A 144,179-nucleotide genomic window follows, 5' to 3' on the forward strand; every position below is an offset into this window, starting at 1 on the left:
CAACTTTGACACAATAATCTGGTATATTGTTTTTCAACTTAGACAAAACAGGAGGTGCGATCGACATTCTCGTTAAGAATTTAGTGATGAGATCTAATGGCTGCGCCTTTAGTCTCCGTTTTGGTAATATTCTCAAGTAATGTCCTTTTCTGATTGAATTTTTTCGGAGTATGGAACTGACTGTCACATCTGCAATTTCATTGATAATTTTGTGTTTCAAAGTACGATAGTTGTTACTCAGTTTCGCAGTATATTACTTAGTTAGCTCTTTTATTTTAATTTTACCAATGGATGGAATTAAACCGTGACTTCTGACTTCGTGACTTTCTCCACAGCAACCAGTAATCGTGTAAAATAGTACATTAGTCTTCGTCATGTAGAAGACTAGAATTGAAGGTTCATACAGGATTACGGCTACTAATAGAATGAAGGTGAGTGTGACCAGACAATGATCTGAATAATTACAATGATGCTGAATACAAACACGTGTTTTCCTTGTTGCAATAGACTTCGTTCTGTAAAACGTGTCAAGTCGTTATTTTGATTCCAGGTGTATTGTTTCGTGTTTGGATTGACATGTCGCCATGCCATTGAATGGCTTCATAATGTGTTACAAAAACAATGATGATGGTGGGTGTGACTCACGACTAGCAACCAATATCAGAATTCAGCGTGCAATTGTAGTCGCCACCCATAATTAATGTGTCAAAGTTTAAGCCATTTATCAGGTTTTTAACAGCTTTGAAGAAATCCAAACGTTCTTCTCCGCTCGTGGGAGCATAGACATTTACCAAATGGAAACAAGAATGATTGACCTCGACATTAACATGAAGTAGTCGACCGTCAACGACATTGTTTACACTAAGGACATTGACCTTTTTTTTATTGGGCTGACAAGAACAGTCACACCAGAAGAGTATGTGTAACTTTAGCAACTTTGAAAAAACCCACACGTTCTGCTCCGCTCCGCGTCCAATATTCCATATCTCATTAATAGGTTAGTCGCTTGATGAATCCCCTATTTCTTTATTTTTCAGCATTTTAATATAATATAATGCTTGGCGAGTTTTGCAGGCAATCGTTAAACACGATTTTTTTATCTTGCAGGCATATCAGTATTCTTCCATGTATAGTGAAAGGATCGGACGAACAGATGTAGATTCAGGCAGAAATCGTTTGCTTGTTTGATAATACGTTTTAAATTGTAGGATTCATCAAGAAATTGTTTGATTTTGCATCGTCAAGTAGTTTTTCTTTATCGTTAGCAGGGTCGTCGTGTAATACTTGGGATAGGTCTGATATGTCTGATGCAATATATTCAATATCGTCTCTGTCGTCTAAGTTTTCGGCGTCCATGGTATTTTTGTGGCTGAGGACGTCCACACAGTCCCTCGAATTTTCTCCAGAAAAGGAAAAGGAAGGAGTGGCTGTCATACAGAAAGGGAGGGGTTTGTACCCTCTCCTCACTGGTTGTACTGAAATTTTCCAAAGTATAAGTACAAGGCGGGTCACTGTTTTCTTCTGAAGTGGTAGACATAACACCTGTTATTAATAGCGTTGCCATGGTTGCATCATTGTCAAAGGCAGAGTTATTTTTAGCGCCTTCATTGTCATCACAGATGTCTGTGACGTTGGCGTTTTGATTGGTTTTATTCGTTTTTGAGTTTTGGTTAGCGTTTTCAGTTTCGATATATTTAGTTATATTTAAAGACAAGTTATTATTTTTTGCAGAGCATTCCTCAGTACGTTTGGGGGATTGCTCGACTGTATCGGGTTGTATTAAATTATCAGGTTTCATAATATATGTTTTCATGTCAGTTTCGGCGATTTGAGAGACAACGTGTGAATCAGTTTGCGTGTCTGTTTGATAATCGTTTCGAGCAGAAGAATGCGTGTTTTTAGTGGTCGGTGTAGATGTATCATTATTCTATAAGGACGTTCTTCATACTTGACAATAAATACTACATCAATTTTATCTTGTTCTCATAGCATATAAACCTGTATGCGAAAAGATTTTACGTGACGCAATTCATGTTTCTTGCATCCCAGTGGTATATACCTCAGAGTACTAACAATTCTATCATATCTGGTCAATTCCTTTTCAAGTAATTCATTTGGAATGAATGGATGACCTCTTGATGATATCACTTTAGTGGCCGGTTTGATTGGCGGCTCGAAATAGATGAAACTATTGCCATTAGTTCCAATACCGGGCTCACAAACTTGTTCAACCGAATCAAGAAAAACAATGGCCTAACCATTAGCCCAAGAAGCTGCCACGACATTTTGTGGTCCAACAATTTCAGAAATAGCTTGAACGTAGCTTTCAATAGTGGCGCTATCAACTGATTCGCATTTCCCAACATGTTTACGAGTCAATCCAGCAAAAGGATTATCATGTTGACTTTTCGTGTGGGCAGAGATACAAAACCAACCAAAACAACGGCGGAAAACAGAACAATAAGTCACTGAAACCTTAGAAAAAAATACTGACAAGCAGCAAGACTGTGTTGTTAAAAGTGAAAATTGCGATGAAGCAGCGTGTGTAGCTCATTAGTATTCATTCATTCATTCATTCATTCATTCATTCATTCATTCATTCATTGTTTCGTTACTTTACGTCTTTCGTTAATTTTACGTCTTGATTTTCATTGGTTGATACAATATTAAAATGAAGCATAGAATTAAATCGCTTTATTGTATTATACTATTGCTGCTTTTTTTTCATCAGATAGGAACTATTGCACATGAAATTGGCCACGCGATTGGTTTCTGGCATGAGCAAAGTCGAACAGACAGAGACAACTTTGTTGTTATACATTTGGAGAATATTAAAGATGGTAAAGAACACAATTTTAACAGATACACAGCTGATACTATTAACTCGTACAATGTGCCATATGATTTAGGATCACTGATGCATTATGGGACTCACGTATGTTCATATTTTGTTAATATTCTACTTTTACAATTTGCTTTACATCGTATACTCAGTTTAATTATTTTGAAACACATAACCACATGCAGTCAAATATAGTTGTTATACTACAATACTTGGCTATATAAACCTGATGGATGTATAAATTGTTTTTTACATGTTTTTTATCTTACATTTGTACACCAGTATTTTAGTAAAAATGGCCAGCCTACAATAACTGCAGTCAACCCTGATGACAATGATCTTATTGGTCAACGAAACAGTCTGAGCCCTGCAGACATCCAACTAGCCAATGTCATCTACAGTTGTTATACTAACAGTGAGTACAACATTCTTACCAAAAAATAAAACGTATTCAATTACAGGGATGATGTTGAATTGCTGAAATCTTATACAAATCAACTTGTTAACAGAAAATGAATAACACATACATATTCTTATTCATATATACATTTGAAAGTGAGAATGTTTTTATATTTATTAGATTACGTGCGGATTGGTTGCTTCAAAGATGTGACCACAGACAGGGCAATAACAACCCTCGAAGGCACAGATGCACGACTTGATGGTTCATACCACACTCGAGAAAATCCCTTACAAAAATGTGCTGACGTAGCTGGTGACCTTGGCTATAAAATATTTGCTTTGCAAAACGGGGGATGGTGTGCATCTGCTGCATCTGCTGTGGAAACATTTGCTAAATATGGTGTTTCACAAGATTGCAATGCTGATGGCGAAGGTGGGCCGGGAGCCAATGATGTTTACATGTTTACCAATCGTAGAGGTGAGTATAGTAGCCGATCTTCTTCTTTTTTTCACGAATTTGTCGCCACTCGTATGAGGTAGTATCATCATCATAATTCGATCCTTCACAATAGAACATATAAAACAACATAAATCATATCTGGAATTGTTGAGGAGCGGGAGGGTATTATGACTAGTAGATGTGTGTATACAGATGCAAGGCCAAATGTTATCAGCTTTTATAAAATACAATTACAATTCTGTTTAAACATGTTAACCAAACCTTTTAGCTGTCATTAAATTATGCTCATTTTGCCAAGAATAATTAAACACGTTTTAGACAAAAAAATAACTTACACATTTTGCAGAACAGATTTGACGGGCAATATGTTGGCATTCAAAAGATTATGAAATTCTAGAGTAAAATCGGTGATGTATTTGACATTTCATGAACAAACATTTACCGATGTATTTATGTAGTGTTTGAGGGCAAATATTGAATTACGTTAATTTCCATTTATGTTTCAATCAACATCTGTCAAATATACCAATAGAATAGGAAAAGGAAATCAATTTCTATGCCATCAGCTACTGCATCATAGAGTCATGTAATATAAAGTTTGAATAAGTTCAAATGCACGAACTCATTAATATCACACAAAATACTGCAGTAATGGCAAATTATATTGCTAATAAATGCAGGTTAGTAAATTCTTGAACTTCACTCAAAGTAATTACACATTCGCATTTCATATTATTTGTATTCAGTATATGCTAGACTTGGTTGTTTTGGGGACACAGCAGTTAGAGCAATATCCACTCTTGAAGGCACTGACAGCCGTTTGGACGGAGCCTATGCGTCGCGTGAAGACGCAATCGAGAAGTGTTCACAGGTAGCTCGTGATCTTGGTTACAAGGTGTTTGCGGTCCAGAATGGTGGTTGGTGTGCATCCAGTGCCACTGCCATTGATACGTATAATATGTACGGGACATCCAGAAATTGCTTAGCAGATGGGGAAGGCGGTTCTTTAGCCAACGATGTCTACGTCTTCCTAGATACCCCAAGTAAATATATGCATATTCATACATAATCGAATTGTACACAGTATTTAACATGAACCGTACAGTTCACGTTATAGTTAAATGACAGATAAAATGTGTATATTGTAAGCTCAAAACACATGATGTTTGGAAAATAAACCCTGGTTAATATGTAACAATAATATCATCCAGCGAAACGTGTATGTGTATGTAATATTAAGTTGCATTTTTTGGTTCTACAGGATACGCAAAAATTGGATGCTTTGCTGATGTAACTACAGACAGGGCCATACCAACTCTTGAGGGAACAGACTCACGACTTGATGGTTCATATCTCACTCGAACAAATCCATTACAAAAATGTGCCGATGTAAGCAGTGATAAAGGTTTTAAAATATTTGCTCTGCAAAATGGAGGTTGGTGTGCATCGAGCAGTGATGCGACATCAACATTTGCCAAATATGGCGTTTCTCAAGCTTGCAATGCCGATGGGGAAGGTGGACCAGGTGCCAATGATGTATATATATTCACTAATGATTTAGGTAAGCACAACGTATCGTGAACTGTAAATTTAGTTGGAAAGGGGTGATATTTATAAACAGTTTAAACATTGAATAATTAGTCATTTCGATAATGACTGTAATTCATGTTGCTAAGAATTTCTAAATATAGATATGCTGGTTTAGTAAAGAGAATGGTTTCTTTGTCTATGCAAAATTTATTATCAACGTTTCAAATCTATATAAAGGTTCCTCATCTGGATTTATGTAAATATAATAAAGATGATACCGATATTTATACCACTGTTCGTCGATTGGCCCAATGTTATGGCCGTTTATTTTTGAAACAAGTCTTTTATATTTCTTCTAATTGTAAACCAGCCACACTTGTATACATATGCAAAGTGTAATTTCTACAGTTGCATTCATATTCATATGGTTTCTAGAAAACACACCTGAGAATTTTCTGCAGATGCAAGTTTTGTAGATGGTAGTGCGCGTTTCATTGGTTTCCAGATTCCCCGCCGCGTCTAGAAACAGTTATTATGTATTATGCATATGCATAATTATTCAGTACTACGATTTAAATAAAAAAATATATCTCCTGCCAATTATGCTAATTTTTTCAAAAGAGGTCCGTGACCAAGTTACCGCATATATTTGCATATAATATACACATCAAACGACTATTCATTGCTATCTGTATATTTTCAAGTATCCAAAATGCTTTCTCTAAAAATTCGGAAATCATCCAATAAGGTAACAATTATTAACATCTAATAGAAGGGGATTCTGTGTTTTATTCACGTAATTTTATCTAACACTATGTATGGAAACGCACATTTTTGTAATAATTCTAGATATGCAAAGCAGTGTGTTTAGTTGCAGACATTCAGTGTTATTGTTGAAATCAGCTTTAACCAAACGGATGGTCACTGAAAATAACAAAATTAATTTCATTGACATTTTCCAGTTTATACTAGTATTGGCTGCTATGGCGATGCAGCAGTTAGAGCAATACCAACTCTTGAAGGGACTGACAGCCGTTTGGACGGAGCCTATGCATCACGTGAAGACCCAATAGAGAAGTGTTCACAGGTAGCTCGTGATCTTGGTTACAAGGTGTTTGCAGTCCAGAGTGGTGGTTGGTGTGCATCCAGTGCCACCGCCATTGATACGTATAATATGTACGGGACATCTACGAAATGTGACAAAGATGGGAAAGGTGGAGTATATGCGAACGAAGTGTACATATTCTTCGACTAGGTAATTATTATACGTTTTGATGACCACAACAAATAGGCCAATATTATTATGTTATGAATATTGATGCTATGTTAGGATGCCAGCATACTAACCCCAACTTGTTCTTGTTTCAGGACATGTCGTGGTGTATTGGCGGCCGTAGTTCATAGTAAATAATTCTACATTCACAAAGACTAGTTAGGCAGCTGATAATAATTAAAATTTTAACTCACGAATGCTTTCATTGTGAAACATCGCATTAGTATACAAGGATGGGATTCCAAAGTACGTAACATAATACCTTAACGCAGCTCGGGTTGTCGTGATTTCATAGGTACATGCTAGTCTTGTTTAATTTCTTGGTACAATAAAATATGGTGAAGCAAAAGTAATAGAGTGCAAGTTATTTATTTTTTGACCTGCTGACAATATGAAATATCATTTAGACTATGACGTTATTTTAAACTCGTAGCTGTGATTTTTTAAAAGTAATACCTGTTAAAAGTTACGAAAATGTTGTAAATTGTTTTTGAAAGCCCACCATACACGTCCTGGCACCGCAAATGAGTGTTATATCAAATAGGATTTGGACAAAGAAATATTGCTTACAATTTGAAAATCGATGGGAAGAGAAAAAGTCTGGTAAAGATCCATGAACACAGCAGATTATAACGATTTTGTGTTTTTGAGGATAATCAATTGTCACGTCTTTTTAATTTTTGAATATGAAATTGTAGAATCAACTTCTGTTTTATTGTTGTTTTATGGTCAACTGAAATCAAATTGTAAAGAAGCATTAAAAAGTTACGTGTTGTTTTTGTTTTCACGATGTTTAGAGAACAACTCATATGTAGATGTGAATGTTTACCAAAGGATTAATGCACCATCTGTATGTTAAGTTAATGCAGTATGCCTGGAGGTGCTCAGCAATTTTCTACCAAAGTCGGCCATTTTTGTTTAAACCTGGCAAAAATAAGACGTGCACCTGTAAACTAATATGCACGACCGTGATACTAATTTTGATTGAAATCACACTGTTCATCTCTGGAAGGACCACAATTATCATCAGTTAGCAATGTTTATCAAAAAGTAATGCAAAGGGACATGCATATGCAAGTCACTGTACACAGTTGACATGGTATGTTTGATTGTCATCGGTCTAAGTCTTTCTGGGGAATGGCACACACTGACACACAGGCGACAATCGCATTTTCATCTATTACAATACAGTGGCATGAATCATAAACTAACAATATAGTTAGAGGGCGTCTATCTTCTAAAAAGTCAGATATGAAACATATACAAGGATACAATTAAATATAAGAGGGCGTTGTGTTAATAAATATACAACAGATGCGAAATCATTAAAGAATCGATTCTTCAACATCTGGCTTAGTAAAACATTAAACCCTATAACATTGTGAACGGTTGCTTTTATAAAAAAAAACATATCAAGTTATAGTTTGCACGCTGTGAGGAGTCTAAACGCTGTTACTTTTCAAAACGTGCGGCTTCGCTTGGGTGTTGGAGATATATCAAATATCCACTCAGAAAATCTGTTCTCAAAAACCCACTTTATTCTTCATCTGTATTTACTCACGCTTTTAATCGCCGTTTTCTTAAATAAGCTGCGTCCTAAACTATGCCAACATCAATGGGTTTAATTAAATATTTATTCGCAAAACAAGTTCACGGTCATTTGTCATTGCATCATAACGCCTAATTACGAGTTGACTTCCTAACCTCTGAACTGTCTGCGTTGAAGAACCAGAAATAAAATCTCTACCGAAATTGAATAACAATTGTCAAATACTGTTTTCAAAATAAACGAATTAACTCTCACAGTACATCAATGATAAAATGAAGGGATTTCTCCCCATGAACAACAATTTACATGACACGTGAAACAAACAATTATGTGAGTGAAACGATGTTTATTCATAGATGCTACTACCAAAATATTGAATGTAGCGATGAAAATTGCTGTTCTGGTTTAAGATAATCAAACGTATAGTCTCCAAAAAAACAGTTAGATGAATTTGTGTTGATGGCGCAATTATGCAGTCGAATCAGGCACATAATTAAAACTATGACGCATTAAAATATGACAATTAAAATTAAAATTATGAGACGTTAAATTTAAAACATGAGAAATTAAATTTAAAATATGAGGCTTTAACGTTGTATGAACATGGAAAATTCATACAGCATAACGAATTTGAACATAGCAAGTTGTTGGCGGTCTACATATCAGAAAATAGAAACTTTGGATCTCATACCAAAGAAATAGCCGAACTTTGTTATTCTGTGTAACATTGTATTATACAAGAAATACAATCGATCCTTCATGTACCATCCATAACACTTTTTTCGGCTTATTGTGTCAGGCATTTATGCACTATAGTGATGGAAAGTTCTAGAGTGTATATGCGTCCGCTTTATACGTACGTAAAACCCAAACAACGCTCGTCAAACCTCAGTGAGGTTAAATGATAACAGTATAGAACAAGTGTGTGATAAATTATATCGTTCTGTACTTGGTGTAGGTAAAGAAACAAAAACACTAGGTATTTGGGAAGAATTTGGTGTAAATATAAGTAACAATTATGCAAATTAAATACTGGTACAGATTAAGTAACCTACACGATAACAGTATAACATGCGCACTAACGGCATCGATGGGAAATAATTTTAAATGTATTCAAAATATTTTAAAAAACCTGGGCCAGAATTACTTTAGCAATATAGACCCAAGCTATAAAATAGTACAGCACAAATCTCAAAAACATGAATATATCCAGACATGGAATGAGTAGGTAAATAACTGTCGTTATGATGGGACAGAAGGCAACAAACCAATTGTTTAAACATTTGGAGAATAATTTGAAAGATATTGAAGATTTCAATCTAAGTATATTATGTCAACATTTTGTTCATGTGATCCCAACTTAGAAATTAGACTAGGCAGAAAGAGAAATCTTAAACTTGAAAACCGACTTTGCAGAAAATTTGATACTGCCGTACATTTCATTTTAAGATGTACATTCTTTCACGGTGAAAAACATAGGCTACTGCAGGAATGTGGAATAAATACAATTGGTTTTTCAGCAACAACAGCAAGAATATAATTAAAAAACACCAATGAAATAGTAGATATTATGCTTAGTTATGTTGGTATATTGTTATTGCACACTGTCATAAATAGATTTACAAGACATGGGATGGCCTTTTTCTGTTTTATTTTGTATTGCTAGTGTGCTAAATCACTATATTTTTACTACTGTATTCAATGATGTTATAGTAGTGTGATCAGACAAAGTTATTTTAGCGATGAGAGGAAAACACATGGACAAACAATGTATACAGAAGATAAACCATTTGAAAAACAAAACATTAGGGCAATAAAAAATATAACAAAATTAATGAAGGAAAAAATAATGTGTGCAATAATAATTTTTCTGACAATACCCTTTCCAGATGTAATGACGCACCCCTTATTAAATGAATATGCCAACCATGGCTATGGTGGCTACATGTAGACCAATTATTTCAAGGTAAAGTTATTTCACACATCACCATAAAAAAGGAACACAATTTATTGAAAAAATAAAAGAAATCGCCATTTAATTCGTCCAAACTGATCAAGGATCACAAGCATTATGACATAAGCCTTGACAATTTTTCAAAATTGTATTGATATCTATACAATTTCCCCAGCACTGCATTTTAGATTAGTTTTTAATTACCCCATTTCAAGCCCACCAAATCGAAAATAATTAATTGGAGGGTCCGAATTTGTATAATCATGAGCAATTGCCAACTAGCCATCTAAGCGATATGTTCAAATTCACTATGTTTAAATCTGCTATGTTCAAATTTACTATGTTTAAATCTGCTATGTTTAAATTGACTATTCTTAAATCTGCTATGTTCAAATTCACTATGTTTAAATATGCTATGTTCAAATTCACAATGTTTAAATCTGCTATGTTCAAATTCACTACATTTAAATCTGCTGTGTTCAAATTCACTATGTTTAAATTCACTATGTTTAAATCTGCTATGTTTAAATTCAATGTGATTAAATTTACTAAATTCAACCTTGCCGTTTTGAAATAAGAATAAACTAAATAAATACATAAATATTTCATTTCACATATATTATATTTAACTTATTTTAAAATAAAAAGCTCATACTTTGAAAGTGTTACGATTTTAAACGATATTGGCCTGATAAAACACCATGTGACAGTTGTTCAAACATCGATGTTCAAGAAAGTAGATGTATGTGTCGATACTGTTTTTCAAAGTATTTCCCAGAATACCGGTAGAGTCTGTACTTTCCGGATGCTGGACTTCCTTTGTTGCCGAGCAGGAAAAAATCACCAAACAAGCATAATTAAGTCAAAACTTTTCAAATCAATTTTTTAAGATTTACGTAAAAGTACTGAAAATATGTAATTAATATGAAAATTAGGTCAATTCACATTCAATAATTGGTGTAAAAAATGTTCAGGTGCCTGTGTAAAATTTCGTTTCCCTGATTACATCACACAGGCTTTTCAATTCATCGGCTTATGGTCAAGGCCCTGATTGGCTAATAGGTCTCTATGCCCTATAAAAACGTAATATCACTGAAAGTCAGCACAAGCTATGCTTTATGTATTCCTACAATTTTAGTCACATCCCGGCGCTGAAATTATGAAACATTTTCTCACTTTTTGAAAAGGTTGATGAAACCGTGCGAGACATGGATCATAGGCATAGATTGGATTTTTGTTCAAAGTCAATACATTTAGTGCCCCTCAGAAAATAACTTAGAGAGAATGAGTTTACCCCTTGGTTTCCAGCAAACTTCACAACCACGCAAAAGCTCATACGCAATAGGTATATGGTTGGTTTGCAAAATGAAGCCATTAGGACAGTTCGTCCACCATTTATTTATTCATTTGCACAAACTATAATCCAAAACATCCAGGCAGTTTAAAATCGCCAAAACTAAAATTTACATTTTAAAGTCATAACGATAAAATCACTTCAAAAACAAACACGGGATATTCTACGAAGCTTACAAATATCATACTCAAATAACAAATCCAATTTTTGGACTCATACCACCCAGAAAAAAACGGCTGGAAACCTGTACCCGTCGCCCTGTCTAGGGTAGAGTTATTTACCATTACAGACTGCTTTTTATTACGTATGTCGGCACATAATGAATCTGAACTATTAAAACGGCGTGCAAAGTTTGCAAAGTGATTGCAAAGTTGTTAGATTTGCGTGTATATTTGAACTAAGATGTTCTCATATCTAACTGCGAAGTTACAAAGTAAAAAAGTGAATAATATGCGTATATTACGAGAGTCTCATATGAGTCGGCCATAAGATGTTCCAAAAATCCTAAAATGATACTAAATGCATTTGAAAAAATTTATGGGTTTGCTAAAATATTTGACCTATGTCATTATTATATCGACTTCGCAGTTGCAAATATAGAAAAACATTAGTAAATGTGTTAGAACTGATTCTTATATTAGCAGTTTATACCTTTGTCAAAACGTAAAATGATAAACAAACTGTGCACAAAGTTGTAAAAAGTGATTGTAAAGTTCTCAAATTTATGTTGAAATGGGACCTACGTTGTCATATTATCGAGAGCCATTGTCAAAAGTTTGAAAAAGTAGATAAATATGTCGTAAATGGCCGATTGTTATCGTAATAACTTCTGAAGCCCATATGATGAGGAGATTTATTTCTCAATTAGAGAAAAGTTGGCCAAGAATTCTTCCTCAATTATAGTAAAGTTGGCATAGGAAACAGTTGTAACAACCACAGTAGGTAGAGCCTATAAAAACTATCGGATTACCGATGGAGGGTTCTGGAAAAGACACCTGTATTAGAAAGGTCATGTCAATTTCAAGTGTTTTGCATTGAAGTAGTCATGAGCAAATGACAAGGCGTACAATACATATTTTGTATTTGTATAAATTAACATACGTTCAGTGTCCTGTAGTGGTAATCCAACCGATTACTGGATTTTGTAAATTGTGTCGTTTTTTTTCTTTGTATGTTTGGGCTTGTTGGTGTTTATGAGACGTTTCTGTAGATTTCGTGGTTAGCAGTAGCTGGCAAGTAGTGATTTATCAGAACCTTATATTGTAGTTTAACTTCTTTGTAGAATGTGCCAATATTTCTTTTTTAAATATAGCGGATGTGTTCGGTAATGGAGGAAATACCGATATTGTTTGAAATTGTCGTTTGTGTCATGTGCCTGCATTAAGTATGCATGGCGATTAAGATGATTGATCTTGTTGATGCAACAATCAGTTCTGTCGATGTAGTGTTCTTTCAGTGTTTGCGATTCATTTCTGTAGATGCCCACTGTAATACGTCTGTAACATATTGATTGGCGGAGATGAAATGAAGTGTGGTGTGGGTGCAATGTGTGGTTCATAAATATGTGTGTTTGTTGTTGAGTTTGTTGTAGATGGTAGTACATGTTTCATTAGTGTTTAGAATCACCACCGCGTCTAGAAACAGTTATTATGCATGTGCATAATTATTCAGTACTGAGATATAAATAAAAAAATGTATCTCCTGCCAATTAAAATTTTTCCAAAAAAGATTTATATCCGTGACCAAGGTACCGAGCATAATTTCACCGTAAAATATTTGCATATAAAATACGCAGCAAACGACTATACATTGCTAACCGTATATTTCCATGTATCCAAAATGCTTTTTCAAAAAAATCACTAAATAAGGTAACAATTGTTAACATCTAATAGAAGGGGATTCCGTGTTTTATTCAGATAATTTTATCTAACACTATGTATGGAAGCGCTCATTTGTGTAAATTTCGTAATAAATTAGTTATGCAAAGCAATGTGTTTAGTTGCAGACATTTAGTATTAGTGCTAGTGCTAGTGCTAAAATTAGCTTTATCCAATCGGGTGGGCATATTAATACTGAATATAATCAAATTAATTTCATTTACATTTTCCAGTTTATACTAGTATTGGCTGCTATGGCGTTACAGCAGTTAGAGCAATACCAACTCTTGAAGGGACTGTCAGCCGTTTGGACGGAGCCTATGCATCACTCGAAGACCCAATCGAGAAGTGTTCACAGGTAGCTATTAGTCTTGGTTACAACGTGTTTGCTATCCAGGTCGGTGGTTCATGTGCATCGAGTGCAACTGCCATTGATACGTATCATATGTACGGAACATCTACGAAATGTAACAAAGATGGCGAAGGTGGAGTATATGCGAACGAAGTGTACATATTCATTTACTAGGTAAGCAAGTGATCAACCATGTGATTATAAGTTTTAATCATTACTACAATGAAATCTATACTAATATGTTATGAATATTGATGTTAGGATGCCAACATACTAATCGCAACTCGTTTCATTTTCAGAACATGTTATGGTGTATTGACCGCCATAGTTCATAATAAATAATTCTACATTCACAAAGACTTGTTAAGCAGCTGATAATAATTACACTTTCTCACGAATGCTTTCATTGTGAAACATCGCATTAGTATACAAAGATGTAACGTAACATAACACCTTAACACATCTCGGGTTGTCGTTATTTCATATGTGCATGCTAGTCTTGTTTAATTTCTTGGTATAATAAAATTGTGTGAATCACAAACAATAGAGTCCAAGTTATTTATGTTGACCTGCATCACAATATGAGATATCATTTATAATATGAGGTAATTTGAAACTCGTAGCTGTTATTTTTTAATAGTTATACCTAGTTGAAATATGTGTTTATAATACCTGTTAACAGTTACAAAAATGTTGTAAAAATGTTTTTGAAAGCCTAGCATACACGACCTGGCACCGCAAATGAGTGTTATATCCAATATGATTTGGATAAAGGAATATTGCTCACAATTTGAAAATCGATGGGAAGAGATAAGTCTCGTAAAGATCCATGGACTCAGTAGATTATGATGATTTTGTGTTTTGGGCTATAGGGCAATGAACTATAATCAATTAGTCACATCTTTTTAATTTTTGAATGTGAAATTGTAGAATCAGCTTCTGTGTTATCGTTGGTTTATGGTCAACTGTAATTAAAAAGTCCCGTGTTGTTGTTTTTTTCACGATGTTAAGAGGACAAATCATATGTAGATATACGTGTCTGCCAAAGGATTCAATGCACCATCTGTATGTTAAGTTTAATGCAGTATGCCTGGAGGTGCTCAGCAATTGTGTTTTACCAAAGTCGGTAATTTTTTTTTAATCTGGGAAAAATAAGACGTGCACCTGTAAACTAATATGCACGACCATGATACAAAGTTTGATTAAAATCACACTGTTCATCTCTGGAAGGACCACAATTATCGTCAGTTAGCAATATTTATAATTAACAAGTAATGCAAATGCATATGCAAGTCATTGTACACGGTTAACATGTTATGTTTGAATGTCACCAGTCTTTCTGAGGAATGGCACACACGGACACACCCAGGCGACAATCGTATTTTCATTTATCACAATACATTGGCATGAAACATAAACTAATCTATCAATGAACAATATAGTTAGAGAGCGTCTATCTTCTAAAAAGTCAGACACGAAACATATACAACGATTAAAATTAAACACAAAGGGGCGTTATGTTAAGTAAATATACGAGTCGAATCGATTCATCAACATCTGGCTTAGGAGACCATTAAACCCTATAAAATTTTGAACGGTTGCTTTTATAAAAAAACAAACATTTCAAGTTATAGTTTGTACGCTACGAGGAGTCTAAACCCTGTAGCTTTTCAAAACGTGTGGATTCGCTTTGGTCTTGGAGATTCGTCAAATATCCACTCAGAAAATCTGTTCTCAAAAACCCGCTTTATTTTTCAACTGCATTTACTCACGCTTTTAATCGCCATATTCTTAAATAAGCTTTGTCCTAAACTCTGCCAACATCAATGGGTTTAAATATTTATTCACAAAACAAGTGCGCAGTTATTTGTCGCCTAATCACGAGTTGACCTCTCAACCTCTGAACTGTCTGCATTAAAGAACCAGAAATTAAATCTCTACCGAAATTGAATAACAATTGCCAAATACTGTTTTCAAAATAAACTAATTAACTCTCACAGTACATCCATGATAAAATGAAGGTATATCTTCCCATGAACAACAATTTACATGACACGTGAAATAAAGAATTCTGTGAGTGAAACTATGTTTATTCATTGATTCTAATTCCGAAATATTAAATTTAGCGATAAAAATTGCTGTTCTGGTTTAAGATAGTCAAACGTATAGTCTCCAAAAAACCCTTCAGTGATGTTGTGTTGATGGCGCAGTTATGAAGTCTAATTAGGCACATAATAAAATCTATGACACATTAAAATATGATAATTTAAATTCAAATTATGAGACGTTCAATTCAAAACATGATAAATTGAATTAAATTTGAAATATGAGGCTTTAACGTTGTATGAACATAGAAAATTCATACAGCAAATTTGAACATAACGAACTTGAACATAGCAAGCTGGTGGCGCTCTACTTTACATATCAAAAAAAAGAAAACTTGGATCTCATACCAAAGAAATAGCCGAACTTTGTTATGTTTTATTCTGTGTAGCAATTTATTATAAAAGTAATACAACTGATCCTTCGTGTACCATCCATATCACCTATTTTCGGCTTAAAGTGTCGGGCATTTATGCACTATAGTGAAGGAAAGTATATCAAAGCGTGAATTGAAGGTGTCACACCGGGCAGGATTCCACGTCCGTGCTGGAGTGTATATGCGTCCGCGTTATACGTACGTAAAACCCAAACAACGCTCTTCAGACATCTAGTAAGGTGAGCCCTGAGTTGGTGAGGCGAATTTGCGAGCAAAATCCAGACAACGATTTGTGAGCTCGTCTAAAGGATAATAGTATAGAACAGGTATGTAAAAATTATATCGTTCTGTACTTGGTGTAGGTAAAGAAACAAACACACTAGGTATTGGGGAAGAATTTGGTATAAAACATAAGTAACAATTATGCAAATTAAATACCGGTACAGATTAAGTAACCTACAAAATAACCGTATAACATGCGCACTAACGGCATCGATGGTTCCAAATATTTAAAAAAAACTGGGCCAGAATTACTTTAGCAATATAGACTCAAGCTATAAAATAGTATAGCACAACCCTCAAAAACATGGAGATAAAACTAAATTATGAATATATCCAGACATGGAATAAGTAGGTAAATAACTGTCGTTATGCTGGGACAGAAGGCAACAAACCAATTGTTTAAACATTTGGAGAATAATTTGAAAGACATTGAAGATTTCAATCTAAGTATATTATGTCAACGTTTTGTTTGAGTGATTCCAACTTAGAAATTAGACTAGGACAAGGCAGAACGAAAAATCTTAAAATTAAAAACCGACTTTGCTGAAAATTTGACACTGAAGTACATTTCATTTTAAAATCTACATTCTTTCACATTGAAAAACAAAAGCTTCTGCAGGAATGTAGAATAAATACAATTGATTTTTCAGCAACAACTACAACATTGTCATGATCAAGCTCAATACAGATAAGGTGTGTATTGAAGGGTGTAGCTACGGCTATGTTTCTCAATAGTGCGAGTAACAACTGTTTTTGTTCAGGGTTTTACTTTCTTTTGCTTAATATGGATTTAACCATTAGAAATTAGATGGACGATGTAAAAATTGGGAAACGACAATTTTGCACTGAAAAAAATGCTTTAGGAATCAATAACAGAAACAAATATACGCCTAATTCTCAAAGAAAACAAATAATCTTGATAGTGTATTGAAACAACTACGGCAAATCAAGGCAATACAGAAATAAAACAAAACTAATGGAGGAAAAAATAATGTGTGTAATAATATTTTTTTCTGTCATTACCTCTCCCACTGTGATGTCATGACGCACCTCATATCAAATGAATATGCTAACCATGGCTATGATGGCAACACGTAGCCCAATTATTTCAAAGTAAATTTTTGCCAGGTTATTTCACACATCACCATAAGTAAGAAAACGCAGTTGAAAAAATAAAAGAAATAGCTTTTCAATTCGCACAGTGCAAAACAGATCAAGAAACACAAGCCAATGTGTTTAAATCTGCTATGTTCAAATTTACTATGTTTAAATCTGCTATGTTCAAATTCACTATGTTTAAATCTGCTATGTTCAAATTCACTATGTTTAAATCTGCTATGTTAATATTCATTATGTTTACATCTGTTATGTTCAAATTCACTATGTTTAAATCTGCTATGTTCAAATTCACTATGTTTAAATCTGCTATGTTCAAATTTACTATGTTTAAATCTGCTATGTTCAAATTCACTATGTTTAAATCTGCTATGTTCAAATTCACTATGTTTAAATCTGCTATGTTCAAATTCACTATGTTTAAATCTGCTATGTTAATATTCATTATGTTTACATCTGTTATGTTCAAATTCACTACGTTTAAATCTGCTATGTTCAAATTCATTATGTTTACATCTGCTATGTTTAAATCTGCTATGTTCAAATTTACTATGTTTAAATCTGCTATGTTCAAATTGACTGTTTAAATCTGCTATGTTCAAATTCACTATGTTTAAATCTGCTATGTTCAAATTCAGTATGTTTAAATCTGCTATGTTCAAATTCACTATGTTTAAATCTGCTATATTCAAATCCACTATGTTTAAATCTGCTATGTTCAAATTCACTATGTTTGAATTTTTCATATGAAATTCTGTGGCCATTCTGATTTGTGGACCAGACAATCTGAACTATATGTCTCTGACCTTATCAATATTGGGCCCTTAATCATATCAGAAAAGTTCTTGCCGCATAAACCCCAGCAAATCAGTTTGTGCCACTGGGATAATAATGAAGACAGGGCGAATGTCTGTTTTGATCAAGGAGCAGCTCTGACCAAACTGTACGACTGCCTGAACTGCATCATCCACCCACGAATAATAAACTGTAGTTAGCTCAGGTGTAGTGCAATCATTAATAGAGTTGCCCTGTGGCCAAGACAAATGAGGAATCAGTCTGAATTCATCTGGTATGTCCTTAGGACAAGACCCAATGGTAAACAATGAATATTAATAACAGGTTTTCTTCACAAATAGGCCAGCAGCTAACTCTTTTATGCGTTTTTTGTTGACAGCAGCTGAAAAAAGATATGATGATTCAGACGTTATGATAGCTCCAAAGAGTTCAAGAGAAAACAACAAACAGCTAAAGCCAGAATAGAATAATGCCCAGATAACTTTAGTTGTAACTGCTTAATATTTAGTTTGCTACATCATTAGACGCAGTCAGTTAATTCACATAGGGTTTTTGATTGACTAATACAAGGCATCTCTGTATCACTGCACAATCGCAACAGCATTCCGCCAAGGTGGCTTTGGTACTTGCTACATCACAGCAATATACAATCTTATTCTTAAGAAATATTATATCTATTCAATCCAAAATGGGTGACCGTTTTGTATTGATGACTACTCAATTCTGAGGTCACTCCCCGTTACTTGTCACATTAAACTACTGTGCATATCCAAGAAAAGTATAGAACTGGCTCCAGTATTGAGGAAGTATAGAAATTGTAAGTTAGTGTAAACTGGAAAAATATTTTTTTCTTTCATGATCAGACAGAATCAAAATATAACAAAGAAATTACCAATGAAATTGTGGAAAATGTATACCAATTTGGGAAATGCCATAGGTCGCCGAAGGAAAAGAGGTGACAGCGTAAGTATGAAAAACATAACCAGTGATCTTGTTACCAAGGTAACAAATGTTTATTTATTACTATGGAAAACATAGTGTACGTTTTTTGAGAGGAATGATTGACGTTCTGTTTTATTTTAAGACCAAATTATTATTTGTTCCTTTGTAAATAAGTATGACTGATGTGTGTGCTGACCATATAATCGCCTTAAAAAATACGACTGACAGAATGGCGGGTACACATTTTTCGTTTCCAGACTGGACATTGACGTACATATATTCGATGATGTTCCAAACCGTTTAGCAGAAACTGAGGATTTAGAAGTTGCATGCACATTACTTTATCTTTGTTCATTTTTCTGTGCAATTTACATTTATCTTAGGTTAACAGCTTACGCTATAATCGTCTTAAATATGACAAACTTTATAAATAATATTTTCCCCATAATGCGCTGTTGCTGTATCGAGTTTCATATACTCAAATCAAAAGAAGAAATGGTGAATTAAGACAAATCTACAAAAATATCGCAATACACACATTAATAAGTAATCAATTCATTAATTCAGAAAATTAATTAGACGTGCATTTTACGACAATACTATATGCCCATTTGTTGTGATGATATTTTCTTGCAATCCATGTATCCAAATCAAAATAGGAATACAAACAATGATTTGGGGTTATCTATGAATGAAATACCGGGTTGATTAATGTGTGTTGTCGTGTTTGTCCTTGTGATTTGGTGTGGTTGTTTCTACATTAAACTTGATTTGACATTTTTTCCTGAAATGACTTTGGAACATCACGGCGGGTGTGGCATGCCAGCAGCAGATGCTTACACTTCACGTGCATCTGGTATGACTCCCTTGTGGGGGGGGGGGGGTTGTGATGTTCCATTAATTTTGTCAGTATATTTTTTCTAGACTACTGATATCGAGGGATGATTGACGTATGTGTGTACTGACCGTATAATCGTTTTAAATATTCGACTGGCAAACTGGCGGGTACACATTTTATGTTTTCAGACTGAACCTACATTGACATGAGATGATGTTCCGTACCGTTTCATAAAAACTATGATTTTAGAAGTTACATGCATACTTGGGTATCACTTTGTCCAAGTTTATTTTTCTGTACGATTCATATTTATCATAGTTCAGCAGGTTACGTTATATTCGCCTTAAATATGCCAAACTCAATAAATTACTCTATAAATAAATGTATTACCGGTGCTGCCATAGTTTCCCCATCATGCGCTTGTGCTGTACTGAGTTTGAATTAGACTCAAATGCGAAGAGGAACAAATGGAAAAAATGGTGAAGTGAGACAAATCTATAAAAACATCTTCCTCGCAATATGCACGTTAATGAGTACTGGAAAATAATTAATTAATTCAGAAATGTGATTTGACGTACGATTTATGAAAAAATATGCTATAGGTAAACATTGATCAAAATTATAAGAATTTAATATTAAACTACTAGTATATGCGTATTAATATTGCGTGTACACTTGGTCTTTTAGAAAATATGATAAAATGCAGCACTACTGCCGTTGCGATTATTCCAGTCCATCATATTCATTAATCATCGGCTGGCCATAATCCGCTAAAATGTTTTGGCCTGCGATCCAGCATATTAACTCTTAATATATGTTGTGTCTTTGTTTTTTACGCACTAACTTACTTTGTTTATACTTTTTTAACACAGTCACTCACTGATACCATCCATCTTTATTTGAAATGGAGGTGACTTCATTTTTACATAAATGGTTCACTACACATACATTTAGATATTCACAGGTTGTTATATATTCATTTTGCGCTGTTTGTGGTATGAAACCTGACCAGCGTCATTTAATTAGCAACTGTGTTATTCAATAAAATGGACACTGTGTATTCAGTAATTTATATATTAATTTCGTCGTGAGTGTAAAGTTTATTTTGATAGGCCGCTTTCATGACCCCTAGAGGTAACTCATCCTGGTACTTTCGTTGGTACAAAAGTCACAAATAAATTTATTGATATTTCAGCACAATTTCCCCCAAATTTAATAACATTTTCATTTTCTGTTCAGATCAAAAAGAAACATTAAACTATTTGTTTGTGATGCTTTCATATAAACAAAAATAATTGTTAGGGGTCATGAGAAGGGCGTAGGAGTTTATGATATGAATACGTTTAGACTCGTCCCAAGTTTTGTCACGACAAACACATTAGTTCATACAATAATTGCAATAGCCAACTTTGTTTTTCAGGATCACATCACACTTTGACCAAGTATATACCTGTCATGCCATTGGGTAATAGTGAAATATCTTGATGACTAGTTTAGTAATTATGAAACGATTAAGCACGAACAAGGATAATATGACGTAGCTAATGACGTAGACGGGAGGATACTATAAAATGACCCCAAAATTCACAGACTATTCTATTTGTTTCTCAACGTTATTCGTGTAACCGGTGAGTAATTGTTCTTTCCTTATTTTTTGCCGCTGAATGTTAGTTTGTGATTTGTGCACCGTGGTCGTCATGCATTTAGCAGAATAACATAACATGAAATAGTCTAGAATGTGTTACAACAAAACCTTTTTCAGTGTACATTTTCAAATTTGAGAATATTTTTTCTTCCTTTTGAATGTTTTTGTTCCAGGCGACAGATCCGGACATTGAATGTCACTGTTGTCTCTCCTGACTTTTTTATATTTTGTAAATGCAAATTGCAAGTGCTAGTGCTGACACAGTGCATTTTGCCACAGAAGTCAGTTCCTGTTTGGGACTACATGACAGGGCCGTGTGGTCATCTCCCTATCAAACGGCAATTTTAATGCGCTAACACAAGCACCTGCGGACCTTAACCAAGGTTCCTCTAAAGTCGCATTCGTTAGTGAATGAATCTCGGCCAGTGGACTTGGCCTTCCCATTGAGTCTGTGGCACACTCACCAGGGTAGGGGTTGACCCTTTTGATGGTCAGCCTAGGGTAGAACTTAAACTTGGGTCTACCGATCACGAGTCTGATGGCACAACCACTATGCTACCAGTTAATTTAATTTGCCAGTCAAATTAAACTACGACCAAACCACTCCCCAAATCACATTCTTAAAATTCCAATATTTTGGAATCCTATTCCATGAAACTACTGATACCGTATAAGAAAGGTTTGGGGAAAGAGGAGCTTTGCTTTGTGAACATCGAGCAAAGCATCGGGGAAACAATCGTAATATTACACTCACTTTTATCGTCATTGATGACTACTGGCTGATGACGAGTGGTTGTTTCGCTCAGGTGTTACCGGTAGTTCCGAATAAAAAGTCTGATAAAAGATTATCCTATTCCATGTGACGTCAATCTAACATAAACCAAAACCAATAGCAGCTCGGAACGCATTGAGCGCCCAGAATTGTTCTATAGCGCAAACGGAAATGAGCGAAACTATGGCTGTATTCGAAATACACTTTGAGAACGGCCTCGATTTACGTTATTTGTTCAGGAACAAATAGGAAGATAGGAAGAACAAGAACACAATATAATCAGAGGGTCATGGCAGTAAGTGATATTCCGAGGGTGGTCGGGGTTGACATTGACTGGCACATTAGGAACTAATGTTACAGTCATTTTCCCTGTCCCCATATATTGCGAGGTGGGGGTGGTCGGGGTTTACAGTGACTGGCGCATTAAAGGTGAGCAGTTAAATGAAAATCGAATGTGGTCAGATGAATATATGTGCGCCACACTCGGTCATAAGGACTGAACCTATCTGAACGCAACCGGGCTTATACCACGGCTAAGTTTGAGATGAAGTATATTATCCAAATGTCTCATTAAATTCTGTAACAACAAAATACGATAAAATATAATCTATGCATTAAATGAGCTAGCAAATGCATGTACAAAAGCGTGCTAAACACACATGATGACGTTCGGCTTTGATGAAGTAAAGGTACACCACATTCCTCTCGGAAAGTTCCGGAAAGATTTCGACATTGATCTATATAAGAAAGGAAATTAAAGTTCAAAATCAAGTCATTCGATTGTTGCGCCATTACTTCCTTCAATACTCGAAGTGAAAGGAAAATCGTCTATTGTACAGGGAATTTGTGTCCATCTCCGTCCATCTCGTCATTTCCACTGCTTAATTGATGCCACTATAGTAATCACAGACTTGTGGAGCACGTAAACTTAAAGAAGGAAGCATATCATCATATAAAATTGAATGACGCGTATAAAATGTGCAATAAATTCCCCAACTGGGGTGTAGGTTTGTGAAAATGTTAAGGTAGTTCATACATAAATCAGCGTGACCAACCCAATAGATTCATCTGGATTGGGCGTGGTCGCTAGGTGGTGCCAGCAGGGTTGGTAAACTACTGACATAAGCTGTAACCTGCAGTATTTTTTTTTCAAAACACGTCAGCCTATTTTAGGGTTGAGGTTGTCATCTTCAAGTAACATGTACTTTCACCAGCATTCAATATTCTGAAGTTCTTGTGGCGAGGAAATATATACCACGTAACTTCACAAACTTGAAAAGAAAGCATTTTTTTGTCTATTCTTTATTGCTGTGATGTCACACATTTATAGGAGAAAGTCATGTTTGATTCTTTTGATATTTTAAGTTTTTAGAATATTTTGAAATTTGCACTTATTTTCAAAGTACAACTGGTTTTTGTGGTCGGCATATAATGAATGTAAGCTATTAAAACGGCGTGCAAAGTTGGCAAAGTGAGTGCAAAGTTGTTAGATTTTCGTGTATATTTGAAGTAAATTGTTGTCCTATCAAACCGTGAAGTAAAAAGTAAAAAAGTGAATAAAATTGTTATATTGAAAGTATAGAAAAACATTAGTTTTTTGTGTGCATGGCGTCTCGGAGATTCTCACAAGACTCGTGTCCTTTGTCTAGTATCGCAATTGGTGAAGAATTGGTTAGTGCTTCGTCAAGTGCTAGAAACTTAGGTGTCTTGTTTGATTCGCAGCTATCTATGGAAACACACATTTCTACTATTTGTAGATCTGGATATTCCCATCTAAGAAATATTAATCGTATTCGTAAATCATTATCCCAATCTGATACTGAAAAGTTGGTACATGCTTTCATATCTTCTCGCTTAGACAGCTGTAATTCATTATTGTCTGGTCTCCCTGTAACTAAGATAAAACCTCTTATTCGTGTACAAAATGCAGCAGCCCGCCTTGTCACTCGTGCTCGAAAATATGACCACATTACAGACATTTTTATTAAACTTCATTGGTTACCAGTTGTACAAAGAATCAATTTCAAATTACTTTTACTAGTGTATAAATCTTTGTATGGTTTTGCCCCAAATTATCTATGTGAATTAATCGAATTTTATGTACCGAGTCGTAGTTTAAGATCTGAATCGAAGTTTCTTATTAAAACTCGTCAGATGTGTAGTAAAAAGTCCAAGGTGTTATACAAAGACCGTGCTTTTGAAAATTTAGGTCCTAAACTTTTTAATGAATTACCTCTGTCTGTTCGTTCTAGTCCTTCAGTAGACATTTTTAAATCCAGACTGAAAACGCACTTATTTAAATGTGCTTTTAATATTTGACTGATTGTTTATTGTATCAGCGCCTTTGATCTTCATATGTTGGAATTGTTGCGCTTAATTAAATAGAGTTATTATTATTATTATTATTAGTAAATGTATTAGAACAGATTTTTATATTAGCAGTTTATACTTTTGTCAAAGCATAAAATGATAAACAAACTGATTATGTGATCTGTGTCGCCATATTATCGTGATCCATCGTTAACAGTTTGAAAAAGTGAATAATTATGTCGTAAATGGCCGACTGACCGAAGAAGATATAGGTTAACTTACGAAAGCCACAGGTGCAAACAAATGCAATTATAAAACATTTCCAAACATTAAATGGCCGCCAAGTCGAGTACGATTCAAATGATCCTAATAGCCGAGTGGTCAGGTGATGGACCTGTCACGAAAGTTAAAATCAGTGTGGCTTGGCTAGTAATTGCATTGGAGACTCCTTATGCAAAGCAGCTTGTGAAATACTATTTTTTGCTTTTGTCACAAACTTGAAGAAGACAATAAACCAATTTTTGTATTATTATTATTATTATTATTATTATTATTATTATTATTATTATTATTATTATTATTATTATTATTATTATTATTATTATTATTATTGTGATATCACACATTTATAGTACAAAGTCATGCTGATTATTTTGATATATTAAGTTTTTAGAACGTTTTAAAATTAGATCTGCGTGTTTATTTTAACTAATCTGTTGTCATATCTAACCGTGAATTCATAAAATAAAAGGTGAATGTGAATGTTTAAATAGACAAGGAACGTCATGTTTTCTGTCCGAATACGAACAGGTTCAACTGGAAAATATAACTGCCATACGTCTGTTTGAAAAATTAATAGAAATTGATTCAAAGTTCAGGGAGCCGAAATGCTGGTCTTGTAAGAGAATTTCAATTTTGTTTAGTACCGGTGCGTCCAAGTCAACGAAAGCGTCTTAATTGTTTTCACGCAGTTATGCCTCGGTGGTTTGACGGTAGTAATGATGTTATTAGTTACGGCGTTATATAATCCCATTGTTACTATAAGTATTGCTGTGAATATTTGCAGAATTCGGGCGTAATGGTATATTTTATACTTTAAGCTGTGTATCGCCGATCCAGCGTTTTAGCATACGATGTTATGAATAATAAAGACTGTTAATCTACAATTTATTATTCCAGTTAATGTTGGATAGTCTTCTAAAGTATGTATGTAAAAATTAAGTTTAATATGAAAGTAATTTCAGTAAATATTGAGAATTATTGAAGTTGCTATCATTGTTGAAGCATTACTAATATCACAGTCCCTTTATCCCCGGTCTGGGAACGGCTATTGTCTATGGTGTGAATTACCATCCAGTGCTCGGTATGGTTTTCGGCGAAGCATAGTTATTATTCGTCAATATTGCACTTAAAATTGAGGTACAACATTTCTAACAGTCTTGATCATGTGTTTTTAAAAAAAGATCGTTTTTTTTCATTTATTGGATAGCTTAAACCTAGTTTTGGATCGGTTTATTGTGCTTGTTTTATTATATAATATACAGTATACGTATAATATTTAGGCATTCACTGTTCCGTTCAAAATAAAGATGGCCTCTCGCCAATTCATTGCCATTCGTGCCAATATTTTTAGTTTTCAAGCATATATTTGTAATGTAGTTTCCAATGCTGGTGACATCATGTCTCTAAGAATGACATCCTGCAGTATCAATTTTTAGCACTGCCAGGAATTGAGCCGGAGGACTTTTTATTGCCCTAATGAGAATTTATTTACAAGCGCCATTTTGTTTTTTGACTTACTGAACCTAGTCGACGCATTGTCAGCGGATTGGCCTCTTTTATAGTAAGAAAAAAACAGCCATGGGACAATAGACTGTCAAGTGTTTCCAGGCCGGGGATAGAGGGACTGTAATGATATCAATCGCTACATCGCATTCATTTTGGACACATAAACGAACTTATATATACAGACAGTTTCTAGTTGTCTGTTCTTTCATATCTGTATGTATAACGAACTTGCACATCCGGTAATGTTTTGAAATCGACAAATGTGGTCATAGAACGTCTGACCTGATTTAGCAGGAACACATAGTTTTGTTTTCTCGTCAAAGTGTGGATTTTATAGTAATCAGAGCAAAATATTATTATAATAAAAGTCTTCCGATGTTCTATATTTCACGTGACATAGCAAATATTCACGGCCCGTAATGTTGTGAAATCTACGCAAATGATTTCATGGAGACAGTATGATATAACATGAATTTAACAGAAAATCGGTGACACGTATTTTGACTTCTGATCCCGATTTTGCATGGACGCATCGTTTCGTTTTGTCGGCGAAGCACGCGTTTTTATTTCAGTGCGAACCACTATAGTTCTTTTTTATATTTGGAAATAATTGTTAAAAACAGTGATAGCTTTAACGTAAGTCGTCCGGTGTTGGCTGCGGTGAAGCAACGTGACACAGCAAATATTTACGATCAGCAATTTGACGCTTTGATAAATGCTATTTACGCGACGTTAAGAAATAGGTCAGCAGAAACCTTCATATAACGATATCCTTAAAATGTACAAACGAACGAGCGTTCATGATTTTTCTTTTTTTTTATACAGCAACTAATGTTGTTTTGGAGTTAAACAATGAGTTTTCAATTTGTACCAGTCCGCTCGCGAAAAGGGGGCGCTGCACTGAACTGTTAGCTCATGAATATTCTTGCATAAATTTGCATATTGCGCGGAGTTCCAGAGCCGGAAACCGCTGATTTGATTTTGATCACCTCCCTAAAACATGTCATACAGCGTGTTTCAATATCTACTTTAATCCGCTGAAATGTGCTGGTCTTTGATCTAGTATAATAACTCTATAAATATTGTGTACATATGTCGTTTTTTACATATTAAATCACCTTGTTTCACCTTGTTTCACCTTATTTAACATAGTGACCGTTATTTAGATGTTGGGTGTGGTGGAGACACTTATTTTTTTACAATATTTAAATGCTTCGGTGAAACTACATCTTGGCATTCATGGGTTGTCATATTTATCAGCTTAGCATTTATTTATCTGCGCTGTCAGTGGAAGGAGGCCTGACTAGCGTCTTTTAATTAGCAATTCTAATATTCAATGGAGATGTCACTTTGTGTTCACCTAATTAACTATTTGTTTTGTCATGAGTGAAAGGTAACTTTCATGACCCAACAGGGTTACTTTCGATGGGGTGAAACTCAGTATTTATTTTATTGATATTTCAGCACACTTTCTTAAATTTGACTATTTGTTTCAGCTACTTGAATAAGATTTTTCTGTTCAAAACAAAAAATCCCATTAAAATCCAAATTCTGTTATTCTGTCATACCAACAAAAGTATCACGATGTGGGACTTTTTCGAGGGACACAAAAAAAAAACATTTTCACGCTCTGCCTATATTTTGTTCTTAGTTGTAATTATATCTTCAATTTTAGTCAACACCTAAGGTTCACAATCTATATGAGAGTTTACGCACAGGTCATCCACCAGCATTTCTTTAATCTCTATAAAATACACATGTATGACTTGCAGTTTTGTGTTGTAAGCGAGTTTATGCCCGATGACGTAGTACGATTAGACTCGTTCGAAATTTTATAACGACGAACACATTAGTGCATACAATAATTTCAATAGTCAACTTTAATTTTTAAGGATTAAGTCATAATTTAACTTTACGTATTTAAGTATGTCAAGCCATTGTGTGATATTGAGGTATCTCGATGATTATTTTGCTAATTATAACACGTTAGATGCGAACAATTGATACTATGACGTAGCTAATGACGTAGTCGTGTGATACTATAACATGACACTAAAATCCCCAGATAGTCTATTGGTTTCCCACATTATTGGTGTAACCGGTAAGTAATTGTTATTTCCTAATTATTCTTTTCTAATTATTTGCCACTGAATGTTAGCTTGTGATTTGTCGTCAAAATTGTCAATAGTGCATTTTGCAGAATAACATAACATGAAATAGTCTAGAATGTGTTACAACAAAACCTTTTTGCAGGAAACCTCTTCAGTGTACATTCTCAAATTCGAGAATAATTTAATTTGCAAGCCAAAGTAAAACTACGATGTTTCAAACCACTCTCCAAAATTACTCCCATGAAATTCCATTCTTTTGGAATTCTATTCCATGAAATACCGTATAGCCATACACTGAGTTATAAACCTTTATATACCATACAAAAAGAACGGTTCGGGGAGAGGAGCTGCTTTGTAAACAGAGCATCTGAGAAACAATCGTAATATATTTACTCACTTTCATCGTCATTGATGACAACTAGCTGATGACGAGTAGTTGTTTCGCTCAGGTGTTACCGGTAGTTCCGAGTAAAAAGTTGGAGTAAATCTTATAATAGATTATCCTGTTCCGACGTCAATCTAACAGAAACCAAACCAATAGCACCTCGGAACGGATTGAGCGCCCAGAAATGTTCTATAGTGCAAACAAAAATGAGCAAAACTGTATATGTATTCTAAAACGCATATATTACACACTTTGAGAACATTAACAATTTGTTCGGCCACTCACTCATTTGCATTAGTATTTTTGAAATGCATATTTGTCCTGTGATTTAAAGAGCATCTCGCAATTCGCATCAATTTTATTTAAGTTTCCATCGCATATCACTTGATTACATACCACAATCTTATAAATCCTTGATAATATATGATTTTCATTTAATCTCTCAGACGTTAACTTTTGGATACCATGGCAAAGACACAAGAATTATATATATGTTTACTGTTGGTAGCTGGTATTTATAACATCAATGCGGTATGTGATTAATTAATTAACGTATGTGTTTATCACTTGACAAATTTTCATATCATTATATGTAATATGGTATGCTGAACTTCGAAATATTCACGTTAAACGTTATAATTTTATGCAGGTTAGAACTGTACGACGAGGAAAAACACGTGACAAGCATGTTTACATCTTATTAATTTATGAATTTCACAATTTCAATAATTTAAATCCTGCAATGATTCGAACTCGTAATAATATATACGAGTGTACTCATATGCTATGCCATATTAGTATAAATCAGCATATGACACATAAGCGCAGTTCTATAAAATTATAATTTTGTATGTTTTTTGGAACTCGGTGTTGGTCATGCAATAGAAAGACTTTTATCTGATATCACTTATTCATATAGCTTAATTCTATCTCTCACGTCATGGGTTGTATTACTAACTCATTTTTGGGTCATATATAATACTAGTTATAATGTCCCTCATATCAACCAGCTTCACGAACGAGTGATCTTTACACAATCTTCATAAGAGATAAACCATTTTCATCAATTTAAGATAACACAGAAACACAATATACATTAAATATCTTACTCATGAACCATATAGCGAAAATATGGCATACACAATACATATAGTTTTCAAAATAAAAACATATCAAAAACAAATGTCTGGTGTATTGAAAGGTGTAAAACGCCACTCATGGTATATCGATTGAGCCATAATTGGACGATATAAAATAAACATAAATCTATTTAGCATAAAAGTGTAATCATCAAATGCTAAACGTGAAACGTTTTTTTTTAAATAGGAGTTGCAGCCTGAACCACCAGAAGAAGCTGAGACACCTGGTGCATTAGAATCCGATATTATTTTGACAGAGGAACAAAGAACATCAATTGAACAACAAATAGAAGAATTCAACAATGGTGGAGGCATTAGAAAAGCACATGCTGACTTGGCAAGGCGGTGGCCAAATGGTGTTGTGCCTTATGTGATATCTGCTCAAAGTAAGAAAAATATATTTTTTTTAAAATTTTAAAGCAAATGTAAATTGTTTTGTTTGTGCTGTTTTATGTGAAATTGTGTAGCAAGTCGGGTCTAGTCTGAAATCTATTTCTCCAATCAGATGTATTTCGTTTTCTTTCCTGAATATTTAAGCCTGAGCTTTCAAGCAGCCTGAAAATGAAAAGTGGGTATACTGCTTGGAACGGTTATGTACACTATAGTAATTTTAATAATATTGTCTTCATTAATAAAAAAAACGACCCACATTTATTTTTCGTAGGTGAAGGTGACAGAGCCGTGATAGAAAAGGCGTTAAAGTATTGGGAACGTGTATCCTGTCTGACATTCCCAGCATACAGTGCTGCAGCAGGACACACATCAAGAATAAATTTCATGAAAAATAATAATTAGTATGTACTCGTATTTACATTACCCTATACAACATTGGTGCTATTAATATCCTCTAACAATAAACATTATAGCTATGTTTTTCTTATTTCGGGAGAAACCGATTCGTAATTGTTTATGCCTCATATCGTATCAAAATGTACAATTTTTTTGATTTTTCTACTGCTCACATAACTATTGATATGGTTCGTTTTGTAATATGTTAACTTCAAGCTGCTACTCAAGCGTTGGTGTTGCCAATCCAGGAGGCTCCCAGGACGTTTCAATAGGCACTGGCTGTGCGCAGGCACGTATATTATGTATGCACGTATTGGGAGGTGATATGAATCCATTCACCCATCAATCCAGTCATCAACACACCCACCTACTCATCCATCATTCATTATCCATCCATCTATCCAATCTTACATCCATCCATCCATCCGTCCGTACGTCTGTCCGTTCATCCATCCATTGTTCCATCCATCCATTGTTCCATCCATCCATCCATCCATCCATCCATCATTCATTCATTCATTCATTCATTCATTCATTCATTCATTCATTCATTCATTCATTCATTCATTTCTGTTTTTATTGCTCATTTAAAAAAATATATTACTGATTTACAAGTTTAAAAAGGGCAATAGTAAAAAAGATCGAATCGAGAAAGTGGTATCAAATACAAAGTAATTAGCCGAGTCATGAAGTCATGAAAGGCAAGTGATTGTATACAGAGTGAATGTCAATAACGGTATGAAGAAAATGTTTTATGTTCACGTAATACTGTCCGATAATTGAAGATTTTGTCCATTGACTTTGGCGATTGTGTAGTTGATGCAGTACTGTTCGATGAATGTCTAGATGGAGTAGTTATGTAGGTGGTACTTGAATTCGTTGATGACTCGTAGTTTGAAAAGCAGTGCATCAGTAAGATCAAGCTCTTTTACTTTATTGTAGCGTGTAACATGGATTTCCACTTTGGTGGTTGTTGGCGTGTTTTTTCCTCAGGGGGCGGTAACCTGTCGTCGTTTAGTAGATCTTGTATCATTATTCTAATTGTGTCAAATAGATGGTTCAGGAATACATGCATAATATTGTCGATTTCATTGCAGAACGGACACTTGTCTGATTGCGACATGCAACAATTGTAGAGAAAACCTCCTGTAGGATATGCGCCGTGTAGCAGCTTCCATTGTAGATCTCCGCCTGTTTTAAGTAGAAGCGAGATGTAACAATTGCGATAGTTCGGTTTGTGTTCTGGAGATATTGAAAGTAAGTCTCTCCATATGGTGTTGTACTCGGTCTTTTGTTTAGTGAGGTAATTTATTGACGTCATGATTTTATAGAGTGCCCCTTTTTCTGTTTTGTATATAGGGTAGTTCAGGAGTATGTCTCTTTCATTTCGATGTAATAGTTTGTGTGAAGTTGATTAGTTAAGTTCGGGTTGCAGCCATTTTAAATAAGTATCTTCCATTCCGTAGGGATTTTTTTTTAATTACATCTAGTGCAATATTTAATACCCTTTTTGAATAGAAAAGCTCGTGTACGCTATTGATGTCGAGCCAATTATTGTTGTTGATTAGCTGACCGATTTGATTATATCAGCTTTTTGGAAATGTGTGCGCTGTATTAGATTTAAAATAGATAGATATCGTTGTATGTATTGGATACGGAAACAATGAATACGAGTTGGCAGATCCAAGAGACCTTGGCCGCCTTCAGCCACTGGTAAGTAAACAATTTTTTTTACGGACCCAATGACGTCCGCGCCAAAAAAACTTCAAAAAACGTTCTGACCAATTAAATCGACAAGGGCATAGACAGATACATCCATGGAGCAACTTTGACACAATAATCTGGTATATTGTTTTTCAACTTAGACAAAACAGGAGGTGCGAGCGACATTCTCGTTAAGAATTTAGTGATGAGATCTAATGGCTGCGCCTTTAGTCTCCGTTTTGGTAATATTCTCAAGTAATGTCCTTTTCTGATTGAATTTTTTCGGAGTATGGAACTGACTGTCACATCTGCAATTTCATTGATAATTTTGTGTTTCAAAGTACCATAGTTGTTACTCAGTTTCGCAGTATATTACTTAGTTAGCTCTTTTATTTTAATTTTACCAATGGATGGAATTAAACCGTGACTTCTGACTTCGTGACTTTCTCCACAGCAACCAGTACTCGTGTCAAATAGTACATTAGTCTTCGTCATGTAGAAGACTAGAATTGAAGGTTCATACAGGATTACGGCTACTAATAGAATGAAGGTGAGTGTGACCAGACAATGATCTGAATAATTACAATGATGCTGAATACAAACACGTGTTTTCCTTGTTGCAATAGACTTCGTTCTGTAAAACGTGTCAAGTCGTTATTTTGATTCCAGGTGTATTGTTTCGTGTTTGGATTGACATGTCGCCATGCCATTGAATGGCTTCATAATGTGTTACAAAAACAATGATGATGGTGGTGTGACTCACGACTAGCAACCAATATCAGAATTCAGCGTGCAATTGTAGTCGCCACCCATAATTAATGTGTCAAAGTTTAAGCCATTTATCAGGTTTTTAACAGCTTTGAAGAAATCCAAACGTTCTTCCCCGCTCGTGGGAGCATAGACATTTACCAAATGCAATCAAGAATGATTGACCTCGACATTAACATGAAGTAGTCGACCGTCAACGACATTGTTTACACTAAGGACATTGACCTTTTTTATTGGGCTGACAAGAACAGTCACACCAGAAGAGTATGTGTAACTTTAGCAACTTTGAAAAAACCCACACGTTCTGCTCCGCTCCGCGTCCAATATTCCATATCTCATTAATAGGTTTGTCGCTTGATGAATCCCCTATTTCTTTATTTTTCAGCATTTTAATATAATGCTTGGCGAGTTTTGCAGGCAATCGTTAAACACGATTTTTTTTATCTTGCAGGCATATCAGTATTCTTCCATGTATAGTGAAAGGATCGGACGAACAGATGTAGATTCAGGCAGAAATCGTTTGCTTGTTTGATAATATTTTTAGCGCCTTCATTGTCATCACAGATGTCTGTGACGTTGGCGTTTTGATTGGTTTTATTCGTTTTTGAGTTTTGGTTAGCGTTTTCAGTTTCGATATATTTAGTTATATTTAAAGACAAGTTATTATTTTTTGCAGAGCATTCCTCAGTACGTTTGGGGGATTGCTCGGCTGTATCGGGTTGTATTAAATTATCCGGTTTCATAATATATGTTTTCATGTCGGTTTCGGCGATTTGAGAGACAACGTGTGAATCAGTTTGCGTGTCTGTTTGATAATCGTTTTGAGCAGAAGAATGCGTGTTTTTAGTGGTCGGTGTAGATGTATCATTATTCTATAAGGACGTTCTTCATACTTGACAATAAATACTACATCAATTTTATCTTGTTCTCATAGCATATAAACCTGTATGCGAAAAGATTTTACGTGACGCAATTCATGTTTCTTGCATCCCAGTGGTATAATCCTCAGAGTACTAACAATTCTATCATATCTGGTCAATTCCTTTTCAAGTAATTCATTTGGAATGAATGGATGACCTCTTGATGATATCACTTTAGTGGCTGGTTTGATTGGCGGCTCGAAATAGATGAAACTATTGCCATTAGTTCTAATACCGGGCTCACAAACTTGTTCAACCGAATCAAGAAAAACAATGACCTAACCATTAGCCCAAGAAGCTGCCACGACATTTTGTGGTCCAACAATTTCAGAAATAGCTTGAACGTAGCTTTCAATAGTGGCGCTATCAACTGATTCGCATTTCCCAACATGTTTACAAGTCAATCCAGCAAAAGGATTATCATGTTGACTTTTCGTGTGGGCAGAGATACAAAACCAACCAAAACAGCGGCGGAAAACAGAACAATAAGTCACTGAAACCTTAGAAAGAATACAGACAAGCAGCAAGACTCACTGTGTTGTTAAAAGTGAAAATTGCGATGAAGCAGCGTGTGTAGCTCATTAGTATTCATTCATTCATTCATTCATTCATTCATTCATTCATTCATTCATTCATTCATTGTTTCGTTACTTTACGTCTTTCGTTAATTTTACGTCTTGATTTTCATTGGTTGATACAATATTAAAATGAAGCATAGAATTAAATCGCTTTATTGTATTATACTATTGCTGCTTTCTTTTCATCAGATAGGAACTATTGCTCATGAAATTGGCCACGCGATTGGTTTCTGGCATGAGCAAAGTCGAACAGACAGAGACAACTTTGTTGTTATACATTTGGAGAATATTAAAGATGGTAAAGAACACAATTTTAACAGATACACAGCTGATACTATTAACTCGTACAATGTGCCATATGATTTAGGATCACTGATGCATTATGGGACTCACGTATGTTCATATTTTGTTAATATTCTACTTTTACAATTTGCTTTACATCGTATACTCAGTTTAATTATTTTGAAACACATAACCTCATGCAGTCAAATATAGTTGTTATACTACAATACTTGGCTATATAAACCTGATGGATGTATAAATTGTTTTTTACATGTTTTTTATCTTACATTTGTACACCAGTATTTTAGTAAAAATGGCCAGCCTACAATAACTGCAGTTAACCCTGATGACAATGATCTTATTGGTCAACGAAACAGTCTGAGCCCTGCAGACATCCAACTAGCCAATGTCATCTACAGTTGTTATACTAACAGTGAGTACAACATTCTTACCAAAAAATAAAACTTATTCAATAACAGGGATGATGTTGAATTGCTGAAATCTTATACAAATCAACTTGTTAACAAAAAATGCATAACACATACATATTCTTATTCATATATACATTTGAAAGTGAGAATGTTTTTATATTTATTAGATTACGTGCGGATTGGTTGCTTCAAAGATGTGACCACAGACAGGGCAATAACAACCCTCGAAGGCACAGATGCACGACTTGATGGTTCATACCACACTCGAGAAAATCCCTTACAAAAATGTGCTGACGTAGCTGGTGACCTTGGCTATAAAATATTTGCTTTGCAAAACGGGGGATGGTGTGCATCTGCTGCATCTGCTGTGGAAACATTTGCTAAATATGGTGTTTCACAAGATTGCAATGCTGATGGCGAAGGTGGGCCCGGAGCCAATGATGTTTACATGTTTACCAATCGTAGAGGTGAGTATAGTAGCCGATTCTTCTTCTTTTTTTCACGAATTTGTCGCCACTTGTATGAGGTAGTATCATCATCATAAATCGATCCTTCACAATAGAACATATAAAACAACATACATCATATCTGGAATTGTTGAGGAGCGGGAGGGTATTATGACTAGTAGATGTGTGTATACAGATGCAAGGCCAAATGTTATCAGCTTTTATAAAATACAATTACAATTCTGTTTAAACATGTTAACCAAACCTTTTAGCTGTCATTAAATTATGCTCATTTTGCCAAGAATAATTAAACACGTTTTAGACAAAAAAATAACTTACACATTTTGCAGAACAAATTTGACGGGCAATATGTTGGCATTCAAAAGATTATGAAATTCTAGAGTAAAATCGGTGATGTATTTGACATTTCATGAACAAACATTTACCGATGTATTTATGTAGTGTTTGAGGGCAAATATTGAATTACGTTAATTTCCATTTATGTTTCAATCAACATCTGTCAAATATACCAATAGAATAGGAAAAGGAAATCAATTTCTATGCTATCAGCTACTGCATCATAGAGTCATGTAGTATAAAGTTTGAATAAGTGTATCCGTGATCGTTCAAATACACGAACTCATTAATATCACACAAATTATTGCAGTAATGGCAAATTATATTGCTAATAAATGCAGGTTAGTAAATTCTTCAACTTCACTCAAAGTAATTACACATTCGCATTTCATATTATTTGTATTCAGTATATGCTAGACTTGGTTGTTTTGGTGACACGGCAGTTAGAGCAATATCCACTCTTGAAGGCACAGACAGCCGTTTGGATGGTGCATATGCGTCGCGTGAAGACGCAATCGAGAAGTGTTCACAGGTAGCTCGTGATCTTGGTCACAAGGTGTTTGCGGTCCAGAATGGTGGTTGGTGTGCATCCAGTGCCAGTGCCATTGATACGTATAATATGTACGGGACATCAAGAAATTGCTTAGCAGATGGGGAAGGCGGAGCTTATGCCAACGATGTCTACATTTTCCTAGATACACCAAGTAAATATATGCGTATTCATACTTAATCGAATTGTACACATTATTTACCGTACAGTTCAGGTAATAGTTAAATGACTGATAACAAGTGTATATTGTAAACTCAAAACACATGATATGAATTACAATCTTGTTTGGAAAATAAATCCCTGGTTAATATGTAACAATGATATCATTCAGCGAAACGTGTATGTGTATGTAATATTAAGTTGCATTTTTTGGTTCTCCAGGATACGCAAAAGTTGGATGCTTTGCTGATGTAACTACAGACAGGGCCATACCAACTCTTGAGGGAACAGACTCACGACTTGATGGTTCATATCACACTCGAACAAATCCATTACAAAAATGTGCCGATGTAAGCAGTGATAAAGATTTTAAAATATTTGCTCTGCAAAATGGAGGTTGGTGTGCATCGAGCAGTGATGCGACATCAACATTTGCTAAATATGGCGTTTCTCAAGCTTGCAATGCCGATGGGGAAGGTGGACCAGGTGCCAATGATGTATATATATTCACTAATGATTTAGGTAAGCACAACGTATCATGAACTGTAAACTTAGCTGGTAATTGGTGATATTTATAAACAGTTTAACAATTGAATAATTGGTCATTTCGATAATGACTGTAATTCATGTTGCTAAGAATTTCTTAATATAGGTATGCTGGTTTCGTAAAGAAAATGGATACTTTGTCTATGCAAAATGTATTATCAACGTTTCAAATCTATATAAAGGTTTCTCATCTGGATTTATGTAAATAAAATAAAAATTAAAATACAGATATTTATAAAATTTTTCGTCGATTGGCCGAATGTTATGGCCGTTTATTTTTGTAACGTCTTTTATCTTTCTTCTAATTGTAAACCAGTCACACTTGTATTAATATGTAAAGTGTAATTTCTACAGTTGCATTCATATTTATATGGCTTCTAGAAAACACAATAAAATAAAAAATATATCTCCTGCCAATTATGCTATTTTTTTCAAAAGAGGTCCGTGACCAAGTTACCGCATAATTTCATGGTAAGATATTTGCATATAAAATACGCATCAAACGACTATTCATTGCTATCTGTATATTTTCAAGTATCCAAAATGCTTTCTCTAATAATTCGGAAATCACTAAATAAGGTAACAATTGTTAACATCTAATAGAAGGGAATTCCGTGTTTTATTCAGATAATTTTATATAACACTATGTATGGAAGCGCTCATTTTTGGAATAATTCGTAATAAATTTGATATGCAAAGCAATGTGCTTAGTTGCAGACATTCAGTGTTATTGTTGAAATCAGCTTTAACCAAACAATGGGCACTGAATATAATAAAATTAATTTCATTGACATTTGTCAGTATATACTAGTATTGGCTGCTATGGAGATGCAGCAGTTCGAGCAATACCAACTCTTGAAGGGACTGACAGCCGTTTGGACGGAGCCTATGCATCACGTGAAAACCCAATCGAGAAGTGTTCACAGGTAGCTAGTGATCTTGGTTACAAGGTATTTGCAGTCCAGAATGGTGGTTGGTGTGCATCCAGTGCCACTGCCATTGATACGTATAATATGTACGGGACATCTACGAAATGTAATAAAGATGGGAAAGGTGGAGCATACGCGAACGAAGTGTACATATTCTTCGACTAGGTAATTATACGTTTTGATGATCACAACAAATAGGCAAATATTATTATATTATGAATATTGATGTTATGTTATGTTAGGATGCCAGCATACTAACCCCAACACGTTCTTGTTTCAGGACATGTTATGGTGTATTGGAGGCCGTAGTTCAGAGTAAATAATTCTACATCCACAAAGACTTGTTAAGCAGCTGATAATAATTAAAATTTTAACTCACGAATGCTTTCATTGTGAAACATCGCATTAGTATACAAGGATTGGATTCTAAATACGTAACATAATATCTTAATAATAACGCATCTTGGCTTGTCGTTATTTCATAGGTGCATGCTAGTCTTGTTTAATTTCTTGGTACAATAAATATGGTGAAGCAAATGTAATAGAGTGCAATTTATTTATTTTTTGACCTGCTGACAATACGAAATAGTATGACGTTATTTGAAACTCGTAGCTGTGATTTTTTTAAAAGTAATACCTGATAAAAGTTACGAAAATGTTGTGTTTTATCAAATAGGATTTGGACAAAGGAATATTGCTCACAATTTGAAAATCGAAGGGAAGAGAAAAGTCTGGTAAAGATGAACACAGCAGATTATAACGATTATAACGATTTTGTGTTTTTGAGGATAATCAATTGTCACGTCTTTTTAATTTTTGAATATGAAATTGTAGAATCAACTTCTGTTTTATTGTTGTTTTATGGTCAACTGAAATCAAAAAATAAGACGTGCACCTGTAAACTAATACGCACCACCGTGATACAAATTTTGATTGAAATCACACTGTTCAACTCTGGAAGGACCACAATTATCGCCAGTTAACAATATTTATCAAGAAGTAATGCAAATGCATATGCATGTCATTGTACATGGTTGGCATGGTATGTTTGAATGTCATCGGTCTAAGTTTTTCTGAGGATTGGCACACACTGACACACAGGCGACAATCGTATTTTCATCTATTACAATACATTGGCATGAATTATAAATTCATCTATGACTGAACAATATGGTTAGAGGGCGTCTATCTTCTAAAAAGTCAGATATGAAACATATACAACGATACAATTAAACACAAGAGGGCGTTATGTTAAGTAAATATACAAAACATGCGAAATCATTAAAGAATCGATTCTTCAACATCTGGCTTAGTAAACCTTATAAAATTGTGAACCGTTGCTTTTATAAAAAAAAAACATTTCAAGTTATAGTTTGTACGCTGTGAGGAGTCCAAAAACTGTTACTTTTCAAAACATCAATGGGTTTAATTAAGTATTTATTCGCAAAACAAGCTCACGGTCATTTGTCATTGTATCATATCGCCTAATCACGATTTGACCTCCTAACTTCTGAACTGTCTGCGTTTAAAAACCAGAAATTAAATTTCTACCGAAATTGAATAACAATTGTCAAATACTGTTTTCAAAATAAACGAATTAACTCTCACAGTACATCCATGATAAAATGAATGGATTTCTCCCCATGAACAACAATTTACATGACACGTGAAACAAACAATTACGTGAGTGAAACGATGTTTATTCACTACCGAAATTTGAAAATTTCTGTTCTGGTTTAAGATAGTCAAACGTATAGTCTCCAAAAAACACTTCAGTTAGATGAATTTGTGTTGATGGCGCAATTATGCAGTCGAATCAAGCACATAATTAAAACTTTGACACATTAAAAAATGATAATTTAAATTAAAATTATGATACGTTCAATTTGAAACATGAGAAATTTAACTTAAAATATGGGAAATTAAATTTAAAATATGAGGCTTTAACGTTGTATGAACATAGAAAATTCATACAGCAAATTTGAACATAACGAATTTGAACATAGCAAGCTTGTCGCGCTCTACTTCACATATCAGAAAATAGAAACTTTGGATCTCATATTATTTGTTATTCTGTGTAGCAATTTATTATACAAGAAATACAATTGATACTTCGTGTACCATCCATAACATATAAAATGTATTAATATGTCAGGCATGTATGCACTATAGCGATGGAAAGTGCTGGAGTGTATATGCGTCCGCTTTATACGTACGTAAAACCCAAACAACGCTCTTCAAACCTCCAGTAAGGTTAAATGATAACAGTATAGAACAAGTATGTAATAAATTATATCGTTCTGTACTTGGTGTAGGTAAAGAAACAAAAACACTAGGTATTTTGGAAGAATTTGGTGTAAACATAAGTAACAATTATGCAAATTAAATACCGGTACAGATTAAGTAACCTACACGATAACAGTATAACATGCGCACTAGCGGCATCGATGGGAAATAATTTTAAATGAATTCAAAATATTTTAAAAAACCTGGGCCAGAATTACTTTAGCAATATAGACCCAAGCTATAAAATAGTACAGCACAAATCTCAAAAACATGAATATATCCAGACATGGAATGAGTGGATAAATAACTGTCGTTATGATGGGACAGAAGGCAACGAAGCAATTGTTCAAACATTTGGAGAATAATTTATTAAGATTTTGAAGATTTCAATCTAAGTATATTATGTCAACATTTTGTTTAAGTGATCCTAACTTAGAAAGAGAAGTCTTAAACTTGAAAACCGACTTTGCAGAAAATTTGATACTGGCGTACATTTCATTTTAAGATGTACATTCTTTCACGGTGAAAAACATAGGCTACTGCAGGAATGTGGAATTAATACAATTGGTTTTTCAGCAACAACAGCAAGAATATAATTGAAAAACACCACTGAAATAGTAGATATTATGCTTAGTTGGATTGGTATACTGTTATTTCACACTGTCATAAATAGATTTACAAGAAATGGGATGGCCTTTTTCTGTTTTATTTTGTTATGCCAGTGTGCTAAATCACTATATTTTTATTACCGTATTCAATGATGTTATACTAGTGTGATCAGACAAAGTTAGTTTAGCGATGAGAGGAAAACACATGGACAAACAATGTATACAGAAGATAAACCATTTGAAAAACAAAACATTAGGGCAATAAAAAATATAACAAAATTAATGAAGGAAAAAATAATGTGTGCAATAATAATTTTTCTGACAATACCCTTTCCAGATGTAATGACGCACCCCTTATTAAATGTACATGTAGACCAATTATTTCAAGGTAAAGTTATTTCACACATCACCATAAAAAGGGATCACAATTTATTGAAAAAATAAAAGAAATCGCCATTTAATTCATCCAAACTGATCAAGGATCACAAGCATTATGACATAAGCTCTGACAATTTTTCCAAATTGTATTGATATCCATACAATTTCCCCAGCACTGCATTTTAGATTAGTTTTTAATTACCCCATTTCAAGCCCACAAAATCGCAAATAATTAATTGGAAGGTCCGAATTTGTATAATCATGAGCAATTGCCAACTAGCCATCTAAGCGATATGTTCAAATTCACTATGTTTAAATCTGCTATGTTTAAATTTACTATGTTTAAATCTGGTATGTTTAAATTGACTATTCTTAAATCTGCTATGTTCAAATTCACTATGTTTAAATATGCTATGTTCAAATTCACAATGTTTAAATCTGCGATGTTCAAATTCACTTTATTTAAATCTGCTGTGTTCAAATTCACTATGTTTAAATCTGCTATGTTTAAATTCAATGTGTTTAAATTTACTAAATTCAACCTTGCCGTTTTGAAATAAGAATAAACTAAATAAATACATAAATATTTCATTTCACATATATTATATTTAACTTATTTTAAAATAAAAAGCTCATACTTTGAAAGTGTTACGATTTTAAACGATATTGGCCTGATAAAACACCATGTGACAGTTGTTCAAACATCGATGTTCAAGAAAGTAGATGTATGTGTCGATACTGTTTTTCAAAGTATTTCCCAGAATACCGGTAGAGTCTGTACTTTCCGGATGCTGGACTTCCTTTGTTGCCGAGCAGGAAAAAATCGCCAAACAAGCATAATTAAGTCAAAACTTTTCAAATCAATTTTTTAAGATTTACGTAAAAGTACTGAAAATATGTAATTAATATGAAAATTAGGTCAATTCACATTCAATAATTGGTGTAAAAAATGTTCGGTGCCTGTGTAAAATTTTGTTTCCCTGATTACATCACACAGGCTTTTCAATTCATCGGTTTATGGTCAAGGCCCTGATTGGCTAATAATTGGCTATGCCCTATAAAAACGTAATATCACTGAAAGTCAGCACAAGCTATGCTTTATGTATTCCTACAATTTTAGTCACATCCCGGCGCTGAAATCATGAAACATTTTCTCTCTTTTTGAAAAGGTTGATGAAACCGTGCGAGACATGGATCATAGGCATAGATTGGATTTTTGTTCAAAGTCAATACATTTAGTGCCCCACAGAAAATAACGTAGAGAGAATGAGTTTACCCCTTGGTTTCCAGCAAACTTCACAACCACGCAAAAGCTCATACGCAATAGGTATATGGTTGGTTTGCAAAATGAAGCCATTAGGACAGTTCGTCCACCATTTATTTATTCATTTGCACAAACTATAATCCAAAACATCCAAGCAGTTTAAAACCGCCAAAACTAAAATTTACATTTTAAAGTAGTAACGATAAAATCACTTTAAAAACAAACACGGGATATTCTACGAAGCTTACAAATATCATACTCAAATAACAAATCCAATTTTTGGACTCATACCACCCAGAAAAAAACCGGCTGGAAACCTGTACCCGTCGCCCTGTCTAGGGTAGAGTTATTTACCATTACAGACTGCTTTTTATTACGTATGTCGGCACATAATGAATCTGAACTATTAAAACGGCGTGCAAAGTTTGCAAAGTGAGTGCTAAGTTGTTAGATTTGCGTGTATATTTGAACTAAGATGTTCTCATATCTAACTGCGAAGTTACAAAGTAAAAAAGTGAATAATATGCGTATATTACGAGTGTCTCATATGAGTCGGCCGTAAGATGTTCCAAAAATCATAAAATGATACTAAATGCATTTGAAAAAAATTATGGGTTTGCTAAAATATTTGACCTATGTCATTATTATATCGACTTCGCAGTTGAAAATATAGAAAAACATTAGTAAATGTGTTAGAACTGATTCTTATATTAGCAGTTTATACCTTTGTCAAAACGTAAAATGATAAACAAACTGTGCACAAAGTTGTAAAAAGTGATTGTAAAGTTCTCAAATTTATGTTGAAATGGGACCTACGTTGTCATATTATCGAGAGCCATTGTCAAAAGTTTGAAAAAGTAGATAAATATGTCGTAAATGGCCGATTGTTATCGTAATAACTTCTGAAGCCCATATGATGAGGAGATTTATTTCTCAATTATAGTAAAATTGGCATAGGAAATAGTTGTAATCCACGACATCAACCACAGTAGGAAGAGCCTATAAAAACTATTGGATTACCGATGGAGGTTTCTGGAAAAGACACCTGTATTAGAAAGATCATGTCAATGTCGAGTGTTTTGCATTGAAGAAGTCATGAGCAAATGACAAGGCGTACAATACATATTTTGTATTTGTATAAATTAACATACGTTCAGTGTCCTGTAGTGGTAATCCAACCGATTACTGGATTTTGTAAATTGTGTCGTTTTTTCTTTGTATGTTTGGGCTTGTTGGTGTTTACGAGAAGTTTCTGTAGATTTCGTGGTTAGCAGTAGCTGGCAAGTAGTGATTTACCAGAACCTTATATCGTAGTTTAACTTCTTTGTAGAATGTGCCAATATTTCTTTTTTAAATATAGCGGATGTGTTCGGTAATGGAGGAATTACCGATATTGTTTGAAATTGTCGTTTGTGTCATGTGCCTGCATTAAGTATGCATGGCGATTAAGATGATTGATCTTGTTGATGCAACAATGAGTTCTGTCGATGTAGTGTTTTTTCAGTGTTTGCGATTCATTTCTGTAGATGCCCACTGTAATACGTCTGTAACATATTGATTGGCGGAGATGAAATGAAGTGTGGTGTGGGTGCAATGTGTGGTTCATAAATATGTGTGTTTGTTGTTGAGTTTGTTGTAGATGATAGTACATGTTTCATTAGTGTTTAGAATCACCACCGCGTCTAGAAACAGTTATTATGCATGTGCATAATTATTCAGTACTGAGATATAAATAAAAAAATGTATCTCCTGCCAATTAAATTTTTTCCAAAAGAGATTTATATCCGTGACCAAGTTACCGAGCATAATTTCACCGTAAAATATTTGCATATAAAATACGCAGCAAACGACTACACATTGCTAACCGTATATTTCCATGCATCCAAAATGCTTTTTCAAGAAAATCACTAAATAAGGTAACAATTGTTAACATCTAATAGAAGGGGATTCCGTGTTTTATTCAGATAATGTTATCTAACACTATGTATGGAAGCGCTCACTTGTGTAAATTTCGTAATAAATTAGTTATGCAAAGCAATGTGTTTAGTTGCAGACATTTAGTATTAGTGTTAGTGCTAGTGCTAAAATTAGCTTTAACCAATCGGGTGGGCATATTAATACTGAATATAATCAAATTAATTTCATTTACATTTTCCAGTTTATACTAGTATTGGCTGCTTTGGCGATGCAACAGTTAGAGCAATACCAACTCTTGAAGGGACTGACAGCCGTTTGGACGGAGCCTATGCATCACTCGAAGACCCAATCGAGAAGTGTTCACAGGTAGCTATTAGTCTTGGTTACAACGTGTTTGCTATCCAGGTCGGTGGTTCATGTGCATCGGGTGCCACTGCCATTTTACGTATCATATGTACGGAACATCTATGAAATGTAACAAAGATGGGGAAGGTGGAGTATATGCGAACGAAGTGTACATATTCATTTACTAGGTAAGCAAGTGATCAACCATGTGATTATAAGTTTTAATCATTACTACAATGAAATCTATACTAATATGTTATGAATATTGATGTTAGGATGCCAACATACTAATCGCAACTCGTTTCATTTTCAGAACATGTTATGGTGTATTGACCGCCATAGTTCATAATAAATAATTCTACATTCACAAAGACTTGTTAAGCAGCTGATAATAATTACACTTTCTCACGAATGCTTTCATTGTGAAACATCGCATTAGTATACAAAGATGTAACGTAACATAACACCTTAACACATCTCGGGTTTTCGTTATTTCATATGTGCATGCTAGTCTTGTTTAATTTCTTGGTATAATAAAATTGTGTGAATCACAAATAATAGAGTCCAAGTTATTTATGAGATATCATTTATAATATGAGGTAGTTTGAAACTCGTAGCTGTTATTTTTTAATAGTAATACCTAGTTGAAATATGTGTTTATAATACCTGTTAAAAGTTACAAAAATGTTGTAAAAATGTTTTTGAAAGCCTAGCATACACGACCTGGCACCGCAAATGAGTGTTATATCCAATATGATTTGGATAAAGGAATATTGCTCACAATTTGAAAATCGATGGGAAGAGATAAGTCTCGTAAAGATCCATGGACTCAGTAGATTATGATGATTTCGTTATGTTATTCTGCAAAGTGCACTATTAACAATTCTGACGACCACGATGTACAAATCACATGCTATCATTCAGTGGCAAATAATTAGAAAAGAACAATTACTTACCGGTTAAACGAATAACGTGAGAAACCAATGGGACTATCTGCAGATAGTCTTTTTATAGTATCAGCCGAGTACATCATTAGATACGTCATAGTATCCTTGTTCGTACATAATTATGTTATAATTATTAAAGTAGTCATCGAGATATCTCACTCTCATACCACGTCTTGATATACTTAAGTAGAGATAAAGTATGACGTAATCCTAAAATTAAACTTGTCTATTGAAATTATTGTAAGCACTATTGTGCTTGTCATGACAAAACTTGGAACGAATCTAAACTTCATGTCATCGATCATAAACCAGTGCGCTCTTCTCATGACACCTAAAAGTATTTTTGTTTATATGAAAGCGTCACTAACAAATAGTTTAATGTTTCTTTCAGAAATATATTACTGAATTAGGAGGAAATTGTGCTGAGATATCAATAACCTAATTCAGACCATCAGCGGATGAATGCTTTTGGTAAAACACGCCCTATGGCCAGTTGACCATTAATATATATGATGGACGGGGAAATCGCAACGGCAGTAGTGCTGCATTTTATCATATTGTTATAGGACAAACTGTAAACGCATTAATAATATGCATATACTTGTGGTTTTCTTATAAATCCGTATAATTTTGATCAATGTTTACCTATACCATATATTTGTCATAAATGAACGTCTGATTACATTTATGAAATTAATTAATTAATTGATTTAATAGGTGTCTCAATTCACCATTTTTTTTCTATTTGTTTATCGTTTTGATTTGAGTCTAATTGAAACTCGGTACAATGACAGCACATGATGGGAACATATATTAGAACCGACAATAAATGTTATTTATAGTGTTTGTCATATTTAAGGCGATTATAGCGTAAGCGTCTGACCTATGATAAATATAAATCGTACAGGAAAATAAACAAAGACAAAGTGATAACCAAGTGTGCCTGCAACTAAACCCTTAGTTTAGAACAGCATCTAATGTATGTACGTCAATGTTGGTCCAGTCTAAAAAAAACATAAAATGTGTACCCTCCGGTTTTCCAGTTGTATATTTGAATTAAGGCGATTATATGGTCAGCACACACACCAGTCATACATACGATGTGTAGATGAATTATCGGATTCTGAAATGCACAAGAGATTCACGTGGCTGACTTGAAGAGAAGGAAGGAAGGAGAATAAGAAATCGGACATGTCTTTGTTGTCCTCATTCGTTTCCATATTAGGAATTTGAATTTCCTAATAAAGTAGGATACGTTAAGAGAAGATTGAAAAATCCTGGTCATGTCACCTTTACAATGGCGACTTGTCGCAATAAATTATCGGAAATGTAAAATTTTAGGGAATGCGTTGGGTTATCTTGAACTTAAATGGATTGATTTCAATAAAACTAAATTTTAAACCAATTATTAAATCTTAATTAAGCTAATTTGCATAATAATTTACATGTTTTCAAAACTTTTACTTTAATATATTTAACTTGTTTGGCGTTGTTTTCGAGTAGAAAACAACGAAATTCCAGAGTCCGGAAGGTACAGATTCTGCTGGAAACTACCGAAATTCCGGTATGAATAACTGTCGTTTGGTGTACCATTAGGACCATAATTTAAAATCATAACACTTTGAAATATAAAATTCAAAATATGAGCATTTTAATTTAAAATAAGTTAATTATAAAATATACCATTCAGTTTATTCATTTGTTCAAAAGTTTGAGCATAGTAGATTTTATTATAACGAATTTGAACACAGCACTTAGGTGGCGCCCTTCTGAACATAATTTCATCATGTGCTACATGAATCACTGTGTTGGTCGATTGCAAAGTGCATAATAGGATATCGAAGAGGCAGTCAATTCAGCCCGATACACATTTATGTGACGGTCTATTTTTCCCACATCGAATGATTCGGCGGTTTTGAATAGCGAGTCACAGCCAATTATATTATTTTAAATGACAGGTGACAATGCGTTGACACAATGTAGTATTGGGGACACGATTCTAGGGACACTGGTGGCCGAAATTACTTCTCCCTGTATGCCCGAGGCAGATAATTGTCCATTCGAGCTGGTAAAAATAAAAACCTACATACCCGCTGGTCCGGTAACATTTTGTTCATGACATGCTTTAATTAATGGAACTCTGTATTAATGCTACAGTAATAACTGCTGATGTTTTGAATATTCACTCATTTGCAATTGACGACCAAAGAGACCATACATAATTCAGACCGTCGTTCTTGTCTCGTCCTATTCATTATTTTTGATTTGGTGTACATGGAATGGTATTTTAAACTAATCTATAACGAAGTGCTATTAACTTCCTATTAGGGCTGAGAAAATTATATAGTTACCTGCCCTGGTGTTGAGTACACAATTTTGATCAATTTCAAAAGCTGCAGTTCATTTCATAATGCTTGTGAATCATGATTAGTCCCGCGTTGGGCGAATTGAATGGCGATTTATAAAAATGATATTGCATCTATCAGTCGTCTTATACCAAGCTTACCAACAGGTTTTTAACAACATTGAGAAAACTTTTCTGAAATGCATAAAATACCCTATGAGATTGGAGTTAGACGAGTTCAAACGATACTGTCGATAACAGCAATGCATTTGAATACTACATCGGTCTAGTATTAATATAACTACTATAAAGCAGTATTTGTATCAGATTTTGAACATGAAGATTTAGGTAAAGTGAAACGAAACGGACCACTTTGCATACATCAACATATGTTAATGAGCTTCACATTGAATTAAGTTGTCATGTGTATGAATGTTGGTCAACGAAAATAATAACAACAATACGTGACGTCATGAATGAAGGTAACAGCAGCCTCAATGTAAAAACAATAATATCTGAATTTACTTAAAATAACGCCCTCTTGTGTTTGTTTCCTCTTCGAATAACTTATCGTTGTAAATGATTCATATCTGATTTTTAAAAGGTAGGCGCCCTCTGAAGTATATTGCTTATTCATAGATGAGTATTAGCGCCTTATATTATAGGATGTTCAAGTTATTTTGTTTAGGATTCATGCCATTGTATTGTTATACATAAAGATACGATTGACGCCCACGTGTTCGAACGTACGTCAGTTGGCATTTCTCAGAAATGTTTGGACCTATCACATTCCAACATAACATGTGGGCTACGTATTAACTATGTTGCATATGCATATTTTCCATTTCAATATCATTACTAAGTATAATACTTTTTATGACCGGGGCATATGCCAATGATAGCCGATACTTCTATTTAAATCAATGGGGGCAGTGTTCATGGTGCTGATTAATCAGTATACAACGAACAGTAACGCATCACAAGGTGCAGATACACACACATACAGGCCAGCTGCTGACAATGCTCGAACAGTATCAAACTCAATTACTTTAATAGAATGCTAATTGAATGCTAAAGAAATGGCTCTATTGCACAATCAGCATGCATGAAAACATGCTTTGCTCACTCAATTAAAAGTTTACAATCAACAGTACTACGATCAAATAGCTGTACTTACAATAAGCATTTTGATGTGGCTCAATAGATCAATATCACATATTCACTGCACTAACACAGGTAATCACCATAACAACGTCCCGATTTACAACCTACCAAAATATTTTGCGTATTATGAGTTTCAATAATAAATTTACTCATAGCCGACCACTCTTTATTTCACTTGCAATTTTACACATTTATGACCTATTCAAATACCAATTATGCATCGTCATACATGATCTTCATTTTAATAGACTTCCTTGTAAGCTAAATGACTTATCCGAGCATGCGCACAACACTAGATTTTCTACTAAATCAAATTTATCGTATCACCTTAGGAGAACCCATTTCGGTAAATTTTCTCTGGAATTGAAGGTACCAAAATGTGGAATGAGCTTACAATGCACATAAAATGAAACTGAAGCAACATATAATGACATCAAATTAGTATTGCATCTGCTCGTTATTGATAACTTTATTATGTAGTTAATAAAACAAATGATTGATTAACTTATTGACCGACTAATTGATTGATTAGTTGAGGGTAATTATTATCTGCTGTCTTATTTGTTTATTTATTAAATTATTAATCATATAATTGTTAAATGCACTACTACATTTAACTGTATGTTTTTAATTTCTATATTGGGCAGTAGACATCTTTTTCGTTGTATTAACAATCTTCTTTCATATTGAAGTGTATAAAAATGTATTTATTTTCGTTGTATTTTTAATTTTGTTTTGTATTTTTAAATTAATAATGTACTTTGGCAATAAAGAAAGCATATCATATGTTAATAAACTGAATATATCATATGTCTATGAGTCAACGAACATTGTTAAACCAATACGTAACGTAACGAATGATGGCAACAGCAGACTCAATGTAAACAAATATTATCTCTTGTATATTTTAACTTACACAGTCCTTTTATGTCTCTTTACCTTTCGGCAAATCTATCGTTGAGGATGATCATGTCCGATATTTAGAAGGCAAGATGAGCTTTGACGCCTTCATATTTTTTTTTGAATTTTCGAGTTATTTCGTTTATGATGCATCCCATTGTATTATTATGCATAAAGGTACAATTAACGTCCACGTGTTCGTACGTGCTAGCCATTTTTCAGAAATTCTTTAACCGATCACATTAGAACTTAACATGCAGTCCTGAAAAAGAAACGAGTTGGTGTTAGGGTGCTGGCATTCTACTATAACATCAATATTCGTAGCATATAAATATTGGCTTCTTGTAGTGATTAATAAAACCTATCAGTACTTGCTTGATCACTTGTCATTTGCTTATATCCAGTAACTGAATATGTACACGTCGTTCGCATTTACTCCGCCTTTGTAACATTTTGTACATGTCCCGTACATACCATACATAACAATGGCAGTAGCATTAGATGCACATCAATCACCATTCTGGACAGCAAACAGTTATGAATACGATCACAAGGTACCTGTGAGCAAATACGCCCGTCAAAACGGCTGTCAGTGCTGACAATAAATGACTTTTGTTTCTGTCGTTGGTTTACATATCTAACTTCTTCAATATTACAAATCGGGAGATTAGCACTTCTGCATATGAATGTGTGGCTGGTTTACAATTAGAAGAAAGACAACGAGACGTGGGGATTTACAAAAATAAACCAACAGCCAGAAAAAGGACCACATGGCCAAGATAGTATAAATATCGTTATTTTAATTTTTAATTTGTGTACATAAAACCAGAAGAAGAATAAGTTGCATATACAAAGAAACTGATCTCGTTACCAAATCAGCATATATATATTAGGATCTTAGCAAACATGAAGTACAGTCATTATAAAATAACTAATTATTCAATGTTTCTGTGTTTAAACATATCATACATACACGCTACCTTCCAGCGTCTACAAGTTCATGACATATGTCGGTATTTACATCAGCCAACATTTTATAGAACCACCAATTGCAACCTAATATATCATATGCATAAATGAGTGTTTCATTGGATGAGATTGTTGTTAAATATCGAGAGGTTTTTGCCTACATATTTAAATAACATAAGAATTAAATTGAATAATGTGTTTTAAGCTAACAATATACACATTTTACCTGTCATTTAACTGTTACCTGCATTGTGCGGTTCATGTTAAATATTGCATGCAATTTAAATGTATAAATCATCATATATTTAATGTAAGTATCAACAAAGATGTAGACATCATTCGCTCCCGGTCCACCTTCGCCACCAGGATTGCAATATTGAGAAACGTCATGTCTAGCAAATGTCTCCACAGCAGATGCAGCAGATGCAGCAGATGCACAGCAACCAAGGTCATATATTTTGTAAGGGATTCCTGCGAAAATCATGGAAGGAGGGAGGAAGAGATGGAAGTATTGATGATGTGTGGATGTGTGTATGGATTTATAAATATAAATATGAATGCGTGGATGGATGGATATCATCTCCCAATGCATGCATGAATAGTATATGTGAAAAATTTAATGATCCATGTAATTATTTATGCGACTAAAGATTAGTATTTAAATTAGTATATTTTGATACCTTATGACAAATAATCAATTTTTAATTGTTTTCTCTCAAAAAATAGGAAACATACTTCATAGCGACAGGAGATACAACATTAAGATTGGATCATTTATATTGAGACCCAACATTTATACGACTCTGAGACATAAGTATGTACATCTACTAACTCTATCATTCTCATTAATAATGGGAATAAATGGGACCCATGTGCTGTATAAAGTAATAAAAATATACTAACCGTCCGTAATTTTTTGTGAAATTTATTCTTGATGTATGACCTGCAGCCGCACTGTAAGCTGGGAAGTTCAGGCAGGATACACGTCCCCAGTACGCTTTTTCTATCACCTTCGCATAGAAAAAAATAAATTAGGGTTGTTTAATAGGAATGATGACAATATTATACTGTGACAAATTACAACAATGTGCATATAACTTCCAGGTAAGCATAATCGTTGATAAATTGATTGTACAAACTACAATGCAATCGCAGATACTTAGGATGCAAAAACAAAACAAGATATTTTGAGTGACCAACAAAACAATTAGAACATACAAGAGTTTGGGAAATGGTATATCCAGGTATGGATGTTTCATCACAAGATAGGCTGCCCGGACAGTATTGTAAAGCGACACTGAAATGATATATTCCATACTGACCCCAATAATTTTTACAAGCAGTCTTAGAGACAAGCCATCCTGATATCTTGAATCAAAGTATGATATGGGCGATTAATATATATATATATATACTTTAGCAAAGGAAGATTCTGATTCTGATTGGCTCATGTTGAAATCCAGGTGGTGTCTCTGAATCTGGGCCATTTATGCCTATAAATTGGACAGACAGTTTGGATCCATCATTTCTACCATGTACCCTGGGTATTCCTGCCACAATATTGTGAGAAAATTGATACAGGCTTCAATCATCGTTCTGCGAGACTTGTATAAACCGCTCTGCAATCTCCTGCTTTCAGCGGTGCCCTCCAGAATACCAGCGTTCCTCAACAAGCAAGACTCCTTTATTTCTTAGTCGTTGTGTTGCATTTCTTTTCCAGTACTATTGTCTTGTCTACCCCATACTAGCAGTGAAAGAACCCCCTGTCCAGTGTGAGTTATGTGGGTGCCCTCTCATTAGAAATAAGCAGGCCTTACACAGTAACAAGTAGCAAACGCATTGTAACTAAAGAAATAACAAAATACTTTACTTTTCAGGCATGCACATGTTTTTCATTTTAGAGATTATATAAGGGTATGAACATGTAATACTAATTACACATATTGTTTGAGACTGCCACAATGTCATGGGGTCGCGTCAAATATTACCCTAAACACCCAATAATCATATGCGGGTTCGTAGCCAGTTTAAAATTATACAATTCACGTAACATAAGGATAATCCACACAGAAGGGGGCCAATATAGTACAATAAGTACAATACAATTATATGCATATATAAATAGAGACAATATTGCACACTGTGAGCAACAGGGTTACTAAGTGTGCAATCCACGCGGTTTTATTACGTTAAAGGTCAATGGTGCACAGAGACAAAATGTATTCGAGCTGAGTGCTAACAATGACTCGGACACAAAATCATACAGTTTGCAATCCTAACCTGTACGTATATTCATAATCATTACTTCTATTATGGATTAATAGTTTACCATAAATACGATGCTCAATAACCACAATGCAATTGAAAATTTCGACATGACCTATAGACAATAACTAAAATTATACAAAATGTAAACACTTTAGGTAGCTAATGGCCAGCAATGTATCAAGTCATATTGTTCGGCGTTGAGGGCGACATTGCCTTTTCAACAATTTAACATTATAGTTGTGCACATCAACAACAGAACACATGTCTATCTGTCACATTGTTTCTGTGTCATTTATAAATTAACTTTGTTTGTGTATAGTATAATTACCTGTGACTTACATTCTTGCTTATTCAAAGAATGTTTCCTTTGATTTTAATTATAGAATATAAAGTATCTGTAATGTTGTCACGTTAGGGCGCTTATTTTACAATGATAAAGTCTAGCCCTGTAGCAACTACATCCATTATAACCTTATCATCAATAATTGAAATTCATCCATTATATATTTGTTGTTGCTTCTTTAGCATAAATTAGTATGGGTTTAACCGATAATGTACTGCCGATTTCATTTTCAGAGCAGAATGACTTCCCATAAATTGGCTTTGTAAATGTATTTGAAAATATATTGTATTTTTTCATGTATATTAACATTTTATTTTGAATACGGAAATTAGCGAGTTGTACAAATTTGGATCGTGATTTAACTTCGGTTCTTGTGGTAGTCAAGGTAAAGAAAAACTTTCTCGAAAATACGACGTTGATGCACATGGTTGCGAACTATGATTTAAAACCAGGGAACTTGTGTTGTTTGATACGAAGCATATCAACAGGAGCATTCGTGGTTGCTGATCGGAATTCTATTTTGTCACAGATGGACCGTTTGAATGAATGCTTGACGAATGTCATCACATTTGTGATAGAGCCACACTCTTTAAACAGTAACGTAATGTGAGCTTGTAGATTATACCAATATTAATTTAGTTTCTGTTTGAAAGTAACCATTTCAAAATCCAGGCAATTTATAACGGTCAATTATTTGACCCCTTATGGGCATTTCTCAAGAAACTATGAAGTATCCGAATGTTAAATATCTTTTTGAAATATTGCATGACTATTTGACACTGTCATCTTCTCCATATGCTATAACTAGCACAGATCGACCCTCCATGTCCCTCTATACATTACGTCAACATATTAAATGAGTTGATCATTAAATAACATTAAGTCAACATATTTAATGAGTTGATCATTGAATAACATTACGTCAATATATTTAATGAGTTGATCATTGAATAACATTACGTCAACATATTCAATGAGTTGATCATTGAATAACATTACGTCAACATATTTAATGAGTTGATCATTGAATAACATTACGTCAACATATTTAATGGGTTGAAAAACGTAAAACATTATGTCAACAAGAACGCGTTGCGCTTCAATTGCGTTTAAACGCTGGATCGAAATATATATTGCAGTTCATGGTTACTTCTGATGGTCTAAGTATAATTATTCTTTATCTTCCTGTTCTCAGTATAAGGCACACTCGGTCCCATACCCGTCATAGAAAACGAGCTACATTCACTTCAAAACAGCTACAAATAGATTTAAAGTGGATAGAAAATGTATGTCACGCGGCTAGAACAGAGTATTCAATCCTGGTAATCGTAGCGGGAAACCCCTACAGAAGACTACGCGTAAAAGACAATAAAATAAATTATAAACTACAGATATTCTATAATCCAAAAATCAAAGGAAACGCGCATTCGTTGGATAAACAAGAATGAGAGTCACAATTAATTATACTGCAAACAATCAAAAAATACTTTATAAATGTCACAAACAATGTGACAGATAAACATATTGCCATATTGTGTAGTTGATGTACAAAACTATAATGTTAAATTGTTGTGAATGCAATGTCGCCCTCCACGCTGAACAATATACATTGCTGGCCATTAGCTATTTCAAATGTTGACTTTTTGTAAGATTTTGTTATTGTCTATAGTTCATGTCGAAATTTACACATTTGCATTAATGGTATTGAACATCGTATTTAGGGTAAAGGATTGAATGATAATAGAAGTAATGATTATGAATATGCGTACAGGTTAGGATTGCAACTGTATGATTTTGAGTTATTGATAGCACTCAGCTCGAACACGGTATGTTTTTGTCCACCACCAGTAACTCTATTGTTCATAAGTGGGTAATAGTTTCATAACAGTGAAATATTTTTTTTTATATTGTTACTGTCTGAAAATGAAAGATGTCAGTTGTTGGCATAGTATTTCCCAATTACCCAGTGTTGCATACGTCTAGTAATATTTTGTGGCTCGCATATTTGTTTTCATGGACTGAGGAAAGGGGAGGCAATAAAAGTGAAAACAATATTGAACCTCACGTAAAACTTTTTCGACCATGTACACTAAGTCAGATATATGTATGTTTATCATGTTTATTGATTAGGACTATGATCATAGATAACAATTTATTTCAGATTGTATGCATTGCTTATTTTTTGGGACAGTCCACCTCATCGCTGCCATCGTTGCACTGTCGGGAACCGTTGCAGATATCTGATCCGGCGATACAGTTACTATCATCAACACAGCTGTATACTCCCCTGTACTCCTTTTTTATAACACCGCTCTTGGTTGTAGTAAGCAATGGGCACTGTAAATTGAACAAAATAGTGTCATCGTCAAAACCAGGCATTATACTATTAAGCATCATCAATGTCACCATACATATTGGAGTTTTTTTAATCTTTCCTGAATTATTTCCTACATTTTTCAAAAATGAAACCAAAGTTTGTAATGAAAATAATACCCAACTATAGAACACAAGTCATTAAGAGGCAAGTCCATGGTATACGTGAAATGATGTCACTCATGTGTTTCAAATACAAGTTAAACATCCTGCTCAAGATGATAATTATGCATGGTGACGGATTGTCCCTGTCGCTATCCTCAATTTATTCGAATAGCTGGTTTTGAAAAGTTAGGGTTAAAATACGGCACAGCAGGAATTCCAGGTACTAAATACACTCACACTAGTTAGGCCTGGGCTTTCAGTAATCAATGCCGACTTCGCTGTGGTGTGTGTATTGCATGTTTTCATCGCCTTCACCAATTACTGACAGGGTTTGCACATATGTTGGTGCGCGATGGAGGCCACGTTTAGCACTTAATTATTTGTTTGTACATAATAAAGTATGGTTTCACATAGTTCATGTGTTGCGTTGAGTATGACCAGATTGACCAGTGTGCAATCGTGTCACTACATATTTGTATTTGTATACACATGTTTGTATTTGTCTCCAAACGCACATTCACACAATTATGCGTATTACATGCGTATTAAGTGTTACAAAAAAAAATAAGGAAATGTGCATGCCTGAAAAGTAAATTAAGTATTTTTAATTTTTAGTCATTTTTTATTAGTGCATGTTATAATATATTCTGACATTTTCTCAGTGGGATTATACTTACATGGCGCACGGACAGCTTCTTCCGCACTGATTATAACCACACTGAGCAGCATCTGAATATATAAAGGTATAATTAACGTATTTTCAGATTATAGCAGGCTTAATTGAATGTTGCAACAACCTTTCTGCCCTGATAACGTGTAAATCGATTATCCTTTCACTGTTTTCCTTGAATTCCGAATTTGACATTTGACATTTGACATGATAGAACATTTCCAACACAACAAATAGTTATTATGATTCTCGTATATCAACTTGCATTTACTATTCTGTACTGCGGTGTGATGCTGGATAAATTCCGAACATTAATGGATATTCGTGTCACTCGATGTTATTTTGTAAACAAAGCATTAATAACTATATAAAAAGTTATTTTTTCAACGCAATGATTGGAGCATTGTGTATATCAGCAACTGACATTAAACAGGGCAGTGTTAAAACAATGTCAATGGCACATGTGAGGCATTCCGGACTTTTTAACACATGTTCTTAATTCACTGCCAATCACCGGAATTATATCTTGCCAAAATCAGAGAAATTGCATAAAAACTGACTTGATATTTACCCAAGGAAAGAATCAGTATATAACCCACAAGCTCGCACAATGTCTGTACTGAAAACTTACCAATGCCAAAGCCATATACATAATGTTATTCGCCATTGTACAACCCTGTTGATACCAAATTGACTTATGATCGTTGATTGCTATTACAGTAATTCAAGTTTTAGAATAACTCGTAATGATAGAATTTTTGTATTAGTAGTTAAATTGATAGCTTTCTAACAATCTAGCAAATGTCAAAAAACTTACATGTGCTCATCAATTTATATGAAATTGATGATTCCGCGGACACATACTGGGGTCATATATGTAAGACTGTATGTGTTTACAGTCTCACATTACACAGTAACTTTACTATTCATGAAGTGAGTACCTGAATCATATGGTAACTGATTAGGAGCATCTATCACCTAAGTGATGTCACGCATTTGTTTCAAATACAAGTTAAACAACCTGCTCAAGATGATAATTATGCATGGTGACGGATTGTCCCTGTCGCTATCCACAATTTATTCGAATAGTTGGTTTTGAAAAGTTAGGGTTAAAATACGGCACAGCAAAACAATGTTCATCACACAACAGCCACAATGTTATACAGATACACCTACAAAGATTAGCACGCTATGTATGACCAGCCATCTGAAATAGGAAATAAAACCTAGTGAGACAGTTGCAATCTTAAGGTAGATTTTATTGGTTGCAAGCTGACTAAAATATTGTTTTTTGCAGAATATTACAAATTGTATTGCGTAAGAAAGAATTGAAAACCATTACATCAATTAGATACATTAGCTGTAAAACTATCAAGGGTTGGGCTTGTTGGGTTTGTATTATTGAAATTATTTTATCGGTGATTTTACTCTCGCAGTGGTAAACCATACAAGAAGATTATAGGTCAGATATCAACTCCACTGAGCGCGTCATGCAAATTCTTAGCTCAAATAACGTGAAACACAGCAGTTAATTCTCAACAACAACCGTTACTGGTGATATGTCCGAGCCAGTAAGAAAAATGCTTTGTAAATAAAATGTTTGGCAAAATAATATGTATATAATGCATTATATACATATAATACAAGTGTGCATGAAAATTATATGTATATTATATGTATATAATAATATACATCCAATAACAAACTCATCTACTAGCACACAATTTAATTAAATACGAAATACAAATTAACAGATAAATAAATAAATAATAAAATAGCGTTAACCAGCCAAAAAAATGTTGCTTTTTGGGTAATGTGAAATGATAGGATTTGTCCAGAAATTGGTTTAGCTGAAAAAGAACTATTCCAAGCTTTGTTGTTGTTGTGAATATGGAATATTTCTGTCGGTTTTCATGAAGTGTAATATATAATAAAGACATATTACAATATGAAAGGCGGGATTCAAACAGCTATCACCTCACCACAACAGACAGACGCACTGCTTACCGCATTTGTTTTACCACAAATGATCACTAAATACATTTTTACCAAAAGTATGTCGAAAAATAAAACACATCTCAATTTAATATCAAAGATTAATATTTGCGCAAAAGAATCAATTCTGAGAAAAAAACTACATCTGCGAGGCAACAATAAAATCAATCCCACTTGAATAAATGTTGGGCTGCAGGAAAAGTCACTAATATGAATACTTTTGGTGGGTTACATGGGATAACAGGGGAGCTGAGCAAACAAAATGGGAGAGAGAAACGGTGCAACTACAATCCCTTATACGAATCGTTAGTTTTGTGGACTGGGCTAGGAATAGGTTACCATCGCCAAAATATTAATTGGGGGGGATGATTTGGGAGAGTGGTTTCAAACATCGATGTTTTTATCCGGCTTACAAGTTCAGATTATTCTCAGATGTGAGAGTGTATATTAAATGGCTCTCCGTCAAAAAGGTTTTGCTGCAAAGCGCTTCCAAATTTGGAATCTCATGGCCAAAATTGTCCTCGACAAAACATAACGGGAGATCGTTCAACGCATTAAATTCAGTCAGGGATAGTCGGTAGTTTTGTGTTTCCATATATAAGTTTCAGTAAAATTTTACGATTTTTATTTTAAGGCTTCAAAAATTGTACGAATATTTTCACCAGTATGAGTATCAACAAATCGTTTCAAAACACAATGGAACTGTTAGAAAACACCACTACACAAAACAAAGAAACAGCAAGCAAGACTTTCGATTTACAATTGTCCCATATAATTAAAAATTATTATTAACAGGCTACTATATTGAAAACAACACACAATTGCACCGATATTACAACATCCTAGTTATTTTATTTATCAGTTTGCGTTGTTTACAGTAGGGCCGACGTAATTTAATTAGCATTTGTTGTATTCAATGAAATTTAATTTGTTTACTTTACATTATCTAAATATTTCATAACATATACATCTTGGTATTCGGGAGTTGTTATATTTATCAGTTTGCGTTATTTACAGTAGGGCCCCTGGCCGTCGTATTTTAATTAGCAATTTTTGTTTTCAATGAAATGGTCACTGTGTATTCAGTAAATTCATCACAAATTTCAAGTAAATTATTTGCATAATCTTCCTTGGCATGACTACTACTCAGATGAGAAAGACGATACAAAGCCTGAATTTTATGTTGAAGATCTAGCATTAATTGTTAATCTAGCATTAAGAGCAATATTTCCGTCAAAACACAATAATTTGTGGTGTTATTTAGCCAAGCATTTTGTTTACATTTGATGCAAAGGCAAAATGTAATGGTTTGTAGATTCTCGTAAATTGACTTACAGCCATTTATGTCCTGAAAACCACGAATGTTAACAGGTGTTTATCCGTTTCACCAATATACCAGTTAGGATGCTGATACACATTGTTACAATTTATAATGGTATTCAGCCATTTTATTATATTTTATTTTGTCAATAGTCCAAATTTTTTCACTGACACACCTGACCAATTGTGTTATAATTTTGTACAAATGCAAGATATATTAGTTTAAATATCTATGCCCATTTTTGATGACATCTTCTTGCCATCCATGTTTTCAAATGTGAATAAGAATACAAATAGCGAGCATAACGTTATAGCCAGTACTTTTTAGTTATATACGGATTTAATACTTGTTGCGGAATGTAAGTAGGTAAATATGTGGTTTCCATGGAAATAAACCTTTCAGTACAGGTGAACAAATCGATACAGCATTAGATGCAGTCCGTTAATTATTATATGAAAATTATTATATCTTGCATTTGTACAAAATGTAAATGCAATTGGTCAAATGTGTCAGAGAAACGAGTAGAACTAATGAAAACAAAATTGTTAGATATGAAACACCACAAATTATTGTGTTATGACGAAATATTGCTTTTCTTACAGCATGACATCTAATAAAATTTGATCAGTTCAAAGTTTCAACGTAATTTTATTCTAAACTAATTATTTAAAGTGGTCGAGTTAATTAAATCTTTGCAGTGTAAATCATAATCACCGTAAGTATCCATATTCATCATAGCATTCCCCATTTTCTTCCAAGTGATAGCCTCATAACCAGTTAAACCAAATTTAGATTCTCATATTAACAGGGTATAGGAAACTTAACAAAGCACACATTTCTGCTTATTTTTTTATTGGTCACGATGACCATTAATCAAGACAAAAAATTGTCTGTTTTGTGAATAAATATAAAGATAGACAAACGTCGCAGTACATCAATAGGAACATGAATAGAGTTTGTCATATTTAGGGCGAATATAACGTAAGTTACTGATCTCTGATCAATATGAATCGTACAGGAAAATAAACTTCGATAAACTGATACCCAAGTGTGCGTGTAACTAAACCCTTAGTTTCTGCTGTACGGTTCAGACCATTATCTCATGTCAAGGTAGAACCAGTCTCAAAACATAAAATTTGTACCCGCCAGTTTGCCAGTCGTAAATTTTAAATAAAGCGATTATATGGTCAGCACACACATACGTCATTCATCCCTTTCGATAAACCTGCAGGCTTTATATTGGTTCCATAGTTACAAATGTACATTTTCTTCCGTGGTGAAATAATTCTGGTTATTTTTTATTTTTCATACTTGTGCTTGTGTGAAATTTGTCATCCTCTGGTCTACAATTTTGCCTATCAAATTTTTTGTGTTTTTTTCTATAATTTCATCGTTAATTACTTTGTTATGTTTGGGTTTTGTCTGATCAAGAAGAACACTTAATATTTTTACAGTTTACACTACCTTTTTATTTCTTTACTTCTTCAAAACTGGAGTCAATTATACATTTTTCTTTGATGTGCTCAGTAGTTTAATAATAACAAGTAAGAGAGACATGCCTAAAAATGAGTAATAATCGAAATAGAATGGTCACATTTAGCCATGCTAGATTGAATAAATGAAGAATGTAAACTGGTTTTATATAGTGATTGACGAAATGCTATTTTGCAGTGAGGCAGGGTTGTCTTGTGTCAGTCGTTCTAAAACTCTATGTGAATAAACTGACTGCATGTAATGCTGTATCGATTTTCTCACCTGTACTGAAAGGTTTATTTCCATGGAAACCACATATTTAACTCTTTACATTCTGCAAAAAGTATTAAATCCGTATATAACTAAAAGTACTGGCTATAACGTTATGCTCGCTGTTTAATTTACTTTAAATAGCCATGAATTTACTGAATACACAGTGACCATTTCAGTGAAAACAAAAATTGCTAATTAAAATACGACGGCCAGGGATCCTACTGTAAACAACGCAAACAGATAAATATAACAACTCCCGAATAGTGCAAACAAATAAAAGTGCCCCCAACGGAAAATAAAGATGGACTGTGAGATTGTTGAGCCGTATTGTTAAAAAAAATAAACAAAGTGATATAAAAATAGTTTTGATCAACGTTTATCTTATTTTTGTCGTAAAATGTAGGTTTGAATAATTTTCTGGATTAATGAATTGATTCGAAAGTACTTATTAATGTTCATATTGGGAGGAAGATGTTTGTTAAAGATTTATCTCACTTCACCATTTTTTCCATTTGTTCCTCTTTGCATTTGAGTCTAATTCAATCTCGGTACAGCGAAAGCGCATAATGGGAAAAGTATGGCAATGGGGGAGACATGGCAGCACCGGTAATACATTTATTTATAGAGTAATTTATTGAGTTTGTCGAATTTAAGGCAGATATAACGTAAGTTACTGACCTCTGATGAATATGAATCGTACAGGAAAATAAACTTCGACAAACTGATACACAAGTGTCCATGTAACTTCTAAACCTTTAGTTTCTGCTAAACGGTTCGGACCATTATCTCATGTCAAGGTAGATCCAGTCTCAAAACATGAAATTTGTACCCGCCAGTTTGCCAGTCGTAAATTTAATAATAAATCGATTATATGGTCAGCACACAAATACGTCTTTCATCCCTCTCGATAAACCTGCACGCTTTATATTGGTTCCATAGTTACAAATGCTCATTTTTTTCCGTGATAAAATATTTCTGGTTATTTTTTATTTTTCATACTTGTGCTTGTGTGAAATTTTACCACTTTCAATTTTTCATCCTCTGGTCTACAATTTTGCCAACCAAAACTTTTGTATATTTTTCTATAATTTTATTGTTAATTTCTTTGTTATGTTTGAGTTTTGTCTTTTACAGTTTACACTACCTTTTTATTTCTTTACTTCTTCAAAACTGGAGTCAATTATACACCTTTTTTATGTGCTCAGTAGTTTAATAATAACAAGTAAGAGAGACATGCCTAAAAATGAGTAATCATCAAAATAGAATGGTCACATTTAGCCATGCTAGATTGAATAAATGAAGAATGTAAACTGTTTTTAAATTGTGATTGACGAAATGCTATTGTGCAGTGAGGCAGGGTTGTCTTGTGTCAGTCGTTCTAAAACTCTATGTGAATAAACTGACTGCATATAATGGTGTATCGATTTTTTCACCTGTACTAGAAGGTTTATTTCCATGGAAACCACATATTTAACTCTTTACTTTCCGCAACGAGTATTAAATCCGTATATAACTAACAAATACTGGCTATAACATTATGCTCGCTGTTTGCATTCCTATTCACATTTGAAAACATGGATGACAAGAAAATATCATCAAAAATGGGCATAAATATTTAAACTAATATGTCTTGCATTTGTACCAAATTATAACACAATTGCACAATTGGCCGACGGAAATGTTGCTTTTGTGACAACATGGCATCTAAAAAAAAATTATCAGTTCAAAGTTTCAACGTAATTTTTATTCTCAACTAATAATTTAAATCGTTGCAGTGTAAATCATAATCACCATAAGTATCCTTATTTATCACGGTATTCCCCATTTTCTCCCTAGTGATAGCCTTCTTACCAATTATATTTAATTTAGATTTTCATATTAGCGAGTATATGAAACAGAACTGAGCACACATTTTTGCTTATTTATTTTTTTATTTATCACGATGACCCTTCATCAAGACAAAAAATGGTCTGTTTTGTGACAAAATATATAAAAATAGACAAATACCGTGGTACATCAATAGGAACATGACGACAATGAAACACTTCATTTCAACCAAAATTTGACAATTAATGCTTGAGACTCCAACAGCACACCTTCAACTAGATCGTAAGGCTTTGTATCGTCTTCCTCGTCTGAGTAGTAGTCATCCCCAAGAAGATTATGCGAATATTTTGCTTTAAATTTGCTATGAATTTACTGAATACACAGTGTCCATTTCATTGAAAACAAAAATTTCTAATTAAAATACGACGGCCAGGGGCCCTACTGTAACCAACTCAAACTGATAAATATAACAACTCCCGAATACCAAGATGTATATGTTATGAAATATTTAGATAGTTTAAACAAATTAAAGTGCCCCCAACGAAAAATAACGATGGACTGTGAGATTGTTGAGCCGTTTTGTTAAAAAAATTAAACAAAGTGATATAAAAATAGTTTTGAACAACGTTTATCATATTTTTGTCGTGAAATGTACATCTGAATAATTTTCTGAATTAATGAATTGATTTGCAAGTACTTATTACTGTTCATATGGGGAGGAAGATCTTTGTTATAGATTTATGTCGCTTCACCATTTTTTTCCATTTGTTCCTCTTTGCATTTGAGTCTAATTCAAACTCGGTACAGCAAAAGCGCATGATGGGAAAAGTATGGCAGTGGGGGAAACTATGGCAACACCGATAGTAAATTTATTTGTAGAGTAATTTATTGAGTTTGTCGCATTTAATGCGGGTATAACGTAAGCTACTGACCTCTGATGAATATGAATCGTACAGGAAAATAAACTTAGACAAACTGATACCCAAGTGTGTGTGTAACTTCTAAACCCTCAGTTTCTGCTAAACGGTTCGGACCATTATCTCATATCAAGGTATTGTTTCAAAATGTACAATCGTTGCCATGGTAACAAGATTAAGGTGGATTTTTTCATATTTATTCTTGTGTAAAATTTTACATCTTTCCATTCGTCATCCTTTGGCCTCAAATTTTTCCCGCCAAAACATTTGTAAATTTTTCTATAACTTCCTTGTTAATTTCTTTGTTAAGTTTGGGTTCTGTCTGATCAGAGAGAAAAAATAAATATTTGTACAGTTTACACTCCCTTTTTTTATTTGTATACTTCTTTAAAACTGGAGTCAATTATACACATTTCTTTGATGTGCTCAGTAATTTAATAATAACAAGTAAGAGAGACATGCCTAAAAATTGAGTAGTTATCAAAATAGAATGATCACATTTAGCCACGTTGGATTGAATAAATGAAGAATATTAACTTCATAATGAACGAAATGAAACAAAACGTCAATCATCTCTTTCGATAAACGTGCACGCTTTCTATTGTTTCAAAATTAAAAATATACAATTGTTACCATGGTAACAAGATTAAGGGGGATTATTTTCATATTTATTCTTGTGTCAAATTTTACATCTTTCCATTCGTCATCCTTTGGCCTTAATTTTTTCCCGCCAAAACTTTTGCCAATTTTTTTATTTTTATATGTCAGATGACCCTTCATCAAGACAAAAAAATCCTGTTTTGTGAAAAAAATAGACAAATGTCGCAGTGCATCAATAGGAACATGACGACGATGAAACATTTCATTTCAATCAAAATTTGACAATTGATGCTGGAGACCCCAACAGCACACTTTTAACTTGATCTTCAACATAAAATTCAGGCTTTGTAACGTCTTCCTGGTCTGAGTAGTAGTCATCCTCAAGAAGTTTATGCGAATAATTTTACTTAAAATTTTCGATGAATTCACTGAATACACAGTGACCATTTCAATGAAACAAAAATTGCTAATTAAATTACGTCGGGCAGGGGCTCTACTGTAAACAACGCAAACTGATAAATATAACAACTCCCGAATAACAAGTTGTATATTTTATGAATTATTTAGATAGTGTAAACAAATAAAAGTGCCCCCTCGAGAAAGTACCGATTAACCGTGATATTGGTGAGTCATTTTGTTAACAAATATGAAATTAAGAGATCTAAAAAAATAGTTTTGACCTGTATCATATTTTTGGAGTAAAATGTGCGTCTAATGAATTTTCTGAATTAATGAATTGATTTGCAAATACCCATTAATGAGAATATTGCGAAGAACATGTTTTTATAGATTTGTCTCACTTCATTATTTGTTTCATTTGTTTCTCTTTGCATTTGAGTCTAATTCAAACTTAGTAAAGCGAAAGTGCATGATGGGTATAATATGGCAATGGGGAAATCTGGCAGCACCGACAATAAATTTATTTATATAGTTATTTCTAGAGTTTGTCATATTTCAGGCGAATATAACGTAAGCTACTGACCTCTGATAAATATGAATCGTACAGAAAAATAAACTTGGATTAAACGGTTTGAAACATCATCTCATGTCAGGGTAGAACCAGTCTCAAAACATAAAATTTGTACCCGCCAGTTTGCCAGTCGTAAATTTTAATTTAAGCGATTATATGGTCAGCGCACACATACTTCTATCATCCCTCTCGATAAACCTGCACGCTTTATATTGATTCAATAGTTACAAATGCACATTTTTTTCCGTGGTAAAATATTTCTGGTTACTTTTTTTCACATTTGTGTTTGTGTGAAATTTTACATGTTTCCATTTGAAAATAAACTTGGATTAAACAGCTCGAAACATCATTTCATGTCAGGGTAGAACCAGTCTCAAACATAAAATTTGTACCAGCCAGTTTGCCAGTCGTAAATTTTATTTTAAGCGATTATATGGTCAGCGCACACATACTTCTATCATCCCTCTCGATAAACCTGCACGCTTTATATTGATTCAATAGTTACAAATGCACATTTTTTTTCGTGGTAAAATATTTCTGGTTACTTTTTTTCATACTTGTGCTAGTGTGAAATTTTACATGTTTCCATTTGAAAATAAACTATAAAGTATTAAATCCATATATAACTAAAAAAATATTGGCTATAACGTTATGCTCGCTGTTTGTATTCATATTTACATTTGAAAACATGAATGACAAGATGTCATCAAAAGAATTGGGCATAAATATGAAAATTATTATATCTTGCATTTGTACAAGTTTAAATACAATTGGTCAAGTGTGTCAGAGAAACGAGTAGAACTAATGAAAAAATAAAATAATATGGCTGACTGGCATTATAAACAACGCAATGTGTATCAGCATCCTAACTGGTAAATTGGTGAAATGGATCAACACATTTTAACATTCGTGGTTTTCAGGACATAAATGGCTGTAAGCAAAGTTACGAGAATGTACAAACCATTATATTTTGCTTTTGCATCAAATGTAAACAAAATGCTTGGCTAAATAACACCGCAAATTATTGTGTTATGATGGAAATTTTGCTTTTCTGACAACATGGAATCTAATAAAATTCGATCAGTTCAAAGTCTTAACGTAATTTTTATTCTAAACTAATTGTTTAAAGTGGTCGAGTTAATTAAATCTTTGCAGTGTAAATCATAATCACCATATATAACTAAACAATACTGGCAGTATTCACAGTATTCTCCATTTTCTCCCTAGTGATAGCCTCCTAACCAGTTATTCCAAATTTAGATTTTCATATTAGCAGGGTGTAGGAAACAGAACAGAGCACACATTTCTGCTTATTTTTTTATTTGTCACGATGACCCTTCGTCAAGACAAAAAATGGTCTGTTTTGTGAAAAAATATAAAGATAGACAAATGCCGCATGGCGAAAATGAAATATTTCATTTCCATCAACATTTGACAGTCAATGCTAGAGCACACCTTCAACTAGATCTTCAACATAAAATTCAGGCTTTGTAACGTCTTCCTGGTCTGAGTAGTAGTCATCCTCAAGAAGTTTATGCGAATAATTTTACTTAAAATTTTCGATGAATTCACTGAATACACAGTGACCATTTCAATGAAACAAAAATTGCTAATTAAATTACGTCGGGCAGGGGCTCTACTGTAAACAACGCAAACTGATAAATATAACAACTCCCGAATAACAAGTTGTATATTTTATGAATTATTTAGATAGTGTAAACAAATAAAAGTGCCCCCTCGAGAAAGTACCGATTAACCGTGATATTGGTGAGTCATTTTGTTAACAAATATGAAATTAAGAGATCTAAAAAAATAGTTTTGACCTGTATCATATTTTTGGAGTAAAATGTGCGTCTAATGAATTTTCTGAATTAATGAATTGATTTGCAAATACCCATTAATGAGAATATTGCGAAGAACATGTTTTTATAGATTTGTCTCACTTCATTATTTGTTTCATTTGTTTCTCTTTGCATTTGAGTCTAATTCAAACTTAGTAAAGCGAAAGTGCATGATGGGTATAATATGGCAATGGGGAAATCTGGCAGCACCGACAATAAATTTATTTATATAGTTATTTCTAGAGTTTGTCATATTTCAGGCGAATATAACGTAAGCTACTGACCTCTGATAAATATGAATCGTACAGAAAAATAAACTTGGATTAAACGGTTTGAAACATCATCTCATGTCAGGGTAGAACCAGTCTCAAAACATAAAATTTGTACCCGCCAGTTTGCCAGTCGTAAATTTTAATTTAAGCGATTATATGGTCAGCGCACACATACTTCTATCATCCCTCTCGATAAACCTGCACGCTTTATATTGATTCAATAGTTACAAATGCACATTTTTTTCCGTGGTAAAATATTTCTGGTTACTTTTTTTCACATTTGTGTTTGTGTGAAATTTTACATGTTTCCATTTGAAAATAAACTTGGATTAAACAGCTCGAAACATCATTTCATGTCAGGGTAGAACCAGTCTCAAACATAAAATTTGTACCAGCCAGTTTGCCAGTCGTAAATTTTATTTTAAGCGATTATATGGTCAGCGCACACATACTTCTATCATCCCTCTCGATAAACCTGCACGCTTTATATTGATTCAATAGTTACAAATGCACAATTTTTTTCGTGGTAAAATATTTCTGGTTACTTTTTTTCATACTTGTGCTAGTGTGAAATTTTACATGTTTCCATTTGAAAATAAACTATAAAGTATTAAATCCATATATAACTAAAAAAATATTGGCTATAACGTTATGCTCGCTGTTTGTATTCATATTTACATTTGAAAACATGAATGACAAGATGTCATCAAAAGAATTGGGCATAAATATGAAAATTATTATATCTTGCATTTGTACAAGTTTAAATACAATTGGTCAAGTGTGTCAGAGAAACGAGTAGAACTAATGAAAAAATAAAATAATATGGCTGACTGGCATTATAAACAACGCAATGTGTATCAGCATCCTAACTGGTAAATTGGTGAAATGGATCAACACATTTTAACATTCGTGGTTTTCAGGACATAAATGGCTGTAAGCAAAGTTACGAGAATGTACAAACCATTATATTTTGCTTTTGCATCAAATGTAAACAAAATGCTTGGCTAAATAACACCGCAAATTATTGTGTTATGATGGAAATTTTGCTTTTCTGACAACATGGAATCTAATAAAATTCGATCAGTTCAAAGTCTTAACGTAATTTTTATTCTAAACTAATTGTTTAAAGTGGTCGAGTTAATTAAATCTTTGCAGTGTAAATCATAATCACCATATATAACTAAACAATACTGGCAGTATTCACAGTATTCTCCATTTTCTCCCTAGTGATAGCCTCCTAACCAGTTATTCCAAATTTAGATTTTCATATTAGCAGGGTGTAGGAAACAGAACAGAGCACACATTTCTGCTTATTTTTTTATTTGTCACGATGACCCTTCGTCAAGACAAAAAATGGTCTGTTTTGTGAAAAAATATAAAGATAGACAAATGCCGCATGGCGAAAATGAAATATTTCATTTCCATCAACATTTGACAGTCAATGCTAGAGCACACCTTCAACTAGATCTTCAACATAAAATTCAGGCTTTGTATCGTCTTCCTCGTATGAGTAGTAGTCATCCCCAAGAAGAGTATGCAAATAATTTACTTGAAATTTGTGATGAATTTACTGAATACACAGAGACCACATTTCATTGAATACAAAAAATGCTAATTATATTACGTCGGCCCTACTGTAAACAACGCAAACTGATAAATATAACAACTCCCGAATACCAAGATGTATATGTTATGAATTATATAGACAGTGTTAAACAATTAAAGTGCCCCCGCCCCCCGCCGAGAAAACAAAGATGAACTGTGATATCGGTGAATTTGAAACAAAGTGATATAAAAAATAGTTTTGATCAACGTTTACCTATATCATATTTTTGTCATAAAATGTACGTCTAAATATTTTTTTGAATTAATGAATTGATTTGTAAGTACCCATTAACGTGCACATTGCGAGGAAGGTGTTTTTTTATAGATTTGTCTCACTTCACCTTTTTTCCATTTGTTTCACAGTAAATTATTCATGTTTGTGATGCTTTCATACTAACAAAAATACTTGTAGGGATCATAAGAAGGGCGTACTAGTTAATGCCCAATGACATGAATAAGTTCAGACTCGTTCCAAGTATTGTCATGACAACAAAATCAGTTCATACAATAATTTGAATAGACAACTTTAATTTTTAGGATTACGTCATACTTTAACTTTAAGTATTTAAGTATGCCAAGCCATAGTGTGAGAGTGAGATATCTTGATGAATACTTTAGTAATTATAACACGACTAGGTACGAACAAGGATACTATGACGTAGCTAATGACGTACTCGGGTGATACTATAAAATAGCACGAAATTCTTCTGATAGACCATTGGTTTCTCACATATTCGTGTAACCGGTAAGTAATTGTTTTCTTTCCTGATTATTTTCCCTGAATGTTAGCTTGTGATTTGTCGTCAAAATTGTTAATCATGCATTTTGCAGGATAACATAACATGAAATAGTCTAGGATGTTGTAAATATCGGTGTAATTGTTGTTTTCAATATAGTAGCCTGCTAATAACATTTTTTAATTATATGGAGCAATTATGAATAGAAAATCTTGCTTGCTGTTTCTTTTCAGGTACTTTGTTTTGTGTAGTGGGATTTTTCAGACAGTTACATCGTTTTGGAACGATTTGTTGATACTCGTACTGGTGATAATGTTCGTACAGTTTTTGAAGCCTTAAAATAACAATCGTAAAATTTTACTGAAACTTTATCCCAATATATAGAAACAAAAAACTACCGACCATCCCTGACTTGTTCAGAAAATTTAATGCGTTGAAGGATCGCCCGTTATGTTTTGTCGAGGACAATTTACTGCATTTTGGCCATGAGATTATTTTATTATACACTCTCACATCTGAGAATAATCTCAACTTGTAAGCCGGATAAAAACATCGATGTTTGAAACCACTCTCCCAAATCACCCCCCCCCCAATTAATATTTTGGCGATGGTAACCCATTCCTTGCCCAGTCCACAAAACTAACGATTCGTATAAGGGCTGGTAGTTGCACCGTTTCTGTGTGTGTGTGTGTGTGTGTGTGTGTGTGTGTGTGTGTTACATCGCACTATCTATCAATAGCGTTATGCTCTTTAGTGTAATAAACAATTTAGCGCGAAAAGGAGATTTGCTCAACCATTGACTGAACCTAGTTCCAATTTCCCATTTTGTTAGCTCAGCTCCCCTGTTATCCCACCAAAAGCATTCATATTAGTGACTTTTCCTGCAGCCCAATGTTTATTCAAGTGGGATTGATTTTATTGTTAGCTCGCAAATATAGTTTTTTTTTACCAGAATTGATTCTTTTGTGCAAATATTAATCTTTGATATTATATTGAGATGTGTGTTTTATTTTTCTACATACTTTTGGTAAAAATGTTTTAGTGATCATTTGTGGTAAAACAAATGCGGTAAGCAGTGCGTCTGTCTGTTGTGGCGGGGTGATGGCTGTTTGAATCCCGCCTTTCATAATGTAATATGTCTTTATTATATATTACACTCTATGAAAACCGACAGAAATATTCCATATTCACAACAACAACAAAACTTGGAATAGTTCTTTTTCAGCTAAACTAATTTCTGGACAAATCCTATCATTTCACATTAACCGAAAAGCAACATTTTTTGGCTGGTTAACGCTATTTTATTATTTTTTATTATTTATTTATTTATTTATTTATTTATTTATCTGTTAATTTGTATTTCGTATTCAATTAAATTGTGTGCTAGTAGATGAGTTTGTTATTGGATGTATGTTATCATATACATATAATTGTCATGCACACTTGTATTATATGTATATAATGCATTATATACTTATTATTTTGCCAAACATTTTATTTACACACAATTTTCCTATAGGCTCGGACATATTACCATTAACGGTTGTTGTTGAGAAAAAAATAACTTCTGTATTTCACGTTTTTTGAGGCTAAAATTTGCGTGACGCGCTCAGTGGAGTTGATATCTGACCTAATCTTCTTATATTCTTCTTTATCTGTGATAAATATTTATATCATTGTTACATTGTGCTAGTCAGTTTTAAAATACCAAATAGTCATATGACATACTGACTCCACTGTGAGAGTAAAATCACCGGTAAATATTGGAGGCAAATTATAATTTCAATAATACAAACCTGTAAACAAGCCCAACATTCAACTTGATAGATTTACATCTGATGTATCAAATTGATGTAATGGTTCTCAACTCTCTCTCGCGCAATACAATTTGTAATTATCCGCAAAAACAATATAATTTATGTGAATCTTATGGCAAAATATATTCGCCTTTATGTGAAACGACACCGGGGATAAAACGCACGTGTTCCACGAATTTAAAGTGAGTATTTGGAATTTGAAATCTAAACTTACCTGATGGCGCCGCATGCCCTCCGTCTATGCTGAGACAGCGCGTCCTGGGAAAATATATTAGAAGCAAAATTTTACAGAAATAAGTAATGAGCTATCTTTTATTATATACAATTAAAGTGTTTTGTTTGACAATTATTGAAAAGTATATGCACTTAGGTGATAGGTGCTCCCAATCAGTTACCATATGATTTAGGTACTCACTTCATGAATGGTAAAGTTACTGTGTAATGTGAGACTGTAAACATGGTATGTGTCCGCGGAATCATCAATTTGAAATAAATTGATGAGCACGTGTAAGTTTTTTGACATGTGCTAGATTGTTAGAATTGTTGTACTAGTAGTTAAATTGATAGCTTTCTATCATTACTAGTTATTCTAAAACTACTGTATTATCTGAATTACTGTAATAGCAATGTTATCGTTATTTTCAGTATTTTCAACGATCATAAGTCAAATTGGTATCAACAGGGTTGTACAATGGCAAATAACATTATGTATATGGCTTTGGCATTGGTAAGTTTTCAGTACAGACATTTAGCGAGCTTGTGGCTTATATACTGATCATTTTCTTGGGAAAATATCAAGTCTGTTTTTATGATGTTGGGAAGATCTAATTCCGGTGATTGGCAATGAATTAAAAACATGTGTTAAAAGTCCGAAATGCCTCACATGTGCCATTGACAATGTTTTAACACCGCCTGTTTAATGTCAGTTGCTGATATACACAATGCCCCAATCATTGCGTTGAAAAAATAACTGTTTATATAGTTAATGCTTTGTTTACAAAATAACATCGAGTGACACAAATACCCATTAATGTTGTGGCATTTATCCAGCATCACACCACAGTACAGAATAGTAAATGCAAGTTGATATACGAGAATCATAATAACTATTTGTTGTGTTGGAAATGTTCTATCATGTCAAATTCGGAATTCAAGGGAAACAGTGAAAGGATAATCGATTTACACGTTATCAGGGCAGAAAGGTTGATGCAACATTCAATTAAGCCTGCTATAATCTGAAAATACGTTAATTATAATCATTCCTTTATATTTATATATTCAGATGCTGCTCAGTGTGGTTATAATCAATGCGGAAGAAGCTGTCCGTGCGCCATGTAAGTATAATCCTACTGCGAATATGTCAGAATATATTATAATGGGGAAAACATGCACTTCTGAAAAAATGACTAAAAATTAAAAATACTTAATTTACTTTTCAGGCATGCACATTTCCTTAATTCTTTTGTAATACTTAATACACATGTAATACTTAATACGCATAAATTTGTGAATGTGTGTTTGGACAGATGGGCATCAATTTAGTACAATACAAATATGTGAATACATAAATAGTGACACGATTGCACACTGGTCAATCTGGTCATACTCAACGCAACACATGAACTATGTGAAACCATACTTTATTATGTACAAACAAATAATTAAGTGCTAAACGTGGCCTCCATCGCGCACCAACATATGTGGAAACCCTGTCAGTAATTGATGAATGCGATGACAACATGCAATACACACACCACAGCGAAGTCGGCATTGATTACTGAAAGCCCAGGCCTAACTAGTGTGAGTGTATTTAGTACCTGGAATATTTAGTACATGGAATTCATGCTGTGCCGTATTTTAACCCTACCTTTTCAAAACCAACTATTTGAATTAATTGAGGATAGCGACAGGGACAATCCGTCACCATGCATAATTATCATCTTGAGCAGGATGTTTAACTTGTATGAGTGACATCATTTTACGTATACCATGGACTTGCCCCTTAATGACTTGTGTTCTGTAGTTGGGTATTATTTTCATTTCAAAATTTGGTTTCATTTTTGGAAAATGTAGGAAATAATTCAGGAAAGATTAAAACAACTCCAATATGTGACATTGATCATACTTAATAGTATAATGCCCGGTTTTGACGATGACACTATTTTGTTCAATTTACAGTGCCCAAGGCTTACTACAACCCAAAGCGTTGTTATAGAAAGGATAGGGGATATTACAGCTGTGCTAATGATAGTAACTGTATCACCGGATCAGATATCTGCAACGGTTCCAATCAGTGCAACGATGGCAGCGATGAGGTGGACTGTCCCAAAAAATAAGCAATGCATAGAATCTGAAATAAATTGTTATCTATGATCATTGTCGTAATCAATAAACATGATAAACATACATATATCTGACTTGTCTCATAAATCTTTGGTGTACATGGTCGAAACAGTTTTACGTGCGGTCCAATATTATTTTCACTTTTATTGCCTCCCCTCTTCTCAGTCCCAAAAATACAAATATGCGAGCCACAAAATATTACTAGACGTATGCAACACTGGGAAATTGGGAAATACTATCCCAACAACTGACATCTTTCATTTTCAGACAGTAACAATATAATAAAAATGATTTCACTGTCATGAAAGTATTACCCACTTATGAACAATAGAGTTACTGGTGGTGGACAAAAACATAACGTGTTCGAGCTGAGTGCTATCAATAACTCAAAATCATACAGTTGCAATCCTAACCTGTACGTATATTCATAATCATTACTTCTATTATCGATCAATCCTTTACCCTAAATACGATGTTCAATACCAATAATGCAAATGTAAATTTCGACATGAACCATGGACAATAACAATTTATTTTATTGTCTTTTACGTGTAGTCCTCTGTAGGGGTTTCCCGCTACGATTACCAGGATTGAATCCTCTGTTCTAGCCGCGTGACATACATTTTCTATCCACTTTAAATCTATTTGTAGCTGTTTTGAAGTGAATGTAGCTCGTTTTCTATGACGGGTATGGGACCGGGTGTGCCTTATACTGAGAACAGGACGACAAGGCATAATTATACTTAGACCATCAGAAGTAACCATAAACTGCAATATATATTTCGATGCAGTGTTTACACGCCATTGAAGCGTAACGCGTTCTTGTTGACATAATTTTTTGCGGTGTTAAACTCATTAAATATGTTAACGTAATGTTATTCAATGATCAACTCATTAAATATGTTGACGTAATGTTTTTCAATGATCAACTCATTAAATATGTTGACGTAATGTTATTCAATGATCAACTCATTAAATATGTTGACGTAATGTTATTCAATGATCAACTCATTAAATATGTTGACGTAATGTTATTCAATGATCTACTCATTAAATATGTTGACGTAATGTTATTCAATGAATAACTCATTAAATATGTTGACGTAATGTTATTCAATGATCAACTCATTAAATATGTTGACGTAGTTATAGCATATGGAGAAGATGACAGTGTCAAATAGTCATGCAATATTTCAAAAAGATATTTAACATTCGGATACTTCATAGTTGCCTGAGAAATGCCCATAAGGGGTCGAATAATTGACCTTTATAAATTGCCTGGATTTTGAAATGGTTACTTTCAAACAGAAACTAAATTAATATTGGTAGAATCTACAAGCTCACATTACGTTGCTGTTTAAAGAGTGTGGCTCCATCACAAATGTGATGACATTCGTCAAGCATTCATTCAAACGGTCCATCTGTGGCAAAATAGAATTGCAATCTGCAATCACGAATGCTCCTGTTGATATGCTTAGTATCAAACAACACAAGTTCCCTGGTTTTAAATCATAGTTCGCAACCCCGTGCGTCAACGCCGTATTTTCGAGAACGTTTTTCTTTACCTTGATTACCACAAGAACCGAAGTTAAATCACGATCCAAGTTTGTATAAATCGCTAATTTCCGATTTCAAAATAAAATAAATTTTATTATACATTCATGAAAAATACAATATATTTTCAAATACATTTACAAAGCCAATTTATAGGAAGTCATTCTGCTCTGAAAATGAAATCGGCAGTACATTATCAGTTAAACCCATACTAAATTATGCTAAAGAAGCAACAAGAAATATATAATGGATGAATTTCAATTTATTGATTGTAAGGTTACAATGGATGTAGTTGCTGCATCATTAGTCTTTATCATTGCAAAATAAGTACCCTAACGTGACAACATTACAGATACTTTATATCCTATAATTCAAAACGAAGGCAACGTTCATTCTTTGAATAAGCAAGAATGTAAGTCACAGGTAATTATACTATACACAATCAAAGTTAATTTATAAATGACACAAAACCAATGTGACAGATAGACATGTGTTCTTTTGTTGATGTGCAAAACTATAATGTTAAATTGTTGAGAAGGCAATGTCGCTCTCAACGCCGAACAATATGGCTTGATACATTGCTTGACACATTAGCTACCTCAAGTGTTTACATTTTGTATAATTTAGTTATTGTCTATGGTCATGTCGAAATTTTCAATTGCATTGTGGTTATTGAGCATCGTATTTATGGTAAAACTATTAATCCATAATAGAAGTAATGTTTATGAATATACGTACAGGTTAGGATTGCTAACTGTATGATTTTGTGTCTGAGTCATTGTTAGCACTCAGCTCGAATACATTTTGTCTCTGTGCACCATTGACCTCTAACGTAAAAAATGCAAAAACATCGTGGATTGCACATTTTTGTAACTCTATTGCTCATAAGAAGTGGGTTAAAAATAAAAACAATGCAATATTGGTACTGTCTGAAAATGAAAGATGTTAGTTTTGCATTGAACTATATTTTTGTGCATAATAAACTATGGTTTCACATAGTTCATGTGTTGTGGTGTATATGTCATATTGACAATTGTGCATTAATGTCTCTATTTACATATGCATATAATTGTATATAAATATTTAGTGTTACACGAATAGTATAATTTTAAACTGGCTATGAACCCGCACATGATTATTGGGTGTTTAGGGTAATATTTGACCTGACCCTATGACATTGTGGCAGTCTCAAACAATATGTGTAATTAGTATTACATGTTCATACCCTTATATAATCTCTAAATGAAAAACATGTGCATGCCTGAAAAGTATGTTGGGGTTTTTTAGTCACTTTTTAGTAGTGCATGTTGTCCGCATTAAATTATATTCTTATATCTTCTCAGTAGGATTAACCTTACATGGCCCGCGAGCCGCTTTTTCCTTCTGAGCACTGACTATAAACGTACAGAGGAGCATCTGAATATAGAAAGGTATAAATATAATTAACGTATGTTTATGATTATAGCAGGCTTAATTCAATGATTTGAATGTTGCAAAAAGCATCTAGCTCTGCCCTGATAACGTGTAAATTGATGATGTTCTTACTGTTTCTTCTGACTTCCGAATTTGACATGATAGAACATTTCCAACACAACAAATAGTTATTATGATTCTCGTATATCAACTTGCATTTACTATTCTGTACTGCGGTGTGATGCATACCAATAACTAGGGTATATTTGTTTTCTATTTGTGACATTCGAGGTTATTTTGTAAACAAAACATTATCCATAAAGAAGATATTTCGTCACCAAAATAAAGAGAGGGCCTGGAGCATTGTGTACATCTGAAACGGATAATTTTAGTGCATTGTGCATTGACACATTTCAGACATTTTAACATGTTTTTAAGTGATTGCCAATCACCGGTATAATCTTGCCAAAATCAGAGAAATTACATTAAAGAAACTTGATATTCAGGCAAGGAAAACTTACCTGTCATTTACCTGACATGCTGTTGCGTCAACAGCTACGTCATATTATCCTTGTTCGTACCTAGTCGTGTTATAGTTACTAAAATAGTCATCCGGATATCGCACCATGTCACATTTCAAACAAAGTTTAACATTTATGTTATCAATTCATGTGGGGTGGAAAAAGAGGAAAAATAAAAAAAGACAAATAGTAATCAACAATTTTGAAAACGGGGGACTACAGATGGTGGATGCTGAGGCAGAGGTAAAGGCACTGCATTGCTCCTGGATAGATATGTTTAGTAAATGAAGAAACGAAACGTAGGTAACTATCGTTGAGTGTTATTTCCATGACTTTGGGGCCTGTAATCTGGTTTTAAAATACGATTGATACAGGGCGGGTATGAATTACATAACGAAAACTCTACCAGTTTGGGAAATGTTGAATAGTTGGTCTGAATTAAATTAGAAAAATTAACATTTAGAGCAAAGGTTTGAAACGATTAGCAAACAAATATTGTGGGGTAATAAATACATAAAACGTAGGGGCAAATCGTTATTTTATAAAGAGTGGATCAGTTCTGGACTCATTTGTATTTATGAAGTATTTCAAGATGGTGACTTTATAAGTGGATTTCCTATTAAATAAACTTGCAAATAAAAGGGAATGTATTAAATAATACAGTGAATTAAAAAGGGCAACTCCCATGCAATTATGAATTATGTGACATTATGAAAACAAATAAATATGCAAGTAACAACAAATTAAAAAAAACACAAATTATATAGTAATGATTTTTATTGGCGTTTTGTGAGAGAAATCCTATGCTTCTGTAATCTGGAAAAAAACATAGGACATTTAGTACAAGAACTTGGAATCTTAAAGTAAAACAGATGACATGCAAGACAATTGCACACTGTAATTACATGTTGCTGTACAACAAGATTCCACATTCCCATAACCTGTGAAAGTGGGAAATCTCTAGTACAGCAACATGTGTTTACTGTGGTGAAGAAGACAATTGTAAACATTTTATTTTTTGTTGTAACATAGTAAAATATTTAAAAATATATATGAAGTTTAGACATATCATTCTTGGATTTGAAAAAGCCCGATACACATTTCTCTGGCGGTTTATTTTTCCCACATCGAATGATTCAGCGATTCAGTGAGTCACAGCCAGGTGTATTATTTTAAATGTCGAGTGAAAATGCGTTGACACAATGGAGTATGGGGGGGGCACGATTCGAGTGAAACCTGGCGGCCAAAATTTCCTCGCAGCATGACTGCAATTACTGCTCCCGGCATTCCCGAGACGAATAATTTTTCATTCGAACTGGTAATAATAAAAACATACATACCTGGTTGCCCAGTAACATGTTGTTCATGGTGTGCTTTTAAATTAATTAACGGAACTCTGCATTAATGCTGCAGTATGCTGCTGATGTTTTGGATATTTACTCACTTCCGAGATCCAGATGCAACTGACGAGCAAAGAGACACTACAGTAATTGAGTTTGATACTGTTCGAGCATTGTCAGCAGCTGGTCTGTATGTGTGTGTATCTGCGCCGTGTGATGTGATACTGTTCGTTGTATACTGATTAATCAGCACCACGAACACTGCCCCATTGATTTAAATGGAGGTATCGGCTCTCATTAGCATTGGCCCCGGCCATAAAAAGTATTATACTTAGTAATGATATTGAAATATGCATATGCAACGTAGTTAATACATAGCCCATGTTATGTTGGAATGTGATAGGTTCAAGCATTTCTGAGAAATGGCTACTGACGCATATACGGACATGTGGACGCCAATCGTACCTTTATGTATAACAATACAATGGCATGAATCCTAAACAAAATAACTTGAACATTCTAAAATGCAAGGCGCTAATACTCAGATATGAATCATTTACAACGATAAGTTATTCGAAGAGTAAACAAACACAAGAGGGCGTTATTTTAAGTAAATTTACAACAGATATTATTGTTTATACATTGAGGCTGATGTTACCTTCATTCATGACGTCACGTATTGTTGTTATTATTTTCGTTGACCAGCATTCATACACATGACAACTTAATTCAATGTAAAGCTCATTAACATATGTTGATGTATGCAAAGTGGTCCTTGTCGTTTCACTTTACCTAAACCCTCATGTTCAAAATCTGATAGAAATACTGTTTTACAGTAGTTATATTAATACTAGACCGAGGTAGTATTCAACTGCATTGTTACTGTCTAACACCAATCTCAGATGGTATTTTACGAATTTCAGGTTTTCTCAATGTTTTTAAAAACCTGGTGGTAAAGCTTGGTATAAGACGACTGATAGATGCAATATCATTTTTATAAATCGCCATTCAATTCGTCCAACGTGAGACTAATCATGAACACAAGCATTATGACATGAACTGCAGCTTTTGAAATTGATCAAAATTGTGTACTCAACTCCAGGGAATGTAACTATATAATTTTCTCAGCCCTAATAGAAAGTTAATACACTTTAGTTTAAAATACCATTCCATGTACACCAAACCTAAAATAATGAATAGAACGAGACCAGGACGATGTCTGAATTATGTATGGTCTTTTTGGTCGTCTATTGCAAGTGAGTGAATATCCAACAATCAGCAGTTATTACTGCAGCATTAATACAGAGTTCCATTAATTAAAGCATGCCATGACCAAAATGTTACCGGATCAGCGGGTAAGTAGATTTTTATTTTTACCAGCTCGAATGGAAAATTATTTGCCTCGGGCATACAGGAAGCAGTAATTTCAGTCGTGCTGCAAAGAAATTTCGGCCACAGTGTCCCTCGAATCGTGTCCCCAATACTCCATTGTGTCAACGCATTGTCAACCGTCATTTAAAATAATACAACTGGACGTGACTCACTATTAAAAACCGCCAAATCATTCGATGTGGGAAAAATATACCGTCAGATAAATGTGTATCGGGCTGAATTGACTGTCCCTTCGATAGCATATTATGCGCTGTGCAATCGACCAACACAGTGAATCAACTAGCACATGCAAATTATGTTCAGAAGAGCGCCACCTAAGTGCTATGTTCAAATTCGTTATGTTAAAATCTACTATGTTCAAACTTTTGAACAAAAGAATAAACTGAATGGTATATTTCATATTTAACTTATTTTAAATTAAAATGCTCTTATTTTGAATTTTATATTTCAGAGTGTTATGATTTTAAATTATGGTCCTAATGACACACTAAACGACAGTTTTTCAACTAAGGGTTCAAAGAAGCGGATGCATGTTTCCTAACAGTCTTTCAACGTATTTCCCGGAATTCCGGTAGTTTCCAGCAGAATCTGTACGTTCCGGACTCTGTCAACAAATTTAAGTAAAAGTTCTGAAAACATGTTAATTATTGTGCAACTTAGCTTAATTAATTAATAATTGGTTTGAAAATTATTGAAGTGCTTGTGTGTATAGTTTTATTCAGATCAATTCATTTAAGTTAACCAAACGCATTCCCTAAAATTTCGTTTCTCAGATTACATTTCCGATAATTCATTGCGACAAGTCGCCATTGTAAAGGTTACATGACTAGGATTTTTTTAATCTGCTCCTAATGTATTCTACTTTATTAGGAAATTCCTAATATGGAAACGAATGAGGACAACAAATGTAGTTCATTATATTAATTATAATACCATTGATGTCCCAATCACCATCACTATAAATACTTTTACCAGGTCTATCCGCTATCTTATTCTCCTTCCATCTCTTCAAGTCAGCCACGTGGATCTCTTGTGCATTTCGGAATCCGATCATTCATCTACACATCGTTCCCCTGAAGCTGGTCATAAACATGCATCAATATGCTTATGTAAAATGCACATTTCAGCCTCTCTGTTAGAGGAACCATATAACACGGAGTTATATTCAAAATAGCATGCAGGCTAGGGAGTTCAGTTCAAAGCAGTATGCAGGTTAGGAAGGTATATTTAAAATTGTAAGCAGGCTAAGGAGTTATATTCGAAATTGCATACAGGTTAGGAAGATACCTTCAAATAGTATGCAGGCCGGGTTAGTTATGATTGAAATAGTATGCGGGACAGGGAGTTTTATTCAAAATAATATGTAGTCTAGGGAGTTATATTCAAAATAGGATGCAGATTTGGGAGTTGTGTGCAAAATAGTATGCAAATTAGAAAGTATGCAGATTGGGGAGTTATATTCAAAATACTATTGGAGACTGTTATTATTGTAATCACAGAATTAGTTTGAAAAACCTGAAGAGTTTTGTTTGTGGTACCACCTCGTAAATAAATACTGGCTACTTACTGCACTACCAACTTTAATAACATGGTGAATAATAAATGTGCACGACACTATGTTGTTCATTTTAGATTGGTGTCAATTATGATCCATAAAAACATAAAGATGAAAAGAAAACAAAGTAAAAAATTATGGATAATATGAGCAATATCAAAGAAGTTGGACATCAGAATATCTTGAAAAAGAAAAAAAAAGATGTTTATCCTTGTATGTTAATGGTTTATTCCTCGCTTTAAACTTACTCATAAAATACCGTCTTTAGAAAGTTAGAAGTTGCCCTGAAGATATTTAGGAATCAATTTGATGACATAGTCACATGGACAGAACTCAAAGTACATCACCAATGGGTGGGGTGGTAGTTACTCGTGCATGTAACATTGTTTTGCAAATTGTTTCACCATTTTTTTTTTTACACTTGATGCAACAAAAATATATAATGTTTGGGGGTTTCAATGCAATTTAACTGACTCACGGCTATTTATGTCCTGAAAACCGCGAAACTGATGAACCGTTTCATTTATAATGCGAGTTTTGTGTGCCATTTTATTTCATTTTGTCAATACTTCAACTCTTTTTTACACTGAGGCGCAAGTATGAAAAAATAACAAGTGATTCTGTTACCATGTTAACAGTTATTACCATGTTAACAGTTATTACTATGGGAAACACTAGGGTACGTTTATTGGGAGGAGTGATTGACGTTTTACTTTATTTTAAGGCAAATTATTATTTTTTCCTATATAAATAAGTATGACTGATGTGTGTGCTGACCATATAATCGCCTTAATTCAAATATACGACTGGCAAACTGGCGGGTACAGATGTTATGTTTTCAGACTGGACCTACATTGACGTACATTCATTAGATGGTGTTCCAAACTAAGGGTTTAGAAGTTGCATGCACACTTGGATATCACTTTGTCTTAGTTTATTTTCCTGTACGATTTATATTTATCATAGGTCAGACACTTACGCTATAATCGCCTTAAATATGAAAAACTCTAAAAATAACATTTATTATCGGTTCTGATATATTTTCCCATCATGTGCTGTCATTGTATCGAGTTTCAATTAGACTCAAATCAAAACGATAAACAAATGGAAACAATGGTGAAGTGAGACAAATATATTAAAGCCATCTTCTTCGCAATACGCGCGTTAACGAGTACTAGCAAATCAATTAATTAATTAATTAATTCAGAAATCTAATCAGACGTTCAATTTATTACAAAACTATGTGCAGTCAAACATTGATCAAAATTATACGGATTTATAATCAAACTACTAGTATATGCATATTATTAATGCGTTTACAGTTTGTCCTCTAGAAAATATGATAAAATGCAGCACTACTGCGGTTGCTATTTTTCCCGCCCATCATATTTATTAATGGTCAACTGGCCACAGGGCGTGTTTCAACAAAAGCATTAATCCGCTGAAATGTGGTGGTCTGCGATCCAGCATGTTAATTAATAATATATTTTGTACATTTTGACTTAATGTGTCCTTCTTGTTTTTTACACGGCAACTTACTGTTTATTTCTTTTTTAACATAGTGACTCACCAATATCACAGTCGATTTGTATTTATTTGTTTACATAGATGGTTCACTACACATACATCTCGGTATTCACAAGTTGTTATATTTATCAGTTTGCGCTGTTTGCAGAATGGAACATGACCGACGTAATTTAATTGGCAGCTTTAATATTCAATGAAACGGTCACTGTGTATTCAGTAATTATCTATTTGTTTCGTCATGAGTGTAAAGTTTATTTTGATAGGCCACTTTCATGACCCCTAGAGGTACATCATCCTGGTACTTTCGTTGGTATGAAAATCAAAACTGAATTTATGTTATTGATATTTCAGCACAATTTACTCCTAATTCAGTAATATTTTTCTGCTCAGAACTAAACGAAACATAATACACCATTTGTTAGTGATGCTTTCATATCAACAACAATACTTTTAGGTGTCATGATAAGGGCGTACTGGTTTATGCCCGATGACATGACTAAGTTTAGACTCGTCCCAAGTTATGTCATGACAAGCACATAAGTGCATACAATAATTTCAATAAACAACTTTAATTTTAAGGATTACGTCATACTTTTACTTTAAGTATGTCAAGTCATGGTGTGAGAGCGAGATAACTCGATGACTGCTTTAGTAATTATAATACGATTAGGTACGAACAAGGGAACAAGGATACTATGACGTAGCTGATGACGTACTCGGGCGATACTATAAAATGACACTATCGGCAGATAGTCCATTGGTCTCTCACATTGTTCGTATAACCGGTAAGTAATTGTTTTTTTTCTAATATTATTTTCTAATTATTTGACACTGAATGTCAGCTTGTGATTTGTACAACGTGGTCGTCAGAATTGTTAATAGTGCACTTTGCAGAATAACATTACGTGAAACAGTCTTGGTGCTATTGTCTTTTTCAATGTTGTAGCCTGCCAATAATGAACTAAATTGTGGTTAAAATACTGTCGAAACATCTACGGGCATTTGTGAATGGATAAATTCTGAGTCGAGAATTGTGCTTGTTGTTTCTCTTTACGTACTTTTCAATTACTTTGTTTTGTGTTGTGTTGTGAGAAGCAACGACGATTTAATGCGTCGAAAGCTCGCGCGTTACTTTTTGCCAAGGACAATTTGTATCATTTTGGCCACGAGATTTCAAATTTGGAGGCGCTTTGAAGCAAATCATTTTTTGGTGAAGACCCCTTCACTATACACTCTCACATCTGAGAAATAAAACATTGATGTTTGAAACCACTTTTCCTGTAAAATTCAGTTTTTGGTGACGGTCAATTGTATTATATGGGACGGTAGTTTGCACAGCTTGTAGAAGTTTTGATGAGGTATATCTCTTTGATACCGTCTACAATCTTACATATACAGAGGCGGCGGTGGCACCAAATTTAGCATTGGGCGAGATCTGCTAACCAGTCGTTGCGCCGAAGAGCGACCTAACTAGAGAGCTCGGGACAAGCTCCCGGAAAAAATTGAAATCTGAAATGCTATTTCTTGCATTTTGAGGGGAATTTTTTTGCTAACATACGTAGCTTAGTTTAATAACATCCCCAGGATAAACTTACTGACCTACGTTTGATTTTAGATTTTGGAGGGCGACCCCCCCCCCGCATTTTGTTCGACCTGATATACCAAAATCGTAAGCAATAAACAAAGAACATACAAAAAACAAGTGACGTATAAAACTATATGTACACCACTAAAGATTTCTCTACATGCAACTGTCCAGTGTTCGCCATCATTCAAGGTCATTAACAGATAACAATCACAAAAACATAAGTAATTCTTCCATTACAATGCGTACACATCGGTCCTTTTACAAGTCCATATAATCAATAATACACCGACAATGAATAACACTATGCAAAATGCAGTGACGATGAAATCATTCACGTTGTAATGCTTTCATCTTTTCAAACAATGAAAAATAGCCGTTTCATCATCTGACAAAACCGTTGCATCATGGGACAAAACTGTTCACAGTAATACACGACTAAATCTCATGCAGTCGATAAATCTATAAATTAAAGCGACAGGGTCGTCACCTGCGCACGCGCGGGAATTGAGTCCAAACAATACTATGAAGATGGATGTGAGCTGCTATGCAATCTATTACCGGCAAGTAATGAAGTAAAGTAAAGTAAAGTAAAGTAATAATATTAGGATTGTTTTCTCGATAAGCACTTGGCGATATTATTAGTGCAACAATGTTTCTGTTTATATGACAAACTAATGTTCTAAATCAACGGTTATTGGCGCCACATTACCACATTCGTAATTTCATGAAGAACTTCAGTGCACAACAAATCCCAATCGTGGAAATCAGCTTGGAAGAGAATATTCATCTGGCACGCCTTGTCAGTGCAGAACGTGTTTTTCTCTTAGAGAACGATATTAGTTATTGTTGTATTGATGATATACGGGTATGCGAGGCACTAACGTTTGATGGGAGACCAGATTCCCCCCCCCTCCCGAAACAAGTTTTAAAGATAACCCAACACCTTGAAAAAACATTTACACAAAAACATATAATATAGTATAGTGATTTTTGATTTACGGACAAGTGAGTCAAAATTATATTAACGGATGTGACTGATAAATTTTACTATGAAAACCTTAGAATCCCGTGGGCAGGCCAGTCACACTGGTTCTCACTACAAGAGGTTACGATCCCCTCTGCCAAATACTAAGGAAAACTGAAACATATATATACATATTAACATGAAATATTGTCCACCTATGCGGATCTGTTTGTGCAGGAGTTTTACGACCGTATGCCTTTACTGACGTCAACCAAACTTTTTATGTGGGAAGTTGGCACCCAAGACTAACAGGTACTACAACTTGCCCAAGAGTGACCTGGAGGTAGTTGTGGCAAAGGGTAACCTCATTCTCCAAAGTCCATAGACTCCACAACCGGATGTAGTTTAAAATCTTACCCAGGACAAATATATACATATTTGAATAAACGTAAACGTTGCCTTTATCAGGTGCAAGGTTTTATGACCGTATGCCCTTACTGACGTCAATCAACTTATTATGTGGGAAGTTGGCACCTAAGGCTGACAGGCACTACACATTGCCCGTGGGTGACCTGGAGGTGGTAAAGGGTAACCTCATTCTGCCAAGTACAAAAATTCCACAGTATAGTAATAGAATATTTAATATGATAAATAATGTATTGACAACTGACCATTACACAAGCACATATACATTAGTCAGTTTTCTAAATGAAAATGCAAACATTGTTGCACTAGTGTAAGAATAGCACAGAGCATCGGCGAAACATTCATAATATTATTTGTCTACACTCACTGTAACCGTCATTGACTATGCCGATTAGTCGTGTTGCTCGTAATTTAGGTTATATTACCTAACGCAAATAAAGCACTTGCATTGTAATTTTTTTGCAAATTATTACATATTGTATTGCGCGAGAGTGAGTTGTGAATCATTACATCAATTAGTGTCATCAGCTGTAAATCTGTCAACTTGAATTAAAATCACGACTAGTTTTTTCGGACTTGATCTTTAAAACCAGATTTATATCTGAAATTTCAACTTGCAGTAATTCGGCTAATTTTACTTACGCAGTCGAGTCATGTCAAGTGACTGTTTAGAAACATTTGTGATTTGCCTAATCCATCATGCGTCGGTATTTTAAAACTGACCAGCACAATGTAACAATGATATAAATAATTGTCACGGAAGTAGTTAATTTCCAAAAATAAATAACAAAACAAAAATACATAGATATATTTAAACAAATTATTGATTACACACGACAAAAAGTACACATAAACAAAACCCAGACAGGTTCACCGCACTACATAATCAACTCAGTAAAAAAAATAAACAACTTGGTATGCATAAAATGTTCAACATTTCTTTGAGTTTATATAATACAAATGACATCACTGTCATCTGAGGTTAATTAAGATTAATCATGTCAACACAAAAATATCTGACTAATTGTTGTCATTCATAATAGTTTAGACGAAAGAAAGTCATATGTCTTTAAAAAGTCTGTATATGTGCTACACTTCTGGGACTTAAAATGAATACTCATTAGAAGAGCATTGCAGTATAGACGTTATTGGTAGACAACTGATGATGGTAACTCACCAAGCTCGATCAGAAATACCTTCGTCCTGCTACTCCATCCATAATCGTGCACTAGCATACAATTAAATGCAATGAAACTACCGTATTTTAATATTCACAATACTATTTTAATACACACGAAACTACTACAAACACGTTTCCCCATATCAATATAACTCAGGAAGTAAAACATTCAATGTCCTAAACAGCGTACCCCTGACTAAAACAGGGAGAAATTAACACAACTCAACAGACCAAGGTTACATTAAATTAACAATATCGCTAGCGTACAAACAAATGACAAGTACTGGCTTCAATAAGCTCACAACATAACAAATAATTGTCCTACACAACAATTTATAGAGCGACGGCGTTGCGGCGTGTATACCGGTTCCTTTGTGACTTCTTCCACGTCAGCTTTGCTAGGATTCGAACATAGACTCCTCATTCCATTACGAGTGTGCTCCCGTTACACCACCAGTTACGTAGTAGTTCACTAGGACGCAGACCAGACTAGTAACACAATGTACACGTCAGCTTCTACCCGGTGTCCCAGTAGTCTTTGTTGACACCACGGTACAGAGTTTCCAAAGCGTGCTCCACACCACATGGTTGTTTGCCAATGACTTTGAACCAGTTTCAACTGTGACTCGACTCACAGTGAACATTACCACGGCCGACCCAAACTGACGGCAACGATCGTACAGCAAGCATGTACTCTCTCCAACAATCTCTGGCAAAAGTGCCCGACTCCACGCATGTGCACGTTAATTAATTGCCCAATCACGTATAATGTACCACTACGATATGTGTACCCAATCACGAATGTAAATTAAATACCAAAAGTGTGACAGTAACATTACAAATAAATAAGGCACTTATCGACGTGTGAAGCACATTCTGTATTTTCTGGAGGTGTAGATAAAGAAAACCAAATAGCCAAACTTTGGCATAAGTTCTATCATTACAAGTTATTCTAAACATTGAGTTACTGTAATGGCAATTTTATTATTATTTTCAGTGTTTTCAACGATTCTGAGTCAATTTGGTACCACGAACTCGCACAATGACAAAAAACATTATGTATATGGCTTTGGCATTGGTAAGTTTGTTTTTTCAGTACAGACATTTAGCGAGCTTGTTGGGCATATACTATTATTTTCCTGACTGAATATCAAGTTTGGTTTAATGTATTTTTTCTGATTTTGGCAAGATCAAGTATTGGCAATCACTTAAAACTTGTTAAAAGGTCTGAAATGCCTCACATGTGTCACTGAGCTTGTTTCAACACTGCACAACAATGTCTGTTTCAGATGTACACAATGCTTTCTTTATTTTGTTGACAAAATATCTTCTTTATAGTTAATGTTTTGTCTACACTGCAGTACAGAATAGTAACTGGAAGTTGATAGACGAGAATAATAATAACTATTTGTTGTGTTGGAAATGTTCTATCATGTCAAATTCAGAATTCAAAACAAACAGTGAAAACATAATCGATTAACACGTTATCAGGGCAGAGCTACAGGGTTGTTGCAACATTGAAATCACTGCTACTAGTATAATCATAAACAAACGTTAATTGTATTATACCTTTCTATATTCAGATGCTGCTCTGTACAGTCATAATCAGTGCTCAGAAGGAATCAAACGAATTGGAAGAAGCGGCTAGCGGGCCGTGTAAGTTTTATTTTACTGAGAAGATGTCAGAATATATTTTATGGAGAAAAATATGCACTACTGAAGTGACTGAGAAAAAAAATACTTTTCAGGCATTTCATTTTGTAATACGTAATGCATATATTGTTTAAGACTGCCACGCAGTCATGGGGTCAGGTCAAATATTACCCAAAACACCCAATAATCATGTGCGGATTCGTAGCCAGTTTAAAATTACCCAATTCGTGTAACACGGAGATAATTTACACAGAAGGGGGTCAATATAGTACAATACAATTATATGTATATGTAAATAGAGACATGAATGCACACTGGTCAATATTACACATACACCACAACACATGAACTATGTGAAAGCAGTGCTGAACGTGGCGTGAAGGTGATGAAAACATGCAACAAGTAAAATCCGTCACTATGCATAATTATCATGTTGAGTAGAATGTTTTACTTTTTTGAAACACATGAGTAACATCACTTCACGTATACCATGGAATCCATATATTATTATATTTCTATTTGGACTATGTTGTGTAAAGTACATGTAATTTTTTTACAGTCATTTTTTTGTGTTCTTGAACTTGTTTTTGGAATTGCCTTTTAATGACTTGCGTTCAATGGTCTATAGTTTGGTATTATTTTCATGGCAGTTTTAGAAATAATTGAGGAAAGATTAAAATAACTGCGATACGTATGGTGAAAGTGATGATGCTTAACAGTATATTGCCTGGTTTTGAAGATGACACTATTTTGTTTAATTTACAGTGCCCGAGGACATGGACAAGCAAGAGCGCTGTGTTAGGAGGATCATCAACTCCAGGGCAGTGTACAGCTGTGTGCAGTTGTGAATCAAATATCTGCAACGGTTCCATGCAGTGCAATGATGATAGTGATGGGCAGGACTATGCCAGCAATAATCGATGCATGGAATCCGAAATAAATTGTTATCTATGATCACAATTATAATGCAATAAAACTTTATAAACATGCTACTGAGCACAGATATCTGATTTGCATACCCCTGTCTCATAAATCTGTAGTGTTCATGGTCAAATAAAGTGTTATGCAAGGTCCAGTATTATTTCCACTTCTAATGCCTCCACTTTCGTCAGTCCCGAAAAAAATAAATATGCGAGGCACAAAATATTACTAGACGTATGCAAAACTGGGAAATACTATGCTAACAATCTTTCATTTTCAGACAGTGCCATTATCACAATTCTTTTTATTTTTGCTGTCATGATGGTTTTCCCACTTCTTATGAACAATGGGGTCATTAATATGTGTTATGCCAATTCTTAAATGCCAATTCTTACATTACTGAAATATAGCATTGGTCGCTAATTGCAGCTCATTTTCTGACTATGAGATTATAATAGTATCGTCAGCATACAATAAAGTGAATAAAGTAAGAAATATTTCTATATCCTCAACGTTCAAATAAGTTTAATTTCACTGGCTAAAAACGCCAATTGTATTGCTTTCCTGATGAAATATTCAAAGTGATTGAGATAAATAGCAAATAATAGAGGCGACAGTTTAACTTCAAGCCTTGTGCCAATATTAAAGAAACCAGATTTAATCCTGCCATAACATACTATATAGAACATACTATAATATTTTATATATCAGTATATCAGTGTTCCTGTCAAACAGGGGACTTCTCATGGCGAGAGCAACTGTTGGTCGGCCGCTCAATATCTGAAAGAAGCGTTCGATGATTCTGAAATCATCGTGGTATACATCCTCTAATAAATTTCAAATGGATCGCATTGTAAATGGGACAAAATTCATGGACTAAAACTATGCACGATCCGATGCCAACCCCAAAATATTATATCACTCATCACTTTCAAGCACTGAAGTGTGATTTTGAAAAGGGTGATAACGTACCAGAAAATAACTCAGAAGTCCTCCAGCCTTATTGTGACTCTTATTTTCTAAATAGACAACTAAATTTTGTTGCTGACAATGAAAAATGTTCTATAGTGTACATTGCAGGTCACCCACGTGACCATATAGTAGACGAAGCGTGGAAGATAACTGTCTGACTGACTGAAAACTTTGTTGATCTTACTTGCTTTTGATCTATAATTATTGTCGTTGGGCCCACGGCCATCGACTCGATGTGCAAATAAAGTATCCCCTAGCGCGTCAATAAAATAATATAATAATTAAAAGTGTGTATAGCGCCTAATATTCATCATGATGATGCCCAATGACGCTGTCAGTTCACAGAAATGTTCTCTGAAACATATAAGTTTTAAGTTGAGATTTGAAAATGTTTAAACTGGCTGCAGAACGGAATGTCTGTTGGTAACTGATTCCATAATGACGGAGAAGCATGTGAGAATGAGCGATCGCTATATGTCTTGAGTCTGGTTCTGGGCACTGTATGTGTAGATGCATTACTTGAACGAAGAGTTCTACCAGGTTGACAGAGTTGAAACAGGTCTGATATGTAGGTTGGTGTTAATCCATTAAGTGGCTTGTATGTGAGTAGTAGGATCTTGAATTGAATTCTGTAAATAACTGGGAGCCAATGTAATTGATGTAGAACAGGGGTAATAGGGTTGAACTTCTTTGAACGTGTGATGAGACGAGCAGCACAATTCTGTGTCCTTTGAAGTAGATGTATTTGTGTGTCAGGTAATCCATATAGTAAGGCATTGCAATAGTCCCGATTAGCAACTAGAATGGAACATACTAATTTAGAACAGGTTTCAGCGGATAGATACTGTCGGATATGTCTAATACGTCGTATGTACATGTAAATACTTTGACACGTAGTGGTGATATGTTTTCTGTACTGAAGGGTGTCATCAAATATTACTCCAATGTTACGAGCGGCTTGTACTGATTTGATAGGTGTAGATCCAAGTTGAAGACATTTAAGTAGATTGGGGACAGGTCATATTTGGAACGGATTAGCATAACTTCCGTTTTTTCATCGTTCAGCTGTAGTTTGTTGTTGGTCATCCAATCTTTGATGTCTAGGAGACAATTCTCAGTTGTGAAATTAGATGATGAGGTTTTGGTTCTGGTGAATGATAGGTATAGTTGATTGTCATCGGCATATTGGTGGAAGTTTAGTTGATGACGACGAATAATTTGACCAATTGGTGAAATGGGGAACCCCATAATGAAGCTTAATTTGATGTGATGAGTGGTTGTTAATGACAATAGATTGATGCTTGTCCGTTATGTATGATGAGAGCCATTTCCAGGCTAGATCTTGTATGCCCAGGTTGGCTAGTCTTGTCAGCAATATACGATAGTCGATAGTATCAAAGGCCGCAGATAAGTCCAACAGTATTAAAATGACATAATGGCCAGGGTCTAGATAATTTAAGATGTCACTATGGACTTTGACAAGTGCTGTCTCAGTGAACAGTCTCAAATTGAAAAATAAGATATTGAATTTGTTATTCATTTCCAAATCATATTTTTTAAAGGGCGACATTGCCACCTCGGGTGTTAGATTCTAGAAAATGTGAAAAATTCACTTGGCCATCATTAGCCAACGGACCCTTGCAGCTTTCCTTTAAATAAATAATTTAAAATATGAGTAGTTAAGAGTACATTATCGGGTAGATTGAATAATTATGACGTCACAATAGAATCGGTGCATAAATTATGTCGTCATTATAGGACTGTAAATAAAATAAAGTAAACAAATAAAGCCTAAACTACAATCTTTCGAGTTTTTGAGAACAGATTTTTTGAGTGGATATTTGACGAATCTTCAAGACCCAAAAGATGCCACATCCTTTTGAAAAGTAACGGGGTTTGGACTTCTCGCAGCATACAAACTATAATTTGAATCGGTTTTTTTTTATGGAAGCAACCATTTACAATTGTAAGCCTGATGCTGATCAAATGGACTTTATTTGAAACCCACCACCTTGAATATGAGTCTTTAGGTAATGTCAAACGGCAGAGCCAGGGCGAAAAGCCCCACTTTGCATACATCAGCATATGTTAATGCCCTGTATATTGAATTAAAGGAAAGGGCAAGGCTAACAACATTATATTCCCACATGAAAGAGCTCGGCAAATGTAAGAAGATATGATGTTACACTTTGCCCACAATCCTTTGCTGGAAAATCGAGATGGTGGAATACATAATACTGATAAAAATATTTGATTATCTAGAGAATAATAAGTGATATAAAAAACTGTAAATTGCATTCTCCTACATTTTCCTCCACTCTTCAATCTGGGAGCAATATGTCGTTTGCCTTGACTTTTCCTTTAAGTTGTCATGTGTGTATGAAATGTTTAACAACAATACGTGGCGTCATGAATGAAAGCAACAGTAGCCTCCATGTGTAAACATTAATATCTGTTGTATGCTTACCATGTATAATGATTTGCATATGCATGTCCATTTGTGTTACTCGATGATCAAATATTGCTAACTGATGATAATTTTGTATCAGGTGTACGGTACACGTCATATTTGTTGAGGTTTAAAACAAAAATGGCCGAATTTGGCCGAAAATTTCCATTTTGTGTTCATTTCTGTCCATGCAAATTTCTCACTAATATAAGACCTGATTCTGTTAAAATTTAGCACACAAGTACTATACTCGTGGTATTTTGTGATTCGACAAAATTTGTCGAATTGATATTTGTCTAAGATCTGGAATTCTCAGCTTGTAAACGTTACAGAAAAACACACTTCAAACTCTGTAACTCGATCATGCATATTGCGTTACAAGTGTGTGTCGACTTTTTATTGAGATATGGACAAAAGTGGCTGACTGTGGCCATTTTGTTTTTTGTTTCATGTTAATGAAATGTCCATGTCCTCACTAATATCGCTCGATTCAGTTGAATGTTCGAACATAAGAACTTACTCATATGTAAGGTATGGTCACATTGTGTAAAGGTGTGTTTACAGCGTATAAAAGTGTGTTTACTACGTAAAAAGCTATGTTCGCATCGTGTAAAGGTATGTTCACATCGTGTAAAGGTATGTTCACATCGTGTAAAGGTGTGTTGACAACGTATAAATATATATATATATTGTATATTTTCTCATATTTAATGTTATTAATAACTGATTGTGATTAAGACAATTGATAACTTAATTACACATTTAAAAAAATCTGATTAAAGTAAAATGCTTGAAGTTTTAAAAAACAAACTAAAATCATACTAGTTTCCATGGTAATATAACCAGGGGCGGATCTAGGGTTCTGGAATAGGGGGCCGATAAGTTGACCGAAGGCCAAGTTCGCGAGCGCCGGTGGCGCGAAGCCCTTGTGAGGGGTATGGGGTACTTCCACAGAACAAATTTAAATTCTAGATGCGCTCAGATGCGATTTCCAAGCACTTGGGAGCATAATTTCCTAATATAATCACTCCATTTTTAGGGTAACAATATCCACATCTGAAAGGTGCTGAAAAGAAACCTACATTCATTATAAGAACTCCTCAACCAAATAAAATGCTGCCAGGTCAGTGTAGTTAAATTATCATCCCGAAGGTGAACAAATTTTGTTATTGCATAAAGACGGCAAATGCAGAGCTTTTCTACCGAAAGTGCCTGACTATTGGTGGACGACAAGGGCTACTTAGTTAAATGTTTTCTCTCATTATTAGTATTGACTCCACACCGTAATGATGCAATGCAGGGTATTATTGAATAATTCCGAAAATAATCAGAAATTAATCATCATTTATAATCCCAGTTACATACCACAGTTTTTTTTTTAACATTCGATATACCGGTATTTACATTACCACTCATTCTGAAATAGTTCATGAAACACTGAAAAACACCTGTCATCATTGTCAAATGGTAATTTATCTGATCAATTTGATAATGGATTAGCAAAGAGCATCCGTCTTGGATGTTTCCGAGCATACATATCAATGACTTTTCCGTAGTCAAGAGGAATGTCCTTATGCACAAAGAGAAGAACCAGAGCATTGAACGCGTCTTCACCCATGGTTGACCTGATTCTCCGTCAGAAAGGTCTGACGAAGAGGGTTGGTCGTTATCTTTATCAGGGGGGTTGACTTCGTTATCTTCATCAAGGGCTGAAGTGAAAATACTATTGTTTGAAAATAGCGGGCCTGTGAAATCACACCTTTTATTCGGATCGTTTGGTAAACATTTTCCACATAATATAATCGCTTGAGACATGGCAGGGGAAATTACGAATACATCAAAACTTTATAAATCGATTTGAATAATCGCAAGTGAAAGGCATGCCGCTGTCATTTCAAAATTTAAATGAAGTTTCATTGGTTTCTTTTGTTTTAGCTTCCTAGCAGCACTTTCGTCTGATTTCAAAATCTTGTTTTGATATTTGATTAGTCTTGAAATATTGTGTACTCATCATGAAAACATCAAGAAATATTTCAGAGGACGAGGCACTTGCAGAAAAAATATGAAAGTAGCCGTACGTTTACAAAAAATCTGAAGAAGGTTACCAAGAAAATATCTTGTCAGAAACGCATGGAGAGCAGGGGGGCCTATATCAAACAGGATCAAAATTAAAGCTATCGTTACTGTATGGCTAACGTTTCTGGACCTACAAGGAGAACAACCCCCTTTTTTCTCTAACTTAAAATTATAAATTCGAACATAAAAAATGGAAACAAACCTTTCTTTCGTGGAAAAATATCGAAGAGCGTGAGCTGCTGTGGTTTGCGTGTATCTGCCATGGCTGTACGCGTCTTGTTGTGAGTCACGTGTTAGGTTGGCATGGCAGCCACGCACGGTCGGGCGTGATGATCGGATTGCGACGCTGCGAATTTCTGGACTTTTTTTTTCTCCCAAGCAAGTTAGTCACGAGCACTTTCGCATACAAAACGCTAGACATTGTAGTGTAATTGTAACAGTACCTTGGAGTTAATTTTGGCGTTTCACTGAATTGAAAATTGCTGATTTGTTTTATTGGTTGTTAAAAATAGGGCCCCCTCGGCGCACCTCTAAATCCGCCACTGATAACTATTTTCAATGTTGTGGTTTTTTTTTATGTTTGGAAAATCATAGCTTTGAAGAGACTTGTATAATGAGTTTAAAACAAAAAATGGTTATATACAAAATTCCTGGGGGTGCCCAATTTCATGTAAATTTTTGCTGGACTACTCAGGCTAGCGCAAATATATACGTTGAGTGACACTTCAGAGACGAGAAAGTCAGACGAAAACGGAAAGGACACACAAGTGGAAGTTTTCAATAGAAAGATGAAAAACAGTTAATAGTTAATTTAATTTGCTAAACAGCCATCCACTAAAAGCTGCATGACGCATAAATCAATAAAATCATTAATCGTTGTTTTTGTATTTCTGTTCTATTCTATTTTCCGGTACAAAATTATCACGATAAAGCTTACTCTCGGGCGGACATCCGGGCATTTTCACAGCATGGCAACCATCACGGTGAAAACAAAGGCCGAAAACTCTCAGAAAACGGTAATTTGGGTTGGTTGTTGAGACTCCAGTGTAACAGTGTATATGCGTGTGTAACTCATATTAATTTGATTGTTCAGGATAACTTCAAAGTTGAGTTCCTGTTGTTTTCTCAAATGTTCACCGGCTCTTCGCTCGACGTTTCTTAGCAACGTGGAACGTCTTGTGGCGTAGCTAGCCCCGAGGATAGAACGCGGTACAGTGTGTGGCAATTCGCAATGGCGCCATCTACAGGAGAATATTTATTCGTATTTTCCGTACGTTTTATTTTTTTGCACGATGATTATATCAAATTGTTGTAATGAATATGATTTCAGAATAAATGGATTGGTAAGTGGGAATTTAGTGAAAATTAAAAGTTCTTTAAATGGCAGACTATACAGTGAATACACGTTCGACTTTTCTAATGTTGCCATAATTAGTGTGCTGGATTCGGCTTTTTTGGCGGGCCATTCATAACACTGTTTATTATTTCGCCATTAAGAGTTTAGAAACCATCAGTTTCAGCTTATTAAATACTGGGAACATAACATGTGTTTACATCGTCACATGTTAGAAGTTAATTAGTAGTGTGAGACCTGTAAAACGGTGCAAGTCGTACTTTCGTAGTCATACGCCCTCAACGAGTATAGTATTATTGCTATGGTAACTGTTATTTTACGATATCGACATATTTGTGATCGCCAACTATAATCCGTGACTAGATCACGATGACTGGCTACACCAATCAGGCCAAGGTCAGACCGATTTGGGGCCAAGGTCAGACCGATACAACCTGTTACCCAACCTCCCACATGTCACACACACACGTGGCCCTTTTATCGAAAAACAAAGAGACATCAGTTGTCTTCATCCTGTCTTTTGTGTGTAAATAATCTCAGTCAAGGATAGTTGTCACAAAGTTATCGAACGTGATAGGATATCTGATTCAAAGAATTTCCGTTAAACACTTGTTCACGTGACCCAACCCGTGGCAGCAGTATACTTCAACGAAGGAATCCCTTTGTTGGAAAACACAGTGCTCCAGCATTCATGGTGTGAACGAACTTTTACGTCTGTTATCGACCCGTACACTAATTTATTTAACATGTTGCTGTAGTTCATCGCCTTTTTTAACCAAACTGGTTTAATTGTGTCTCATGTCGATCAACTGATGTAGTTTGTATGCCTTAGTTTCTTTTTGGAATTGGGTTTTGTTACTGCCGGGTAATATATTGCCTTTTTTTTAAATTTATTTTAAACCCGGGAGGTTGCAGAATCTAGTTCCACGTGTTTTGGTCGTACGCCATCTGGGGAATGCTGTCTCTTTCGGGGCAAAGTTGACGCAATGATCATCGAGTACAGACACGTAACACTTTTGAAAGAATTTTCTCGAATTAAAACTATCGTTAAAGTTGGGGCGTATACATTCCGCACTGTAACCCCTGGTTGTATGTTGTGTGTATACGTGTGCGTGTGTTTGTATTTTACATACATGTCATTTGGGATAACTTTGAAACCGTCGCACCATCGGTCATTTCAGGTCAATGTGCGTTATTATGGCTGGAATTTTACAACCATGTTCCTTATCAAAGACATCACTGTACTGAGTGCTGGCCCGTTTCCAGATATTCTTTCTTATTATGAATTCAACTATTGTATACCTACCATTTGAACTAGGATCCACTTTCACTTAAACGCGAATTACTCGTAAAGAGACGAATTGTTCGTAGAAGGTCGCGTAATTTTGTTGATTTTGATAAATGTTATAAACCTATCATAGTGAGTTAATGTTATATTTTTCGAGTGAGTTATTTGAAGAATATTTTTAGTGTATTAAAAAAAGTTAAGCGATATTGAGTTTTTATGATAATTAACCGACAACTCACTAACTTCCAGCAATTTTCCCTTGAAAAGTATAATATAATTAATAATAGTAATATTATATTTGAGTACCGGCACAGATAAATATAAATAAATACACCATACGAAATATACATAAGATATCAAAAAAATTCTCCAGCCAAGATCTAGTAAAAGTAAAAACTAGCCAAAGTTTTTTCGTCGCACAACGCCAAAAGAACTCATACGGTTACACCCAGACTTTTCAGTCATACTTCCTAGTACGGTCAAATTGAAGCAGAATTGTAAAAGCTTTAGTGGTTGCAAGATGGATTCTGACGGTTAATCTGACTATGTGTAGACACACCGCAAATGTGAGCAAAACATGGGATAGCTCTGAAGCAGAGGTAATTTTTTCAATTACAAAAATAATAAACAAATGAAAGGTGTTCAGTTTTACACACGAGTAAAATATTAATCAGCTATAAGGTTATATGCGTATCAAGATGAACTTGACCGGGGAACAAACATTAACGATGCAGTACTGTATCTGTATACAAGTACGAACTTGACTATAATCTTGATACTGTGTATATATGGTTCTTATCGGTGACCGACATTAAAGCGGGGGTGTCGTCACTTACGCACACGCGGGAATTGAGTCCCAAGCAAATGTTTGTAAACACTCTATGGCCATTTGACGCATGCGCAGGTGACGACTCCCCCGTTTTAACTATGACGTTTCAAACATTGCAATGATGACTTGTAAAATCAAATTTTGATTTATGTTAGCAAATATACAACTAACCAAAAGTGGCAAATTCTAAACTTGGACTGTTTAGACACAAGCCACGCATTCTAACCCAGAACTATGCGTCTGTCGTTAATTTTCTACTAATTTTCATTATAAATTGAATATTTGCATTGATTGTGGGCCAAGAGAAACAAAAGCTTCCTGTAGGACCTCCTGAAATCCGCTAGCACCTTCCATGCTGAAACCTACACCAATAAACATTGTCATGGGATTTATGACCAACTTTCTCAATAATTATGGGAAGGCTTCTGAAAAAGAGGACCTTCATTTCAGATATACCTCTTCTGTGGGAACATGGACACATGTATCATCAGTTTATCACATGCCCATTAATTCATAGTGTAAAACCACCAATATATTGGAATATTGCCTTTATTGGTATGGCATAGTATGGATATATCAATAATTATATTATACTAGTATAACAACACGTGAAATAAGTAGCTGTGGTTGGCCAACCAAACAGCTCCATGTAATCAGTGAACACTGTGCGATATACCATAAATATAATGGTATTTTTTATTCAAACCCGAACAATGACCAGCAAATATTATTTCTAAACGAGTAATATTCGAGATTAATAGTCGATTTGAATATATTTAATGTAAGAATGCGAAATCAAATTGCGGCTATTATATCTGTATAATACTGGGAATGCAATGGAATGCCAAGTTTCAGGGTAACCCAAACGACGCAAGTTAATCGAGTTTTGGTTGAACGACTAAGAATCACAACGAAAACAAGTTCATCGTGCCCGTGCAATGTAAAACGGGGCGTAGACATTTTTGCTTCTTAAAAAATAGCATAGACCCTAAAAATAGATTGAATGTGATAGTGATCATTTTGGCAATATGTAGATAATGTACACAAATACGAGAGCTACGAGAGCTTTCAATTGTAGCCACCACTCGAGGTAATGCTGGTGCAAGGGACCATTCTTATTTCAGCAAAATCTTGTGGTATCATACAATGCCGTGCTTGGTTATTGCTGAATTATTACACTGCTTTGTCACACTGAGCTGCCATGATATAACTACTTAATTACGCGAGAATAACAGTGCCTCTTCCCAAAAAGGAGATCTTGTTGACTTATCAGTGACGGTAGTATGAATACCGTACCAGATTGTTGGAGCTTAAAGAAGGGTTAGATCGTTAATTTTATAGGGGTCTAGGTGAACATACCTGTTTCTCGTATAATCTATGTCTTCAGCGGGTGGGGCCTTTTCGTCATCTTGAGTGGGGATATATGCGTTATTTATTTATTTTTTAATTTTCCTGCAAACTTCCAAATTTCGCGGTTCATCGGTTGATTTGTGATGGAGCTCGGGAGAGGGGTCTGTGAGAGGGTTTCACCCGGTCGTACCGACGTCGTACCATGACACAGTGTTTAATCAATCTACACTGAAGTACAGAAACAGTAACCTCTCCACTGATTTATCGGTGGACGAATTCTTTCTTATGTCGCCTGATACTTAAAGACACAATGAAATGTGACACACCAATACATCGTAAGACACAATTTATTGGTGTTAAGCGCCAGGGGCTTAAAACCGTCCCCGCCTTCAAATCAGAGATGCCGTCCTTGAGCAGACGGTGCGGTGAACCCTGGACAGTCAAAAGCAAACATATTTGGAGTGAGTGGTGTCCGACTTTAATACAGCATTCAGCATATACTGTAAAACATGTTGATAAAGCGACATGCAATTTTAGCGAATTGTGGTAAAATGACGTAATAGCGAAATGTTGATTTAGCGGACCTCTCTTGTCATTGTTGATTTCTTGTTTTCACTATGGTTGTCTTTCGCCTGCCAAAACAAATGCACAGTTATCACCTCCATAAAAACAAAGAAAACTGCCAAGTGTAGGAAGCACCCCAGATTTTTTTGTTCCGGATTACTGTTTACAAATCCCCAAACCTTGGCCATATTGAATTTATAATAAAGCCATTAGCGACATCTTGAATTAGCGAACCAGTTCTCTCGCTAAATTCGCTAAAAAGACATGCTCGCGAAAAAGAAATATCGAAATAACACTGTATTGGTAGCCCAGATAATTCTTGGTGTGACCTCTCCCCAACACCATTCCTTCGACATAACCCGTGTCTATTATACACCAATAGCCCGAAGACTAGACTATGTATGTTTCAATGAAAGCTTTGTGTCAAAAATGAAAACGAAAAATTTGACTTGCGGTATGCTATGTTTGTGTCCCGTCGTCAACAGAGATGGATACGGGGAAACACAAGAATGTGTGATTGGTGAACCATACCAATCTCAACACAAACGCGTATGCGATATGTAGGACAGATACACCCATGCTGACGTCATTTCCCGGAGCAAACGAACCCAACCCTGATCACATATTCGTTGGTTTTGTTAGTATACGTAGAAATCCGGTAATGCCTTATTGGTGTATATGGTGCCGATGTGGGGATTTAAGAATATATATTGTTATATACAAAACATATCGTCTTTTATTATGATTCTATAAATATCGCCATTTATTATGATTCTATAAATATATAACTATAGCATACGTTAATTTATTTTAAATTTACGTTATTGCTTTTAGTAATGAGGTGGTACGTTTTGTAAGGTAGTTGGACCACGCGTCATGCGTAGTTGTCACGTAAATAAAAAAAAATAGGGGCGTATACGAGTCACACCATTAACAAGTATTCAATTAAAATGTCGCACCACTGTCGTACGACCGGGTCCCGGGTATTTTTCAGTAAATAGAAATAGTTGGTGGAAGAGCCGAAACCGTTTGTGTATATAAATTTGCATATCCCGTCTCATTGGTCCCCGTGACAGGTCATCGTTCGTTTATCTATATTAAGATCAATGAATGAATGGCCGGACTACTTTATAAAGTTAAAAGTTAACAAGAAGCTTATATCAACACTGGTAATGTAAATACAATTGGGCTCAGTAAGTTTTCAATGAATAAACGGGGTCACCATGCTGGAAGTTGTTGAAGGATGATTATTGTCGACCTTTTTTCAAACATAATTTTCTTAAAGTAATAAAAACGTATTTTAATAACACATATGGTATATACCCTACATGACGTCAATTTTTCCCGCACAATTCTGACAATCTTACTGTATATGTTTTTTATCGAAACACATGGTGTGACCAAAACATGTATGATGCCCGTGTTTGAGGTAGTTTCAATTTATCTACAGTACTACATTAAATATTAGGGGGGAAACAAATTGGCTTGAGGTGTGGCATAATCGTTAGCGCGTCCCATGGTCGGCAGCACACTCAGTGGAATTCTGCCCAGGCTCGTGAACTACTAATATTTCTATCATCATTTCCGAGTCTTTAAATGTTTTTTGTTTTTTTTTGTTTTTTTGACAAAAAATGATTGTACATGTATATACGAGTCGGTAATGGGTTGCTTCATAAACACTAACTAAATAAATAATGGCGTTTTTCAGACTTATTCGGTTTGTCTCTGTTCTAAATCTGTCTCAATTTTTGTTCTAGAGTAACCATTTAATAGCAAGTTTGTCTCAAACTAAATTATCCTATGAACCAATATTATATATCTTTACATCAAACCCAGCATGCATCATGATAGCTGTCATGCGCGGACGGTGGTCGGCGGGCCGCGTCCTGTTCGACCTGGTACTCATAGCGACCTACGCAATGCAGTGTAAAATACGGGAAATTCTCCACCTTTCTATCGAACAAAGACACACAGAGAATCGAATCGTTTCACATTGGTCTCAGCCACGTTGTTACTCTCTCACGGCCGCTTCAAGACTCCTTCGAGACTGCCCTCGTCGAGAGCTTGCCGCAACTAACTGAGATCGGTTTTAATCACATTTCAACTGTTAACCAATCACAGAGAAGTTTAAAGACTCTAAGGCGTGGTCTTCACACATATAGTCAATCACGCAAAGCACTCAACAGGCCATAATGTCAGATTAATTGCCCCGGATGTCAGGACATAACTCTCATACTTATCGATGCCTCGTTGACTTAACGAACTTCCATAGTCGACCATTATATCAGCCAATTGTTCCAATCACTAATTCCCTAACATACGAATGAACCTGATCATGACAAGTCACGAGCAGGTGTGGATCATCCAGGGGTCACCAGTGAAAGTCGCTCATAACTGCAAAAAACGGCCTCACCAAAATACATGAAAATATAAATTACCACATATGACCCATTAATAGAGCAACTAAGGCTACCAAGGCATAGTAGGCGACTGATGGCAAAAGCTGACATTTTGTAAATGTACCGATCGCAATTAGACTTCTCTAATATATTATCCGATATTTTCTATTATATGTTTTGATTTCATAAATACACCTCAATTCAAGTTCGTTTATAAGGTTCGATACCCTGAAATGAAATGGTCTATCACATAGAATATTTTGTCTTCAATGAGGTTGACAGCTTTTTATTAACATTTCTTGATTACAGTTGATAGTAGATGAAGTTCATGCGCGATTCCCAAGAATTTGCAGTTTCAAACACTTGACTTCAGATGGTATAGTTTTGTGCAAGTTATAATCCCGCACATAGATGTTAAATGTTTACTTCTAACTAACGCTACTGGACTGAACTGTTGAACCCAATAGCATTCGATGGGCGATGAGTTATTAGCCTATTTTTATTATCAAGCGTGGGTACCTGTAGTTCCAACATAACAAGTTATCAATAGTACGATTCAAATGTCTGATCTGCATTTTGACTCGATCCATCAGAGTCAACCTTTTTTCAAGCAGCTACAAGGACTTCACTTATATAGTAAAAAATAACATGCCCAACCATAATTATAATTATGCTATTTTGTGAGACTCTTCGGGTTATTCCGCCAACCAGCACTACTGATTGTGCCTTGGTTACGATGTACTCTCCGAATAATTGCCTTGAGTCGATTATATCTCAGCTAATTTCCCATGTATATTCACCCCTGACACATGATATCGATAATCCGATTCTACTCTTTTTTGTATGCCATTACGCGTGTTTACGCACAGCAACGTTAATCACAACCAGGTTCTGAAATAGTGATAGACCTTACCAACTTCATGTCGTTTTTCTGTGGCAAAACGAACGTTTTGCGTTTTGGTCTGGATAATTATAATATATATGAACCTGTACACGTATAAATCAACACCCTATGAAGATAGTCAATATCAATTTGTATCTATTGAATATGCCGGTTGTCGGTGTATAATTTCTATAACCAAGAAGTTTCGCGCACGTAGTGCATAGGTGAAAACAACGCCACTACACATTTCAGCTGCCATGACTGCTGCAAGGTAGTGGTAAATAGGCAAGAAGAACCCAGCGGAGATTTACATGTGCGTTCTATATTTCGCGGAGAAATGAATATAGATTTCGCATGACCACGAAAAGGATAAAGGGGTACTAATAGGTCAAACAGGGCGAGAAAATGGTTTGGTTTCTTGTTGTTTTGGAAGTTGGGCCTGAAACAAAAACGTCAAATGCACGAAGATGTTCGACGTGATATGTTTGTCTAAAATAATTTTGATTTTTTTCCAAGGGTCTGTATTTTATCAAAAAAATCGGAATAAATTGTATTTATTAGGTCGTCCACATGTGGATCACCACCGCATTGAATTTACACATCCCCAAGTTTTAATGTAACATCGGTCATATAACACTATCATATCGTTCAGGAATGATATTTTCCTCAGCATTAGGAATTGCACCACACTCTTGAGTTTTAAGTAAAAGTAGCGTAAATTCCTACATGATGATATATACCTCTGATATAAATGTGACATTCATCATTAACTGTGAACATATTGTTAGTATTCATATTTGATTCGTAAATAAGGTATTGTGTAAATAATATATTCTAGACCGCTGACTCAAGTTATACAATTGTTGCAATAAATAAAGAAAGAAAGAAAGAAAGAAAGAAAGAAAGAAAGAAAGAAAGAAAGAAAGAAAGAAAGAAAGAAAGAAATAAATAAATAAATAAATAAATAAATAAATAATCATTCAATCAATATTACACTTAGCGACAAGACAATGTCACTCGTGAGCTTATGGGGGTTTTCGGGCTATAAATACTCACCCGATATCAGATGTAAACATAACATAAATTCCTGTTCACATACTGCCACTACGTGCTACTTAGTACATGTGCATTCGTAATTACGTGCAAAAAGCGCATGGTCAGACAACGGTTACTTTGACCGTTTTAACTGGAATTTGAAAAAAAAATTAAGAAAATAAAGAATAACGAACGTCCCAACATATTTCATCTGTGCTCATTGTGTTGATAAATGGTCAGTTCTGCGTGTGTGAAGGGTGCACGATAGAGATTACTATAGAGTAGTTTTGGGGCTTTTTAGGCTGCTACATCCTGTATCACACAAACTCGCTGAAATGTGTAAATTGTTAGTTTCAGTTCTAAAAATAATAGAATATTAAGAAATCATTTTCGGTGGGTTTCGTGTTCTTTTATTACGTCACCGAACGATATGGTTTACGACACGCGCCTACCCCCCCCCCCCCAAGTGACTTCAAATTTGTCTTTCAGGGTACCGGGATATTTTAAATTCAGATAGACGGGAATTTAGAGACAGTTTTAGCAGTCATTAAGAGAGCACAACTAACTACTGACTAGGATGAGAAAATCTCGGTTTCAATGACGTAGTTGAAACAAAATCTCATATTGAGAAATGGTACGTTACCAATGTGTGGGAACAGTAGACTGGTGTCAATGTGTGTACATGTTTCTATTAACTTCAATGGTTCATATGCCTAATCACTATGACAACGTTATCGGAGTGGCCTGTTTTATGAAGGATAGCCAGTGATTTGTTTGTCTGCGTTATTAATAGTGTTCATGACAGGTAAATGCGATACCGAGGGTGTTGTGCTATCACACCACCGGGATAACTTGTCATTAAGCATCGTCTGATTTCAAGGGCATGCCCACCAGGGCCTGTGCACGTGTAGGTTTAGATTTTCGAAGATGCAACTCGACTGTTGGCTTATTTAGTATGCACTATAAAAATGTTTTATTTTTTTCGTTTAGTGTTTTTGTTCAGCCGCGGCCTATTGTGGTTCCGTCAAATATTTTATCAGAAATGCAACGTAATTGGAGAAACTAATTTACTGTGGAATAATTTCAATATATTGGAGCAAATTACCATGACGACGGTCTGTTTATTTGATTAAACTATAGTAAAAATTTAAAAATTTAATCTTGCAAAGATTTGGCGCTGTCTTTTTTCCCGTATCTCATGTTGGCACTCCCGCATTCACGGGACACCCTTCTGTTGAACCCATTATAGAGGTTATTGCTCCTACACAACCAGACATAGTCCCGCCCCAACTCATCCATCACGATAATCTCTTCATTATGTTGTCACTGCGAAATAAGAGCTAATAATATGCAATCATGTCGAGTGTTGACATTTTCTTGTCTGTTAGTCACGTGGTCCGCTACAACGAGTCCAGCAAAGCGTTTAAAGTTTAATACCGAACTACTTTTTTTTCATCATTCGAGCGCATGGCCCCTCGACAAAGCTATCAATGAATGGCGACCGAGAAACTGTAAAAAAACGGCCTGGCACCGTCGTCGGAAAGCAATGTACTCATTATCATGTAATTGGCGATTGCGTCCAGGCCCGTAGCCAGCACTTTTGAATAGGGGGTTCGAAAACAACAATACTATATTTAACGTGAAACGTGTGAATTTTATAATATTTGAAAAAGTGTCTTTGAGCTCTGTTACAGACATTTTTTTATATTCACGGTTTTAAATTCAATTGGTTTACTTTGTGTTATTTCACATAACATCTTTGAACTATTTTACCATTTTAGAGAAGGGGTCCTGAGACAGACAAACACACCCACACCCTTGATCCACTACGGCAAAATGTTGTACACAAAAAAGACAAGACTGTACATATCTCAGCATTATTGTCTCACGAGTTTTTTTGCTCTTCGCAGATGTTAGCGCACATACAAGTGACACGATTTCATGTCTAAATCTGTCTAGAATTATTCATTTTAGAATTATTCAATTTTGTATTATGTAATTTAATTTCTGTAAAGGACCTCAGCCCATCGTACAAAATGTAATGGGTAGAAAAGTGCATAACACATTTTAAAAACAATACAACATCCATGAAAACATATGGTTAAGTTAAGTTGGATTCATATACATCTCTTCGCTTGAAAACTTTTATAAGATACAGAGCTAGTTGATAAATTATTGTGAAATTGAGGCCGGCCATTCTTGCTGATATTTTTTTTATTTTTTTGAGTAAATATCTCTTAGAAATTTGCAGTATCTCTAACTTGTTTTTCAAACCAGACAATGCCGAAACCATATTTGAACAGGAGAATTTTATGTGGGTTACCCAAGTAAGTCTGCCAGATGAGTCTTGTCCTATCGTTTAAGCCTGATATAACATATTTTGGGGTTCCAGCTATTTTTCACTTCAATTAATTTTAACCAATATGAGATACAACGCTTGAAATAACCACAGTATAATGGCAGCCTTAAACATTGGTAGAACATCGCTACATTGTTTGAACAACTATTAAGTAGATATCTGCAAAATGTTGTCTGTACCCTCTCAATTTCCGAATTTTCGTACCCCTATATCGCTACCATAAGAAATAGCTGGCACAATGATTGCATCAAACAAATTAAATGCACCAACCAATGGCACATCAGCAAGTTTCTTACAGTATGTAAATTTTGTGGTTCACTGTAAATCTGTTTTGGAGGGCGGTAAAATAATATGCATATAGTGGCAGTTTAGCAGCGGTCTTAGTAGACTTCAATAACTACATCTTCTTTTATGAACCCACTAAAAATATAGTCAATTTTCTAAGACATCAAAGAAAAACGTGTCAGGCACTATATATATATGTCTTTTTCACCATATGTTATCTGGAATTGTGTGATATTGGCATATATGCTTGCCATATGAAATAATCAGTAATATGCCCTAAAACAGGCAAACATTTTTTTTTCATTTTCTTACATGATATATGATTTATGTAAAAATGAAACTGACAATAGTTTGTGTAGCACACTGCTTTGATGACACAGACTTAGACATATCACACAATACATTACATAAGTTATCCTCATTGGATGTAACTTTGCGAACGTACCCACAACACGATCAGTATCGATTTCTCGATGAATGTGACCCAAAGTAAAGCTAAAGATGTCAATCTCTCTTTCTCCATATATTTATTCAACCTTCACCTAAATATCGGAATTTTTTTTAATGATCTGTTCGACCCGTAGCTTTACACTATTGTCCAATATCAAAGGCTACACGTACAAATACAATAAGTTGGCTGATACACTTGGAACAAAACAGTATATACTATTATGTCATCATTAACTTGAAGAATACAAAATTAATGAACCAAACTAGGAAAGTACAGTTTCGTGTTGTCGTATCAATCTCGTTCGATCCCCACACTTTACAAACTGAGCGAACACTGTCACAAGACAAACGAACCTAAGTATTCAGATCCACCACATCCTTCAGAGAGTTACTACCATTACATTATTGTTTCAACGTTGTTTTAATATTTAATAACAGCTGCTTGAACGCGATCTTCATTACACCATCGCGGAATCGCCATATAAAAGCTTTCCCATTTATAACAACTATTTTTTATTGGCTGTTGTGGAGACGGCATAACTTCACGATTGACGTTTAAAGCTCGTTGCCACCAAAATGCTCATTACTATGCAATGTCGGCTGAGTCTGATAGTTACTTCACTGAGTCAAGTGATTTAAACGATGATATTAATTTTAATTAATACTGTTTGTTTTATTATGTTCTAATCTACGATCATAAAACTATTCACTTCCAAAATTTAGGGGGTTCGACCGACCCCCCCCCCCCCCCAAAAAAAAAACTACGGGCCTGGCGTCATAAAATGAACAAGTGCAGGAGTGGGTACATCGATCTGCTCGTACTTAGTAATAAAAATGTGTTTTACTGTTGTATTATGTTTATGCATAGACCCTCTAACCCTCTAAAGAAGGTCTATGATTTAAGCGTCACTAACTCCCATTTTGAGTGGACAGATTATATAATATATAGATCTTGCGATCGCGATAATTTGTACTTGCCATCAATTACTGTATATATATTTATATACCAATAAAATACGAACATATATACTGACAAAACAAAATACATGCGATAAAATGTTCAGTTTGTTTGTATTTGAAATTATACTACCCGGCATTGCCGTTTTGGTTGGATCATGGATCATTGTTTTTAATACATAATTTAATGCAACCGGCCCACGAACATCAGTAATTCCATCGTGCGGGCGTGAAAGAGCCTCGCTGCTTTGCACAGTTGAACACCGCGTCAGACGTGGTGCGTATGTGACTGACTGTGACAAAATACCCGATAGAAACGTAACCCAAGTCAACGATGTTCAGTGCTTTCCAGGAGGGTAACTAGCTTGCACACTGACAGGGGGAGGGGGTGTTTAGCTATCACTTTTGAGAGTGTCTAACTAAGTCCTGGTTAAAAACTTATACATCCAGCTACCAATTTGCATATAGCAATATACATCAATTGAACAGATGTGGGCGTGTGACATGCTCGTTCTCGATAGTGTTCTAAGAGACGCCATGCTTCACATATAAATGTGCTACCTACCGTTACTCATACATTTAATGCGAACTATACAGAAATGATAAAAAATTCTGCTCGCTGCCATGGTGACGACACGCGCCTGGATGTTGAGTCTGAGTTCCATAACAACCAATGATAACTGGCAATCATGGTTTATTGGGGGGGGGGGGGGTGTTAGGTCACCGGTGTGAATAAGAGCATTGATCTATGTGACATTTACGAGTTTCCTGTTCCCGTAAATATGCGTGTTTCAAAATGTAACTTGATCTGCAGGTATATTCAACAGGTGTAGGCTATACTAGGATTGATAACACAGCAAGACATGATGAAATTACTATCGTGTCCCGTGTGGCATCGCTTATTTATATATCTACTGAATATGACGGACATGTTAATGTTATAAATTTATAATAATAATAATAATAATAATAATAATAATAATAATAATAATAATAATAATAATAATAATAATAATAATAATAATAATAAATTTACGCGTATTACCGATGTTTCATTATATTCGCATAAGTAGTTAGTGCCCTCAGACTTTCATTTTTTGAATATAGTTAACGGTGTGTGTGTTATACACGTAAGCACGCGTGTCTCTGTATTGCTAGCACGCGCACGTTGCTTGGAAATGTACCCCCTCCTCCTTCGCACCCAAAACGATCGCACCGTTAATTTATCTCCATAATAAGCTGAGAGGGGTTCATTAGTGGCACTATTATTGCAGTGTGTGTGCTTGAAGCACACTTATTTAGAGAAAATAAAAACGAAATTTAAAATAATTTGGAATTACGCTATTCAATATTTCTGGTACTATGCGTTTTTTAATATGGCGAATAATTCTAACAAGTGGGCGAAATGTACAACCTAACTGGTGTCTCGTGATATTTACAATACAATGAGCTGTGATCTGTTCTCATAATAAGTAAGTCGTTCTATCTGTCTGAAAGAGTCGCTTTTGACCGCCACCTATCATTCATGTCACGTTATGAAAATGACATACTGTAATGCATATTCAATTCTATGTAATAAATAAATACATAAATATACAGGTTCAGGGTAGTTCGTGACTGATTTTGCTAATGGATGCCTGAATTTTCTGAACAAGGACATTCAATGGCTATATAAATTATTGAAAATAAAATATTATCATACAGAAACTGTTGCCACATTGATAGTGAACTTCAGTGGGTCACGTCACTTAATATTCAACAGGTTGTCGAAATTCGAGAAGATGTGGATTAATAAAAAGCAGGGAAAGACAGAATGAAGTCTGTGTTTTTTTTGTAAATGTTAAAGTGGGAGGATCGTCACCTGCGCACGCGCGGGAATTGAGTCCCAAGCGACGATAACAACACACGCTAAACGCAAAGGCTCATGGACAGACGCTTGTTTGTAAACAATGACACACTATGGCCATCTGACGCATGCGCAGGTGATGACTCCTCCGCTTTAACTTTATTCCGTTTTGTCATTATATCTAAATTTCCAAAGATAAATATTCTATTCCCAAGCTATCCACTCGCACGATTAATATGTGTATGTGTGTTTCGGGTGATCACGAGGTCATGTAAATATTCAGACAGGCGGAATAATTTGGAATTATCACGAGTCGGAAATTGGATGCGGACTGTGTTAAATATAGAACGTAATCCACACTACGGAATAATTGGGTGTCTTATTGAATCTCACGCATCACTTTTCACCTCCATTATTGCTTTAGCGAAAATTTTAAAATAGTCACAACATTGCAAGGATCGTTGTACTGCGCGTGCGCATACTTTCAAACATTTATAAAAATATCGTTCATTGTGAGAACAATTGCAATTGATTGATTTGAGAATGTTTCGACGGAATTAATAATTATATGACATTTATTTTGAACTTTCTACGTTATTATTCATGTTACAGGGAAGCGGAAAACGAAAAAAATGAGGTCATTTGACACATTTTTTTCGAATTCGAAATGTCATGAAATTTTTTTATCGGGTTTCTCCCACAATGTCTTGTTAACAAAAAAAGAATTCACCCAATGAAAAGCGGCCGCAACCAGGAGGTATCGCAAATGCCTGTAAATGATTGGGTAATATGTGCACACGTGATTATGTGGCTGATATAGTAATGTGTGATTGTCTGCGATGTCTTTATGTCGACCGCCAATCGACTCCATTTATGTTGCGCACTAGTTTACGTGCAAGAATATTCAATTCCCAAATCGGGGTACAGTGCTTATGTCGGCTTCGCCATGACGCCGAGCAATCAGACAATCAATGACTTTGATACCATGTGCATCACGAGAATTGAGATGATTGGTTTAATATCCACTGTATTATCGTCACTACAAGATTTCAATCCAAAATATTAGGAAAAACAATTAATGACAATTGCCATTGGTCTGCACATGAAGTTCAAATAATTTCAAAAGTAGCTAAATTTGAAACAGTGCGTCAGAAAATTAATTTGGAATTTCCAAATAAATCAGATATGCCGAAAAAGGTGTCAGTTACTCAATCAAGCACACAAGTGGGAATTCTTAGTAGAAATGAACTTACTGTATAACAAATAGTATAAAAAATCATATTATCATCGACGTGCGCTCAAACAGAGAAACAAATCTTTGTGGCCTTCTTGGTAACATTCATGTCACGCACATGGCGTTGCTTTTACGGCACAAGGTCTTATTTTTTCCTGCCCAGCTGAAAAAATTTATTGTTTTTTTATTTAATATATCAAAACTCGCAGACGAATTACCTTTTAATAAATATACAGCAATTCTACATGACATTGTGTGAAAGTCATGTAACTCAGGTGTTGTCATACTACTACAGAATTCGGATAACATTTGACGTTGGGGAGGCTGCAAAATCCTCGTGTATAAAGTGGCTGTTTAGTTACCTTGGAGATAAGAAATTACGTTTTTTCAATATGGCACCCCTCACGAGAAATTGTGATTATATTACAGTAACTTGGGAAAAAATATTATGATGCTTTTGATGGAAGCTTTGAATTTCATATTCTCAATAAGTAAAATTATTGTTAACAATTTCATTTTGAAAAAATGTGATTACAAAATTAAACATACATAAACAAATAAATAGCTGGTTTTATACATTAGGAGTGAACACATCTATACAAAAACGTGAACGGATACAATCATGCAATTATGTGAGCGAAAAAAACTGAGAATCAGGAAAAATAAATAACCTTTCAATTCTAATTCTCATTTCACTCCCACACCTCTATTCCATAATAATAATAATTGCACCCATTCCTATAGTAGTATTTAATATCAGTCCAAAATGTGAGTTACGTAATACTTGTATATTTATCATCAAACATTCCAATAAATGTTAAACTGTGACCTACCAGACACATACACCGCCTCAGTGTACATGTTTGAAATGAATAAAGTGCAATGACCAACGAGACCAAGGTCAAGTTTTAGTACATTCAGAGGGCAACTGTGTAATGAAGTTCAGTGACTCGAAATAATAGGTTGGCTAAGTTCACTTTGGGTTCATCGTCCTTCCGTTCAACTTTGCAAAGAACTTTCACATGTACGGGCATATTGTGAATGCCGACTTCAATAAATTAAGAACACTGGCAACGCAATTCTGTATATCACTACCGATACAACGCCGATTCGCAGTGTGTTAGAGGGATGTCAGTCTCCCAATTAACAAATCAATTAAATGTAAGCTTTAGTTACTGCGTTGAAAAGTGCGCATCCCCCCTCCCGCCCTGAAAATTATTGATAGTATTACGTTCGCGATGCGGAGATCACATCATGAAATCTGAACTGTCAAATTAGATTTTTCATTACCGTAGATGTGTAATAAAACTTAATTGCAGTTTGTTTGCCTTTTTTAATTGGAGAAAGCCATGTGAAACGTGGCTTTCGGGCCATCCGGATATTATATACAATTATCATATTTAACCAAAGTATGTCAGTGTGGCCATTCAACCACCGTTGTCGTGCCAACTATATGTCGGCTCGTGAACCCGAAGTCACCGGGTAAAGACCTCCAGGAGACGCACCGCTTTCTGCGTGCATTTGCATCGACACGTCGAATTCGGGATATATTTTCTCACTTTAATTTAGGCTGCCGACAACTTAAAATTGCAAATTAGGTCGGGGTACTGAGTCCGAAGTGCAGTGAGTGGCTGCAATTGTCTTATGCTCGCAATTTAACCCTTGATATGTATATTACCTTTGTGTTATTTCCAGGGACCGTATACTTGCATTGTTAGTGGTCACGTGACAATACAATATTCATAATTTAATTATACATGTAACGAGTCTATTTTCGCTCCGTGTCATGACGATTACCGAAATAGGTCAGCTTTGCGACATTCAGTCTTAAATTGGTTAATGACCATTTGCCGTACGTGTTGGTGAACAATCTGTAAATGAGCAAATAAAGCCGACGAATCATATGCTCGAGCGATTGTTCGGAATTGTTCACAGCCATGTTGCTGTTTTAAGTAATCTACCGACATTCTGAAAATAGATGAAATCTTCTAAATATTCAGCTATTACTAAAAGAAACAATTAATGCTAAAATGCGCGTTATATTGCGCCCACCATCCAATAGTAGATAATGACATTGTAAGTGTACTATCGTATCGTATCGGCTCGAAATGTCGAACCTATATACTAAAAAGGCGGGTAAGTTAGTATTTCTGAACATACGTATCCGTTGAATCGGAAACTAGTACGACAAATAACAAAAGTCATTCCATGTGAAATCCGAACAATCATGCAGGGAAGAGGATAGAGCGCCACCTGGTGGCATCAAACAAATTGGTTTAATGAATCAAAAGTGACGCATTGAACCGTTATTTGCATAATATATGTAAATCACGCCGCTTACGTTATAAACATGACATTTTTGAATAATTGATGAGGATCTAAATATAGTCACAGACATCCGGAGTTGTTCATTTAACGAATACAAATCAAAACATTAACGCGTGTGAAATAAATTCCACTGACGTCACGGCGATTGTAGTCTATTTCAGGAGTTTGATCGGGTGCCGCTTGTTTTTATTTACGTTTGAATACGTCGATATCTGAAGTGTAAACAATATTGCTATTGCCATGCCGTGACGTATAGCGATTGTGTTGGATTCATAATATATATATATTTTAATGTCGTTTTTTTCCCGGAATAAGTTATACATCATTTCTCATCAAATAGTGATTGTCGTTCGATGTTCTGACGTCACGTTCATGCTAATGAGTCAGTCTACGTCATCACTGCGTCAAAATGTCCGTACATTGGTTTTATGAGCAAGTTATGTATGTTACAACAATTAATCACAGCGACCCGCTACTGAACAACAAATATTTAAAAAAAAATCGTGGAATGATCGAGAAATCTAAATTAGTAAGACAGACCGGTAATATGTTCCTTTCACAGCGATACTAAAATAGACAGATAACCAGTTCAGTGTAATTTATTATATACGTAGTACAACAATTATTACATGCCAAGTTTTCTCATTTTTGTTTACCGCCATCTTGTTACATGCATTAGACATTGATCGATAGCCCTTGGTTACAAGCACCATATTAACAGCCACCATATTATTCAGTAGAACATGACAATGTTGAGCTTATTTTAGGGAATGCAATAAGCGCAAACCTATAATCACACTAATGTCGTCTGCGTTGTAGTAATAGTATACGCAAACCAATGTCAGACTTCGTGGTATGCGGGATTCTGTTGTATGTCAGATGATACTTCGGTTGCGCCCGACAGCTACCAAGTTGGCGGTATCCTATGAACAGAAACGTGTACTTTCCTATCGTCTTAGTGACTGAGCTCGTCTTGGGTGTTTTTGTTCTGAATTGCTCAGTTGTAATGGCGCGGCTCTTTGACGCCCGATTGACCATTCTTCGTACTCTTCTATTCCTGTGTTTGTTTCTATATTTATTTTCAATAAGTCGTATATTTTTTAATTCGTCTGCCACGCATTTGGTGTGGTGAGCATGCGCATTTGTGGAATGTGCGTAGTTCGCGCCACACTGGGTTTTAAAGACTCCTGAGATTTACCCGACATTGAAAAGCAAGATATCGTCGAATGCAATTCGAGTTTCATATTTTTACGGCAGCACAATTTTATTTGTTAGTCATCTTATACAATAATATTTACATATCTTTATTTTTTGTTTTTGATTTCCAAATGTATGGAAGTATACGACATAGTATATTACAAATTAATTCTTCAAAATCCATTTCACCAGCTTCCTGCGATGCCTACATGACTATGTGAGAGGTATGCATGTAATGTCAAAACACCTATATTCAAAATATTTCAATGCCTAACTAAGCCAAATCAGTGAACATGCGTCTTGCAATGATCTTCGTGTTCCGTTTTACTTAATATCTACTGACAACAAATCAACAAACGTCCCAGGTCACCGATTAATAGTATCAAATTAATATTGCCTGTGATGCACTAAGTTGAACATTGGATGTGTCTTTTGTATTCCATTGAAATTATAAGTTCATATTAACGTTGGGAAATAACACGGCTGGTAGAGTGTTATGAAACATACAATAACTCTCCTCTTGACTATTTTTGATATGTTGATAGATTACATATTACATACCAATTAAAAATATATAGGATAGTCTTTGTGTACATGGTAATGTTTGCAGCCCCTTCCTCTGCGCTGCTTGCGATTTTGAGTTAACCCTGATAAAATTTCATTGCCCCCACATTCCAGAGAGATACATTGAGTGAGTTGTTGCGGAAATTTCGCATAACTAATTTTCGAATTTTCTACCTATATCTCTTTCGAATGAATATATTAATGTAATAACTTATACGGTGTCCATAAAATGACGCTCTTCTCAAGGGGATGGGTGAATGATTAGCCTAATTTTATCAGCAGAATTTCGCTCACTAAATTGGGTAAGTTATCTCTGTCAAAAACGGTGGGCAATATTTCTCCTTAAATCCAATAATTGTTCACATTTTAAAGTAAGTAGGGTGGGTAGAAGAGTTTAGCTTTTATTTAATATATATATTTAAAATCGAGTTCTTTAAAGTGTCTAAAAATACATACCGATTATATATTAAAAGAATATGCCGACAAGAATGAACACCTGTGTGCATGACGAGATTGATTTCAAGTAGTGAACCTTTAATCTGTTATAATGGAAAATGTTGCTTACTGTTTACTATGAGTATTCCGTATCTGATGTGGAAGCACCTGATTGTGCTCTTAGCCAGTCTCATTGTCAAGTACATATATAAAATTAATGTAACGATATCTAGCGATAGGTGTTATTCGTAGTTATTTGTAAGGAATGTACATAAGCAGACGTTTCGGTTAGATACTGCTGATGAAACGATCATTCCCCGAAACGGGTGGTTAATTTGATTAATGAATACGATTATAGTAACTATAACGTACAAGTAACTATTATTTTCAGGAAAATAATGTAGGTCAAGTATTGAAAGTGGGTCGCTTCAAAGAAAGTATTACATGTATAATCGATTTTATATAGCTTTCACGTACCGGTTATGGCTCCGTGGAATTAAATGCGCAGAGCGTGCGTGCGTGGGTGAAGTGACCCTTCTGAAAAAGCTCGGTTATAGACTATACGACTGCAGAGCAAAATGTCAAATATTGGATTTCAAATATCACGTTTCAACCTTGTAATAACGGTTAGTCGGTGCTCTATTTCGCAATGTAGGTAATCCGTCAAATTTTAAACAGTAAAATAACTGGGATCAGCAGGACCGTCTTTATGGAAACGAGCCCGGTAAATATGTCTTGTGTTAAGTTAGAACGTTACTTCAAAATAAAAATTGTGACATTTTATTGCATAATATTATGTGATATTTAATTTTATCAGAATGAAAAAAAAAATACTCATGTGCTCATGTAAAAAATGCATGAGTGTGATTATACTAATTTTTATATAACATTAGTAAAAAATCGATGCCATTTATTATTGTTAAAGCGCAGTTTTACAGTCGTGACGCAGGACTACAGTCCCTGCGCAGTGCCACATAAGTCACACAACGTCACAGTCGTCATCGCAGCGCCACAGACGTCACGCAGCGCCACATGCGTCAAGCAACGTCACAGTCGTCATCGCAGCGCCACGGAAGTTACCCAGCACAACAGACGTTACGCGGCGCCACAAACGTCAAGCAGCGCCACGGACGTTACGGAGCGCCACCGACGTCACGCAGCGCCACAGACCTTACGCAGCATTTAATTAAGTTCTAAGATGGCGACCACTTATCTCATTTACATAAATATTAAAATCATACGTAAATCGCCATCATGTTTTGGGCATTATTTATAATATTTACTAACTTAAATTTAATTTTGTTAACAAATCTCGTAACTGATAACTCAAGTAAATGTTTCATGATGTCGAATTATCTTACAGCTATATTGAATTACGGTAACCACTTCGAGAAAATCAAGTAACTTGTGTATATAATAATTATTAGGTATCATCAATTTTACATATACCGAGTGCACATACACATACACTCTGAGTCAGATATGAGGTGAATGTTTTATTTTTTGTGATTCATTCGAGATGCTGATTTTGCTATCGGCGCCGGTTTTGATCGCAGTCAGTGTGTAGTTCAATGACTCTCAACTTGAAGTTCAATGTTTGCGCGTGAATAGAACTTGAATAACAGACCGGAAGTTGGATGCGTCATCGCGCATCATACGGTTACTCTGTAAATGTCGACACTGTCATTAAGATGTGAACACAACATAAAAAAACACCCTTTCCCAATTGAGGCATCATTAAAGTGCCTGTGAAATGGCTGCTATTTTCACGCCTAAAATTATCAATTGATACATAAATATTATTAATTTTTATGTTTCTAAGCATGAATTATTTTTTTTAAGTGAAAAAATGTGTTTTAAACCCAGTCTACGGCAACTTTATATTTGTATATTTTAAAACGAGGCTCCTCATTAGCTTCTCATTTGCATACAGAAATTCCCCTTGTGACGTCAGAAGGGGAAGTCGCATGGCAGCTTGCATTGCCGATACGTGTAAATAAGGCAAATTTCTTGTGCAGTTTTCTCGTCTTTGACTATATTGTCACTTATGTACTTGTTCGTCGAGGAAGAATGGACCATAATGAACACATAGTATCAATTTTTGTTGCATGAATTTGCGTTCACGTGAAAACGGCACGTTTTTGATTATCGATGAAACATTACGCGAAGACAGTCAGTGAAATTGCCCAAAGGGTCACACGTTTTAGCACTTTCTTGATTCTTGCCGTCATAACACAAAAAAATACACTTCAATCATTGTCATGTTAAGGGGCGGTGGTCGTCGCGCCATGCATGCGCGAGATATGGGACTCACATGAACAAAGAAAGCGACATTGACTGTTGCGCGGACCAACGAGTACAAACTGATACGCTACCAAGCTTTAACTGGGTAGTTTCTATAGTGATTGGAAGGTATCGAAGTAGTCAACGGCGGTATTTAGTGCATGTCAAAACTTCTACTCGTGATTTTCATTTATCAACACAAATGTCGCACACGTGCGACGCGGCGACCACCGTTCTTCGGTGATAACGTGTTGCATTTTTTGTTTCGTTGCTTTGTTGTTGTCCTCAAACCCAATCTTATACTTAGTTTGCAAAGTAATTCCTACATTCCTTGTACTTTACAATATTGTTGTCAGTTTTCTATTTTTAATTCTATTTGACAATTATATGTGCACATTTTATTCCGTAGCCCTGACACCGTTTTATCTGCCTCCATTTCCCTCGTTCATTGTTTTATATATACTCCGTTTATATCTTATTAGACAATTCATATAGTATAATTTTTGCTATCATTCCAGTTATTAAAGACTCTTTTCTCCCCTTTTCCCTACATTACCTTTTTTGCTTACAGTGATTCTTATGTATCAATGTCACTCATTGCTTCACTGTGAACTTGACTGCACAAAACTCTACACCAGTACCAACTCGCCAATTTGTTTTTTAATGACTGAATATACTACAAAACGTGTACTATAATTGACACCATGTCACATAACGAGCATCCAGATATTAAGCGTGATCTCAGCTGATTAAAAAAATAACACGTGAAAGTTCAAAGGCGAACAGGTCTTCTATTCAGCTTTTTCAAATTCCGGAATACATAAAGTATTATCTCTGCTTTTGTAAAATTTCGATTTTTCTAAAAAAAATCAAACAGGAGGAAGTACTCTTTCAAAAGTTCTGTACCAGAATTTTAAATTTCGATTTTCAATTTCACACCAAGCTCGCCACTTCGAATGTAAAGTCCCACGTTGGCGCACATCATGGCGGTAAACGCGGCATAAACGCGGAAAAACTGGTCTTTCTTCGTTTCATCTATCACATATATATGTTGATTATATTCGGAGGGTGTTTAAAAGGACATGTGTTAATTAGGTCTATTAATAATTGTACTAACAATGTCGCGGCACGTACATCGCATTTTTGAAGTTGGCTAGACGACATATACTCGATTGCCCATACAAGTGTTACCAGTTTAATCCGTCTCCATGTCAACTCATTGGGTAATTCACAGTTGTCATGGCAAATTAGATAGCACGATGATCTCACTGATTCAGCGGAATATAAACTCAGTAAAGATAACACACTGTGACAACTTTTCGATGAGCAACGTCCCAAACCAGAGTCTTCGTCCTGGTAAGGGCAGATCTATCCAAAATAACGCGAAGAGGTACGTCATCGGTGTCCTATAATCAAATTTCATGTTTAACCGGGCCCTTTGTTCAGGCGTGGAGGCTGGAGTGGGACAATGACACGAACTGCAATACAAGGTCTATCGTATCGAACTGCGATGAAACTACAGATTGATTGCACCATTATATAACACGTGGCTTTTTTTCCACGTGCAGGAAATCAGCTTAGTCGCACACAATTATTACATGATAAAACAAAATTGAAACTACATTTAATTACAAATTTGACTCATATTTCGATAGTGATCTAAAGACATCCACACGATAGTATCACTCCGCCAGTTGTGTGTTATGCGACTGAACCGGCGCAGTAACCGGCCGGATATGATGCAAAATACGTCTGCCTAGTTGAGATGTAGTATAATACTGATGTCTGAACTTAATAAATCGAACTTCGAATCTTGTAAATAATTCAAATACCTGAGGGGCGTGAAGACATTTGTCTGTGTCAAAATAAATAAATGAAACACTAATGCCTGTTTGTTTAATTCCATGCATTTAAAAAAAAAACATAAATTAAATTAAATTAAAACATAAGTATTTGTGGACAAAATTGAACTTCGGGTCATGGTTTGGTAAATTTAAGAATAGGTTTGGTCTTAAGCATAAATGGGAAGCCGACAGGGTAAAATAAGGGAAGATGATTTCTTTCCTCAAATGTATATCTACCCCCTCTGGTGCCTCGCCTCATACATTCCTTCTCATTTGTATTCATGTTCGGTTTCTCTTCTCATTAATATGCGTGGTTGATGTGAGCATGCGCAGATGGGGGTTCAGTGTCACATCCGCACTCAGACGGCTGATTTGGCTTATCGAAGCATACGATTAAAACTCATCAATGATATTTGAATATTGATTTCATAAACGGTTAAGAAAAAAAGGATAATATAATAATTTTAAATGTGGATAAATATCATTGATCAGCGTTTTTGGTTTTACGGGTGAAATTAGTGAATATAAAAAACCTTAACCCAATTCCGTAGTGGGCCCCCTAGTTCTAGCGATTCCAGCATAGCTATCGGATAACGCATTCTTTTCTGTTTCCATCGAAACAAAAAATGAAATTAAATAATTTAAAACGGGAAACAAATCTTTCATTTAAAAAACATACCAATAAATTACCGACACTCCGAATGGCACGATTTTGCGCTTTTACGTTCATTGACGGGATATGAATAGGTTCACTCAGTATGGGGTGTCGCGCAACTGAAGCACAGGGCATCACGTGACGGACACGCACATCGCGTATAATTAAAATACATTTTAAATATGTATTGGCACTGTGCCAACCTCATTCCCGTTTCATTCATGCGTTGGCGGTTGTTCCATAGTATTGGCCCGTGTTTAACGACATTAAATTTTGCATATGCTTTTTATTAAATTTGAAAATTTAACATCCATCGAAATAAAGTTATATAATTTTGTGCATGAATGCTTCGCAAAGACGTCGAAATATTTAAAGTGTAATTCTGATTCTTTTTTTTTAAATATTGATGTACATGTATGTTGTATATAAATAGCAGCTGTTACAAAGTCAACGTTAAAATTTAACGCCGTAGCATTGTGGTTGATTTGACATTTCCGACATCAAACGTTTTCTATAGAGGGTTCAGGGAGATGTTAGGGTTCCATCACTGGAGGAAATGATATTACCTTTCAGAATTTATTTGTCAAAAGTAAAGATAAAACGAATATCAGTCAGAGAGGTTGTAGACGACGTGCCTTGGAGATGAAGTCGTGATGAAAACTCATAAACTCTGATAGACCGCCGGGCCGAGTATCTGGGGTGAAGTTTAATCGTCTCATGCGCGTGATCGCTCGTGTCGAGTAATCATTCATGGCTAACATCCAATATGTCATCTACTACTCGCCGACATCACGTGATGCAATTTCGTTTGCTTAACATGTAAATTTAAATTTACCTGAGACAAAAAAAGTCAAAAAAATTAAACCATATATGTGCTATACTCTATGTTGTTCAAACACGTCAACAATATCATAGGACATACTAATAGTTATTCCCCGGGAGTAACGCTGTTAAAACTCGACACGTGGCTGGAAACATCGCCACAATATTTTCCCGACAACTTCGAAGGTCATTTGGGAGCGGAATGATAAGAAGGGATAAATGCAATTGAGTACGTGTATATTTGCGAAATGGTCAAATAGAACTTGAATCACTTAGAACGCCACACAAAATAATTATAATAAAACAAAAACATTTGTTATGACTGAAATAATATCTTTGTATAATGTATATATCAATAACTGTGAAACATAACATACTATTCTGAAATAGTACATGCATATTATATCAGACCATACACAGCCTGGCTCTCGTGGCTACACAGGTTGATATCACATGACAACTATTAGAAATGATTGTGAAATTTACGCCAATCAGATCAGCTCTGAGAACTAATCATGGTGCGTGTTGTGTTCAGTTCTTCGATATTTTTTGTTATAAAATCACACCCACTCGGCAATGGACAAAAAAAGGAAATGCTTAAATACAATTATGTGACGATTTACACGGTATCACACGAATCGCTACGTCATGATCACGCTCTTCAGACATCCTGTGACGTCATCGATGATTGACGTTCAGCTGACATCATGACGCCGGTTATAGTACGTGCGTTTTAGTATACACTCAACAGTGACTCGATGAAGCCGGTTCTATGCCATTGCCAAAAAAATAATAAACCACTATCGCTTTGTCTTCGCATGGGGTTGGCTGCCAAAACGATCTCGTTGGGGTCAATGAACGTTTGCAATAACAAAGGTAGTGTCTTAATAATATGATACACCGCTTCGTAACGGCGAGCTTTATTTTGTGCCAGACCATTTCATTTACTCCTTTCTATACACACCTTTTCGGTATTTGTATACTGCTGTGTTGTAATATTTGGGCGGTTGTCCATCATCGATTGTGGGTTTTTTCCTACGATAACGAAAAGCAAATAAAGAACCACAATTAACAAGTTTGTCCTCTTTTTTTTATATTTGTATACACAATTAGAACGAAAACGTCTTAAAACAGTCTTGTGAATCGGAAGTAAATCCAGTACATCAAGCTTTGTTCTTAAGTCTATCACAGCTTTATTGCATCGCGACGTCCGTTTATATTGGTAGTACGTTCGCTAGATCTATTAAAAACGGAAATCCGGTGTTATTAATGTTGTCTGACAAGACAGCAATGACAGAACCTTCAAGGGAACGAGATCGATCCATGGATTCAACTTTAATGTTTGTAAACAAACTGGTTCATTCCAGACAGCGACGTTGTGCGCACTGTGAGTAGGCGTCATAGTAGTGTTACTACTATATTTGGTAACGTCATCTCTCTGTTTACGTAGGAATATTAAACTATGCAATCATATTGACATGAATGACTTTGGAGTTAGATTTCGTTGAATCTGTGTTTACTATTCAAAATTCGCTTATACATTCTGTCGCCGGTTTGAATTAAATTACCTGTGTCGTGCGTCGTGCGCATGCGTGTGGTTTCCTTGCTGCGTAGTTTACATGGAGGTTTGCCAGTTTACTGGCAAAGTCGATACTTCTTTTTTTGTTTTACAAACAAAAATATAATTAATTCTCAATTTAGCCTTTTTTAACGTGATCAAGAAAACTAGCGTGACTGCGAAAGAAATTAGCGGTCAGATTAGTTTTCACGATCACACTAAAAGTTCTAAAAGAACATTTAATTGAATGTAAAACATTTAATTTAATGTAAAACAAAAAATAAGTTCCGACTTTTCCAGTCTTGTTTGCCAGGTACAGAGACATACAGGGACGAGTAAGAATTGCCAACATTTAATGCAAGAAAACGCAGTTTCTCTGTACAATTATAAACGTCGTGTATTATTTCATGTAGTTCATTTTAACTACTAGTATATCTTCTATATCATTTTGTAATTTGTGATTATTTTTTATTACTCACATTATATTTTGTATTATTTTTACTAAAAACTATTACAATATCTAAATGAAATAATAATACAGAAGCTGTAATGTCTAGTATCCCGTGTGACCGCAAGGGTTCATCCGGTAGGCGGCAATGTTCAATGGCAAATGTTAAACCCCAAAACGTGTGTATTATGTTGATATCAGTTTAAAGGAGGCTTCCGGTTTAAAGAAACATTTGTTATCGGATCACATTGGCGTCTCGTGCTCTCTTGTGGGAAACGTACACATGCGCTGCCCTTGGAGCAGGTGTTCATCATTTAATGAAATGCTATTTCCATGTTCAAGCAAAGTACAATGTATATTCTGGCTGGTGAGACACAAATTATATAAATATAACGGCATCATCTGGTGCCAGTAATCAGATGAGCGTACCGGTATTCACACACAGAGAACATTGGATCCAAAGGTTCTGATTTCCCAACAAACTTCAAAACCACACACGTCGGTTGTCGGCGGAAATAAAACAACACTGCAGAGCGACAATCTCTGATATTAAATAACACGCGCTCTATTATATTATGATTAAAAGGGCACAACGTTTAGTAAACCTACATGTGAATTATGTCACTGTGACACTAAATACCCGTTTTGTCTGTAAATTGCTCTGAATCAACATATTGTCAATGTGTATAGCACGTTGTCACATATATGCCCGCTAATGATGGTCTGATACTTACAAAAGCATAAGTTGACATGTAATGAGATTTCCTTGCCTCTCCCTGTCACTTTACTCGGTTACTCAGTGTTTGACTGGATTTCTATGGCATACAACCATTATGGACCAGTATTTGAGTGGACTTGCATGACATACAACCATTATGGACCAGTATTTGACTGGACTTGCATGACATACAATCATTATGGACCAGTGTTTGTCTGGATTTGCATGGCATATGACCATTATGGACCAGTGTTTGACTGGATTTGCATGACAACCATTATGGACCAGTGTTTGACTGGATTTGCATGACATACAACCATTATGGACCAGTATTTGACTGGACTTGCATGACATACAACCATTATGGACCAGTGTTTGTCTGGATTTGCATGGCATATAACCATTATGGACCAGTGTTTGACTGGATTTGCATGTTATACAACCATTATGGACCAGTGTTTGACTGGATTTGCATGACAACCATTATGGGCCAGTGTTTGACTGGATTTGCATATAACCATTATGCACCAGTGTTTGTCTGGATTTGCATGGCATATAACCATTATGGACCAGTGTTTGACTGGATTTGCATGTTATACAACCATTATGGACCAGTGTTTGACTGGATTTGCATGACAACCATTATGGGCCAGTGTTTGACTGGATTTGCATATAACCATTATGCACCAGTGTTTGAGTGGACTTGCATGACATACAACCATTATGGACCAGTATTTGACTGGACTTGCATGACATACAACCATTATGGACCAGTGTTTGTCTGGATTTGCATGGCATATAACCATTATGGACCAGTGTTTGACTGGATTTGCATGTTATACAACCATTATGGACCAGTGTTTGACTGGATTTGCATGACAACCATTATGGGCCAGTGTTTGACTGGATTTGCATATAACCATTATGCACCAGTGTTTGTCTGGATTTGCATGGCATATAACCATTATGGACCAGTGTTTGACTGGATTTGCATGTTATACAACCATTATGGACCAGTGTTTGACTGGATTTGCATGACAACCATTATGGGCCAGTGTTTGACTGGATTTGCATATAACCATTATGCACCAGTGTTTGTCTGGATTTGCATGGCATATAACCATTATGGACCAGTGTTTGACTGGATTTGCATGTTATACAACCATTATGGACCAGTGTTTGACTGGATTTGCATGACAACCATTATGGGCCAGTGTTTGACTGGATTTGCATATAACCATTATGGACCAGTGTTTGACTGGATTTGCATGACAACCATTATGGACCAGTGTTTGACTGGACTTGCATGACATACAACCATCATGGACCAGTGTTTGATTAGATTTGCATGGCATACAACCAACATGGACCAGTGTTTGATTGGATTTGCATGGCATACAACCATTATGGACCAGTGTTTGACTAGATTTGCATGGCATATAACCATTATGGACCAGTGTTTGACTGGATTTGCAAGACATACAACCATTATGGATCAGTGTTTGATTGGATTTGCATGGCATATAACCATTATGGACCAGTATTTGATTGGATTTGCATGGCATATAACCATTATGTACCAGTGTTTGGCTGGATTTGCAAGACATACAACCATTATGGATCAGTGTTTGATTGGATTTGCATGGCATACAACCATTATGGACCAGTGTTTGATTGGATTTGCATGGCATACAACCATTATGGGCCAGTGTTTGAATGGATTTGTATGGCATATGACCATTATGGACCAGTGTTTGATTGGATTTGCATGGCATACAACCATTATGGACCAGTGTTTGTCTGGATTTGCATGGCATATAACCATTATGGACAAGTGTTTGACTGGATTTGCATGTTATACAACCATTATGAACCAGTGTTTGACTGGATTTGCATGACAACCATTATGGGCCAGTGTTTGACTGGATTTGCATATAACCATTATGCACCAGTGTTTGAGTGGACTTGCATGACATACAACCATTATGGACCAGTATTTGACTGGACTTGCATGACATACAACCATTATGGACCAGTGTTTGTCTGGATTTGCATGGCATATAACCATTATGGACCAGTGTTTGACTGGATTTGCATGTTATACAACCATTATGGACCAGTGTTTGACTGGATTTGCATGACAACCATTATGGGCCAGTGTTTGACTGGATTTGCATATAACCATTATGCACCAGTGTTTGTCTGGATTTGCATGGCATATAACCATTATGGACCAGTGTTTGACTGGATTTGCATGTTATACAACCATTATGGACCAGTGTTTGACTGGATTTGCATGACAACCATTATGGGCCAGTGTTTGACTGGATTTGCATATAACCATTATGGACCAGTGTTTGACTGGATTTGCATGTTATACAACCATTATGGACCAGTGTTTGACTGGATTTGCATGACAACCATTATGGGCCAGTGTTTGACTGGATTTGCATATAACCATTATGCACCAGTGTTTGACTGGATTTGCATGACAACCATTATGGACCAGTGTTTGACTGGACTTGCATGACATACAACCATCATGGACCAGTGTTTGATTAGATTTGCATGGCATACAACCATCATGGACCAGTGTTTGATTGGATTTGCATGGCATACAACCATTATGGACCAGTGTTTGACTAGATTTGCATGGCATATAACCATTATGGACCAGTGTTTGACTGGATTTGCAAGACATACAACCATTATGGATCAGTGTTTGATTGGATTTGCATGGCATATAACCATTATGGACCAGTATTTGATTGGATTTGCATGGCATATAACCATTATGTACCAGTGTTTGGCTGGATTTGCAAGACATACAACCATTATGGATCAGTGTTTGATTGGATTTGCATGGCATACAACCATTATGGACCAGTGTTTGATTGGATTTGCATGGCATACAACCATTATGGGCCAGTGTTTGAATGGATTTGTATGGCATATGACCATTATGGACCAGTGTTTGATTGGATTTGCATGGCATACAACCATTATGGACCAGTGTTTGTCTGGATTTGCATGGCATATAACCATTATGGACAAGTGTTTGACTGGATTTGCATGTTATACAACCATTATGAACCAGTGTTTGACTGGATTTGCATATAACCATTATGCACCAGTGTTTGACTGGACTTGCATGACATACAACCATTATGGACCAGTCTTTGTCTGGATTTGCATGGCATATAACCATTATGGACCAGTGTTTGACTGGATTTGCATGTTATACAACCATTATGGACCAGTGTTTGACTGGATTTGCATGACAACCATTATGGGCCAGTGTTTGACTGGATTTGCATATAACCATTATGCACCAGTGTTTGACTGGATTTGCATGACAACCATTATGGACCAGTGTTTGGCTGGATTTGCATGGCATATAACCATAATGTACCAGTGTTTGACTGGATTTCTATGGCATATGACCATTATGGACCAGTGTTTGATTAGATTTGCAAGACATACAACCATTATGGATCAGTGTTTGATTGGATTTGCATGGCATACAACCATTATGGACCAGTGTTTGATTGGATTTGCATGGCATACAACCATTATGGGCCAGTGTTTGAATGGATTTGTATGGCATATGACCATTATGGACCAGTGTTTGATTGGATTTGCATGGCATACAACCATTATGGACCAGTGTTTGATTGGATTTGCATGGCATATAACCATTATGTACCAGTGTTTGACTTGATTTGCATGACAACCATTATGGACCAGTGTTTGACTAGTTTTTCATGGCACACAACCATCATGGACCAGTGTTTGATTGGATTTGCATGGCATACAACCATTATGGACCAGTGTTTGACTGGATTTGCATGGCATATAACCATTATGGACCAGTGTTTGACTGGATTTGCAAGACATACAACCATTATGGACCAGTGTTTGACTGGATTTCTATGGCATACAACCATTATGGACCAGTATTTGACTGGACTTGCATGACATACAACCATTATGGACCAGTGTTTGTCTGGATTTGCATGACATACAACCATTATGGACCAGTGTTTGTCTGGATTTGCATGGCATATAACCATTATGGACAAGTGTTTGACTGGATTTGCATGTTATACAACCATTATGAACCAGTGTTTGACTGGATTTGCATATAACCATTATGCACCAGTGTTTGACTGGACTTGCATGACATACAACCATTATGGACCAGTGTTTGTCTGGATTTGCATGGCATATAACCATTATGGACCAGTGTTTGACTGGATTTGCATGTTATACAACCATTATGGACCAGTGTTTGACTGGATTTGCATGACAACCATTATGGGCCAGTGTTTGTCTGGATTTGCATATAACCATTATGCACCAGTGTTTGACTGGATTTGCTTGACAACCATTATGGACCAGTGTTTGGCTGGATTTGCATGGCATATAACCATAATGTACCAGTGTTTGACTGGATTTGCATGACATATAACCATTATGTACCAGTTTTTGGCTGGATTTGCAAGACATACAACCATTATGGACCAGTGTTTGACTGGATTTGCATGACATATAACCATTATGTACCAGTGTTTGGCTGGATTTGCATGGCATATAACCATTATGGACCAATGTTTGACTGGATTTGCATGGCATACAACCATTATGGACCAGTGTTTGGCTGGATTCGCATGACATACAACCATTATGGACCAGTGTTTGATTGGATTTGCATGACATACAACCATTATGGACCAGTGTTTGGCTGGATTTGCATGACATACAACCATTATGGACCAGTGTTTGACTGGATTTGCATGGCATACAACCATTATGGACCAGTGTTTGACTGGATTTGCATGACATATAACCATTATGTACCAGTTTTTGGCTGGATTTGCAAGACATACAACCATTATGGACCAGTGTTTGGCTGGATTTGCATGACATACAACCATTATGGACCAGTGTTTGACTGGATTTGCATGGCATACAACCATTATGGACCAGCGTTTGACTGGATTTGCATGACATATAACCATTATGTACCAGTTTTTGGCTGGATTTGCAAGACATATAACCATTATGTACCAGTTTTTGGCTGGATTTGCATGACATATAACCATTATGACCGATTGCTTGAGTAAACGGTATTGGCCGCAAGGCCCTTTCTATTTCCCGGTAATGCACTTTATTGTTTTGCAGTGCCACTACTTTTGCAAAGTGCAGCTTTGTGATGCTCTTTACTGTTCACACTATTATTGCCCTGCGCTGAACTGTATAATAAAATATAATAATATCCATGAACACTTTATATTACTGATTGGGTAGATGCTCTGGATGAAATGCCTCAACTACTTTTTGCTGCTCTTTATGGAAAGCACATTACGTTACTATATCGCATCATTTTTGCCTTAGACCCAGCTAATGTACAATGTCAGTTAAACCTTTTATAAACGTTTGCAGTTTGCCATAAACCAAAAATGTGTCATTAAAACAAGAAAAGCGTTAACATAAACGAACACCTTAATATTGTCCAATTGGAATTGTTGATTCATAACCGTATCTTGGATTTTTTTTTCAAACAAAAAAAACAAAAACACAAAACAATTCTTCATTACTCAGTGAAAAAAATTTCTAGAGAAAAGTATTAAATGAATATTATTTCTTCCTGAAAGTTTACTTTAACATGAATCCATCAGTTAATATGTATTCATCTGAAGGTTGGGAAATTTCAACTTGAAATATGTTGAAAAAAATATTACAAGAAACTGCATAATCACATAATCAAGCAGCTGGGGTAAGGATGGTATGTTTCTCAGTGGTATGTAATTACTGCACTTATTAATGTTATTAAATGTTGGTTTCAAATCATCCATCAGTTTTACACAATGTTGAAACAACAAAACTTTCTGATTCCGCGTTGTTAAAACATGGGTTCATAATATCAAACATTTACTATACACAAATTTGCCGGCTGATATCATGATTCAAAAGTCAAAATTCTATTTTGTATGATATGGGTCAAACTATGAGTTAAACTCTTATCATTCAACGATTCCAATATCAATATTTCTAGATCAGGTCGGAGTTTATTTATTTTCAATCAGCATCCCAGTATACAGAAATGTGAACACAATTTTGAATCTGCGCTGGAAAAAATATTTCACCAGTGTCTTTTCGTTTATGCTCTTTTTGTCCAAGAGTTGGGAATGAACATCACTCTGTTCAGGAGAACATTGTTTTGCATTATGGAAATAAAACCTTTTTCAACATATTATGTATTTTAAACATGCATTTCATTTTAGATCCTCAATGCATCATCTTCTATTGCCTAGTGTTCTTATCACATATATATTCCAGGAGATGGTGGTTTAATAAATATTAAACAGAACGCACATTTGTATCTAGTCTCTTGAGAGCTTTGATCCGAAGTCAGGGGTCGCTTATAACGGCTGGTTGTGAGTCGTGACAACGCGCGTTATTACGTGCCAGTAACTGTGACATGCACGCCAACGCAAAATAATAATAATAATATGATAATTTGTTTTACAATACAAAATCGACATTAGTGGGTGGCACATTCAAACTGTTAATATTGTCAAACTGCTATTTCGTAGCTTTTATAGTCTTTTAAACTTACAATTTTCCCGGCTGGCGCTGATGTTGGTGAAGGTCGTATTTGTTATTTGTGATAATTTTATATATTTATATTTCTTTGGCTAACGTTGAATGAAACCTCCTATGACATTGACGTATATGGCCCAGAGTTTAATAATATATGTTATACTCATTTTCTTCATTCCAGGCATCTCGTCTAGTGCAATATAAATAACACATATTTTAATAGAATGTGTGGGAACTAATACCGAAATAGATCCACGCTATATTAATAAAACGACCCAATTAAATGCAATGTTGGTGTTTTCAATAACTCTAACTGTTTGTAAGTGTTAATTTGTTAAGACACGTGAAATTGTGTCTTGAATGATACAATAATCTTTATAAATATTTCCAACAAAACGTGTTTCTATGACACACGTTGCGATACAGAGTCGCTTCCGCCGTCTATTTTACTATAAGTTAACAGCCCGATCTATGGCGATTAGGCATATCCGTTTCTGACGTCAGACACACCGACTGGTACTTCGTCAGCTGTGGCGGTATGGCCATGGATACATAGAGTTTATTGAAACACACAACTGTTGCATGAAATACAGACATTCTGACGTCAATAGATAATATGCCGTGTTCTTCGGTCGTATTTGGCGGTCATTTAGGTTGCTGGTGAATGAACTCCTGTATGATATGATATGCTATGCTATGCTATGCTATGCTATGCTATGCTATGATATGATATGATATGATATGATATGATATGATATGATATGATATGATATGATATGACATGACATGATATGACATGACATGACATGACATGACATGACATGACATGACATGACATGACATGACATGACATGATATAGTATTTTATATGATATGATATGATAATATAGGATAGGATGGGATAGGATAGGATAGAATAGAATAGGATAGGACAGAATAGGATAGGATAGGATAGGATAGGATAGGATAGGATAGGATAGGATAGAATAGAATAGAATAGAATAGAATAGAATAGGATAGGATACTAGGTATGTTATGATGATGTGATATTGATATGATTTAAAATGATTGATCGCATACAATGTGATACTGATGAAGTGATTCGACGTGAAAAGATGTACTGTAGTGTGATATGATGATTTGGTGTGATTTTATTGTAATATGATGATTTGATGTGGTCGGATATAATGTGTTATATAATGACATGATATATAGCTTGACTGCAAGTTGCTTGCTTCTGGGCATTATTAAGTTGGCTTAGTGCCGAGAATACGAGTCTATTGCGTCACCGGTGTCTGGGAATAAAACAAGAAACCTCGTCATCACGTGTTTGTCTTGTGACCCGATCACACTGCCTCGCTTCCAGTGGACTCATGTAGGTGTTTAGAAACCGTTCATCCTGAATGTCAGGCGGTTTGCCCCGGTTCGGACTACAGGCGGCGGTGGCGGCGGTTTGGATGAGGGCCATGGGTAAGGAAGGCTTCAGAATTTTGATTAGGATGAAATGCCTCGATTGGTTTATTTATAAACACTGTGCCGTGAAAATATTGCAGTAATGTGCTGTCGGATATGATCGATATGACGTCATGTTCAATCTGTATCGACCACCCTGGTCGGAAGGCATTTCAAGAAGCAGATACCCCCGCAGATATCATTTGAAGACAAACAGTAGAACATTTTTAGACTTATCTTACCAATTTTTAGACTTGTATGTGTATTTGTATATATAACCCGTGTTTTTTATTTGTTTGAAATTTGCGACCATGATAACGAGTGCCGCAAAATAAATAAATAAATTAATTAATTAATTAATTAATTAATTAATTAATTAATTAATTAAATATATAAATATTCTTTCGAATGTAATTTTTTTTAAATAAATGCGGATTATGAACAATAATTAATCCAAAAGCGTAACTTTTGTTAATGTTCAGTGCGATTCCCAGTTCAGCCATCTCAGTCCATGTATAATATAGGATATAGTTTACTTCTATTAGAAGTGCTTCTAGAAGGGCATTTATTGAAATTAAGAAAAAATAAGGATTGTGTTAATCACGGGAATTCACGCGTTCAATATCAGTGATCTACTTCATCAACGCTAATGGGTGTTTGAATAATCGTTAACATCCTTATCCGACAGAGTAATGCCCTTCAACATTTAAGTGAGAATTTATCTTCTAAGATTCCTGAAATACTTCAACAAAGTTGAATACCTCCACCCAAGTACGCTGCTGGGCCGGCTAACCACACGTTGGTCGACTGGGTGTCGGTAAACTTTTGTTGCCGGCATTTTTTGGGAAAGGGCTACAGCATCTTCGCGCCACACGCGACACCCGGGCTTATTCTGTGACGGTGCCCCAACCGTGGTCTGACCACTTAAAATGGTAAAAAAAACGGCCCGCATGTGTGAAGATCCAACGCTAACTACTACTTACAGAATGGGTGTTTGTAAACTTCATAATTTGAGTTAATAAGCATAATTACATCACTTATTTTAGTACGTTATGTTTTCCTCACGATGAGTTCGCGATGCGCAAGTTCAGTTAGTTAGTTGTGGAAGTGAAAAACTAAAAATAAGCTACAGAGCAATCCAAGTGAAAGACGGGGTTACCTAGTTGTGTGTCTATGATACAAATTATTTTGCAATTTGTTTTTTGACCAGACTCACTAACGCATGGTCGCCGTGTTAGACCCGATGAGAACCCGATTGCCGCTGTTTTTCTTCAAAACTGAAACCGAACTTGTACAATCAAGAGTACATATTTATTCTCTCTTATTTATTATTTGTTCCGTGTCGTAATATTTTTTCGATAGAATTACACCGAAAAAAGTTCAAAAATCGTACATAACATAATAATAATGAGAGTTTGTGACTATACTTGGGCTAAATAACTTCAAAATAAACTACTAGTATCCGTAAATTAGCAATGAATTGGCTGACAACGCCTCGTTTGACGTCTGATCAGGGTGTGTAATGTAAACACGTGCCAGTGCACGCTTGGCATTTCAAATCCACACGTGATCGTCAGACTCATCAGAACACGTCAGATTATGTGATTATTTCACATTGTTTGTCAATTTTGATTTGAACCGGCCATTTTTGGGTGATGATGACCTAATGGTCATCCCGGCCGAACGCTTCTCCTCCGCAACATCTTGAAATGACAAAGTACAATGTTCTAGCGAGTTGCCTCCGAGTCCACAGTGGAGTCACAGTTCCTCAACACCGGTTGAGGGACTGTGGTGGAGTGGAGGTGGTCGGCAGGATTCAGCGGAAGTGACGTCATTGAATTTATTGCATGGGATGATGTAATTGTTTGCATTGCATGAGATGTCTTCATTGTTTCTATTGCATGGGATTTTCCCTGAGAATCTAATCTTAACGACCCATAACACGTAGTGATATACAATAAACACAACACCCATTACGTAAGGTTATTGTTACACGCATCAACACAAAAATTGCAAATTTCCATTCATGATTAGAATCAAACCAACTTTGTAAACAGTCACGGTAAATTGATTGTAAACATGACCACGTGCGTGACATTAGCTATCTAAGATGCATGAATTGTGCGCCCGGTAAGTTGTGTTGTCCATGTACCCGTTTCCCGCTCTCTGCATCCCCAAAGTCATCTATGCGAAATTAAATCAAGTATAACTTGGCTCAAATGTAAATCAATAAACATGTTATACTGACTGCGGTTGTGTTTTTTATGTCTGTGTTTGAGTATTTTTTTTCTTAAACATATATTCCTTAATTACTTTCTTCATATCATATAATAAGATGTTATAATTCAGTATTCATATTAAATATATTGCAACTACATGTATGGGATTTATTGTCAAATAATTGTTTATAAATTAAATATTTTTGTTAAATTTTTAAGAGAAAGGAAATAGCTACGGTTGATTATCATTGAAGCGTGTATTTTGACAGCCTGCTGTTCCCGTGACCCCCAATGCATTGTGTATTAGGAGTTTCAGGAGTGCCAGACCGTGGCCTTCAGTGCGTGTCCTTGGCTTTTCAAGGGCCTTGTTCAGTATGTCCCAGTATGCTAGTGATAAATTTGTTCACGGATAACACCCGACTTTTAGTGGATAATACAAATTCTGTGATTGATATAGGAAGTAATTTAGTCATTCAAAATGGCGGTGCCATATGTAAACTGAAAAATACTGTCAGATTTTCTTGACTTTTACAACGTGGTTTATCTTATGATGATGATGCTCTCCTTCCAAATTGACGTTTTTTTTGCTTTTTGGGGGATAAATTTCGCGCTGACTGACAACAAATTTCAAATAGTAATACTTATGTAACAACTTATAACCGCATATTTTAACGACGTTAATGGTATGTACGTTGAATATGCATACATGTATGTATTTTATGTATTTTATTTTGTTCTGTGTGTGTACTTGTGTTTTATTATATTTAATGTCTTTTGACCACAGATAATGTACCTAAATATATTATTTCGTGTCAAATAAAATATAATATACTACATGACTAGTGTATGAGGCATTCGGCTTATTGCCCAAATGCACCGACCTCGGAAATTAACAAACCTTAACTGGTATATATGGACATGGGGGAATTCGCAGCGCATTGAAATGATAATATATGCACTTTTGATGCAAGATTTTGAGTGGCAGTGTGGGCTGTAAAGCAGATCATCCACGGCTTTTGAAAAACAAGGGCTTTGTAAAAAAAATATTAATTATATTAGCGAGCGTGATCATTGTTTTTTGTGAAAATAGAAACACACATGTGGGAACAAGTCACCATTATCATCAGTTGTCTTCGCATTTATTCCAAGGTTACGCCATCAAGCATAAAACGATTATCCTATTATTCAAAGCACGTGGAGGGAAATGAGTGGGCTTCAACAAATACAATTGCGCAAGCGCATATATATTGACACGCCCTTTCACGGTCAAACCTTGCGCCAGCATGTGCCCCTGGCTGATAGTATACGTCAGACCATATTATGGATAAACCATTAGTTCAGATTTCATTATTAGTTGAGATGAATGAGAACAAATCAACTCCAAAATTAGGGCTAATGTTGTGTGCAAGGAAGAGAATTCGAAATACCGAGTATGAATATCCACACTGTAGTATCTCCCCCTTCTCATGCAAACACGCGGGACAGTACTTTCTAGCAACGTGGAATTATTATGACCATGAATAATTTACTTCACCAGTAGAACATGCAAAAAATTGACCAAAATTACCAACATTTTAAAAATCACTACATAACTCCTATTACTATCGATGTTATTGCGACCACTCAGAAATAATAGTATCTCCCTTGTTGTTGGGGCCTCAGGTTGGAATAAGTGGTGAGCAAAATTTTGTGAGAAAAATGCAGATAAGATCTGATTAGGATCAGATAAGGAATCGCTTTCGTAAACGGTGGGCAAAATGTTCCCTGAAACAGGCTAAGGGTTTGCCATTTAACATGAAAGGTGGGTTTTCAATGCCACGTTTTAAAGGACTATATATTAAAGAGTACCTGACTTTTTTGCCCATCCATCATCGTGTAGTTTAAAGTGTGGGCTCGTTTCTGTTTAAAGGGAGAAATTTTGCTCACCATTTACGACAGCGATTCTGATATGATTTGCTCACCAGCATTTTACTCACCATTTACTCCACCCTGACTGTGAGTAGACTGTGCGAGGCGTGCGACAAATTCAATCTGTTGGATTTGGTGGTCGACAGCTATACACTCTATAGATATATGCACTTTTTCTAGTATTGCAATTTGCGTCGTCATGTGGTCCGTGTTACATGTATTCAAATGATTTGAGGTTCATGGCTTATTCGGGGATTTTTTATTTCATTGTACAGAGATTCTGATTCTTTTTTGGTGGTGGGATAATGCATTTTTTAACGTGAAGCTGACACCATCTAAGGAAAATGTTTTGTTCTGAACAAGCGTTTCAGTCGACATCCAGTCCTCAGACTAAATATACGTTATCTGAAATGTTATGTCTGTTTCCATCGAAACCGACTAGAAACACACGTAGTTGTTTCGTGTTATTGCTCCATATGAATATCGACATAACATTTTTTTCTTCATTTTTATAAATATTTATAAATTTACAATTCAAACTGAGACGAAAGGTTTCTATTGGCTGATGGAATAGCATTATAATACTTTCAAGTTACTTCATTGAGTACGGCATCCGTTGATTGGCTGGCTGGATTTAACAAGGTGTGTCGGTACACCATGCAGATGTTGTTTGTCCAGTTTTGATAAATAAAACTGACCATTTAATTGAACTGTCATCGACCCAACAAGCATGCATGCCCCGGGTCAATGTACACACTATATATATATATGTCCAGCGGTACCAGTTCAGCTTCCAGTAATACTCCTGCTTTCTACCAAGGACTACACAGTCAGGTAAATTGCTTATTTCTCTGTACCATTTTGTTCATCATATGTCCCGGACCAACATTTTTAGATATTGAAATTGCTATAATTCTTTTCATAGGAAATAATCGTAAAATGTCTTAAAATTGATAAAACATGCTACTTTTACTCTTTTTTATACATCGATTTTCTAAGAACCGAGTACGGTAACTCCGTATTTATATTTCATTTTTTATTTGTTGCATGAAATGTCACTTATGTAAAAATAAAGAAAATTACATTACAGATTGTTTTAAAAATTTTAATTTATTTTTGAGATTTGTCAGTGCAATTAGTGTTTCCCAAATTCAAAGCATATGCGCTCAGCGACATGTTGGGCTCGAGTGCTCCAAAATTATTACAACCTTCTGCCGGTTCTCTGTTGAACCATCCAGTAGTACGTTGATTTGCATTTTTATAGCGAGGTATATTCCCATCTGTGATAGTGTAGATTTTATACAAAACAACCAAAATGTCCAGCGGAAATTCTAGTTAAAAAGGGTATTTTAATTAAAGTGGTGTTTACTTGAGAGTTTGATATTATATTGCAAATTAACATTCTTATCACATTATCCTAGTATAGTCATATACGCACAAACCCAAACTACTGCGGCGATACAGCTGTTGCAATTTCCAGGAACTTTGTAATTTATTCACTTCATGCCGTACCCAAGCATGAATGTTTAATTAGATGGGTTTGTTTGAGGATATATGTATACTAAATTCACAATAATTTTTGTTGGTGCATTTTTAAATTGAAAAATGGCAGGCAAACTTTGCAAAATATTTTCCTTAGTTTTGTGTTTTTTTTCCATAATGATTTTGTTGTGTGAAATCAAATATTTTCATAAGTGCATATTTGTTTTCTGTTATTGTTCCTGTTCATTTTTTTTTTCAAATTTTACCATCGGCCGTATTACTAACGGCCCACCCTTATAATAACAAAAATCGCTAAGCCTGGAGACAATGTCATTCAATTGCACGCCTTACCCCGTTCAGCTTATGTTTACTGTGTCGACAATTATATATCCTTTATCCCCGGATATATAAAACTACACATTCTCTCAGCTCAAGTTTCGGATTATCTTTCATGGAAAATCAGTCCCAGATAAACCGAAAACAGCATCTGGAAAATAAACTGGTGAAAACATCCGGCGTTGACGGAACTATAGTTTACTGGTGTAGACTATATGGTTTCGGATCTCAGCCGGTTGTAGTACTTAGTAATGCATGGGGTTATTGGGATACATAAAGACATAGCGGATACTTTCGGAAATGAAGTGAAGTACGACGATTCTAAAATCACATAGAATAATACTACAATTGTGACCAAACTCTAACAAATTCATTCAATCTTCAAGTTCAAGACTATGACTCGTTGGCGTACAGTACTAAATGTGTAATTGCAAATGACGATGAAACTGTGAAAACGAAGCCCATTTCCTCGAAAGTTGAATTATATCGTTATACATATAGCATCATGTGTGGTATGAATGTTGTGTATAATTGCCGGTCATGGGAAAAGAAATGATATTCGAATGGTAGGACAAGACGTTTTTAGCCTGTCGTGGTAACACGTGGTTTTGTTGAAAGGTTGTCACAGTGGTGCTGATGAATACCAGTGGTACAAATTGGGAATATTTACTATGTGTTCTTTGATTGGTTAAAACCAAGAATTTCACTATAATGAATGGTTGGTGGTTTGATGTGTGTATATTCACACATCCGTAGGTGTCGTTCACTGAACTGTTTTTAAACAATGCGATCCAAATGGACGCACTCAACTTGTCCCCGTAAAGTTCGGACAGGTAGTATTGACCCACCCCACCCCACATGCGACAACAAACGTACTTATATAAGGAAGGATGTAGTAGATGTTTTCAGAAAGTAAAATTCACAAAAATTATTTTCATAGAATACTTCAAACCATATAAAACTATGACAGATCATAAAACTATGACAGATCATAACTCGCACTAATTAAAAATTGATGTCACGTGATGGTTATGGGAATAAATCCTTTATTAAATTGATACTAGAATTTATTCTTTGAAAAATGTAGAATCGAAAACATAAGAAATGAAACAGTCACGGCGATGTCTATTTTTGCATTTTGTTCGTTTTTACATTCACATAGTGAAATCTTTAGAATGCATAAATTTAACTAAAATCGCTATGACTGTTATGTTTATAATATATTACATCTACGATATCTAAAAAAAGAGAAGAAATTTTATGAGTGCCCGGTGAGTTGTACTCATTTGATTGATCATTTTGATGTCAGAATTAAAACAACGTTATACACTAATTTGCATATTGATAGATGAATAGTGGAATTGCTGCATTGCTTATTTAAATGTTCATGAAATCTTCTGTGATTAACGTCCAGTAAACGGCTAGTAAACACCCAAAGATGTTCTTAAATTACTTCATACTTGACTGTGTGATTTATTAATTATTTAAAATACATGTAAATATGCAAATTCAATTAATCACAACAATGCAGATAGTTAATTTGACCACTGTTTTTATTTTCCATTTATGACTAAGCTCTGAAAATAAGAATAATAAGATTTACTAGTACTTATGGATTATAGAAAGTATAACAAGTTTATTTTGATTGACACGTGCCAAAACAAACTCGACTACATCTAGAATAAATTTGATTTCTTAATTTTGACAAAAACAAATTAAAACATAGCCAATGTTATCAATTCGTACTATCGCGTGGAAAGAGATTAGCGTTTAAGCAGTGTTTGTCTGGGTTCGTAAACCTAACATTGTTTCATAACTATATATCTTTATTGCAACCTTAGAAATAACATTTTCTATCGGTTAATAGTAATATGTATTTAAAATGAACGTAATAATAAAAGAGAAAGTCAGTATTACAAATCAAGAGAATTCTCATTTCTTAAAATGAAAGAATTGTGAATAAAATCACCTAACAGCTTAGTTGTATTTTTGTCACAGAATGAATTTCTGCAAATAAGTGATGGTTTCTTTTAGGAATATAATATTGGAAAGAGTTTCTTTTTTGGTGTGTTTAGTATCTTCTATGTCATGCAATGAACAATGTCTACAAATCCTATTTTCCAATGGTGTTTTTGGAAGGCGTCCAATATTTGGCGACGCGACTATAGCTACGCTAATTACTTCTTTTGTTCTAGTTGCAAATGGGCACTCAGACCAGAATCGCATGCCTGATTTATTTCCTCTCTCGTTTGCTACATTTGTTTCTATGCCGAGTACGTGGTTCAACGCCGCGACTGATATTGCATCAGCCAAGTGTTAATGTCTTAAACAAAACAAACAGAATACGAGGAAGAAAAGCGGCACCAAGCTGAATGCAATGCTGTGCTGTGTTGTCATTATTGGTGTGGTTAGTGTCATCAGTGGTGTAGCCAGATTTAAACTAAGAAATACAGCTAAATGTGCATCAAAACAATAACAAACCACGCTGGCCAAAGACCCAGGGACATGATATAGGTGAACGAACTTTAGCGACGCATGTTGCCTCCCATGCAAGTCTTTCCGCGATATTACTAGTACTTTCATTTCAAATTAGTCGTCACATTAGAAAAAAAATCAGCCACACTAAGACCAAATTATCTCATCTCATCTTAATTTTAAGTATATTTTAAAATTGGGGCAACGTTGACGGCGGTGTCGAGTTCGTACTAGCATACGTTTCCAGGTGCATTGGATCACGCACTCAACCGGGTCGGAGATTTGAAAAGACTGGGTCGAACTACCCGTGAACTATGACCCCAAGCTGCGTTCAAATATGTCTGTCCACGTCCACACTGCATGGACTGACTTGAATGTCCTGACACGACACGGTTTGTCGTGAAATTACTAGTAAATAATTTATAATAAAATGTCCACTTGCAGTGAAGAGCTCACTTGGTTTTAATAAGGATTCCACCAATTATTTCCCGCCATTTCATGGGTACTACATTATATTTATTGGTTGTATTCTTTTTGTGGCTAATCACGTGTACTATGCGAAGGGCAACGTACGAAGATGTATCATTCCGCTCTCTAGATTTCTTTTTCATTTTAAATACAAAGGTTTTCCCCTGACAGTATGATGTATCACATTTACAATGAATATGTATCATTAAAACTATAGTCCGATGAGCAGAAGCTAAGCAACATTTTTTAGAATATGTTCTGGGAATTGCGACGGATATAACATATCTCATGATATTATACTAGGCGTGATGGCGTGGGCGGGACCTATCTTTAGTCACGCGCTTGATATCCATCCGCCATACTACAAACCCTTTTGATTGGAAATATATGGAAATATTGAAGTAAAAATAAATTCTCGTGCGATATGTATTTTAAATGTTTTTTTTTTTAAATTCACAGTTCCCATGCTGACTGAACATGTAGATATGATT

General features: G+C 35.1%; 3 protein-coding genes and 6 long non-coding RNA genes across 9 annotated transcripts; 7 read left to right on the forward strand and 2 right to left on the reverse strand.

The window, feature by feature from the left end:
* Positions 1–425: 425 nt before the first annotated feature.
* Positions 426–6,860, forward strand: LOC146738083 (uncharacterized). The gene is made up of 8 exons (XM_085503557.1): positions 426–431; positions 2,732–2,935; positions 3,125–3,257; positions 3,423–3,722; positions 4,451–4,747; positions 4,966–5,265; positions 6,197–6,489; positions 6,603–6,860. The coding sequence occupies exons 1-7, from the start codon at positions 426–428 to the stop codon at positions 6,487–6,489; spliced, it is 1,533 nt and encodes a 510-aa protein (XP_085359683.1). The 3' UTR covers positions 6,603–6,860.
* A 6,644-nt stretch (positions 6,861–13,504) lies between these two features.
* Positions 13,505–14,137, forward strand: LOC146738084 (uncharacterized). The gene is made up of 2 exons (XR_014930323.1): positions 13,505–13,767; positions 13,893–14,137. It is a non-coding gene; the product is annotated as an uncharacterized LOC146738084 (long non-coding RNA).
* Positions 14,138–21,642: 7,505 nt separating this feature from the next.
* LOC146738085 (protein SpAN-like) lies at positions 21,643–33,959 on the forward strand. The gene is made up of 7 exons (XM_085503558.1): positions 21,643–21,673; positions 29,503–29,587; positions 30,383–30,581; positions 30,860–30,989; positions 31,201–31,304; positions 32,850–32,943; positions 33,908–33,959. The coding sequence occupies exons 2-7, from the start codon at positions 29,522–29,524 to the stop codon at positions 33,957–33,959; spliced, it is 645 nt and encodes a 214-aa protein (XP_085359684.1). The 5' UTR covers positions 21,643–21,673; positions 29,503–29,521.
* A 1,109-nt stretch (positions 33,960–35,068) lies between these two features.
* Positions 35,069–39,196, forward strand: LOC146738086 (uncharacterized). Its single transcript, XM_085503111.1, has 7 exons — positions 35,069–35,347; positions 35,537–35,669; positions 35,835–36,134; positions 36,878–37,174; positions 37,402–37,701; positions 38,527–38,819; positions 38,935–39,196. The coding sequence occupies exons 1-6, from the start codon at positions 35,084–35,086 to the stop codon at positions 38,817–38,819; spliced, it is 1,587 nt and encodes a 528-aa protein (XP_085359237.1). The 5' UTR covers positions 35,069–35,083; the 3' UTR covers positions 38,935–39,196.
* Positions 39,197–45,366: 6,170 nt separating this feature from the next.
* On the forward strand, positions 45,367–46,010 carry LOC146738087 (uncharacterized). Its single transcript, XR_014930324.1, has 2 exons — positions 45,367–45,640; positions 45,766–46,010. It is a non-coding gene; the product is annotated as an uncharacterized LOC146738087 (long non-coding RNA).
* Positions 46,011–56,492: 10,482 nt separating this feature from the next.
* Positions 56,493–63,448, reverse strand: LOC144355698 (uncharacterized). Its single transcript, XR_014930325.1, has 3 exons — positions 63,276–63,448; positions 57,543–57,594; positions 56,493–56,724 (listed from the first exon to the last, which is right to left on the reverse strand). It is a non-coding gene; the product is annotated as an uncharacterized LOC144355698 (long non-coding RNA).
* A 7,790-nt stretch (positions 63,449–71,238) lies between these two features.
* On the forward strand, positions 71,239–75,589 carry LOC144355697 (uncharacterized). Its single transcript, XR_013421272.2, has 4 exons — positions 71,239–71,374; positions 73,829–73,910; positions 74,466–74,517; positions 75,362–75,589. It is a non-coding gene; the product is annotated as an uncharacterized LOC144355697 (long non-coding RNA).
* A 4,184-nt stretch (positions 75,590–79,773) lies between these two features.
* On the reverse strand, positions 79,774–81,982 carry LOC146738088 (uncharacterized). Its single transcript, XR_014930495.1, has 3 exons — positions 81,899–81,982; positions 80,355–80,477; positions 79,774–79,830 (listed from the first exon to the last, which is right to left on the reverse strand). It is a non-coding gene; the product is annotated as an uncharacterized LOC146738088 (long non-coding RNA).
* A 3,516-nt stretch (positions 81,983–85,498) lies between these two features.
* On the forward strand, positions 85,499–91,628 carry LOC146738089 (uncharacterized). The gene is made up of 4 exons (XR_014930496.1): positions 85,499–85,613; positions 89,984–90,064; positions 90,570–90,642; positions 91,405–91,628. It is a non-coding gene; the product is annotated as an uncharacterized LOC146738089 (long non-coding RNA).
* The last annotated feature ends 52,551 nt before the right edge of the window (positions 91,629–144,179 follow it).

This window comes from Saccoglossus kowalevskii, chromosome 9 (genome assembly GCF_978046115.1).
Source record: "Saccoglossus kowalevskii chromosome 9, keSacKowa6.1, whole genome shotgun sequence".
Lineage (NCBI taxonomy): Eukaryota > Metazoa > Hemichordata > Enteropneusta > Harrimaniidae > Saccoglossus > Saccoglossus kowalevskii.

Bases quoted from the DNA above. Each gene is read 5' to 3' on its own strand.
- LOC146738083 (XM_085503557.1), top strand. The intron at 4,748-4,965 runs GTAAATATATGC...TTGGTTCTACAG, and splicing joins CGTCTTCCTAGATACCCCAA to GATACGCAAAAATTGGATGC. The intron at 5,266-6,196 runs GTAAGCACAACG...GACATTTTCCAG, and splicing joins TATATTCACTAATGATTTAG to TTTATACTAGTATTGGCTGC.
- LOC146738085 (XM_085503558.1), top strand. From the start codon at position 29,522: ATGGCAAAGACACAAGAATTATATATATGTTTACTGTTGGTAGCTGGT. The intron at 30,582-30,859 runs GTAAGAAAAATA...TATTTTTCGTAG, and splicing joins TTATGTGATATCTGCTCAAA to GTGAAGGTGACAGAGCCGTG. The intron at 30,990-31,200 runs GTATGTACTCGT...GTTAACTTCAAG, and splicing joins TTCATGAAAAATAATAATTA to CTGCTACTCAAGCGTTGGTG.
- LOC146738086 (XM_085503111.1), top strand. From the start codon at position 35,084: ATGAAGCATAGAATTAAATCGCTTTATTGTATTATACTATTGCTGCTT. The intron at 35,348-35,536 runs GTATGTTCATAT...TTTGTACACCAG, and splicing joins TGATGCATTATGGGACTCAC to TATTTTAGTAAAAATGGCCA. The intron at 37,702-38,526 runs GTAAGCACAACG...GACATTTGTCAG, and splicing joins TATATTCACTAATGATTTAG to TATATACTAGTATTGGCTGC.